General features: G+C 47.8%; 3 protein-coding genes and 2 pseudogenes across 6 annotated transcripts; 2 read left to right on the plus strand and 3 right to left on the minus strand.

Annotated features, from left to right (window-relative positions):
• The first annotated feature begins 10,561 nt into the window (after positions 1-10,561).
• On the plus strand, positions 10,562-35,840 carry CD5 (CD5 molecule). Its single transcript, XM_073346902.1, has 11 exons — positions 10,562-10,685; positions 23,308-23,346; positions 26,013-26,297; positions 26,699-26,749; positions 28,449-28,763; positions 30,168-30,446; positions 31,042-31,173; positions 32,358-32,411; positions 33,626-33,748; positions 34,192-34,291; positions 34,476-35,840. Exons 1-10 carry the CDS (start codon positions 10,634-10,636, stop codon positions 34,275-34,277), a joined length of 1,416 nt encoding a protein of 471 aa, XP_073203003.1. The 5' UTR covers positions 10,562-10,633; the 3' UTR covers positions 34,278-34,291; positions 34,476-35,840.
• Positions 19,600-44,942, minus strand: VPS37C (VPS37C subunit of ESCRT-I). Of its 4 annotated transcripts, XM_073346905.1 has the most exons (6): positions 43,136-44,768; positions 41,213-41,327; positions 40,944-41,115; positions 40,375-40,457; positions 39,978-40,094; positions 19,600-19,937 (listed from the first exon to the last, which is right to left on the minus strand). In XM_073346905.1, exons 1-6 carry the CDS (start codon positions 43,345-43,347, stop codon positions 19,923-19,925), a joined length of 714 nt encoding a protein of 237 aa, XP_073203006.1. In that variant the 5' UTR covers positions 43,348-44,768; the 3' UTR covers positions 19,600-19,922. The 4 variants fall into 4 exon arrangements, with proteins under 4 accessions (XP_073203006.1, XP_073203005.1, XP_073203004.1 ...); XM_073346904.1 differs by lacking the exons at positions 19,600-19,937; positions 43,136-44,768 and adding an exon at positions 44,777-44,942 and having other exon boundaries at positions 37,292-40,094; XM_073346903.1 differs by lacking the exon at positions 19,600-19,937 and having other exon boundaries at positions 37,292-40,094.
• LOC140913272 (pepsin A-like) lies at positions 44,144-113,403 on the plus strand (annotated as a pseudogene).
• LOC140913806 (pepsin A-2/A-3-like) lies at positions 53,720-72,430 on the minus strand. The gene is made up of 9 exons (XM_073350603.1): positions 72,375-72,430; positions 68,806-68,962; positions 67,359-67,476; positions 65,056-65,174; positions 64,106-64,305; positions 55,717-55,833; positions 55,068-55,209; positions 54,846-54,938; positions 53,720-53,869 (listed from the first exon to the last, which is right to left on the minus strand). The coding sequence occupies exons 1-9, from the start codon at positions 72,428-72,430 to the stop codon at positions 53,720-53,722; spliced, it is 1,152 nt and encodes a 383-aa protein (XP_073206704.1).
• A 9,986-nt stretch (positions 113,404-123,389) lies between the features above and the next one.
• LOC140913807 (pepsin A-like) lies at positions 123,390-131,658 on the minus strand (annotated as a pseudogene).
• Between the last annotated feature and the right edge of the window lie 11,460 nt (positions 131,659-143,118).

Genomic DNA, 143,118 nt, shown 5'->3' on the forward strand with positions numbered 1-143,118 from the left:
TAGAGGGACAAATAGGGGAATAACCCTGAAAACCCCCAAATTGAGAATAATCCTCCCCCAAAATTTTCTGTTTCCAAAAACTGAAGCAAAACTACATATTAAGTTGAAGCTAAATTTGAGTCAAATCAGCCTTTCAAAATGAATTTTTTTCAGTTTGAATCAACATATCAAAATGAAAAATTCATTTAATCTTGAAATGGTGATTCAAAATGAATTCTTTCGTTTTGATTTTCCCTATCAGAAAATAAAAAAATCACATCTGAACTGACATCTTCCCATGGAAGACGTTAATTTCAACATAACCATATTTTCTGATGGGGGGAGAAGGAGAAATTCAGCTGAAAATTTTTGATCAGGTGTTTATGTAAGCATCTAATGTGTAAAAAGAAAAGGAGTACTTGTGGCACCTTAGCGACTAACCAATTTATTTGAGCATAAGCTTTCGTGAGCTACAGCTCACTTCATCGGAGTGAGCTCACGAAAGCTTATGCTCAAATAAATTAGTTAGTCTCTAAGGTGCCACAAGTACTCCTTTTCTTTTTGCGAATACAGACTAACATGGCTGTTACTCTGAAACCCATCTAATGTGTGAAATTCACCTTTTTGCAGGGCTGAAGAGGGACATCGATGTATAAGCCTTGTGCTAAAGGGTTCATTTTCCCTCACATAGGTGATGCCTACACTTGGGGGGGGAGGTAAATTGTACTCCTTTTGAATCTTTGCAATGCACATTTCATCTGCAATCTGCAGGCTGAGACTTGTTTGCTGAAGACACTTGTGAATGAGATTCCAGCCAACAAGCACAGCTGAGAATTTCACCATTTATCTGCAGAAAAATTATGAACAGGAAAATAGGCAAAAGTCACTGAAGAATTTGTTACAAGTTATTTATCCAATTCTGGACCAATAGCCTTAATGCATAACTAAGCAAAGGAATTTTAAACAAGACATAGTTGTGTAGTCCTTACTCAGGCAAAACTCCCACTGGCTTTGATGGGCTGCAAATCAGTACAAAATTCTGAGGGTAACAGCTCTATCAGAATAAAATGATCAAATGATCTAAACATAGTACAGAGACAAGGAGAGTGAGCTCATATCTTTTACTGGTGAAAAAGACACGCTTTTGAGCTTATGCTGAGCTCTTCTTCAGGGCTGGGAAAGGTACTCAGAGTGTCACAGCTAAATACCAGGTGGGACAGATTGTTTAGCACAAGTAGTTAACACCTTGTAAGAGACCGTTCAAGGTGAAGTGGGCAGTTAACACCTCTGCAGTTTTAGGACAAAGCAGGGCTAGCGGGTTACAGATTGTTATACTGAGCCATAAATCCAGTGTCTTGATTGTGTCTGTGATTTTTAGTGTCCAGCAAAATTATGAATTTAAGCTTCCAAGCTTGAGATTGGGCTTTTACTAAACCTAGTAAAAATTCAGAGAACAGCATTTGTGAATCAACCACCCATGCAGCCTGTTAGCAGCTCAGACCAGCACACCTGAAAATCATATGGGGTGGGGAGGAATAATGCTATCAAAATAAGAATAAGGACCCTTATTCTTGACTCAGTCCAATTGAAGTCAATGGGTCCAATGTATGAGCTCAGTTACACTGGTATAAATCTAGAGTAAGGCTGTTGGCATCAGTGGGACAGATCCCCAGCTGGTGTATGTCATTGTCGCATGTCACTCTGTTAACTTAAATGGGGCTCTGCCTTTTTGCACCAGCTGGGGAGTTGACCCAGTCACGCCAATCTGGCTTTACACCAACTAAGCTCAGAATCAGGCCCTCCTGACCTGCACTGGTATAAGTGAGAGCAGAATCCAACTTATTGAGCCTGCTTGCATGAGTAAGGACTGTCAGCTGAGCCTCTCAGAGAGCAGCTAGATACATTGTGAGTCTGGCTCACTATGGTATGACTCCAGTTTTACACTGGATCCCATGGTGTTACCCCAGTGTAAAAGTGGTGGAACACAGGGCAAAATCAGGTCCTCGACGTTCACTCACTTGCACCAGCGTCTCATTGGTGCAAATTACTCTGGATTTACACCAGTTACTCCCATTTTACACCAAAATAGGCAAGAGGAGAATTAGGGCCATTGTGATTAGGTGCCTGTCCGTTTTGTTATTGGATCAGGCTCTGAGAAGCATTTGGATACATCAGCATTTTTGGAACTAAACTGCCTTCTTACAAAAGCCCTGATAGATTTAGGGCCAGATCCTCGGCTGGTGCAAATTGTCCTAAGTCCATTGGAGTCAGTGGGCCAGATCCCTGGCTGGCATAAATGGGTGCAGCTCTACTGATTTTGGTGGCGTTACCAGGTGTACAACTGAAGTATCAAACCAGCCTGGCCGTATATACATCTACCCCGTAACACCTATGGATTTCCACAGAGATGTGTCAGTTTACACCTCCTGAGGATCTAATTTTTTTTTCTTTCTCCAGCAAATACTTTCCCCTTCAGAGCAATTTAACTCTAGAACCACCAAAGCACTGGACAAGTGCGGCAACAAACCCGTTGACTCTGGTGGGTAGACAAATCACCCCAGAGGATCTATTCTCTGTCTCTCTAAGTTCCGTGACTCTGCCGTGCTTGAAGAAAGAGCTGAGGGGAAAGGGGAGCAAGCGTGGGTGGGGGGAAATCTGTCCCCAATTCTGCAGGCTTTGCATCGTTAAAAACCTCTTGCAGCTTGGGTTTGTCATGAGCCACTTCCTGCGGCAGAGCAGTTGTTGCTGCAAAGAATCAATACCCGCACGCCCACCCCCCAGGCGTGCAAAAACAGCAGCATCCCTGATGCACACGGCTGCTGCAAAATCCTTTGGGGTCAGTGGCGTTACTAACACCCATCAGTCATTAGGTGAATAGCTTAGGCATGACTGTGCAACCAGATCTGTGCAAGAACAACCCCTCTCTGTTTAATGCTCTAAGAGCCTGATCCCGACATGTGTCAATCGCCGGCACCTGCCTTTAAAGTCAAGGAAGCCTGACTCTCTCAGGATCGGGCCCTAACTTCAGCGCAGTGTTCTATATGATCCTGCTACGAAGGTGGGAGTTTTTCTCTCATTTCACTTTTAATGGGTCGGGCTGGCGTACAAACCCTTGACTTCAATGTTGATTTACACCAGTTGGGGATCTGCCCCATGAATCCGTCTCTACTGATCACATGAAAAACAAATCAGGATGGAGCTCAGCTGTTCTCAGTGGTGGCAGATGACAGACCAAGAAGCAATGGTCTCAAGTTGCAGTGGGGGAGGTCTAGGTTGGATATTAGGAAAACCTATTTCACTAGGAGGGTGGTGGAGCACTGGAATGCGTTGCCTAGGGAGGTGGTGGAATCTCCTTCCTTAGAGGTTTTTAAGGCCCAGCTTGACAAAGCCTTGGCTGTAATGATTTAGTTGGGGTTGGTCCTGCTTTGAGCAGGGGGTTGGACTAGATGACCTCCTGAGGTCCCTTCCAACCCTAATCTTCCATGATTCCATGACCCAAATAAAAAAGCATCTCCTCTATGTCTTCTGGGGATCAGTTTTTAGCATCAGCTCTTTGAGTTTCCTTCAGCCCTGATTTTCAGGGACTAATGTCCCATGGAATTATCCCCATGGAATAATTAACCCGTTCATATTCCTCAGAGCTAGAACTTTCACCTCCACCCCATTTACTGAGGCGAAAGCCCAGCCTTAGAAGGTCATTTCCACTGTGTGACAGGATCTGGCAACAATTAACAACGTGATGTGCATCCAATGGGACCAGCCCATGTTTTAACTGCACTCCCCAGTCTCCTTGCAGCCAGGCAGAGGTCTAAGGGCCAAATTTCGAGCTGTGGTTGTGTAGAAACTGCCAGATCCCAACTTCAAAAGAGCTGAGTAAAAGTCCCAATCCTGCAGCCTTTCCCACTGAAGTCAGTGGGCTTCAGGCTGTGACACCGAGCCCTGTGTTTTGCTGTCTTGGATTTTTGCTGATTTGATTTGCTGGTAGGATGATTTATGAGCAGCCGTCACCCCAGCAACCCCACTGTATTTCATGAGAGCTGCTGAAGCTGCTGCTAAATTTAAACCCAGCCAAGGAAGTGGGAGTGAAAGATTTGTTTGGAGATTTCAGTGGCTGTCATTAACTATTTCATTTATTAGGAAAAGGGGTGTGTGAGAAGGATGAGAATGACACAGCAGGCAGGCTAAGGTGCTTCATGCAGTGCAGAGATCAAAGGGTTTGAGCCCAATTGTGACAGTTTTCTATTTCTTCATAAAAGGCAATTCAGCAACAGATCAGATAGAGATAGGAGCAATGCAGTGAGAACATTAAGGCAGAAAACAGCCTCTGCCTTCCCTCTAAGGATCTAATGCTGCATCTCATTGGAACGTGGCACTAACTGTACATGGATGGATCCCCAAGTGGTTTAAATTGGCCGCAGTTCCACTGGGGTCAGTGGGCCAGATCCCCAGTTGATCCAAATTGTCTGACGTCAGTAGAGTGACACTGATTTACACTAGCTCAGTATCTGTCTCACAGAGGCAAATTCTGCTGTCCTTTACATGCAAACCCCACCGAAGCTGCTTCCACCCGATCTGAGTTTGGCCCGTGGGTGCTGTGTCATTGTTTTACCATTCTTCCACTCTGGTGTGTGTTGTCCCTTAGGGGGGAAGAAAGAAAGATGGATTATAACATCTGCCAGACAGCTATGATGGTGGTGGATGGGCATACGTACAAACACAGACAGCTCGATTTCACAAGACCATGAACACTTTGCTTGTACGTTACATCCCCTTCCTCTCACCCCTCATCTGTTGCTGGCTATTTAGCATGTACACTCTTAGGGGCAGGGCCTGTGTCTTCATATACGATGATGGGAAACAGACAGGCAGGGAAGTGAAATGATTGTCCAAGGCCACCCGGGGAGTAAGGCGCAGGTCTCAGCCCTATTCTGGAAGGCCAGAGATAAGGAGCCAGAGGGGAGTTGGGTCTCCACGGCCCCATTACAATGGCTTCATGGAGCTTCACCCATTCACCCCAAGGATCTGGCACAGTGTGGGAGACAAGCCTGCACCAGACCCCAAGGGATTGAATGGCAGAGAAGCTAACAGATCGTTCCCATCTCTAGGGCCTGGACTACACCTAAAACTTAAGGCGACCTAGCTACATTGCTCAGGGATTTGAAAAAGTCACACTTTGAGCTCCTTGGTGCTGAAGGGCTGGGAGAGAGTGCCCCAGGGAAAGCCTCTCCCATGTGGGGGCAAGGCCGAGCAGCCCCCTCCCTGCTTTCAGTTGCACTTTTGTCTGTTTCCTTGGCGCGGAAGCTCTGCGCCCTCACACACAATCTCAACTGGGTCTGAGGGGAGACCACGAAGTGCTGGGGGTCTGCCTCACCCCATCTCACATGCGCGTGGCCCCTGGGCTTTTATTCTGGCAGGGATGAACTGGAACAAACGCAATCAGTTACAGAAGCCAGTGGGGGCGGTTGGGGCTGCAGCATCTCTGACCACGTGGCCACTTATTTAGATCCTTAAATACAGGGGTGACGGGGAACACCTCCTCCTTGGGCTGGCGGGGCAGAAGCTCTCCCTCCTGCTCCAGTCCGCTTTAACCTCTGCCTGGACAGGGGGTTAGCTGCTAACCGCCAGCCCTAACTGACTGGTCCGAGGGCAGCAGGGGTAGATCTATCTTGTCCTGTCATTCGCACTGCAAGGAGCCCCTGGCTGCCAGCCTGGGATCAGACCTCCCGACTGCTCCCCTCTCTCTCCATGCTGCTCGTACCCAGTGCGTTTTCACTCAGCGTAGGTAGCGCCAGAGGCCCAGGTCGCACACGCCCGTGCAGTGCGAGCCGTGCGCAGACGAGACGGGCGGGCTGACGGGGGGTCGGAAAGGGATGGGGATTGATCCCAATATACCCAGGAGGTTGCGAGGGAGGGAGGAAGCTCTGCAGCTCCTAAGGCTCAGAGGAGGGAGGGGTCCTGCTAAGGTGGATGGGCACAGGTCGTCATATCTAGGCTGTAGAATTGCCCCGTGCGATGGCCCGGTCTGCAGAGGCCTAGGGAAGGAAGCTCCTGCTTTTTCTCTCATTTCTTTTTTAAAGGCCGTCCCATGCAGCAATAACAACTGCAGTCAGAGCACGGTCAGGCTGCACCGTTAACCTTCGCCCTTCTGCCTCGTGCTTCTGTAGCACGGCAATAAGGCCCAGACTCTCTGCTCCGGCCCAGCTGCCCTCGGCCCAGGCCCAGGCTGGGGGCCAAAGGTGGATTTAAAGTACACGACTGGTGAACCCCACAAAGGGTTTTACTGGGACTTAGGCGCCTACCCTGCTTTGGGGCTTTTGGCAATCCCGCTGGGCACTCAGCTGCATCTTTAGGGACCTAAATCACTTGGAAAAGCTGGCCCCCTGTCTGCTAGTTCCAGCAGCTGGCTGCTGGGCTGGCGGCTGGTGCTTTCAAACTTGATCTCCTACCAGTGAGCACTCGAGAACCCTGCCCCTGTCTGTAACCGTCCGAGCTGCTCTCTGCGGGTTGCTCATTGAAACTGGAGGCTGAAGGTCCGTGACCAAAGAAAATCACTTCCCATCCACATAGCGGTGACACTTTTTAGCTCCCCAGACTAAACTCGGAGCATCCATGTCAACCTGAGCACAGTTACTTTCTGTGTAGAGCTAGACACAAAGGCAACAGGCCTTTCTCTGTGATCTTCCACCATGTGTGAAATTACCCCTCGGATTTTATATTTCAGCCTTTTGTAGACCCTGTGGCTGGCCAGACACCTCAGTGTGGCTGCTCTAATGTATGCCCAGCTGCCCATAGCTCCCAGAGCCATTGCTAAAGCTGGGAATAGCCCAAGCACAGCTGCAGCTCAGCCACACCTCCCATGCTCGAGTGGAGCAACCCAGCCGCAGGACGTGTGGAGTGGAGAGACCGGAATTGACCCGCAGTCATGAAGCAGCAGATGTAGTCAGCAACATCCGGCTTAGGTGCTCCGCAGCCATTCTACCTGGGACTATGGTAGGGGGAGTGCTAGACAGGGGCAGCCCCTCAGTGCCGGTATCCCTGCCCTCTATGCAGATGGCCCAAGAATCGAGCCAGGAGGGATTTCCCCCATGGCGCTTCTGACACCTGTGGGGCTGGAGAGCCTGGGTCAGCACTCCCTACCATTCCTGGGAACATGATGTTTCTGGGCCTACACAGCTGCCAGGCTGGGCGGACAATCTCCTCCTCATCCCCACCCCTGCAAGTTTTGCCCAGGCCGTGGGGTGGCAGGGACTGGCTCTTGTTTGCTGACGAGCTCTGGGTGGGGGAGAGAAGCGAAAGGAGCACAGCGGCATAAGCTCAAAATGTTATTTACCTCGTTGGAACCTCTCCAAGATGCCACTTCCCATCCGCTCTGGCCCCAGGAGCCGGAGGCACTGAGCAGGGCTGTGTAGCCTGCAGCTCCATACCAAGCTCTCTCTGTCCCCCTCCTCCAAACCCCAGCTCATGACCTTGCCGGCTGACAGGCAAGTACCACACACCCGGCCCGTGCAAGCAAACTTCCTCTTGTGTCATGGAAAATCTTTAGCCTGTCAATAGTTGTGAGTGCAGGAAATGCCCGAAAGGGATGGAGCATGTGGTGAGAGCAGGGCACCCGGGACATGTATTGCTGCACTGCCACCAGGATGTCACGGGGGTGGGGGGATGTGGGTACACCCCTGTGTCCCTCAACAGGCCAGATCTGCAGCTGGTGTAAATCAGTGTTGCTCCATTGAAGCTTGGGGCGGGAGGGGAGGGGGGGGTTATGCCCATTTATACCAGATGAGGATCAGGTCCCATATGCTTGATTCTTAATCCCATGTTTACCAGTGAAAATCCAGCCCCCTGCACATGAGAAAAGCTGCGATGCGAGCAGAATCAGGCCCCATCTGTGCACAGGAGATCAGAATCGGGCCTATCGGGCCCTCTCCTTCCCTGGGGTAATGGCATTGACTTCAGCCCTGCTCAGCATGTCTAGATCCCTGTATCATGGGGGAGAAGGAATTGGAGCCAGTGGCCAAGCTCCTGCTGACTCCACTGGAAGCAGGATCAGGGCGGAGAAAAGCGGACGAGGTGTGACGGCAAAGGGAGCTAGAAGAGGAGACAATTAAAACAGACAATGCTGGGGTCAAATCCTGCTCTCTCCAGACAGCGCGCAATGCCCATGCCAGTCAATGAGGGATGCCGTCTGAGAGTCTGGAACACACCCCAGGGGCCTTAGCACCCAGGAATAGATGGGCAATTCTCCCCGCAGTGGAAGTGCTGGCCGGTCGATGGGAAATGACCTCCTTTATTAACATACTTGAACTGAATTCCAGAAAATTAATTAGGGGATGATTGATCACCCTTCCCCACCCCTCCACCACTCCCTTACAGGCAATAGCAGGCTATGCCCTTCTGGGAGTGCAGGGGGGTGTCTCTGGGGTGAGCTGTGCCATGGGGAGTCTGGGGGAGAATGGATCGGTCCAGTTGCCCCGTCACACCTCGGGTCAGAACAGTTGCCCCCGGGATCACAGTGTGAATGGGAGACCGAGGTTTGTACCTGCAGGGTGCATTCCCCAAATGACCCCATGCGAAATTAATCAGGAGACTCAGGACAGGTCCATGGCGGGCCGGACGGGCCAGAGACAATGGACAGAATCCCACTGGCCCCAATGAGTTTTGATCAAGCTCAAAGCCAGTTGTTGGCAACCTCCTCAGAGAAGCCGAGGGCTGAACAGGCCGTGGAGACTAAGCTCCCATCTCAGTCCTGGGCTCTGCAGAGCAGGTGCCAGCTGGTGTAAATCAGCCATAACCCCATTGGAGTCAATGGGCCAGATCCCCAGCTGGGGTAAATCAGCCACAGCTCCATTGGAGTCAGTGGCCCAGCTCCCCGCAATGGGGTAAATCAGCCACAGCTCCATTGGAGTCAGTGGCCCAGCTCCCCGCAATGGGGTAAATCAACCACAGCTCCATTGGAGTACACGGCCAGAGCCTCAGCTCGTGTAAATCAACATTGCTCAATTTGTGCCAATACTGATTTACACCAGCGAGGACCTGGCCCCTGTGTTTAGCCCCAGGCTATAGAAATCATGGGCACATGAACCGGATTCTGTGTGAGTCTCAAGCGTCTCCAGGAACTGCCCGACTTGCCCGGCTGGGGTTCACCTTCTCGTTTAACTCAGAGCAGGAATTCTGGCGCGCCCGTTTCTCAGTAACTGCCATTTGAAAGCCAGTTCCTGGTGCCAGTCGAGGAAGCGCAGGTGAGCAATGCCTCAGTGACCTTTGGAGGTGCACAGGGGAGGGGACTGGTGCGCAATCATCAAGATGAAGCTAAACTGCCACCGTATGTCGGTTGCTGCAGTGGCCCTGTGCAGATAACGGTGCTGGTTTTCATGCGTGTGCCTGCAGGGTCCTGTCCCCACCGAGTGTCTCCGCTGTGCAGATAACAGCAAGCCGGCGCTGAGCAGTGGGGGTGCCGTTCACTCCCTGCTCTGGGGCTTTTGCTGCACTGCGCGTTTGGCTGCAAATTTCCTGCCACTGAGCAGAAAACTTTCTCACCTCAAACGGCGACCGCAGGCGGCGATAAGAGAATAAATATAGCAGGGAGAAAAAAACACACTGCCTCAGGGACAAGGGGAGGTTATGATTGAAATGGATCAGGTTATTTCTGTCGGGGCTGGGCCTTACGTAACAACCACATCAGTATCTCCTCAGCAATGGCTCTGCCACTGACAATAAGGGCCAGATCCTTAGCAGAGGTGATGCCAATTTACACCTTGCAAGATGTGGAGCATAGACTCCAATAGGGCGACACTGATTTACACCAGCTGGCCCCTTTGACTCTGATAGTGCAATGCTGATTTACACCAGCTGAGGAGCTGGCTTACTGACTCCGCTAGAGAGACACTGATTTACACCCAATGGGGATCTGGCCCTTTGACTCCAATGGAGCTATAGCTGATTTACACCAGCTGGGGATCTGGCACTTCTAAATCTTTAGTCTCCCCTGGTACCCACAGCCCCTTCCTCACCCCCATATCAGGGTCACCCCCTGAATTCCCTGCTCAGTGGGATCTCACCACTACCCCTCAGTTCTGAGAGGAATTCAATCTCCATAGTGATTCAGTCTTGGGGGCTCGGGGCTCCTACACTGATCACCCCAGTGGGACTCCAGTCCCTGACCTGGGAGGGAGTCCCCATCTCCTAGAGTAGGAGGGGGATTCTGCCCCTAGGTTTATTCAGCCCTGGGCTGTGTTCTGCCCTGCTCCCCTCCAATGGGAGCCCAGCCCCTTATTGTGGGACCTTTCCCTGGTGCTCCATAGACACTCAGTCTACACTCGTGACACACACAGTGCTCCCCCTCTCTCCTGGCCCTGGGAATTCATGTGCTCGGGTCTTGGGGATACTGGCTGTGAGGAAGCATGAGCATGAACCTCATTGCGAGACGTCTGCGCCTCTCTTGTGCTCGACAGGCTCTGTCAAGGAAGCTGGCAGGCTGGGCTTCAACTCAGCGAGCCGTGACGCAGAGAACCACAGAGGGAGGAAAAGCAGCCTCTTCCTCCCGGCCCCCTCCCTTTCCCCGTGCCAGGTAGCAGAGCCAGCTGGGGTGCAAACGCCCGGTCGCTCAGCCCCGAGCTCACAGATTCAGACGGGGTGGAGGAGGGAGAGACCCAGCCCGATGGGAGTCCAGCAGCCGGCATTCATCTCGTTGGTCTTGGTGGGGATGTGGGGTGAGTACTCAAACTGGCCTCTGCCATTCAGGGACTCAGCGCGGCTGCCCTGATCTACAGAGGAGTCCCAGTGTGTGCGAGCGCCCTTCCCTCTGCAGTCGGGGCATGCAGTAATCACACATCTTCTTGCCACTTGCAGGCGTCCAGCCAGGGGAACCAGGGCAGGATAGATGAGGTCCTACTGAACTGGTGCAGAGATGCAGAGATCCCCTAGGTGGAGTGGTAGATTTCACCCTGTCCTAGCTTTGGTTTTCAGGAACTTAAAAAAATAAGCTAGAGCCCCAAATGTGGTAAATTGGTATCACTCCATTGGTGTCAATGGACCAGATCCCTAATCAGTGTAAATTGGTTTTGCTCCATTGGCATCGATGGGCCAGATCCCCAAATGGGATCTATCTATCTCGCTCCACTGGGGCTGATTTACACCAGATGAGGAGTTTCCAAAGAATATCTGCTGTGTCTTTGTATTTGCGGCCTTGGTCGGGCATTGTGCTTAGCAGTTTAACATAATAACGATACGTCGTATTTACGTGGCGCCAAAGTGTGTTTGGTGATTTACTCTTCAACATAGGCTGATTAAAGGACTAAAAACCAAACATAGATGGTCAAACCATCAGCCAATAAAATGAGCAGAGCCCCATAAATGAAACCAGCCTGCTATTTAGCACTGCACCTTTTGAAATAAAGCAGGGCTCTAAACCATGAAGAAATATGAGGCTGAGCCTCAGCAGGTGTAAAAGGGCATTGGCGTCAATGGAGTTACAGTCAATCTGGGGATCTGACCCATTGACTGCAATGGAGCTATGCAAATTTACACCGCCTGAGGATCAGGTGCAAAAAGCAGTTATGCCATGACTCCGTCTTGTGTAACTACCAGGTCCTCCATCCCTCCCTTTTGTCTATTTATCCACAAATTGCATCTTGTTGTAATCCTAGATCAGGAGCTCTCTGGGGCAGGAACTAGTCTCTCTCTCTCTGTTTGTTCAGCACTGAATACAGCAGGCCTTGATCACTGACTGGGCCCTGTAGCCACTTCTGCAATACAAATAAGAAGCATAACAACATGCAAAGTGGTAATTCTGTGAGTCCTGTAAAGCGTGTGAGCGAGAACTCGAAATAAGGGAAAGCAGCATCAGTTTTTCTTGAGTCATTTCAATCTGGATGTGCTGAGCTTCAGTTGGTCAGGAGATTTTCAGTGAAATGGTTTTTCACCGGAGAATGCTGATTTGTCAAAACCAAATATTTATGCAGGAAAGGAAACATTCTTTGGGATGGTTGCTCAGGTCCAGGATGGAATTTCTGGTCAAAGCGAGAGACAGAGCCCAGCCAGGGCCTGGCCAATAGCCTTCCGGTTTGGGCACTGCCCTGCAAGATGGCTGGTTTCAACTCGTTTATCCGAGTCAGGCAGAGCAGGGATTTAAACCAGCGCCTCTCATACAATGAGTGAATACCCTAACCACTGGCTTATTCTGGGGCCTCTCTCCCACTCTGTTTTTTCTGAAAAAAATTTGAAAAGGCCTCTCCTTTGTCCCAGTGCATCACAGGAACTTTTTTTGAAATCTCAGACACTGTTGCAGGACAGGAAAACCATTTCCCGCCGAGCTCTGTTGAGAATGTACTGATGCACGTGTCCCAAACACAGGGCGGGCGGGCTGGTAGCCCCTCTGTCTCCTTGTCTGGTCTCTCTGAGCGCACCTACAGCAGGTTTTGGGCCTCTTGTCCCCGTCTCAGGGTGGGATCTCACAATTCTTCCACTCTTAGACCAGGAGCTAGGAACACAGTCCCGCTTACACAAACTGGCTACCATCCTGCAGGCCCTACTGGGCTTGGGGAACCTATGACCAGGTATAGCAGCCAACAGCCGCCTTAAACACAGGATTTTTTATTTAGCAGCTGGAACAAAGCATGAGAGAAAAAGGGATTTGAAATCAACAGCCAGCCTTCGTGAGTGTCTAATTTAGGGTTTAAAAGGAGTTATTCAGAAATGCCACCTCAAATTCACACTCTACCTTATTAATCCAGAATAACTCTCACATGTGGACAAGCCCTTACCTAAGTTCTGCCATCCCACCATGGTGACTGAAGCAGGTCACATTTCCTCAAACACCCCGCAGACTCCCATGTCTCAATCTGGTTCCTTCTGGCATCCCTTTTTAAAATCTTGCCAAGATTTTTTGCTCCTGAGGAGGTTTATTCCAGGGTTGGTAGGTTTTGGCCCCTCTTGGCAAAACCAGTCCTGAAGGCTCAAAGGGGATCAAGCGAGAGCCACTGGAGCTAATTGCTCAGCATTGTCCCATAATGACTCTTAAGCGGCGAGTGATAGTGACCATCACAAACCACCTCCTCTTTCCTGCCTGACCCTGTGAGAAACAGACCAAAATGTCCATGCAGAAAACACCATCCTAATAACCAGGCCAATATACAATCGCTACAGGGTGCATCATATTCACCACAGTGCCACTGGGAAACCAGCCCTCCTGTTCCCCAGACAGCCCACGGATTGTGTCCAGATTGCACGGTCCGTCTAACTGAGGTCGTAAGCACCTTAGGGCGAGGGGCGCATATTCTGGAGGCATTGCGCAGGGCCCGCTGTGCTGTCGGTGCTTAACAAATGCATAACAAACCTCCTCCTTGATAACAACAGCCCGGGGACTAATCCTACCCTAGCCCAGGCTGGGGGACCCAGAGGTGACTCAAGAAGAAGTAAATGTCTAGATCTTTTCCATCTCTTCTCTCTCTGGGACAACCTGGCTCTAGGGCTTTATTCAGTCCCTGTTTGGGCAAAATTTCTGCTGGGCTAGCACAGCACCAGTCAGGATGTAGCCCATTGACTTCAATGGGCGTTTGCCCTGAATAGTTATTTCAGGTCTGTAATAAGCCCCCCTCCCCACCCGCCAACACCAGCCAAAGAAGAAGCAGAGGAGGGACTCTGGAAGAGGAAGGGAAGAGGGGAGACACAAGACTTGACAAATTAGACTGCTGTACTGAACCAGCCTCTCGGCCCAGCCAGTCTGCACCTGAGACCCAATGGCTGGGAGGAAGGCAAGCTGCCAATCATCTGTCTGCCTCACCATAGCATCTAGGCACCAAATACAAGATCTAAAGGCCTCAATATGGGGGTCAAACCCACCCAGACAAGGGCATGCAGAAGTAGGAGCATTGGCAGCAGATCGAGGGAAGTGATTATTCCCCTCTATTTGGCACTGGTGAGGCCACATCTGGAGTATTGTGTCCAGCGTTGGGTCCCCCACTGCAGAAAGGATGTGGACAAATTGGAGAGAGTCCAGCGGAGGGCAACAAAAATGATTAGGGGGCTGGGGCACATGACTTACGAGGAGAGGCTGAGGGAACTGGGTTTATTTAGTCTGCAGAAGAGAAAAGTGAGGGGGGATTTGATATCAGCCTTCATTACCTGAAGGGGGGTTCCAAACAGGATGGAGCTAGGCTGTTCTCAGTGGCGGCAGATGACAAAACAAGAAGCAATGGTCTCAAGTTGCAGTGGGGGAGGTCTAGGTTGGATATTAGGAAAAACGATGTCACTAGGAGGGTGGTGAAGCATTGGAATGGGTTACCTAGGGAGGTGGTGGAATCTCCATCCTTAGCGGTTTTTAAGGCCCGGCTTGACAAAGTCCAGGCTGCGATGATTTAGTTGGGGTTGGTCCTGCTTCGAGCAGAGGGTTGGACTAGATGACCTCCTGAGGCCTCTTCCAACCCTAATCTTCTATGATTCTATGATCAAGGAGGGATCATAGAATCATAGAACTATAGGGCTGGAAGGGACATTGAGACATCATCAACTCCAGGCTCCTGCACTGTAGCAGGACCAAGTAAGCCTACGGCTCAGTCCATTTTCCCTTTTGCCCCCATTTATCTGATACACCTTAGGCCCCTCCCCCTCTAATTTTTCTTCCACTGGTGCTCAACTACCTTGGAGGCGGCAATCTCTTTGCATGGGGCCATATGTTGCCCGCTTTATTCACCCTAGAGGTGCCCAAAGGGGTCAGTGGGGCTCTGCGTGTGCCAGTGATGCAAGCCAATTTGGGTTCCAAACCTCGTCATGTAGCTAAGCCAGCCTTGCAAAAAACCATCAGGCACATTTGCCAACCCATGCACAAAATCTGCTAGCAGCCCTGAGTAATGAGAAAGAGAAATCTAACTCTATCAGACTCACCCCTCAGAAAAATAAAATAAAAACCACAATCACTGGCACCAGGAGAGTTGAAATCTGCAAGGCTGCATTAATAAAACACAGTCCTGGCCATTGGAAGCCACTTTGTCTTCCCCACCACTTGTCTGTTCACGCTCCTGCTGTGTGGCATGGATCAGGGCCCCACTTGTGCTAGGCATTGTACAGACATGCATAACAAACAAATGGTCCCTGCCTAAAGGCCTGGTCTACAGGCAGCTTCTGTACTGGTCTATCTATTTTGTTTAGAGGTTTGATTTTTACCAGCACAACCTCCAGTGTGGACACAGCTATACCAGTATCAAGTTACCTTATACCATTTTGTACTTCATTCCACTTCTCATAAGGAAATAAGCTATGCCGGTATAAGCACAGTTATGCCAATATAACGATGTCCACACTCAAGGAATTGTGCCCCTTTTAACTACACTGGGATTGTTAAAGCGGTACAACTTTCTAGTGTAGACAAGGTTAAGTATTGTCTAAATCTTAGACTGTGAGTATTCTGGGGCAACGGCTGCTTTTGTATTGTTTATACTGAGCCTAGTACAAAGGGGTCTTGATCCCTGACTGGGATCTGGAAGTGCAATAGCAGCCATACACAATAATAAATCAAGATTGAATGCCTTTCTTAAAACTACACTCTAGCTCAACCACAAGACATGTGCTTGATTCAGGAATCACTGGGTGAATTCCATGGCCTCTGTTATATTGGATGATTATAATGGCCCCCTTCTGACCCTAAAATGCTGATTTTCAGCAGGTCTTGTAATACAGCGAAAGTTCCAGAAGACTGGAAGAAAGCTAATGTTGTGTCAATATTTTAAAAGGATAAACGGGATGAATCAGATAATTATAGGCCTGTCAACATGACATCGATCCCAAGCAAGATAATGGAGGGGCTGATACAGGACTCAGTTAATAAAGAATTAAAGGGAGGTAATACAATTAATACCAATCAACATGGGTTTATGGAAAGCAGATCTTGTCAAACTTACTTGATATCTTTTTTTTTTCTTTTTATGAGATTACATGTTTGGTTGATAAAGGTAATAGAGTTGATGTAATATACTTAGACTTCTGTAAGGCATTTGACTTGGTATCGCATGACATTTGGATGAAAAATCTAGAAAGATATCAAATTAACATGGCATGCATTAAATGGATTAAAAGCTGGCAAACGATAGGTCTCAAAATGTAACCGCAAACAGGGAATCGTCATCAAATGGATGTGTTTCTAGTGGGGTCCCACAGGATCAGTTCTTGGCCCTATGCTACTAACATTTTTATTAATGACCTGGAAGAAAATGTAAAATCATCACTGATAACATTTGCAGATGACATAATAATCCAGGAGTGGTAAATAATGATACAGAGCAATCTGAATCACTTGGTAAACTGGGGGCAAGCAGACAATATGTGTTTTAATATGTATGCACCCGGGAACAAAGGATGTAGGCCATCCTTACAGAATGGAGGACTCTATCCTGGGAAGCAGTGACTCTGAAACAGATTTGGGGGTTATGGTGGATAATCAGCTTAACAGGCGCTCCCATGCGATGCTGTGGCCAGAAGGGTAATGCTATCCTGGGATGCTTCTATGGTAATCTCAAATAGGAACAGAGAGGTTTTTTTTAACCTCTGTATTTGGCACTGGCATGATTGCTGCTGGAATCCTGCGTCCAGTTCTGGTGTCCATAATTCAAGAAAGATGCTGATAAATTGGAGAGGGTTTGGAGAGAAGCCTCAAGAATGATTAAAGAATTAGAACCCATGCCATATAGTGAAAGACTCAGAGAGCTCAATCTATTTCACTTAACAACAGAAGGTTATGGGTGAGTTGATTACACTCTATAAGTACCTACATGAGTGACAAATATTTAATAATAGGTGTTATGTTGTCTGGAGTCGCTCGTGATTAAGAGTGCCTAGTTCAGGGCAGACTGTCAAAAACACCCCAAACAGGCGGTACATTCTATAATTAGATTTCACCAACCCAGTACCAGAGTACTACAATAGTCTTATAATGGAGTTCACAGACAGTCCCCTTAGACTTTCCAGTCCATCTTGCTACCAAGGCAAGCTGGACTATGTGACAAATGGTCCCTTAAACCTAAATAAATCACAAAATATTCAGGTTACCTCCAGTCCCAAGAGACCAATCACTCACCCAGATCAATTTGTGTCTTAGATCTCACATCAAAGATAGTGCTGGTAGCCAATTCTAAAGTAAACTAACTAAAGGTTTATTAGCTAAGAAAAAGGAATGAGAGTTACTGAGAGGTTAAAGCAGGTGAAAATATCTGGACAGTCTATAATTCCAAATGGTAGCAGAGATGTAATAATCTGTCAGTTTCCCAAATAAAAACAAACAAAAAAAGTCTCTCAGGGCTACCCAGAATAACTCTGGAGATCTCCGTCTTCTTGTTCTGTTATTCTACCCTGTTAGAATCTAAACAGTCCAGAGATGAAGAATTTTTCCCTGTGTCCGTACTTATAGCTTCTCACAGAAACCAAGCTGACACATGGGCTCTTTCTCTGATGCCAGAGAATGAGGAGTGCACTTAGAGTCTTTGATCTCCGATCATCACACACAGTGACCACTTGCTTTGAAATTAGCACTCTCCTGTTAAAGTTCTTCAGTTGCATTCCACAAAGCTTCTTTCTCATTTGAAGGGTTATTTATAGGGCTGTCAATTAATCACAGTTAACTCAAAAAATTAATCACGATTTTAAAAATAAATGTGATTAATCACATTTTAATTGCACTGTTAAACAATAGAATACCAATTTAAATGTATTAAATATTTTGGATGTTTTTCTACATTTTCATATATATTGTATTCTGTGTTGTAACTGAAATAAAAAAGTGTACAAAACCAAAACAATGTAAAACTTCTGCGCCTACAAGTCCACTCAGTCCTTTTTGTTCAGCCAATCACTAAGACAAAAAAGTTTGTTTACAGGAGATAATGCTGCCTTCTTCTTAGTATCATAGAAGATTAGGGTTGGAAGAGACCTCAGGAGGTCATCTGGTCCAACCCCCTGCTCAAAGCAGGACCAACCTTAACTAAATCATCTCAGCCAGGGCTTTGTCAAGCTGGGCCTTAAAAACCGCTAAGGATGGAGATTCCACCACCTCCCTAGGTAACCCATTCCAGTACTTCACCACCCTCCTAGTGAAATAGGTTTTCCTAATATCCAACCTCGATGTCCCCCACTGCAACTTGAGACCATTGCTTCTTGTTCTGTCATCTGCCACCACTGAGAACAGCCTAGCTCCATCTTGTTTGGAACCCGCTTTCAGGTAGTTGAAAGCAGCTATCAAATCCCCCCTCACTCTTCTCTTCTGCAGACTAAATAAGCCCAGTTTTCTCAGCCTCTCATCATAAGATATATGTCCCAGCCCCCTAATCATTTTCATTGCCCTCTGCTGGACTCTCTCCAATTTATCCACATCCTTTCTGTAGTGGAGGGCCCAAAACTGGATGCAATACTCCAGATGTGGCCTCACCAGTGCCAAATAGAGGGGAATAATCACTTCCCTCGATCTGCTGGCAATGCTTCTACTTTTGTAGATGGCATTGCAAAGTATTTACATGCCAGATATGCTAAACATTCGTTTGCCCCTTTGTACTTCAGCCATTGTTCCAGAGGACATGTTTCCATGCTGATGATGCTCGTTAAAAAAATAATGTGTTAATTAAATTTGTGACTGAACTCCTTGGGGGAGAATTGTATGTCCCCTGCTCTGTTCTACCCCTATCCTGCCATATATTTCATGTTATAGCAGTCTCAGATGATGACCAGCATATGTGGTTCATTTTAAGAACACTTTCACTGCAGATTTGACAAAACCCAAAGAAGGTACCAATGTGAGATTTCTAAAGATAGCTAAAACACTCGACCCAAGATTTAAGAATCTCAAGTGCCTTCCAAAATCTGATCAGGACGGGGTGTGGAACATGCTTTTAGATATCTTAAAAGAGCAGCACTCTGATGCGGAAACTACAGAACCCGAACCACCAAAAAAGAAAATCAACCTTCTGCTGGCGGCATCTGACTCAGATAATGAAAATGAACACGCATCGGCCCATCCTGCTTTGGATTGTTATTGAGTAGAACCCATCATCAGCATGGACGCATGTGCCCTAGAATGGTGGTTGAAGCATGAAGGAACACATGAATCTTTACCATATCTGGCATTGACGCTGGCTACAACAGTGCCATGAGAATGCCTGTTCTCACTTTCAAGTGACATTGTAAACAAGAAGCAGGCAGCATTATCTCCTACACATGTAAACAAACTTGTTTGTCTGAGCGATTGGCTGAACAAGAAGTAGGACTAAGTGATTTTGCAGGCTTTAAAATTTTACATTTTTTTATTTTTGAATGCAGTTTATTTTGTACATAATTCTATATTTGTAAGTTCAACTTTCATAATAAAGAGATTGTACTACAGTACTTGTATTAAGTGAATTGCAAAATACTATTCCTTTTGGTTTTTTACAGTGCAAATACTCGTAATCAAAAATAAACATAAAGTGAGTACTGTACACTTTGTATTCTGTGCTGTAATTGAAATGAATATATTTGAAAATGTAGAAACCATCCAAAATATTTAAATAAATGGTATTCTATTATTGTTTAATAGTGCGATTAATCGTGAATAATTTTTTTAATCGCACGATTAATCATGATTAATTTTTTTAATCGCTTGACAGCCTTAGTTATTTAGTTACAGGGGTGCACACAATATAAATGTTTGCCATTACATTATAACAGGATACAAATAAGTGATAACAATGCATGCAGCATCCCTTTTGTTTTCATGAAGTTCAAACACCAAAGACATTCTTATACATTTATCAATCACTTTGATCTATACTAATACACAAGTGGGTCGGCCTGGCTTCCAGCTCTGCATTTGTAAGTGTTCAGTGAAGCCTGGGGCGTTGGCATGTCCTGGCACCTGGCCTGCCGGCGTCACAATGGGCTCTTCAGTCTAGCAGAGAAAGGTAGAACACTGACCCAATGGCTGGAAGTTGAAGCTAGAAAAATTCAGACTGGAAAAAAGGTGTCAATTTTTAATGGTGAGGGCAGTTAGCTAGTGGAACAATTTACCAAGGGTTGTGGTGGATTTCTTGATCACTGACAGTTTTTAAATCAAGATACAATGTTTTTCTAACAGATCTGTTCTAGGGATTATTTTCTAAGGCCTATGTTGTACTGGAGGTCAGACTAGCTGATCACCAGTGAATCTATAAAGTCACGTTAGTGCGGAGGGCCTGCCCAAGATCCCATGCCCTATTTATATTCTGTGTTAAGGATACTATAGGCCAGATCTTCAGCTGAGGTAAACTGATGTAGCCCCATTGACTCTAATGGAGCTAGGGCCTATTTATACCAGCTGGGCCACTGATTCATTGGAGTAACGCTGATTTCTACCAGCTGGGGATCTGGCCCATTGATTCCAATGGAGCTATGCTGATTTGCACCAGCTGGAGATCTGGATCCAAGTATTTAAAAATAACCAAAAATTCAATATTCAGGTGCGACATGAGCGGGAAAGTGCATGGAAACATGGCCCGTTCCTCACGGTGTCCTTGAATCACCTTAGATTGTCTCTGCGCCAGTCCTGTGAGCATTGCACAGCTGTGGGAGAGTGGGGGGGGGATGGTCTATTCTGCTTCTGGCAACATCAGCAGGCTTGCCCGCTCTGGCAATGACAATGGTGCAGGAGGCAGGAATGGCTAAGCTGGATTTCCAGATCCCGCAGGGAGCTTGTTGCGCTTATGGCGGTTAGAAAAATCCACCGTGGATTTGCGAATTGAGCACGTGGTATCTAGACTTGCGGGTGGGAATCAGTGTGGAGCCCGTGATCTCCTTGGAACAGACTGACTAGAACCACAGTTTAAATAAGAAAAGGAGGACTTGTGGCACCTTAGAGACTAACCAATTTATTTGAGCATAAGCTTTCGTGAGCTACAGCTCACTTCATCGGATGCATACCGTGGAAACTGCAGAAGACATTATATGCACAGAGACCATGAAACAATACCTCCTCCCACCCCACTCTCCTGCTGGTAATAGCTTATCTAAAGTGATCATCAAGTTGGGCCATTTTCAGCACAAACCCAGTGAAGACTGTGTGCTCTGAAGATGTCCTTACTTTGCTGCCCACTCCTTCCTCAAGATCACGGCTGGTAAGGGTTTCCTGGTGATTTTCCAGGCAGAGCCCTTGGGGTAGGAATCCGCCTGCACTGCACAACTTCCCATCAGCTTCAGTGGCACACAGCGAATCAGAGAATGCATTTAGTTTTGCTGGAGCTTTGCAATCCTTCTTTCAGCTGCCCCCACACCCTCTGCAGCCTTTGGTGATCACTGAAGGTGTTGGAGCTGCTACCATCTCACTCCAAATACTTTCAAGCAAGCTGGGCCAAATTTCCTTTAAAATGGGGTTTTCAGACGTGAACATGATCCCACTGGGGTGCTGGCAGGGCTTGCACCCAGGGTCTTCTGCACTAAGGACACGAGCTGCAGGAGTGAATCCTCCCCCTAGAAGCAGGGCCAGACTCATAAAGGTCTGTAGGCCAGCCATTGGCAGGGCATGTGTCACAGACACTGAGAGGCAGGTTGGGCTAATGGATAGGGCCACAGATGGGAACTCAGGAGACGTCATGTGACACTTCCCAGGAGTTTCCAGGATTGTGAGGCACCTCTCCCACCGCCTGCCCTTAGCTTGAGGGAGCCTTGTCTGTGCCTGCCGGGGGTCAGGCCCCTGCCTCCTCCGCCCACACAAGCACTGCCTTCTCAGTCTACACAGCCCCACTGTCCCTCTGCAGGTTAGCAATTGGCACAATCCACCCCCAAGTCCCTGTGAGCATCTCCCTGTAGTGCCCAGCCCTCAGTCCACTGGACACTCACAGACGTCACACAGCTGCTGTTCCCAAAGGAACAGTATCCGGTAGCTTCCCAGTTACACCTCAGATCACCGCTCGGCTCAACTCACAGTACGTCGATACGTTTATAGGGAAATCAAGGAGAAGTGTATTTAACAAGGAACAGCGGTTCAAGTCATAGCAAGTAAATAGAAATATTGGAAATGATTGGTTACATGTCAAATAAAACCACCTCCTGCTGTCCAGGCCTAGACTTAACAAACAAGACACTTTTCTGGCTCATGAAGTTTAGCTCACCCAAAGTCTTTCTCCCAGCACCTAACAACCAGGCCAGCTAAACAAGCATGCTGGTGGCTTTTCCCGTAGGTGATGGTTAATGGGGTACCTCTGTACCCCCAGATAGAGTTCCAACCACCCAGTGTCTTCACTTGTAAATGGGGTACCCCCCTGCTGCTTGTTATTGCCTGTCTAGAATCAACCCTGGAGACTTTGTTATTTCTTGATTAGCATTTGGCTCAGACTGTAAACAGTTGTTCATTGTGAAGCAAACAATACCCAATTTGCATATAGCCAGACAGATAGATAAGTGTCTCCTGCTGGAACGAAGGTTGTCTGTCACCTTTTGGTGACCGGCCCTAAGTAACAAACCCGAAGAGCCTAATTTTCAGAATATATAAACAGCACCTTACATATTATCCATACCTACATTTCACAGTGGTGATGCTGATCAGCGTGACACAAGCTTTCAGCAGAGCCCTTACATGATGCCCTCTGATGAACTATTATGTAGAGACCAGACCCACGGGATTCCTGGAACCCTTAGGCACCCCTGTATCCTCTGCCAGTAGGCATCAAGAGGTTGCTGCCCCACACCTAGCTTCTATCCCCAGCTCTCACCTGCTGCGTGACCTTGGGCAAGTCCTTCCCCCTCTTGTGCCTCAGTTTCCCCTCCCACCCTTTCCCTGTCTTGTCTCTCTAGACTGTAAGCTCTTTGGGAGCAGAGACTGTCTCTCACTATTTGTTTGTACCATGCACCACAGGGCCCCAGTCTCCACTGGGGCTTGAGGTGCTTTTGTAATATAAATAATAATAATTGAACTGTGGATCAGAAAAGGCCCCAGACATGGAAGTAGCAGCAGCTCTATCACTTAGGACATTTAAAACAGGCTTGATATAGGGAACGATTCTGTACTGGTCTCATTGGGCCCCAAGAAATCCTTTGCATTGCTTAGGCCTGATAGTCTGTGCTTAGCTCCTTTCGGAGAGGGTATAGTTTGTGGTGTGATGGTTTTATTGAAGGATAGCGAAAGCGCTTCCAAAAATGTTGCAGGGATGGACAGAAGATGTAGAGGAGACTGTTCTAGCAGGAAATGTCCCTCAGCGGGAGCATACTTTAGAACCAGGTGCCAAGGTTCACTGGCCAAGGGGAATGGCGCAGCATTAGCTGCCTGTTTCCTAATGAGAAGTAGGTTTGAACTGTAGTCATGGCTGCCCTGCCCACTTCACTTCTTCTGACAGTCTCTTCTCTTTGCAGTGACCTCCTACCACAATGGAGAAGGCCAGAAACCTGCAGGTCAGTGCATCTGTTGAAGCCTCTTTCAAGCCATGTTGATCTTGGATATAAAATAAAATCCAATCAGGCAGCCATCAGTTACTTAGCTTATCAGCAACCGGCTTAGTGTTCTGTGGCATCATGAGATAGACTTATGCTGGGTTCCTGGCCCTGGTGTGGATATGGCTCCAGGATGTCATTGCAGCAAGGGTTAGGCAACCAGGCATAGCGCCCCCTCGTAGCCCTGGGATGCCTTGGACCCTGAGAAATCTTTGCGGGAGGATTGAATCAAGCAACCCGGGCTCCGATGACTATATTTACCCCTCAACACTTCTGGGGCACACAAGCCTCAGCTACAGAAGGGGGAGGGATAGCTCAGTGGTTTAAGCATTGGCCTGCTAAACCCAGGGTTGTGAGTTCAATCCTTGAGGGGGCCATTTAGGGATCTGGGGCAAAAATTGGGGATTGGTCCTGCTTTGAGTAGGGGGTTGGACTAGATGACCTTGGGTCCCTGACATTTTAAATTTTCCAAAAATGTCTCACCATTGCAAACAGCTCCACTGAGGTTAGCAATGTTGGGAGCCCTAATGCAGACATACGGCTATCTGCCGCAGGGCTTTTAGCATCATGTCTTCTATCGCTGATCAGCCCAAGGCTAATCCACCTGGCAGCCCATCTATCCCAAGGCTGCCAGTGTTTTAACATCATGGAGCTGCAACAGCGTCGGCAACATTTCTCTAGTATAGACCAGCTAGACAGGCAGGCCTTCTCCCCATGCACACTAGTGTGTCTACACGCTCAGAGAGAGAGACACACACACACTACTACACATCTGAGAGTCACACAAACAAACGAGCACCATTTCCTTCCTGCTCTGCTTCACAAAACACCTGCTGACATTTCAGACAGCACTGGAGCAAAGGGAACTAACAGGAGACGAGTGAGTTGAAGGCTAACTTCACTGCAGAAAAGGTGGGGTTTACATGGGGATAATTAACGTGCATTCACTAGCCTACTGTAAAATCCTAGTGGAGACAAGGCACCTGTAGCTTTTACAAGGGTAGGGTCAGCACTAGAGCTCAGTGAATTTTTTTTTCCTTTGGTGAATAGTAAATTTGCAGAAAAGTGCATTTTTCAGGGCACCAAAACCATTCACAAAAATTGTGTCAAATTTGGTAAATAGCGTTGGCTGAAAAAAATGAATTTTTTTTTTGGAAAAAGTCAAAACAGTCCATTTTAGCCATTTCAAAATGATGTTTCCTTTCAAATTGTTTGCGGCATTGTTGTAGCCGTGTTGGTCCCAGGATATTAGAGAGACAAGGTGGGGAAAGGTTTCAGAGTAACAGCCGTGTTAGTCTGTATTCGCAAAAAGAAAAGGAGTACTTGTGGCACCTTAGAGACTAACCAATTTATTTGAGCATGAGCTTTCGTGAGCTACAGCTCACTTCATCGGATGCATACCGTGGAAACTGCAGCAGACTTTATATACACACAGAGAATATGAAACAATACCTCCTCCCACCCCACTGTCCTGCTGGTAATAGCTTATCTAAAGTGATCATCAGGTTGGGCCATTTCCAGCACAAATCCAGGTTTTCTCACCCTCCACCCCCCCCACAGAAATTCACTCTCCTGCTGGTGATAGCCCATCCAAAGTGACAACTCTTTACACAATGTGCATGATAATCAAGTTGGGCCATTTCCTGCACAAATCCAGGTTCTCTCACCCCCTCACCCCCCTCCCAAAAACCACACACACAAACTCACTATCCTGCTGGTAATAGCTTATCCAAAGTGACCACTCTCCCTACAATGTGCATGATAATCAAGGTGGGGAAAGTAATCACTTTTATTGGATTGACTTGTGTTGGTGAAAGAGACAAGCGTCTGAGCTCACACAGAGCTCTTCTTCAAGTCTGAAGCTCTGTGTAAGCTGGAAAGCTTGTCTCTCTCTCACCAACAAAAGATGGTCTAATAAAAGATATTACCTCCCCCACCTTGTTGCATTTCAAAGTTTAGCTACATTTAAAAACATAGGGTGAAAAACACCCAAAAAGGAAAATTAAAAAAAAAATTCATTTGAGATTGAATGAAACATTTAGTTTAACCTGAAATGAAACAAAAACTAAAACAAATGTCATTTGGGGTCAAAAACAATGTTTCGATTGACTTGAAAAGATTTGTTGTTGTTTAATTTCAGCAAGAAAAAACAGCAAAATTTGGTTTCAGTTCAAACCAAACTGATTTTTTTCCTGAGTCTTTCAGGTCAGCCCACAAACTGCAAAATCGATTATTTGCTTAGCTTTGGTCAGCACTATCTCCCCCGCTGCCCGTAGTCAATCTTACCTATTTAACAACTACAGTGCCCTGTCTCCACTGGAACTGGACAGCAGGGGAGCTAACATGTACTGGTTATCCTGCCATAAAACATACACTTTTTTGTTTCAGAGTAGCAGCCGTGTTAGTCTGTATTCGCAAAAAGAAAAGGAGCACTAGTGGCACCTTAGAGACTAACCAATTTATCTGAGCATAAGCTTTCATGAGCTACAGCTCACTTCATCGGATTTTTACACTTTTTTGTGGCAAAGAAGACAAAGCTATAGGGAGGGAGACAGACACAAGGGGAGAGAGAGGAGAGATTTCCTAAACACTGCTCTTCTCTCTAACATGCTGTTTTACTTTCTCAGCAGAGTGGACCATGAGACTCACAGGCTTTCACTGCAGATGTTCTGGCCTGCTGGAGGTTAACCCTAGGGGCCACTGGGAGAGAGTCTGTAGAAGTGGTTGGAACCAGACGGTCACAAAAATGGTCTGTGAATGGCTGGGCTGTGGCTCCCCCTCCAGTGAAATAGTCTCAGAGCAGAAACCCATTGAAGGGATAAAGCTGAGCTGCCAGGGGAATGAGGCTGCCCTCAGGAACTGCCACTGGGAGAAATCCAACTGCACGCAGGTTCTGACCGTGGTCTGCAAAGGTAGGTCTGGTCTTCCCCTCTGGGTTGTATTGAGGACTGTATTGGAATTACAAGCTACCACTAAGAGCAGGGGAACAGGTGTTCTTGGTCCTGCTTGCAATCGGAGTCAGGCAGGAAAGAGCCAGCTTAAAGCAAGGTGGGTGAGTTGTGTCTCGCTTCCATAGGGAGCAGCCTGTGTTCTCTCTGTGTTTTTGAGTTTTCATGTGCTACTGTTCTGAATTCTAAGAAATAAAGTAGAATTACACTGAAACCTTCCAGCAAGGGAATTTATCTTTTTTATTTAATTTCTCGCTGTGTCTATTCAGTGAACATAACATTCTTCCTGACTGCCTCCCTTAGAACTTTGCCTGGGGCTGGGTCTGCACCCTACTAAAACATTTTGGACATCCTTATCATTTCAGATCCGGAAAAAACCACCACTGCACCACCAACAACTACACCAGAACCCACCGGTAAGGAAACTCCACACATCCAGGATCACCAAATCCTTTCAGATCCACATTCACTCTTCTGATAGAAATGGTTGCAAGTTACCACAGTTAAAGGTGATCATTAGGAGAGAAGATGCAAGAAATCAAAGGAGTCCCTTGGTGAAATTAGCATCTAGCAAATCAAAGCAAATGCTTCTTCGCACAGTGAGACATCTATCCATGGAACTCACTGCTGCAGGAGGCCATCTGTGTATGGGTTTTTAAGAGAGACAGATGATCTTATGATGGATAATAACATTTGTAGGGAGGCCAGCTAAAATGTGGTAATTGTATCTCATGCTTCAGGGGCATAAACAGATCTCTTCTGCGGCTGGAATGTAATTCCCCTTTCCCACCCCAATGAACAGCACTGCACATTGGGCAAGCTGGATTACGGGGGTTTCACCTGGCCCTGAAGCATCACATAGAGGCTGGTAGTGGAAACACAGTACTGGACCAGGTGGACAGCTGTCTGAACTGGTGCAGCAGGAGGCAGGATATTGAACTCTGTGGATCAATGGTCTAATCTAGTATGGCATTGGCAGGGGGTGAGATATTAGATAAAATAGGCCAATGGTCTCTTATGGTAAAGCAGGGGAGGGAGCAGTAATTAGATCTAGTATGGCAAATCCTATGTTACTCTGATTATTAGCAAAAAGAAAAGGAGTGCTTGTGGCACCTTAGAGACTAACCAATTTATTTGAGCATAAGCTTTCGTGAGCTACAGCTCACTTCATCGGATGCATACTGTGGAAAATACAGAAGATGTTTTTATACACACAAACCATGAAAAAATTGGTTGTTTATCACTACAAAAGGTTTCCACCTGGGGGTGGGGAGAAAACCTGGATTTTTGCTGGAAATGGCCCACCTTGATTATCATACACATTGTAAGGAGAGTGATCACTTTAGATAAGCTATTACCAGCAGGAGAGTGGGGTGGGGGGAGAGAAAACCTTTTGTAGTGATAAACAACCAATTTTTTCATGGTTTGTGTGTATAAAAACATCTTCTGTATTTTCCACAGTATGCATCCGATGAAGTGAGCTGTAGCTCACGAAAGCTTATGCTCAAATAAATTGGTTAGTCTCTAAGGTGCCACAAGTACTCCTTTTCTTTTTGCAAATACAGCCTAACACGGCTGCTACTCTGAAATCTGATTATTAGATAGATCTGTATCGTGATTGATAGATAGATCGATTATATTTTCAATTTAATGGGCATTTGGGTGATTTAATTTAAATTATTGATGAAAACTCTGCTCAGGAACTGAACTACCCCACAGGGTCACAGCAGCCCTCTATGGCTGAGCAGATGTGGGCTGGAAAACACCCCCAGAGCTGTTCCCATTGTGTCAGGTGTAGATGAAAAGCTGGAATAAGGAAAGTGGTGGGAAGGGATATGCTGTCAATGCAGGTACATGCCCCCAGTGGGATTTCACTTACCCACTGGGCCCAAGCTGTCTCCTAACAATCACCCACAGCTTACCACAGCTGGAGTCTACCAGGGTATGCCTATCAGATGACTAGGGAGAGAAAACACCAAAATACTCCCCTGGTTAATGTGACCAAAAAAAGCAGCAGAAAGGCATCCCAGGACCTTTATCACAGGCAATGTCGGTAAATTATGTGAGATGATGTCACTGTCTGTAACAATCCCCTTCTCTTTGTCCTTCTCCCAGGCCCCCCCAGGATGCGGCTGGTCGATGGCAAGTTCTACTGCTCAGGGATTGTGGAGCTCTACATGGGAGGCCACTGGGGAACGGTCCAGTCAAATCCAGAAAATGAGACAGAGCTGGCCCGCTGGGTTTGCCGGAAGATGGGCTGCGGTGATGCCTTAGAGCAGAAAGATCGGTCTTTCTTGGTGCAAAATGAAAGGCAGCATCTACCTGTCCACTGGGAGATGGTGGCTTCATGTGGAAGTGACTCTATCCCAGACTGTTTCAACAGAACCAGGAACTCTCAGGACAAAACTCCAGCCTCTGTCATCTGCTCCAGTGAGTGAGTCCATCTTAGGACAGCCAAGTCAAGTTCCTTTTTGCTTTCCTCTCCTGCCACGTTTCACCTTTACTCCTGTGCATTCTAAAGAGGCCAATCCATCCCCGCAGCCCATTTATTGCACAAGGTGGGCAGAGGGTACTTACCCCACTGGCAGCCTGCATGGCCATGAACCTAGTGTCAGATTGTGGTACATTTCCCGAATAGCAACGAAACTCCTCAAAAATATCCCACTCTCTTCTATCTCCACGCCTGCTGCTGGCCTCTGCTGCCTGTAACTGCCAGCAGTTTTGACCCTCACCTCCTCTTTTCCTCCCTCATCCCTTAGTATGCAAATCTAAAAGTGTCAAGATTGGCATCACTTTTCCACACAACGGCATCCTCTGCATTAGCCTCAGAAATGCCGACTGTCAGTCAAAATTATTACCAAGTTTATTTCTAGTAACAACTACTTCTGACCCTGAGAATTTTCAGACTCTTGGGTTGAGAACAGTGGAAGCCAATGCAATGCTATAGGTTAAAATGCAATACAAGGCAAATATAATATAAATACGCTGCAGCACAATACATGGCAATGCAATGCCATATGATGCAATCCTGTTGAAATACAGTACCATAGATAGCATCCATTGCAATGCAAGCCTATATGATACAATACAGTGCAATTAATATTCCATATGATGCAGTACAATATTACTTTACTAATACTCTGAACTTCTCTAGCCACTTGTAGATGAGGATTTCCAAGCACTGTTCACACATTAATCATTAACCCTTATAATTTCCCTATGAGGCGTGATTATTGTCCCCATTTTACAGGAGGCAAAACCATAGACTTGCCCCGGATCACACAATGAGTCAGGATTGGAACTCAGAGCACCTGCCACCCCAGCCTGGGGTCTAACCAACAAACCATGAGATCACTAGAATGGATAGGAATTTAGTGCAATATCACCAGCTGTGAAATGCAGCAGTGAATGGGGTGGTTTTCATGGCCACGTATACCACACAAACGACTATTAACTAGCAGCATTAGGTATGAAATGCACTGGAACTCCATCAGTCTGCCCATTGTTGATAATTATTTGCAGCACCTGAAGGCCTCATATGAGATCAGGATCCCACTGTGCTAGGCGCTGTATAGACACATCATGAGAGACAGCTTCCACCCCCAAGAGCTTCCATTCTTACTGCACAGGACAAAGGATGGGAGGGGACACAGAAGTAAAGTACCTTGTCCATGATCACCCAGCAGATTAGCGGCAGGGATGGGAACAGAATCCAGGTCTCCCCATTGGCAGGCTAGTGTTCTACCCACTAGGCCACATTGCCTGTAGTCAGCTGGGTCATTCAGATATCCACTCGCCTGGGGTCTCACCAATCCCTGCTTGTCTCCTCCCCAGGTTCCCAGCCAAGGGTGATGCGAAGGCTTGGGGACAGCCAGAGCCCCTGTGAAGGGGTCATGGAGGTGTTCCATGAGGGGAAATGGGAAGTCTTGTGCGATTCCAATTCATGGAAGAAATCTAGGGGGCAGCAGGTGTGCCAAGAGTTGCAGTGCGGGAAGCTCTCCTTGAGCGTCCAAGTCCCAGGTGCCAAGACACAGGGAGTGTCCTGCAGCCAACAGCACCTCCAGGAGTGTTCCACTTTCAAAAGAGAAAGCTGCTCCAAAACGAGAGTCACGTGTAAGCCAACAGGTTCTCTTGTGTTTTAGACCAGTGCTTATCCCTCATGGGATAGGACCACTTTACATCAGGAAACAGGTCGGTGATGACCCTTTGGCTAGGTCATCTATGGGGATGGAACAAAGGATCTCTGGATCTCACATGAGCTGCTACTCGTAGGCTAAAGAACTAATGCCATTAGCCTGGCGGCAGAAGCAGACTCATAAATCTTTTACGTGGACCAGCCACTCAAAAGGGACAAAGACCCACATGTGGCTGATGTACTAAGGAAATGGGGAGGAAGAGAAATTTGCCTGATCTACAGTCAACCTTTGCAAATTGCTGGGGTTGGAAATTGGGTAGAAGGTGGTGTTTAGGGGCAGAAGATGTGAGTTGAGTGAGATTTGTGATATAGATTGGGAGCTTGGGAAGGGCTTGGCATGGGGATTTTGGGTTGTAATTGAGTCTTTGGGGCGGAGTGGAGGGATTGGGGTTTAAGGTGGGACTGTTCTCCTAGGGATCACCAGAGGCTGGCTAAGCTGTCAAACCTGTCCGAAGCACTGGCATGTCTCTGGAGAGATGGGAATTAATCAGTAACTGCAACTCCTTTTCCCAGGCCAGAATTTCAAGCCACGCTCAGCTGGGGTGGGAGCAGGAACCATTGTGAGCATCCTCCTGGCTCTGATCCTCCTTGGAGTTCTCATCATTATCTGTGGACCTCCCGCCTACAAGAAGCTACAGAAGAAATGTATGTGACAAACTCTTGCTGTAGCTGTGAGACCACTGATCCTGTTGTCCTTATACCATAGCATGTCTGACTCCCTCAGCTTCACTCCTCCAAGGAGTCTAGGGCAAGTTCTCATCTCACTCACACAGCTGGGAGTCACTGTCCCTCTAGCTCTTATGTCTATTTCCCGTCTTCTTCTCTCTCTCTTTTTCTCCCAGTCTCTTGCTCTCTTCCTCCTGCTCTGTTGCTGTCTGTCTTCCCATGCCCTCCCCTTCTTTTGGCCTCTTTCCCACTCCATTACCTCTGGAGCGGTGGCATCACAGAGCTATATTGGCTGATGTATTGCTCTTAAACAAAAGGAGTTTTATATATCGTCCCTTTGAGGATTCAGGAGACACACACGCATTTCTCCTGTTGATCTTGTACATCAGTTTTTGGAATGTGAGTTCCTGAGTCAGAGGGGTTTCCCAGTCTTTGAAACACACCACAAATGCCTCTCCTCGAGATCCGCAATTGTCTAGCCCACACAATGCAGGCAAAATAAAAAAGGAGTTCAGAATGGAAAAGCCTCTTGAATCACCCAGTGTTGTGTATTTCACAGGCTCTTGAGAGGCTTAGACATGGAAATGACACAAAGGATCAGCCAGGCCCTGTCTTATCCAAATGATTTCTAGCATCTCAAGTGTCTAGCCAGGAAGCAGAGGGATTATTTGATGTGGCTTATGGGGCTAGGAGGAGACAAAAGGGAAATTAAGGCAGAACATCCAGAAAAAAACTGCTCCTGACAGCGAGATCAATCAAGATGGGGAATAGTCTCCAAGGGAATCCCCATTGCTGGAGCTGTGTGAAATCCAAATGGACAAAGCACTAGAAAGTGCACTTCTAGGACAAGCTGATCTAATGGGGCTCTCCAGCCCCTAGTGCCTGTGATTCTGTGATGTGTATAAAGTGACAGACTGGTCTGTACCCATCTAACTTCACCCTTCCCTCCTCCACCGCACTTATCATAGAATATCAGGGTGGGAAGGGACCTCAGGAGGTCATCTAGTCCAACCCCCTGCTCAAAGCAGGACCAATCCCCAGTTTTTGCCCCAGATCCCTAAATGGCCCCCTCAAGGATTGAACTCACAACCCTGGGTTTAGCAGGCCAATGCTCAAACCACTGAGCTATCCCTCCCCCCCATTGCCTCTCCCTCTCTTTGCAGACTCCAAGAAGCAGCAGCGCCAGTGGATAGGCCCAACTGGATTACAGCAAACTGGTAAGGAGCAAGCACAAGACAGAGGCAGGTCTCTGCAGGTCACCCCTAATACTCTCATCTCTTCAGCTTCCTCTGAAGCATCTGATGCACTGCTGCGGTCAGTTTGATCTCAGGCACACAGGCCCCCTGGGCTCCACAACTCAGCAACAGGATGGCTATTGTTCAGCCTGAGGGTTAAGTGGTTTACAGCCAACAGCCACCACAGGTGCTGAGGTTTCCCTCTGATCCCACCATTTCACCACCTTCATTCAGGCTGTCTGAATGATCACAGGGCCAGAAAACAGCCCAGGTACAAGACGTGTCTGAAGCAGAAAATAAGGCCGAGGCCTCAGGAACTTCATATGTGACAGGGCTCTGGGATGAAAGATCCTATCCAAGCCCTTGAAATGTTACTAAGTATCCCAGAACACTGCATAGAAAAGGTTGTACACCCACCCCTGAAATGCAGCCATCTCTGGGGTGGAACACAGCAGCATTGTACTGCTTTAAGGAGGCACAGTGAAGGATAATCTCTCCCATTGAAACTGCTGGGAGTTTTAGGCAGGGAGAACGTCATTACCCAGCTTAAATGACATTGGGATTTTAATGACCACAAGTGGTCAGGACTGGGGCTTTATACCTCAACCAAAAGGCAGCACCTCCAGCAACACAACACTCCCTCCTCACCAGACTAGTGGCTGGTTTCATACTTGCTCAGAAGGAAGAACGCCCCCTATTGATCACTTGTTGCAGGACTGTAATTCTTAGTACCATGCATGACTCACCACTATCACGTAGTGGGATGCGTAGTGCAGCATCCCACCTTGGGCCCATGCTGACTCAATGGTTCTTTAGTGACTCAGATGGGAAAGTTGAGTCACACACCGATTCCAGTGGCACAGTACACTTCCACTGTGTTCCCGCACTGGTTCAGTTCTTACTCAGCCCCGCTGACTGACAAACATTGGCCTGTTTGGGTTTGGGAGGTGCTACTGGCGGTTGGCGAATGAGGGTGAGGAGTTTCAACCACGGCTTTGGGGGAAAATGTTGAAAAAAGACTCGATATTTTGGTTAAACAATAAGACAGTTCTGCAGCTCAAAAGGAGAGGGAGTAGGGATGGTCTAGGTATACTTAATCCTGCCTCTGCATGGGGGACTGGAGTGGATTCTTACATTGCTATGATTCTACCTTAAAGATGCAGTGACTAACAATTCCCCATTGTGCTGCCATCTAGTTTCATTCCATCGCAACAGCACTGTCACTCTCAGGCCCCGTCAGGAAGGTCAAGGCGCACAGGGAGAAGACAATGACTATTCTCAGACCCCTAAGAAGAACTCCTACCTTTCGGCTTATCCAGGTAAGAGACAGCACAGTGTATAGTGACCAGGTATGACACAAAAAAAGAAGTGGACAGGTAGGAACAAGAGAGCAGGGAAGGGAGACAGTCAGGCCTGCTTTGCAGAGATGGACTACAGTGTTTCCCTAGAATAGAGTGGGAATCATTCTAGAGGGGTTCTTCTTCCACTCTGTAGCTTCAGGCAGATCAGTTAAACTCTCTGTGCCTCAGTTCCCCATCTGTAAATGAGGGGTAGTAACCACTTTTGTGATAGCTGGCTGAAAGGCACTTATGTGAATGCATGAAGTAGTTGTTACCTCTTATGATTTTTCCATGACTTAAGAGGTACTGGGGATGGAGGACCTGATATTCATTCCTACACCCCTGGTACTCCTCACAGAGGTCATTAGCACCTTGATCTCTGGCTGTGTAGTGAAGAGAGTGATGGTTTCTTCCTTTTACAGCTCTGGAAGGGGCGATCAGGTCTTCCAACCCTCCAGACAACTCCTCCGACAGTGACTATGACTTGCATTCTGCTCGGCGACTTTAGCCTCTTTCCCCCAGGTAAGCCATTCCCTAACCTTGGCACTATATCACCAGGCTGAGCCATTCCCAAATCATGTCATCACCAAACCCAAGCAGGGGAGGGGAGGCACATGAGAGCTGAATCAATAGCTGTGTTTGTGCTTCTTAAAATTCTGGCAGCTGTTAAGTGATTTTCTACATGGTTCGTTTTCTTGCCCTGCAGACAAGACAACTTGAAAAACTGACAGAAGAGAAGAAAAAAAATATCTGAGACGATCCTGCACTGGAATCATTTCCGTGTTACTACATGCAGCTGTAAAGGCTTTTCCCACACTGCCAGAGACATGAGATGGGGGAATCTGTACAGCCCCAAATTACACATCCCTTTCCATGCATAGGGGCAAAGAGAATCAGGATGTCTGCCTTCTTTTCCCCCTAGTGACCTTTGGCAAGTCACTTAGGCCCAAAATTTCAAAAGCACCCCTAATTGTGCGTGTCTCTATTTTTTGGTGTACAGCTTCAGACCCACCGGACCTAATTTTCAGCGGTATTGAGCTGAACTCAAGGGGCCTGTGTGTTTCATGCTAGGCATCTAAAATTTGGGGCACCCATGATCAGTGGATTTGATTTTTCTATGTTGGTCATTAACCTCTGTATTCTATTCTATTCAGGTTCTTGTACTATGCCCATCGCTATGGTATGTGAGCACCTTCCTATGACAAATTCATCTAGCATTCATTGCTTGTGGTTTCTTCTCCATTCCTCTCACTGGGAGGAAATGTGTGTGTGTGTGCTGAAGTTGATTTGTTGTTGTTTGTTAAGGGCAGGCAAGTGTAAGAATTGTGCTTTACATTTGGGCTGTGAAGTGGTGGTGTTTGTTTACTTAAGATATGTCTACATAACAAACTGTAGTATAGATGCTTCCAACATTAATGGAAGAGTTTTTTCCCATTGCTGCAGTTAATCCACCTCTCCGAGAGGCAGTAGCTAGGTCGACAGAAGAATTCTTTCATCGACCTAGCTGCTTCTACAATGGGGGTTAGGTCAACCTAACTATGGTGTTTGGGGTGCGAAATTTTTCACAGCCCTGAGCAATGTAGCTAGGTTGATCTAATTTTTAAGTGTATACCAGGCCTTAGTCCCTGGAGGAGTGGATTGCAAGTCTCCATGCCTGCTCTTGCACTCTAAATCAGTCGAATACTTCACTATCTTCCAAGGATATAGTGAAGCTAACTTCATTATTGTCTGCAAGGTGCTCAGATACCAGAGTAATAAGCACCATGGAAAAGATTAGGAATAAACTGTCTTCTTACGTCACTTAGGAAGCTGTGATGATGCATGTTTGGCTCAGCAAATGGCTGGATGGTTGAAGTACCCGAGGAGTACAATATCCTGTGGTAATGTGTATGTGAGTGGGGCTGGTGTGTATGTGTGGGGGTGTGCATGGCTAGGTTTATGAAGAGAAGGCATATGTAAGATTGAGGCAAGCTGGATGTGTGATGAGAGTGGGAGGAGATAATGCTGAACACAAACATGACTGAGATATTTAATAAGCAATAACAGTTGTAATAAAACTTTTTTTCTAGTAGTTATGCTTCTTTTTTCAATACAACAGAACGAGCTACACACTCTGGGGTGGGGGTGGGGGATTAAGGCACTCGTCGTGGTTCTGCCACAAACTCTCTGGGTGACTGTGGGAAAGCCACTTATTCTCTCTGGACCTCAGTTTCCCCATCTGTAAAATGGGGATAATAATACTTCTCTTGTCTATTTATAGTGTAAACCCTCCAGAGCCGGGGCTGTCTCTTACTTGGTGCATCTCCAGTGCCTAGCACAATTCAGGCACTATTGTAAAACAAATTAAGAAGATTTTCCTAAAACCTGGTTCTGAAGTGACATGGCAAAAATGGCATTGTCAAGCTCCATGCTTATTTCTCATGGTGAATTTCATATCAGTTCTCTCAGATGACATGAGAAAAGATGTTTCTACTAAGTGCCACAAGCTCAGCCTGTTATCTGACAGTTAAGCTGGGATCTTACTGGCTTGCATAACGCTGACAATAAAGATTCAGCACCTGGAATTTAGCTGATATATGCTGATGATGCCAGACCCAGAACAGAATTCAAGTAAGTCTTCCAAAGCTGAATAGGGACTAAGAAGTCAAAAACACAAAAGCCTCAATTGTCACTGAAGTCAACAGAGCCAACTCTGACTACACCCAGGGAGCAGGCCTTTGGAGTAAGGCAGTAACATTTTTATGTAATCACTTTTCACAGCAAAATTATGCTTTAATCTATTTAATCTAAAAGGAGACTCAGTCTCATCCAAAGACCACTATAATTAATGAAGTATAAGTTCCTAGAAAAATAAGATAGATATTTGGAGATTTTTAAGCGCCTTCTTAGACTCCTCCTGAAATACACTTCACAGCCTACCCCACACTGTGGTGCTATTCAACAATTGATGACACCATGCAGAAAGTGTACCAAACCAATTCTTTTTAGAGCGGTTTCTGCTTCTGTCTTTCCCCTTCCCTATGACTAAAGAACATGTGTGTGAAAACAGATTATCACAACTGATTCTGAGTTAATCCAACCATTCTTTGTTTTAACTCACTGTCCTATATCACTAACTCCACAGCAGCCAGCTGTTATGTCACAGACAGGCATATGATATCACTTGTGAAATAAACAACAAAACCCAGCAACACTCTTCTCACCCAGACAAAATGAAGAAGAAACTCACTCCTTACATCTGCAGAGAGACTGTTTGAAACATATGAGTTTGTGCTATTGTTGCTGTTTCCAGTAGATAAAGAAACAGTGAGCCGGGGGGGGACACACAGAGAACTCATATTTCCATGAATTTAGAGAACTAGATGTAGAAGTTCACAAAACCAATATTAGAAGAATTCTCTTTCACAGAAAGCTCTTCACAGTGAAGGTCACACCGTGCATCCTGGGCGCTAAAGAACTGCTCAGCTGGTGCTACAGATGGAACAGACCAAACAATACTGATATGAAAAGACTCGCCCATTAAAAAAAAAAAAATTAAAAACTTCGGCAATAGTCTTTGCTGGGTTGTAATTGTGACTGGGTGTGTGTAACCATGGAGAGTGAACTACCCTCTCATTCAAGCTGAGACAATCTGATCCGGTCAGCTTCAAGACACCAAAAGCTGCAGAAATGGGGGCTGAGGAGGTCAATATTAAACCAAGACAGAAAGGAAATGAGACAAAGGAATGAGGCGTGGGAAGGGAAAATGGAGGATAGAAACTACAGTGCAGAGAAGAGGAAGGTAAAGGAGAAATGATGCTGAAGCATGAGATCAATTAGCCCCTGGAGAAGAGGATTGCACAAATGTGCGCCTAGGGTATGTTGCAGACTGAAAGGCAGGAAGGATGATGCATAGAGAATTTGGCAGCGAGAGATAGAAGAGGAAAGACTATATGGACATCAAAGGGAAATCAATGCAAGGATGCTGAGTTGGCAAAAAACCAAAATCAATAAAAAATTTCAACCAGGCACCACTTCATATCCCAAAACAATCACAGCTGCAACCCTGTGTGCAATTAATCAAGTTTTATTACTCTAATTAATCACAGATAGAGAACTGTTTCCATCAAATTCCAAAAGCTTTCAACTTGGTCTAGTCCATTAGTCATCTATCTTTATAAATAACTTACAGGTAAGCAACAGAATTTGGTAGGTAAGTGCAGACCAAAGCAAAATACCATTTTTGTTAAGAATCCTTCATTCTCTCTGTTGGGTCCATTGTTTCCTCAGGTCAACAAAGGAGGAAGGGGGGCGGGGAATATGCAAGGGATACTGGATGCTTCTTGATCCAGTGTACCTTCACCCCTACCGCAGGTCACTAGAGAGGAGGAAGAGACATTGCAGGAGACCTTACATACCTCAGTGTTTCACTGAACCATTACCAAAGTTTGGATAGTAGTGTTGTTTTCCACCATCAACCAGCAAATAAGGCTTAGTCACCCAGATTTCTACAGGTCAAGGCACATGCTGCCTTGCCTCCAAATTATTAGCAGCTCCAGAAGCATCACGCCAACTCATTTTATCTCCATGGCAGAACAGATATTCCACATATCAAATCCCAGGCATATTTCATGACCCTGATGCCTTCTCTGTGATAATCCACATCCTGCAAAGGAGGGCTCTGCCTGCCTCGTAGCTAAAAGGGGCCAGTGCTAAAGGGGCCTTTTCCCACGAGTAGGCTGGAAACAGCTGAAATGGATAGACAGTGGCAGCACTGGACAGACCTTTGCTTTGCAGTAAAATCATAACATCAGTATGGTTAGACGGACAGAGGCAGTGGTAAGGAAATGTTGGTCCTGCAGTATCCTGGGAATGGCAGGACTGGAGCCGGTTTTGAATTACGCTACAGTGACATGGGGCATATCAAGGGGTGACCTATCCCAACATGCTAGCTAGTCGCTTCTCATTGACAAGATAAATTATGCATTGATTCTGAATCTGGCTGACTCTGCTAGTCTAGTTTCCAGACTTGAGTTCCCTAGGAAGCAATATGAGCATTTCCGGTCAAATACTGTCAGAGATTCTCACTCCATCTCTCTCACACCTGTGTCTTTAGAATTCTTTTGGTATATATCTATATGTGTAGAAAACTATACACACAGGCATCTCACACACAGGTCCTCAGTTGGTGTAAATCAATGCATGTTTTGCCCATTTATAGTAGTAGAGAATCTGGCTTACTATTTATATTTTCCAACATGGCTTCGAAAGACCAAGCAGTACAAGTGGCCACTGAAGAATGCCAGCAGCCATCACACGGTATTATTCATTAACCAAAACCTAAAATAGTGCAATCCTCGGATGTGCTGTTACGGTGTCACTTTGTCTTACATCTCATGCTGTTAGCATGTATAGGACGCCAGAACCACACCTCTCACCTTACATAATGCTTATACATGTATGGGTCTGAGGACAACACTCCCAGCTCTTTCTTCTTTTGCTTATTTCTCAGCAAGGATCGATATCTCAGACCATGACACAGGAGAGGATGATGAAGCAAGCTCTCCAGAAGTACTAACTAGTATCCAGGCCAAGCAGGGCCTCGAGGTGGTGGAGGTGGTGGGTATCCAAAGGGAGAATGTGAAGCTGGAGGATACGGAGGCTGGGATGGAATTGGAAAACTAGGTAGCGGTGGCTGGGTTGGGTATGGACACTGTGGTCTTCCACCTCCTGGTGGAAAATATGGAGACTGTGGAGGCTGGGGGTACCCTAGTCCAGATGGAGCTCTGGGCTGGGGTTGAGAGTAACCTGAGGCAGATGGTGGCCCTCTGCATGGAGCCCAAGGGTACCCTGGGGCTGAAGATGAGCCTCTTGTCTGAGGCTGGGAGTATCCTGGTGCCGAGCCTCCAGGTGGGGCCTGTGGGTATCCGGGAGCTGGAGGTGGTTTATAGGGAAATGTGGGTTGGGTGCTTGGCTGAGAGGAGGTGAGGGGTCCCATTATAACTGGTGCTCCAGAGAAAGGAGCAGGTTGGAGAGTTCCATGGGCTGTGGGGCCTACAGGCATGCGTGGGGCTGGACTATAGGGCAAAGGGAAGGATGGTGTTCCTGATAGGAAGGGCTGTGGCTGCTGCTCATCAGCAGGCCCAGGAGTTACGTGAGGAGCAGGATGCTGGTGGTTAAAATGAGAGTCACTGGCTGGTTCCTGTGAAGCTTCGGACTTCCTCAGTACCTCTTGGAGCTTTTCCACTCTGACCCGTCGCAGGTGGGACAACTTCCTCATGGAGGAAAACTGCTCAAGAAATATCTCCAGTGGCACTTCGCCCTCCAGGAACTTCTCGGCCATAGTCTGAAACACAAGACACCACTGATACCAACGCTGCCCCCTCCAATGTTCTCTCCCAGCTCCAGCTCAGACCCCATGTTCTCAGACATGGCCTAGATCACATGGAAACAATTAAACCACTCAACTATAAAGGAGTGATAATCCCAATCTTTAGGACAATGGCTTCAATCTATGGGAGATAATCTCCAATTTAGGGTGCTGGTTGGGGAGGGCAATTTCAAGTTTTCAGGGAGATTTCCATTAGTCAATTTTATTTTCATTTGAACTTAAATTTTAGTATCACCTCAGATTCCTCTTCAATCCTTTGGCCCTCCACCTGCAGAAGATTTAACAAGGTCCCAGGCTGCATCGCCACAGAAAATTTCTCTGGGGAGGAAAAATGTGATGACCAAAACGTGACATACAAAAACTAGGCAAAATTACCATGTCTCCAGCTCTCTCAGAGACAATACTAGGCACCTATCCCAAGGCTCTATGTTTTAACTCATGATCCCAGCAAAGCGTAAAGTAGAAACTATGTCACCTTCCTGCCCCATGCCACCAAGACTTTGTTAAACCCCTCACATTCACAATGGGAACCTTCGCTGCCTTGGGGAGTTTTAATATAGGGAGAAAACCCAAGGAGAAACCAACATTGTGCAGTCTCTTGGCTAGGGAATCACCTCTACTCTGTCCATGTCAGTCTGAACAAAAACCAGAAGACAGATTCAGAATACAGACCTCCTGTACAGAAAGGGAGCTCCTCAGTCCACTGGGCAGGAATGCGGGGGGTGGGGAAAGAGATGGGAAAAAGTCCTGGTTACAGATGACCTGACTACACTGGGGAGGGTGGGTGGTTTGGGAGACACGTACCCAATTTTGCCTTCTGCTCCTGGCACTGTTCAGCCAGCTTCTGCAGCTTCTGGTATCTGTCGGAAAGGTTTGTGCGGCCAGTTTCCAGCGGCGTCTGGAATTCCAGGTTCTGTTCTGCCAGGCTCCGGTTTGTGGCCAAGGCCATCTCCCTTTCCAGCTGTAGTTCCTGGACCTGAGAGGGGAGATCAAAAGCCACAGCCAATGAGGAGCAGCACCTCCTGTCTGCATCCACACTTTCCTTACCCTGCAGCATGCATGTTAATGTTTACCTCTGTTGATTCCAGTGCCAGACGCTCTATCTCCTCAGAATTCTCCTGCAGCTCCTGGAGCTCCTTCACAGATAGGTCCCTTAAGGTCTCCATTTTCACTGGGGAATGTGAATTCCTAAGAGATGAGGAGTGTAAATGGACAATTACTAGGTTTCACAAAGCCAGCTGCACACTGACAATATATAGATATTAATCCCATGACAGACTTAACAAGACGCTTTGATAAATTATGTCAATCAACAGTGGTAGGGGGGATTCTGTCACAACAGAGAGTCTGAGGACAGAGAGAAAAAGAAAACAGCAAATCTAGCCATTTTGATTTTGGCAACGGTCTTTCCATTTCAGGGAGACAAGGTGAATGAGCTAATATCTTTTTTTGGACCAACTTTTGCTGGCGAGAGAGGTATGCTCGAAGGCTTGTCACTCTCACCAACAGAAGTTGGTCCAGTAAAAGATATTATCCATCTACCTTGTCTCTCTAGTATCCTGGGACAAACACAGCTACAACAACAGTGTATTTCCATTTCAGGGACAATAGAGGGAGATGATTCCTCCTCTGTGCCAGGACAAAGGCATTTAAAAGTGGAGAAAAACACCTTCTCAGTCATACCAAAGTGTGTGGCTATATCAATCCAATTCTTAAACAACTTCACTAGCTGGCCATTTATTTCAAGATTCTGCTCAGCATGATCCCCCTGTGTTTTTAAAACCAATCGTCTATCTCTAGACACACTTCCCTGCTCATTTTCCTGCTAGTCTTCTACACATCACCCGATGTAAATGCCTTCCACTCTGGCACTCCTGCCACCTGGAACAGCCTTCCTGTATCTCCCTACCTTTTCAAATCATGTCTGACAATATGTTTTTATCTTCTTGCCCATGTCACACCTGAATTTCCCTTTCCTTTCTTTTCCCTTTATGAATAAATACTTTCATATTTTCCATGCAATGGGCTCTCACACCTTTGTAAATCAGGATTAACTCCACTGAGGTCAGTGGAATAAACCCTTTGCAGCACTCTTTTCCATCATTTATATATGCTCTGGCTGTCTTGTACCATTTAGCTTTGTTACGCATTAAGGTCACACTCTGTCAGAAAAGTGCTATATACAGTAACTGGGAACAGAATAAAAACTAAACAGGAAAAAAAAAAAACAGAGGTACATTCCTGCAGAGGTGCGAAAAGGGACCAATGAGACAACTAGTGCAGATTTTAACCTAGTACTAGCTACGGGTGTCTCTTCTACCTCTGATTCAAGTGAAATATCTCACAGATTCTGACTCTGGAGATGTTGCATTAGTCTCTGCAAATAACATATTATGTCAAATGAACATTCAGGTCTCCAAATCCCCTCCAGCCAGGACACAACCAAACCCATCTAATAATCACGTTGTGAAACCAGAAGGCATATGTGCATCAGCAAATTTTGCCATCACGCTGCAGACTCTTAAACAAACTCAGGGCTCTTAGCTGTCTCACAAGCCACACTCACAAGATGAATGATACAGGGCAGTGAGAACTGGGGCAGCTGGAAACCCTACCCCCTGCTTCAGTGTATCTATAATCTCCTAGAGAACAAAAACAATTCTAATGGCATGGCCATACCTATACCAGAAGAATTTCAGTAGAGGATGTTCACTAGTAGAACTGACTTCTGCTGAAGAGGCCCAGAATCAGAAGCCTGGAAAGCAGTGGGATCGGGCTATCTATTTAGTAAGCCCTTTGATGAGTAGCAATGCTATTTCTCAGCTGATGAGGCCCATACATTAGTAACAGTGAAAGCAAGCCGTTTATGGGGCGGCCCATGGGGTCACAATCACAGAGCTTGTTGGCATGAGTCACCCACACAGGCCAGGTCTGGGAGGGTTGGTGTAAGTCACATGCATGGGGCAGCCCTGGGTGCAATAGCACAAGTCACTCACCTGGCAGCAGCATTAGGAGTGTTGGCATGAGTCATCCACTTAAGGCTGGTGTTAGGCACATTGGGTACAGGCCACTCCCACGTCGGCAAAGCATAGTGTGAGTCATGAACACAGGGTGCGTGCAGCTGGGTGTGTTGGCATAATTCACCCACACAGGGACTGCACTGGACACTGATGCAAGTCACCTGCACGAGGGCCAGTGCTGGCAGCATCAACCTGAGCTGCCCGCACGAGGAAGGGCCAGCGCTGGGCACTTGGGCTGAGCAGCCCACATAAGGGCCAGCACTGGCCGCATCGGCGCAAGTCACCCGCTCCAGCTATACCGGGGGCGAGTTACCCACCTTGATGGCTGCACCGAGCAGTGCCAGGTTTATAATGGTGCCAGTGGCTCCATAGAGCTCAGAAGCGGCCCTGGCCTACTCCACTTGCACTGTACCCCGAGACCACACTCCTCCCGCCACCCACCACTTGCTTCTGGCTCCTCTCTGCCCCCTGGCTGGACCCCAGTGCACTGCTGGCTCCAGGCCTGTGGGGCTCCACCTGTCTCCTTGGAGCTGAGCCGCCTGGGACTGGCGCAGAAGCCTGGCCAGTCTCAGTCTGGGCGGGGGGACAGTGTGGGGGGCTTAGCTGGGCCCCTCCAGGCAAGAGCCTCTTGAGGGAGCCTGGCGGAGCAGGCCTTGGCCTGGCTGATTGCAGCACTCATGAAGGGACAGAGCAATTGTTGGCCCTGGGACCAGCCCTAACTGCACTGCCAGCTCAGCCCAGCAGACACAGTCGCCTCCCAGCAGGACCAGTGAGTGCAGCCGGGAGGCAGGGCTTGGGGGAGTGGGTCTCTGGGGAATCTGGGGGGGAGAGGGTGCTGGGTTGTGAGGGGGCAGGGAAGATGTGTGTGTTGGGGCAATAGGGAGTGGGGGTTCTGTGGGGGGTGCTGGGCAGTTGTGATGGGGCTGTGGGCAGGGGAGTGCTGGGCAGGGTGCTGTGCATTTCCAGGGGAGGTCTGGGGGGGCTATGGTCATAGGAAGTCAGTGGGGTGTTGGGCGGGGGGGCTCTTTGGCGTGGGATGGGACATGCTGGCATCACATGGCCACTGTGCATCTGGCAACTGCCAGTTTGTAAATAGTGGCCTTGCACTGGACTGGGCGGAGCGGGGCCGCCCCTGCCATGCCATGCGCCTGGCGGGCCCCTCGCCCTGGGGACTGGCCTCGCCGCGCCATGCTCCATTGCCCCTGTGGGGGCGCACAAATATGTTTGGCACTGGGCCCACAAAAGGTTAATCTGGCCCTGGCACCGGGTGTGTTGGTGCGAGGACAGGGCGGGGTACGGGCAGAGATAGTGACGGGGGCTCCCAGCGTAACAGCCTCTCCCCTCCCCCCACCGCCGGCGAAGGGCGGGAAGGGCACGCGCTGGGCTGGACAGCTGGCGCTGATGCACGTGCCACGCCACCTGGGGAGGAGGAGAAAGAGATCGGCGCGCGACAGGGGAGGGCGGGGAGCATAGAATGTCGGTGCATCGTCGCACGCACAGTCCCGCCCCTGTCGCCAGCTGAGGGGAGGAAGAGAGCCAATCCCCACTGTTCTCGCGAGACCTGGCCGGGAAGGGGTTAAGCGATAAGGAGCCGATAATCGGTAAGAGAATACTCACCTGTGAGCAGCCGGGGAGCCCCCAGGGCCACACACTTCCGGGTTCCGGTCCTCGACCGGAAGTGAGCCTCACCATTGCTGTGGAGGTAGGGGGGTGGGGAAGACGGTGGCAATGTGAGGAGGATGGTACGCTCCGGCAGCTGGTCCGGTCTAGAGCGCTTTCAGCCGCGCGCCATCTTTGTTCCGCTGCGGAGGGGGCGGGGTTGGGGCGGGGTTGGGCCGGGCCTCAAGCGGCTGACTCTGAGCGCCCGTCCCCCGACAGCCCGTGCCCTGTATGGGATGCGGGCCACCTCCAGCATGGGGGGAGGGGTAAATCCTACACCTGGCCCAGCTCTGACCTGGGCTAATACCCCCATGGACACAACAGGCCGAACCCCTCCAGGGCTCGGCTGCCACCATCAGCCGTCTGGGGGCAGGGCACCGGAGTGCTGGAGCTGAGGAGTCCGGCATATTTGGGAGGGAGACGCCTCCGTCTTCCCTCCCCCGCCAAGCACTAAGCCGGCGCCATGGTTCCTGCATATGTCACAACCCTCCCGGGCCCTGGCTGACTCCCTGCTTCGTTAACTCACGGGCACGACGTAGCCTTGGCACAGGAAGAGTTAATTCATTTCCAGACAGTCCCTGCCTGGTGCGGGCAGGTGTGAACCTGGGGACAACCGCGGCACCTACAGCAAGCACTGTCATGCTGAGATCACCGTGGCACACGCAACACCAAGCTGCCGCCAGGACCCCCGCTCGATGCTAACGCTGCCGAGGCATTTTCAGCCCATGGATTAGCCCGGCGGGAGCAATTTGGGAAACGCTTGGTACCAGCTGTGATCACGCAGCAGGAGTGCCAACAGGCTTCTGCCCCCTGGGCACAGACCTTTCCTGTTCACTCAGCAGAAACAAAGGTAGCTGGGAACACTACTTCTACCTCCATCCCCACCTCCTCATCTAGATTTTGGGGGATGTGATTAGAAACTATCAAAGAAAACAGGGACTCTGGGATTCAGATCTCATTTAATGTTCATCTAGGATTTTTTGTTTGTTTTTTGAGGGTAAGGGGGGAGTTGGTAGATTTAACCTTTGTGGGATCCAGATCCTTCCCAACCTTCCCCTTTGCTCCCAGTTGTGGAGGTGTTGCTGTTGAGACACCTGTAGGCCCTCGCTACCACTTCTTCCAGGCATCACCATGCCAGTGCTATCTTCTCCCTGCCTCCCGCTGGGCTGGAGGAACCAGGCACCCAACCAGCACCAGAATCGTAGTTATGTCGTTACAACTTTACTTAACTGTTAACATCACTCAATCCCTGATCGTCTAGACCTGGTAGTATTAGTTCCCAACTGGCTGGCTGTTGTCCCCATTCCCTTCTATAATTGATTTGGTGTACAGCTGAATCTTTCATTAATGGATTCCTGTAATAATTGTTTCATTATTGATTTCTTGTGTTATTGGTGCAGATCATAATTGCTTCCCCAGTTAACTGACTCACTGCATAATTGAACAATAGCAGTTCCAGTCAGTGCTTTCCTGTCACTCTCTTCACTTCCCTCCTTTACATCAGTATCTATGTGGGGATTTGCTCTGAGTACAGCTATCAGGCCCAGCCACTCCTGTAGCTGCTCAAAACCAGGGTCTGCTCCATCAGTACAAATAGCAGTTTTGCTTGCCTACACTGGAGTTTTACACTGGTGGCTGAAATTGAGGCAAAACCCCCGTGTATGCAAGACTTTTGTCTTTGGTGTCTCTTCAGAGCTGGATGACTTCCCGCAATGCTGGGACTTCCCTGGAGCCAGCGTTCTCTTCTAGTGCTGGGCAAGGAAGCTCCCTGTGAGGCTAGATTACCCAATACACAGCTCATCTTGCACTGACTAACACATTTTTGTTCCATGCCTCTGTGTTCAGTAAATATAATTCTTATCAGACACATTCCTGGCAAGTCCAGCCAGGGGTGGCTCTGCCAATTTTGCCACCCCAAGCAGTCGCCGCCGAATTGCCACCGCCACAGCAATGGAGCTACTGCCGACTTGCTGCCGCCTCCGGAACAGCACGGGAGCTGCTGCCGAATTGCTGCTGTGGGACACAGACTGCTGCCTCATTCTCAGTGCCACCCCAAGCACCTGCTTGGAAAGCTGGTGCCTGGATCCGGCCTTGAGTCAGTAACGAAGAACAGCAAAGGAGACTGATCCGGGGCAAAATAAGCACAATGAGCATGGAGATGCAGACAGAGAGTAAAGATGTAGAAGGCATAGAACAGGGGTGTCAAACATGCGGCCAATGGGAGCTTCAGGGGAGGTACCTGGAGGCGTGGCCAGGGCAACACACAGACCCCTGTGCCCCCCCCCCCCCCCAGATCCCGGCCACTTTCCAGAGCGGCGTGGGGACAGGGCAGGCAGGCAGGGAGGGAGCCTGCCCTGCCCCCAGTGTGCGCCCTGCCGGAGCTGCCCTCCAAACCCCTCCTGCAGCCGAACTCCCTGCCCTAAGCCCCCTGCTGCACCCTGACCCCCTGCCCTACCCTGTACCCTGACCCCCTGCCCTGAGTCCCTGATGCATCCTGCACCCCTCCTGCTCCCCCTGGGGGCAGGGAGGGGGCGGAGTTGGGGTGGGGATTTCAGGGAAGGGGTTGGAATGGGGGCAGGGAAGGGGTGGGAAGAGGCGGGGCAGGGGCGGAGCTTCACAGAAGGGGTGGAGTGGGGGCGGGGCCGGGGCAGCAGTTGGGGGTTAGTGGTGTGGCCCTCGGGCCAATGTGCTAGTCTTCATGTGGCCCTCGTCGTCGTTTGAGACCCCTGGCCTAGAAGATTGGCATCCTAATAGGTGACTGGTGCATCTAGATGCTATTGCAATATAAATAAATTATAACACTAGCCACTGTAGGCATTGAATATTAACCTCCACCATGTGACAACGGTATTTATAACCTTGGTTAACCCAGATCATATGATGAGCCAGGAAATAAAGATCAGTCTTTTCCGACAATTGCTGTGTTACTCCTTGGCAAAAACGGAATGAATGAAGCCCCTTGACTCTGTTGTCTTCAAGAGAAAATGGGCAGTGGTGACAAAAGTGCTCCCAAATTCTCATGAGAGCAAGGGGTGTTGACAAGAAAGGGTAAAATCCTCTACTTGGCAGGCCCAGTGGCATTGAAAATCTCCAAAATGAAAACACCAAGGACGCTGTAAACTGTTGACAAAGTTATTCAGGTGTGATGTACCCAGGAATACTGTGATTCATACAAATACGTCAACTGGGAAAGGTGCATTTTCTCTGCAAAGAACAAGCCGCCATCTGAGACCACTGACTATTATATAACACAAGGTCATGTGAATTTGGACAAGTACCAGATTAACTAATCAGAGACAGATTTATTTTTGGCATGGCCAATAACCAGGTCAAATAAATGCTGTTGAAAGAAATGGACTTGACTTTGCAAAGAACAGCCTGATCCAAAGCCCACTGGAGTCAATGGGAGTCTTTACTAGATGCTGACTCAGACCTTAATTGGTCTGTCAGTCAGAGACCATGAATCAGAGCAGGTGATACCAGAGAAATTCCCCAGACTACATTTTGTATTCCTGATCTCCATTTTTGAATAAGCAAAAGTCATTCCACCATCGGAAACTGTAGACCACGTACGATTGGAAGCTTAGGTCACATGATATGTCTCAGCAACCAGTAACTCTGAAGTAAACGGTGTCAGTGAGCATGAATGAATGTGTAGTAAAAAAAAAAAAATGAATGAAGTTGTAAAGTTAAAAAAAAAAAGCATATAAAGTTCTGACAGGACAATATAAAATGGTGACACAATTGAGACAGATAGAACAGAGAAGATCAGTTGGAAGAACCAGCTGTAAGAGAGAAAAGTTGGGAGAAGAGTGGAGAAAAGCAACCAGGCAAAAAAGTTGAAGCAGCAGCAGTGTCAGAGACTACACAGTGAAATCACCGTAAGCCTGTTAGATTTAATTATTGTATAGCATTGTATGAGCTAGTATAGTGATAGTATAGCAGTATTAGTATGTGGATGTATAAGTGTGTTAATTTGTGGTTTACATATGTAAAATTTTAAAGTACATTTGAAGAACTGCTGTCAGTGATCTATTGCAGACTAGCCATCTGCAATAGAGCGCATCACTTTCATTTAAACTGTTTGCTCTTTTGGTTTAAATGCTCTTTAACTTGCAATAGGGGATTCATGCCTGATTTTTAATTTGAGATCATATTGTAGTATATGATTACTAGTTACATTTAATAAAAAGATACTCGATTATGGGGAAAGAATACTGCCTGTGTCACTCATTTTACTGAAAGGTTGTATCCTTGTCCTTTAAGTGTTACCTTAACTATCCTGGAAACCTTTACCTTGGGAAGAACAGATTAAGAGGGTGATTCTAGGAGTGCCCCAAAATTGAATTTTCAGGGTAACACTAGGACTGCACAGCACCAACCGCTGGGCAACAGGGCAGCTCCCAGCCAGCTCCAAGGTGCTAGATGGCAGGATAGGCACATACAATGAGAGGTGTGAATCATTGCAGCCAAAGAGCATCCTCTGTGCCCCTCAGATGGAGCACTACAGTGCAGATAAGTCAGTAGGAAACTGAAGGGGAGGACAGAGCTCAGGTCATTAGGCTACAGACCTCACCGCCCTCCAGGCCCAGCTGGGGATAGATGGGGACTGCTGTGATAACCAATTAACAGTCCTGCCCCCCTTAAGGCATCAGGATTTGATTGCATGGCTCACACCCAGAAAGCCATTTCACAAGTTACTGTTGGAAGTAAAAAGAACAGGAGTACTTGTGGCACCTTAGAGACTAACAAATTTATTTGAGCATAAGCTTTCGTGGGCTACATCCCACTTCATCGGATGCATAGAATGGAACATATAGTAAGAAGATATATATATGCATACAGAGAAGGTGGAAGTTGCCATACAAACTGTAAGAGGCTAATTAATTAAGATGAGCTATTATCAGCAGGAGAAAAAAACTTTTGTAGTGCTAATCAAGATGGCCCATTTAGACAGTTGACAAGAAGGTGTGAGGATACTTAACATGGGGAAATAGATTCAATATGTGTAATGACCCAGCCACTCCCAATCTCTATTCAAACCGAAGTTAATGGTATCTATTAATTCAAGCTCAGCAGTTTCTCGTTGGCGTCTGTTTTTGAAGCTTTTCTATTGCAAAATTGCCACCTTTAAGTCTGTTACTGAGTGGCCAGAGAGGTTGAAGTGTTCTCCTATCGGTTTTTGAATGTTGTTATTCCTGATGTCAGATTTGTGTCCATTTAAGAGAACACTTCCACCCCTCTGGCCTCTCAGTAACAGATTTAAAGGTGGCAATTTTGCAACAGAAAAGCTTCAAAAACAGACTCCAATGAGAAACTGCTGAGCTTGAATTAATATGCAAACTAGATACCATTAACTTGGGTTTGAATAGAGACTGGGAGTGGTTGGGTCATTACACATATTGAATCTATTTCCCCATGTTAAGTAGCCTCACACCTTCTTGTCAACTGTCTAAATGGGCCATCTTGATTAGCACTACAAAAGTTATTTTCTCCTGCTGATAATAGCTCATTTTAATTAATTAGCCTCTTCACCTTTTCATGTTCTCTATATGTGTGTGTGTGTGTGTATATATATATATACAATCTTCTTACTATATGTTCCATTCTGTGCATCCGACGAAGTGGGATGTAGCCCACGAAAGCTTATGCTCAAATAAATTGGTTAGTCTTTAAGGTGCCACAAATACTTCTAAAAAGAAAAGGAGTATTTGTGGCACCTTAGAGACTAACCAATTTATTTGAGCATGAGCTTTCGTGAGCTACAGCTCACTTCATCAGATGCATACCGTGGAAACTGCAGCAGACTTTATATACACACAGAGAATATGAAACAATACCTCCTCCCACCCCACTGTCCTGCTAGTAATAGCTTATCTAAAGTGATCATCAAGTTGGGCCATCATTTCCAGCACAAATACAGGTTTTCTCACCCTCCACCCCCCACACACAAATTCACTCTCCTGCTGGTAATAGCCCATCCAAAGTGACAACACTCTACACAATGTGCATGATAATCAAGTTGGGCCATTTCCTGCACAAATCCAGGTTCTCTCACCCCCTCACCCCCCTCCAAAAAACACACACACAAACTCACTATCCTGCTGGTAATAGCTCATCCAAAGTGACCACTCTCCCTACAATGTGCATGATAATCAAGGTGGGCCATTTCCAGCACAATTTCAGGTTTTCTCACCCCCCCCACCCCCATACACACACAAACTTACTCTCCTGGTGGTAATAGCTCATCCAAAGTGACCACTCTCCCTACAATGTGCATGGTAATCAAGGTGGGCCATGTCCAGCACAAATCCAGGCTTTCTCACCCCCCCCCTTTTTTTTTTTTCCCAGGGACACACACACACACTCACAAACTCACTCTCCTGCTGGCAATAGCTCATCCAAACTGACCACTCTCCAAGTTTAAATCCAAGTTAAACCAGAACGTCTGGGGGGGGGGGTAGGAAAAAACAAGGGGAAATAGGCTACCTTGCATAATGACTTAGCCACTCCCAGTCTCTATTTAAGCCTAAATTAATAGTATCCAATTTGCAAATGAATTCCAATTCAGCAGTTTCTCGCTGGAGTCTGGATTTGAAGTTTTTTTGTTTTAAGATAGCGACCTTCATGTCTGTGATTGCGTGACCAGAGAGATTGAAGTGTTCTCCGACTGGTTTATGAATGTTATAATTCTTGACATCTGATTTGTGTCCATTTATTCTTTTACGTAGAGACTGTCCAGTTTGACCAATGTAGATGGCAGAGGGGCATTGCTGGCACATGATGGCATATATCACATTGGTGGATGTGCAGGTGAACGAGCCTCTGATAGCGTGGCTGATGTTATTAGGCCCTGTGATGGTGTCCCCTGAATAGATATGTGGGCACAGTTGGCAACGGGCTTTGTTGCAAGGATAAGTTCCTGGGTTAGTGGTTCTGTTGTGTGGTATGTGGTTGTTGGTGAGTATTTGCTTCAGGTTGGGGGGCTGTCTGTAGGCAAGGACTGGCCTGTCTCCCAAGATTTGTGAGAGTGTTGGGTCATCCTTTAGGATAGGTTGTAGATCCTTAATAATGCGTTGGAGGGGTTTTAGTTGGGGGCTGAAGGTGACGGCTAGTGGCGTTCTGTTATTTTCTTTGTTGGGCCTGTCCTGTAGTAGGTAACTTCTGGGAACTCTTCTGGCTCTATCAATCTGTTTCTTTACTTCCGCAGGTGGGTATTGTAGTTGTAAGAAAGCTTGACAGAGATCTTGTAGGTGTTTGTCTCTGTCTGAGGTGTTGGAGCAAATGTGGTTGTATCGCAGAGCTTGGCTGTAGACGATGGATCGTGTGGTGTGGTCAGGGTGAAAGCTGGAGGCATGTAGGTAGGAATAGCGGTCAGTAGGTTTCCGGTATAGGGTGGTGTTTATGTGACCATTGTTTATTAGCACTGGCCTAATAACATCAGCCACACTATCAGAGGCTCGTTCACCTGCACATCCACCAATGTGATATATGCCATCATGTGCCAGCAATGCCCCTCTGCCATTTACATTGGTCAAACTGGACAGTCTCTACGTAAAAGAATAAATGGACACAAATCAGATGTCAAGAATTATAACATTTATAAACCAGTCGGAGAACACTTCAATCTCTCTGGTCACGCAATCACAGACATGAAGGTCGCTATCTTAAAACAAAAAAACTTCAAATCCAGACTCCAGCGAGAAACTGCTGAATTGGAATTCATTTGCAAATTGGATACTATTAATTTAGGCTTAAATAGAGACTGGGAGTGGCTAAGTCATTATGCAAGGTAGCCTATTTCCCCTTGTTTTATCCTACCTCCCCCCCCCCCGACGTTCTGGTTTAACTTGGATTTAAACTTGGAGAGTGGTCAGTTTGGATGAGCTATTGCCAGCAGTAGAGTGAGTTTGTGTGTGTGTGTGTGTCCCTGGGAAAAAAAAAAGGGGGGGGGTGAGAAAGCCTGGATTTGTGCTGGAAATGGCCCACCTTGATTATCATGTACATTGTAGGGAGAGTGGTCACTTTGGATGAGCTATTACCAGCAGGATAGTGAGTTTGTGTGTGTGTTTTTTGGAGGGGGGTGAGAGAACCTGGATTTGTGCAGGAAATGGCCCAACTTGATTATCATGCACATTGTGTAGAGAGTTGTCACTTTGGATGGGCTATTACCAGCAGGAGAGTGAATTTGTGTGTGGGGGGGTGGAGGGTGAGAAAACCTGGATTTGTGCTGGAAATGGCCCAACTTGATGATCACTTTAGATAAGCTATTACCAGCAGGGCAGTGGGGTGGGAGGAGGTATTGTTTCATATTCTCTGTGTGTATATAAAGTCTGCTGCAGTTTCCACGGTATGCATCCGATGAAGTGAGCTGTAGCTCACGAAAGCTCATGCTCAAATAAATTGGTTAGTCTCTAAGGTGCCACAAGTACTCCTTTTCTTTTTGCGAATACAGACTAACACAGCTGTTACTCTGAAACAAATACTCCTGTTCCTTTTATGGATACAGACTAACACAGCTGCTACTCTGAAACCTGTCATTATGTTGGAAGTAAACAAATCAAACAGGTCAGGAGTGAGAAGTGTTGGCACAGAGGGAGATGGGGAGGGGCAAGGCTAGAATAGCAGTAGGGGCTCCCGGTCAGGAATGAGCAGTGCTGGCAGAAGGTACATCTCCCTTTTCACAGTGGTGGATTCCAATCTGAGTCATTCACCCCATCAAAGAGAAACTATTCACTCGAATGCTCTTATATTACTTCATTCTACTGGGGGTAAGATTACAGGACAGAGGGTGAGTGTGGGGTGGGGTCACTAGATCAATATGCGGTGTTGGGGATCTAGAGAAATGGAGACTCTCTGGGGTCAGGGTTCCATGGCAGTGTCCCGGGAATGGTGCTGTGTTCATGCCACAGAGGCCAGGGCCACCTGGTTGTTGGCCCTGTCGAAGACAACGTAGTACTGGCTGATGAAGACATCTCCAAGGATCCAGAGCTCTCCAGAGGGGGTAGGGAGGTCGATGCTTTCAAAGCCAGAGCTACAAGAACCAGAGTCCTGCACCAGGAAAAATAGGACATAATTACTGGGCAGGAACTTCAATGATCTCTTGAGTTATCATCCTGTAGAGCCTGCACATGCCTGTGCTTGTACCATCTTCGGCTGGACTCTCAGAGCTCCCAAGCTAAGGAGCATTAGGCTGGGTCAGGGCTTTGATGAGAGATCTCTATGGGCCCTAGGGAGTGGCACTGGTGAGTTGGTCCCCAATGTTTGGAGCTATTTAGATATCTAACCCCCACTCACCTACCTTTGTGGATTTGGGCCTAGGAACAGCTTCAGGCTAAGGGGTGCAAACTTTCAAATGGGAAGAAAAGCAAGGTCCTGACCACTTCTGTTCATGACACATCCCTTGGGGAGGCTAAGCGCGCTCTCTCCAGACTCCTGGCCAGATTCCAAAGGAAGCAATTACATTCTGCCACCAGAAATCCTGCTGTGATTATAAGTGGATTTGGGCTTCCCCACTGCCTGCTACCAGCTGGTGTTGCTGTGTGCTGTTAAAGCAGCTTGCCTGTTCCTCCCCAGAGGGAAGCAAACCTTTATCATGGGGAAGGAAACTCCTTCCTGATGCTCAGATGCCCATGCCCTGGAGCGCGAGGCAGTGATCTCTCTTGATCTAGCCTCCCAGCTTGGGTAGCTGCTCATTTAATTCTCTCCTAGCCCCGTAAGGCCCCTGCCCTGGTGATCTCCTATGGTGGCCAGCTTTACAGGCTGCCTCGCTGCTCTTGCGGTATGTCACTTTCACTGTGGGCCTGCCTTGATCTTGACCGTCCCTCCCACTGGAACTGTTTGTGAGAAGAGCTCTCTGCTGCCCCACTCTCATACTGGGGACAGAGTCTGAGCTGCATCTCAGTGATGCTCCTGCAGGCTCATGCCGGCTGTGCAGGGGGCAATTGCCAGCATGCTCAGTGCAATGGCCTCAGGCACAAGCCCTGGCTAAGAGGCCCCGAGGCAGCTTTCTCAGCAGAACACTCACATCAAGAATGTAGGCACTGGGGGGCACAGGGAACTCGATGCCATTGATGGTGAAGACGATGTTGGGCAGGCTGCTCATGGCACTGCAGCTGATCTGCAGGGAGGGAGGCAACACACGGAGGAAAGGTTAGACACGTCTCGGACACTAGGTTCTCCAATGAGAGATGGAGCATCACATCCGTGTGTAGCAGACACCTCTAGAAGCATCTCTCCCTCTCCCTGCCCTTACCGTGCCATCGCTGGTGCCGATGTAGGAGTTGATGTTGGAGATGCCAGAAGGGGGCCCAGCCAGCAGAGAAGTGCCAGTGTCAATGATAGCCCGGCAGCCACCAGAGCAAGCGATGGTCTCTCCGTTCATGGTGACGCTGCAAGAGAGAGAGTCGGGGGGAACGTTCCCAGTCACACTCCCGATTTCATTCCCACTCAGCCCACGAGCCAGCAGTGAGAGGCCTGTGGAGCTGCCTCACCATTCCCTTGCTACAACTGCCAAGAACTTTCCCCTAATGTTTTAGCTTCAACCTTCCTTGGCTATTGCCCATCACTCATCATCCTACATCCTTCTGGGACTGTGACCGATCTACCCTGGGTGTCACAAAGAGATGTCAAGGGGTTGTGACCATCCTGCCCTTTCCTTTATTGCTAAGCAGAGCTGGCCAGATGAAGGTTCCCGATGTGGATGAGGTGGAGAAACACTGATCTAACCTCCTCACTGGTGAGCCCCTTTCCTATAGCTCCAAGGAAGGTGTGATTCCTACTCCTTTGTCTCTCATCTTGTCTAGACTCTGCAAGTTGAGCTCCCACACACACACCTCCTATTGCCTGTCTCCTCAAGGTGGCACGATTGAGGGGAAGGGCCAAGGGGTGGGAGATACCTGTCCATGGTGATTTCCCAGTAAGTCTCAGCAGAGAGAGGGATCCAGTTCAGGCTCCCAGAGTAGTAAGATGAGTCAATGCCACCAAACATCACAAAGCTGCCGCTCTGCTCATCACTGGAGAAGGAAGAGAGGAGAGTCAAGGAAGATCCATGAATGGTCGGCTAACAAGACAATAGCAAATGCCCCATCTGTTAGAAAAGGACCACAGCTGGGCAGTGCTGGGGTAGAGTCATAGCTGGGCACATCAGCATCTAGTACAGAGAAAGGAAAGGATGGTTGGATGAGAGTGGCACCTCACCCCCTACTTTAATCTTACTTTGCCCTGTCTCTTGCTAGATTTCAAAAGCTAAGCATGATTGGACCTGCCCTAAAACTGGATGGGAGACCTTCAAGGAAAGGCCCAGGTGTTTGAGGCAGTGGTGTCAGTCACTCAGTAAAAAGAAAAGGAGTACTTGTGGCACCTTAGAGACTAACCAATTTATTTGAGCATAAGCTTTCGTGAGCTACAGCTCACTTCATCGGATGCATCGGAGCTGTAGCTCACGAAAGCTTATGCTCAAATAAATTGGTTAGTCTCTAAGGTGCCACAAGTACTCCTTTTCTTTTTGCGAATACAGACTAACACGGCTGTTACTCTGAAACCAGTCACTCAGTAGGTGCTGCTCTTCCCTCTGAGTCAGTACCAAGCAAATGGTTCTGTATGGTGCTAGAAGATGCTAAGTGAGGGAACCACGTTTGGGGGAATGTTTCCCCCAGGAGTCAGTGTAATACTGATGACCTACCTTGGCACTGGGCAGTGCTTGATATGGTCCTGATGCTTTAATGTAATCATTAGAGATAGTAGCGTTAATTTCTGCTCCCGAAAACTTGGGCCCAAATTGTGAAAGAAGCTTATTGGAACATCTCTGAGGGTGAGATTTTACCTGTAATCAGTTTCTTAATGTATTAGGCTTAGACTTGCGTGTTTTTGCTTTATTTTGCTTGATGACTGTCAAGGTTCCTTCCCCACTCTGAACTCTAGGGTACAGATGTGGGGACCTGCATGAAAACCTCCTAAGCTTATTTTTACCAGCTTAGGTTAAAACTTCCCCAAGATACAAACTATTTTACCTGTTGCCCTTGGACTTTCGCTGCCACCACCAAACGTTTAACCGGGTTTATTATTGGGAAAGAGCCATTTGGAAACGTCTTTCCCCCCAAAATCCTCACCAAAACGTTGCACCCCCCTTCCTGGGGAAGGTTTGATAAAAATCCTCACCAATTTGTATAGGTGACCACAGACCCAAACCCTTCGATCTTTAGAACAATGAAAAGAAGCATTCAGTTTCTTACAAGAAGAATGTTAATAGAAGAAAAAGTAAAAAGAATCACCTCTGTAAAATCAGGATGGTAAATACCTTACAGGGTAATTAGATTCAAAACATAGAGAATCCCTCTAGGCAAAACCTTAAGTTACAAAAAGACACAAAGACAGGAATATCCATTCCTGTCAGCACAGCTTATTTCCTCAGCCATTTAAAGAAATCAGAATCTAACGCATATGTAGCTAGATTACTTACTAAATTCTAAGACTCCATTCCTGTTCTGTCCCTGGCAAAAGCATCACACAGACAGACCCTTTGTTTCTCCCCCCTCCAGCTTTGAAAGTATCTTGTCTCCTCGTTGGTCATTTTGGTCAGGTGCCAGTGAGGTTATCCTAGCTTCTCAACCCTTTACAGGTGAAAGGGTTTTTCCTCTGGCCGGGAGGGATTTTAAAGGTGGTTACCCTTCCCTTTATATTTATGACACGCCCCCCCCAAATCACGGACAGGGTGAAACACTGCCTGGGATTTCTTCCTGGAGTTCTAGGAAAAAACAGAGTTAATAAGACACAGGCACCTCTAAATATACTACCAAGTATATAAAGACTAAGAATATTTTCCACATCTCAAGGATGATTTTAACCTGTTGATTCTGGGAAACTTTCACGGGAGAGTGCATCAGCCACTTTGTTAGAAGCTCCTAGATGTGTTGGATGTCGAAATCAAAATCTTGGAGAGCTAAACTCCACCGAATAAGTTTTTTGTTATTTCCCGTGGCGGTATGAAGCCACTGTAGCGCAGCATGGTCGGTTTGCAGGTGGAAACGCCGTCCCCAAATATATGGGCGTAGCTTTTCCAGAGCGTAGACAATAGCGTAACATTCTTTTTCAGTGACTGACCAGTTGCTTTCCCTCTCAGACAGCTTCTTGCTGAGAAACACTACAGGGTGGAATTCTTGATCAGGTCCGTTCTGCATTAAAACTGCTCCAACACCACACTCAGATGCATCTGTGATTACTAGGAACGATTTGTCAAAGTCTGGGACCCTGAGTACAGGGTCATACATGAGTGTCGCTTTAAGCTGGTTAAAGGCCTTCTGATACTCTTCGGTCCACTGCACGGAATTTGGCTGTTTCTTTTTGGTTAGGTCTATCAGGGGGGTGGTGATTTGGCTGTATTGCGGTACAAATAGTCTGTAATAACCGGCCAAGCCTAAGAAGGATTGAACCTGTTTCTTTGACTTTGGGACAGGCCACTTTTGGATAGCATCCACTTTGGCCTGTAGGGGGTTGATAGTTCCTTGACCCACCTGGTGTCCAAGGTAAATCACTCTGTCTAGGCCTGTTTCAGAGTAACAGCCGTGTTAGTCTGTATTCGCAAAAAGAAAAGGGGTACTTGTGGCACCTTAGAGACTAACCAATTTATTTGAGCATGAGCTTTCGTGAGCTACAGCTCACTTCATCGGATGCATACCGTGGAAACTGCAGAAGACATTATATACATACAGAGACCATGAAACAATACCTCCTCCCACCCCACTGTCCTGCTGGTAATAGCTTATCTAAAGTGATCATCAAGTTGGGCCATTTCCAGCACAAATCCAGGTTTTCTCACCCTCCGCCCCCCCACACACAAACTCACTCTCCTGCTGGTAATAGCCCATCCAAAGTGACCACTCTCTTCACAATGTCTAGGCCTATTTGACACTTCTTAGCCTTAACAGTTAGTCCTGCCTCCCTTATGCGCTCAAAGACTTTTTGTAGATGTTCCAGGTGTTCTGCCCAGGAATCCGAAAATATGGCCACATCGTCAAGGTAGGCGACTGCATATTCTCCTAATCCCGCTAGGAGACCATCTACAAGTCTTTGGAAGGTGGCGGGTGCATTCCGCAGCCCGAAAGGGAGTACATTAAATTCATGCAGCCCGACATGGGTGGTGAAGGCTGACCTTTCCTTGGTGGATTCATCTAGCGGTACCTGCCAGTACCCCTTGGCCTATCCCAGTTTCTCTAATAGTTCATCTGTGCGTGGCATTGGATAGTTGTCTGGGTGAGTTACAGCATTTAGCTTATGGTAGTCCACACAAAAACGTATCTCCCCATCTGGTTTGGGAACTAGAACCACTGGAGATGCCCATGCACTGCCAGAGGGGCGGATTACACCCATCTGTAACTTATCCTGGATCTCCCGTTCTATAGCAGTTTTAGCTTGAGGAGACACCCGGTAAGGTTGGACTTTAATTGGGTGAGCATTACCTGTGTCAATGGAGTGGTATGCCCGTTCAGTCAGTCCTGGGATGGCTGAGAACGTCAGCGCGTAGCTAGCGCACAGCTCCTGGATCTGCTGTTGCTGCATACGCCAAAGGGTCATGGAGAGGTTCACCTCGTCCACGCCACCAGCACTTTTCCCTTCGTAGTAGACACCTTCAGGCCACTCAGCGTCATCTCCTCCCTGGGCTGTAAACTGACAAATCTTTAATTCTCGGGAATAAAAGGGCTTAGAGAATTAATATGGTATACCTTAGGCTTTCGGTTGGAGGAGGGGAATGCTATGAGATAATTAAGAGTTCCCAGGTGCTCCTGGACCGTGAATGGCTCTTCCCACGACGCTTCCATTTTATGGGCCTGAAGCACCTTTAAAACCATGACCTGGTCTCCTACTTTGAAGGAATGCTCTCTGGCATGTTTATCATACCAGGCTTTTTGCTCTTTTTGAGCATCCTGTAGGTTTTCTTTAGCAAGGGCTAAAGAGGTTCAGAGGGTGTTTTGTAGGTTGGTTGCAAAGTCCAGAATGTTAGTTCCTGGAGAAGGTGTAAATCCCTCCCATTGCTGCTTCACCAACTGTAATGGCCCCTTAACCTCGCGGCCATATACAAGTTCAAATGGTGAAAACCCTAAACTGGGATGTGGTGCAGCTTTGTAGGCAAAGAGCAACTGCTGCAACACTAGGTCCCAATCATTGGAGTGTTCATTTACGAATTTATGTATCATGGCCCGCAAAGTTCCATTAAACTTCTCCACCATGTCATTTGTTTGATGGTGGTAAGGAGTGGCAACCAAGTGGTTTACCCCATGAGCTTCCCAAAGGCTTTCCATAGTTCCTGCCAGGAAATTAGTTCCTGCATCTGTGAGGATGTCAGAGGGCCAACCTACCCTGGCAACAATGTCTGTTAATGCCTGGCACACACTTTTAGCCCTGGTGTTGCTCAGAGCTACTGCTTCTGGCCATCGGGTGGCAAAATCCATGAAAGTCAGTATGTACTGCTTTCCTCTGGGTGTCTTTTTCGGAAAAGGACCCAGAATATCCACAGCTACTCGCTGAAATGGAACTTCAATGATGAGGAGCGGCTGGAGAGGGGCTTTGCCCTGGTCTTGGGGTTTTCCCACTTTTTGGCATACCTCACAAGACCGGACATAGGTAGAAACATCCTTGCCCATTCCCTCCCAGTGGAATGACCTCCCCAACCGGTCTTTGGTCCTGTTCACCCCAGCCTGGCCACTAGGATGATCATGGGCTAAGCTCAAGAGCTTGACCCGGTACTTAGTTGGAACTACCAACTGTCTTTGAGGATGCCAGTCTTCCTGGTGTCCACCAGAAAGAGTTTCCTTGTATAAAAGTCCTCTTTCTACAACAAACCGGGATCGATTAGAAGAGCTGAGAGGCAGGGGGTTGCTCCGTGCCACCATCCAAGCTCTCTGGAGGCTTTCATCTGCTTCCTGCTCGGTCTGGAACTGTTCCCTTGATGCTGGAGACATCAGTTCCTCATTGGATTGTGGACTTAGGCTTGGTCCCTCTGGAAGCGATGTAGGGGATGGGGCTGTTTCCGTTGACTGTGAACCGCTCTCCGCTAGTGCACTATGTTGGGGTTCAGGCTCCGGCTGAGCCTCTTGTGTAGGGTTATCGGCTGCTGCCGGTTCAGGTTCAGTGGGGCCCTCTGGTGTTGGGATTGCAAGTACTGGGTTCAGTGCTGGCATGGGTCTGGTGTTGGTTGTTCCGCCGGTTCCGGTTCTGGGACTGGCTCTGTCTGGGTCTCTGGGACTGGATCCACTACTGCTGTTGCAGACATTGGCCTGGGGTCTGGGTCCATCACCTCTGACCGGGTCCTGGTAGAAGTTTCCAGAACAGAGCTAGGTGTGACAGCTTGTTTAGTCTGGCTGTGGGTGACCATTCCCACCCTCTTGGCTGACTTCACATGATTGGCCAAGTCTTCTGCCAACAGCATGGGGATGGGATAATCATCATAGACTGCAAAAGTCCACGTTCCTGACCAGCCCTTGTGCTGGACAGGCAACTTGGCTGTAGGCAAATTGAAAGAGTTGGTCTTGAAGGGTTGAATCGTCACTTGGATCTCTGGATTGATTAAATTGGGGTCCACTAAGGAAGCATGGATAGCTGACACTTGTGCTCCGGTGTCCCTCCACGTGGAGGGACCTTCTTCCCGCCCACACTCACAGTTTCCCTCCGCTCCACGGGTATCTGGGAGGTATCTGGGCCTGAGGACCTCTGGTGTGATTCCGATGCAATGAATCATAGAATCATAGAATATCAGGGTTGGAAGGGACCTCAGGAGGTCATCTAGTCCAACCCCCTGCTCAAAAGCAGGACCCATCCCCAATTAAATCAATGAACTGTAATCTGTTGGAGTTCTTGGGGCAGTTGGCCTTTACATGCCCCGGCTCATTGCATTTAAAACGTCATCCAGCTGACGGGTCATTGGGGCGAGGTGGGTTTCTGGAGAATGGTGTGGCAGGACGATAAGGTGTCTGGAGGGTTCCTTGTGGGGTAGGTGGAGCGTTGGGCTGCCTCCGGTAGTAGGGTGTGGTCTGAGGTTGTCCCTTCTGGTATCTGCTCCAACTGCGACCAGTTTTTTTCTTCTCTGCCACCTCCACCCATTTGGCTCCAATCTCCCCCGCCTCGATTACAGTTTTGGGCTTCCCATCTAGGATGTATCTTTCTATTTCCTCAGGAACACCCCCTAAGAACTGTTCCATTTGCATTAGGAAGGGCAAATCTGCTGGAGATTTAACAGCATCCCAATGTTTCACAATGTGGTAGGCATGTTGGGTAAATGACATGTCCGGGTTTCCACCTTAGGGCTCTGAACCGCCGATGGGAATGCTCGGGGGTTAGCCCCATTCTGACTCTCACCTTGGTTTTAAACAGTTCATACTGGTTCATTTGTTCCTTAGGCATTTCAGCCGCCACCTCAGCTAAGGGTCCACTGAGCTGCGGCCTCAGCTCTACCATGTATTGGTCTGTAGAGATGTTGTACCCAAGGCAGGCCCTTTCGAAGTGTTCTAAGAAGGCCTCGGTATCATCGCCTGCCTTGTAGGTGGGGAACTTTCTGGGATGGGCAGTGGTACCTGGACAAGAATTGCTAGGGTTTGTTGATATATTCTGCTGAGCCTTTGCATTCTCCATCTCCAGTGCATGCTTGCTCTCTTTTTCCTTTGCCTCCAGTTCTTTGTCCTTCGCCTCCATTTCCCTCCTGTGGGCAGCCTCCATTTCTTTTTCCCTGGCTGCATGTGCATCCATCTCCATTCGCATGAGTTCTATCCATCTTTCATATTCCTATTGTTTTTCCTCAGCCTCCAATCTGGCTAATTCCAGGTTTTGTTGAACCGTGGAGTCTGTAATCCTAACCTCTCTGTTTTTAACTAACTTTACACCCAAGAGTTAGAAAGAAAGAAAAAACTTGGCTTGTAAAATTTTGCTGTGCTGTAATATGATACCTATATTCTCTGATAGTGATTGTCAGCCTACAGAGGAATCCTAAAAAAAAAAACCCTCACACCTTTGTCTCCAGGCAAATAGGCAGAAAACCCCTCTAGTTGCTCTTAGGTAAAAAAACAACTTCAGGTCTGTGAAGACTTGTGAATTTCCCTGCAGAAGGTTAACTACCCTGTCTTTAGGTAAAGAAAACTCCAGCTCACAAAAGACAATTCCCTTTTGTCTCTGCTTTGGCCCCAAAGCAGAGAAAAAGAACTCCAACTACTTCCAGTTGGAAACCTGCTTTCCAGCAGCCCAAAGGAAAAAAAAATCCCTTTTAAAATCTGTGTTTCTGGTTCAAAAAATCTCAAATTGATCTCAAAATGATTTCAAGTTGATCCCACTGCTCTGCTACCATGTCAAGATTCCTTCCCCACTCTGAACTCTTGGGTACAGATGTGGGGACCTGCATGAAACCTCCAAAGCTTACTTATAACAGCTTAGGTTAAAACTTCCCCAAGGTAACTATTTTACTATTTTACCTTTTGCCTATTTTACTATTTAAAACTATTTTACCTTTTGCCCTTGGACTTTCGCTGCCACCACCAAATGTCTAACCGGGTTTACTATTGGGAAAGAGCCATTTGGAAACGTCTTTCCCCCAAAATCCTCACCAAAGCCTTGCACCCCCCTTCCTGGGGAAGATTTGATAAAAGTCCTCACCAATTTGCATAGGTGACCACAGACCCAAACCCTTGGATCTTAAGAACAATGAAAAGAAGCATTCAGTTTCTTACAAGAAGAATTTTAATAGAAGAAAAAGTAAAAAAGAATCACCTCTGTAAAATCAGGATGGTAAATACCTTACAGGGTAATTAGATTCAAAACATAGAGAATCCCTCTTGGCAAAACCTTAAGTTACAAAAAAGACACACAGACAGAAATAGTCATTCTATTCAGCACAATTCTTTTCTCAGCCATTTAAAGAAATCATAATCTAACACATACCTAGCTAGATTACTTACTAAAGTTCTAAGACTCCATTCCTGGTCTATCCCCGGCAAAAGCAGCATATAGACAGAAACAGACCCTTTGTTTCTCTCCCTCCTCCCAGCTTTTGAAAGTATCTTGTCTCCTCATTGGTCATTTTGGTCAGGTGCCAGCGAGGTTACCTTTAGCTTCTTAACCCTTTACAGGTGAGAGGATTTTTCCTCTGGCCAGGAGGGATTTTAAAGGGGTTTACCCTTCCCTTTATATTTATGACAGCTGCTTTTGGGCAATTCTAATGCAAACATTGCAGGGGTCACTCAGTGTGAGAGGCACTATACGAACGTGAGTCTCACTGCAGTAGATGGGCTGTTTCCAGCCTTGACTTACGAGCTCAGGTAAACAGAGAAGAGGTCCTGGGACACCAAACCCTCATTCATCATGTTGTCGAAGACGGGCGTAGCTCCAGAAGAGGCGATGCTTGGGAAGGCCAGACCCAGGATCCCATCAAATTCGGAGTACTCAAAGGCTGTGCCGGGCTCAGTTTCACTCAGGCCAAAGATCTGTTTGGTGTCCACAATGCCTCCAATCTTGGGGGAGGGATGGAGACAATCAGACACATGCTATACCCGAGGAGAAGCTGCTAAGTCCTACCAGAGGGAACTTCATGGGTGGGAAGTTTTCAGAAGCTGAACTCTGCTCTCCCCCACATATGGGAACAGCCTAAGAATGACTGGGTTACGTGCGTAGGCGCTAATGGGTCTGACTTTGATTTCATTCTTTGTGGAGTCGTTCAGCTGAAGTGGGCAGTTATCAGCATGAGATCAGAATGAGGCCCCAGCATTAAGAATAGTGTCAATGGGTATTATATGTATGAACAATCCTATAAAGCCCCTTTGATCACCTAGGATTTCGCAGTTGTTCCTATTCTGGATGCCACACTCACTCCACACTTCAAGCCAACAGCAGAGAGAAAACTGAGATCCTCCTGCTCTAAAAGCCTCCCTGCCATACAAAGGCACTAACTGTATACAGCAGAGCAGCTCTGTTCCATACAGTAGGGAGCAGTGATGCTGTATACCCTACCCTCTTCAATAGGAGTCAACATATGAGCTGCACTCTGCTTGTAAGTGGGTAAAATAGAGCGAGCATGATACAAAAATGCAGATGATCTCTGGCTTGCTCTTGTGTCTTCCACCTCTTTCTCTGGCTTTATCTCCTCTCTTCTCTACTCTTCTCTATCCCCCTCTCCCGGTTCACTCCATGTGGAATTCCTCTTTAGATTCCCAGATGCGTCCTGTCCTTATAACTCCCTATCTTGATCCTTTCTTGTGATTTACCTGGACGGTGTCATACGCCAGGAATCCGGTCATGCTGCCACTGCCATACTGGATGGAGAGACTCTCATTAGTGGCCTCATAGGTGGAGGAGTCTGATGGGTTGAATTGGTTGTGGTTTGCTGCAAGTACAGAAAAGTCAGATGGTCACAGACGGACACTTGTAACTCTCCCCATGTGTTGTATAGAGAGCCTGGATGCCTAAACAGGCTATGAATTCCTTAGTGGGGACAGGATGCTGAAGAGTCAAGCATTGCAGCGCTCAGCATTACCACACCTAAGTGCCTTTGTGGATCTAGCTTCGGGTCTGACTAGGGCCTGTTTTCCCTCTGACACCATGCAACACGTGGAGGGATAATGGAGGGAGACCTACTGCTCTCTGGCTTCTGAGGTGGATAAAAATAGATGATTTTAAAAATCCTATTTAAAATTAACCTTGACATTAGGACAACATATGTTAAGGTCTAAACTTACTAAAATCCACTAAAATCATCTAAATTACATACAAATGTTACTATTAAGCAGTGCATGTTCTCTGCCTTTAAAGAAAGTCAGTGGAACTGGAGGAATTTCAGTGCTCTCATAATCTGGAAACACAATTTCTTCAAGTGCTAAACAAGCTTTTGACAGCAGTAGGCTCTTCTGCAAGTGCAAAGAGAATACTTTCTTTATATCCGTTTATTAACTAGTTCAGTTCATGGACTAGTTCATTCCAATTTAAGAAACTAATTGGAAATTGAAAAGTGGGAATGCTTGTTTTCCTCTTCCAATCTCTGAGTAAAAACTAGGTGCGAGAGGATGAGCTCTGCAAGTTCTAAAATCAGAAAACGCTGATCAGAAACAATCAGTTCAATTCATTAACTACAGATAACACTTCCTTTGTTTCATAAATCTGTTATTTTTAAATGCAAAACATGTTTTGATAAATTTTTCTTTCTTATGTATCCAGCCCATTCAAAGGAGTTTTAACTAATTTTTTTTAAAAGCTGGATTTTGCATTTTAAAGTGAATTCCAATTTCCATGCAAATTGAGTTTGACACAAATCAAAAAGTAATTACATAGTGAATAAGAAATGCATCCCTCACCATTCTCTAAAATAATTGAAAAAAGTACAAATTATTTATCTGAATAATTGTATATTAAGCTATATAATTGCGTAAATAAATGTGCATTGCCAACCTTCCTGGTTTCGCCAGGAGTCTCGCAGAATCAGGCCCTATCTCCTGGAGGCTACTGAAGCCGATCCGGGAGATTTTAGGCCGCTAAAAGTCCGGCGGCACAGCAGGGCTAAGACAGCCTCCCTGCCTGTCCTGGCCCTGTGCTGCTTCCAGAAGCAGCCAGCATGTTCCTGAGGCCCCTGACAGAGAGGTGGGGGGTTTCTATGCGCTCCCCACACCTCCAGCACTAACTCTGCAGCTCCCATTGGCCAGGAACTGCAGCCGATGGGAGCTGCGGCTTTGGTGCCTGCAGGCAAGGGCAGCGGGCAGAGCCCCTCTCCCCCTCCCCCTCCCCAGGGCCATGCTGGCTTCTTCCAGGAGCAGCGTGGGACCAGGGCAGGCAGAGAGCCTGCCTTAGCCCTGCTGCACCACCGTGCGGGAGCCAGCTGAGGTAAGCGCCTCCTGTCCGGATCCTGCACCCTACACCCCAAACCCCTGCCCCAGCCCTGAGCCCCCTCCCGCACCCAAACACCCTCCCAGAGCCTGCACCCCATATCCCCTCCTCCACCCCGACCCCCAGCCCTGAGCCCCCTCCCGCACCCAAACACCCTGCCAGAGCCTGCACCCCATATCCCCTCCTCCACCCCGACCCCCAGCCCTGAGCCCCCTCCCTCACCGAAACTCCCTCCCAAAGCCTGCATCCTGCACCCCTACCCCAGCCCAGAGCCCCCTCCTGCACCCAAACTCCTTCCCAGAGCCCACGCCCCTCACCCCCTACTGCACCCCAATCGCCTGCCCTAGGCTTAGCCCAGAGCCCCCTCCCACACTCCCAAACCCTCGGCCCCAACCCAGAGCCTGCACCCCAATCCCCCTGCCCCAGCCTGGTGAAAGTGAGAGAGGGTTGGGGAGAGTGAACGACAGAGGGAGGAGGGATGGTGTGAGTAGGATGGGGCCTCAACATGTTTATAGTGGTAACAAACCAGTGAGAATCAACTTCCTTTAGAAAAATAACTAAAAAGTACAAATGCAAAGCAAGATTAAAATCAATTATTTCAATTAAGGTTCTTCCTCACTAATGTAAATCTCTATGATTTCAATCAACCTGCCCAGCTGGAATGTCAAGGCAAGAGGCATTACAGGTGACTTACTGCAGGCTGTGCTGGAGCAGTACACGGAGGGCACCCACAGGTTGGAAGAGCCGGTGTCGAAGAGGACAGAGAACTCCTGGGCTGGGGTACCAATGGAGATGGTTCCATAATACTCGATCTGCCAAAGCAGGACAAAGAACGATGTAAAGAGAGGGAACCATTGCCATCCAAGGGCTAGATCCTCAGCTGGTGTAAACCCTTATAGCTACCCAAGCTGATTTACACCAGCTGAGGGTCTGGGCTATGGTGCCCTCGCTACAGGCTCAGCCTGACCTGGTATTCCTCTGCCATCACTTTGCCAAGCATGGCTCCTAGCACCTACTGGCATCTGAGGCACAGAGTCATTTAGCCCTAGTCCCCATAAATAACAGTGTGTGAGAGGGGGCGTTGAGTAGGGGGGAGCCAGCAGACCCTGGGAGTGCTGTTCCCAGTGCTCTTCTTAATCCCATCTGTCATAAAAATAAAAGGAAAGGTAACCACCTTTCCGTATACAGTGCTATAAAATCCCTCCTGGCCAGAGGCAAAACCCTTTCACCTCTAAAGGGTTAAGAAGCTAAGATAACCTTGCTGGCACCTGACCAAAATGACCAATGAGGAAACAAGATACTTTCAAATCGGGATGGGGGGAAACAAAGGGTTCATCTGTCTGGGTGATTCTGTTGCGGGGAACAGATCAGGAATGCAGTCTCAGAGCTTCTGTTAGTTAGTAAGTAATCTAGCTAGAAATGCGTTAGATTTCCTTTTGTTAAATGGCTGGTAAAATAAGCTGTGCGGGATGGAAGGTATATTCCTGTTTTTTTGTCTTTTCGTAACTTAAAGTTTTGCCTAGAGGAATTCTCTATGTTTTGAATCTGATTACCCTGTAAGGTATTTACCATCCTGATTTTACAGAGGTGATTCTTTTACATTTTCTTTAATTAAAATTCTTCTTTTAAGAACCTGATTGATTTTTCATTGTTTTTAAGATCCAAGGGTTTTGGGTCTGTGTTCACCTGTACAAATTGGTGAGGATTTTTAACAAGCCTCCCCCAGGAAAGGGGGTGTAGGGCTTGGGGGGATATTTTGGGGGAAGATGTCTCCAAGTGGGCTCTCTCCCTGTTCTTTGTTTAACACGCTTGGTGGTGGCAGCATACGGTTCAAGGACAAGGCCTTGAGGAAGTTTTAACTTAAGCTGGTAAAAATAAGCTTCGGGGGTCTTTCATGCAGATCCCCACATCTGTACCCTAGAGTTCAGAGTGGCAAAGGAATCTTGACACCATCCAATCAGGGCTGGGTGGCCCAGCACAGGTTCTTGGCAGCAGCAAGATGAGAGCTTGGTTGGAAGCACATGGGTAAGGGAGTGTGTTGGGGCACTTTTGGGAGGAGGAGAGATCAGCTCTTGGCAGAGGAGTGGGAAGCTTTGATGAGGAGAGGGAGGCTACAAGACCTGCTCTCCTGCCATACTCACATCCATGTAGTTTGTTAGGGGCTCACTGGCATCCTCGTTGGCCAGGCTGGGGAAATACTTGGAGGCTGGGTTGTAAGGGTGTTTCTTCAGGAAATCCTCCAGCAAGCCATGTTCCTTAAGGTTCTGCCTCAGGGATTTCATCTTCTTCAGGGAGACCCTAATCAACAGGGGTGGGGAGAGAGACTGATCAGTAACAAATAAGCAGTAGTCAGGGAATACTGTGCAATCCAGCTTTTACATTGCACTGAGACCCCTTAGTAAACCTAGGATTATCAAAGGAGTGTAAAGGAGTTGGGGTCCCAGTGCACTGAAAGTCAATGGGAGTTGGGCACATAATTCCCATAGGACCCTTGGAAAATTCCAGCACATGTGTACTAGAGATGACAGAGAGATGACCCAGCGGAAATAGACAAGATGGACAAGGGAAGTATTATCAGCCGCCTTGACTCCGTTGACCACACTGTTCTGCTTGAAATCACGTTCTCCCTTGGCTTCCATGTCTCTCTACTCTCATGGTTCTCCCTCCTATATCTGTAATCACTCTTTGATGTCTTTTAGTGGATCCACCCTTCAACTTTCTGGAAGGATTCTCTGTCCCTGTCTGTTATCCTTCTATCCCTTATCTCTGTGCAATCTTATCCACAAACATAAATTCCACTACTATATCTATACCGATAACTCACAAATCTACCGCCCTCGGCTAGACCTGTCTCCTCATGTCCAAACTGAAATCTTGGCCTTGTACGCCAGGCTTGATGGGAGTAATTGAACATGGGGGAAGCCTCATTTTTTGGGAGACAGGATTAGAGAGGTTAATAGATCAGTCGACTGAACACAGAATGTCTGTGCTAACCAGGACAGGTAAGTGGGTGGTAAGCCAAGAGAGAATGGCTGAACTAGCCAATATAAGGCAGGGAACATCAAGGGAATCATTTACAAAGTACAAGGTAACAATGGACAAGATAAGATGGGAACATAAAGATGCGTAAGTCGCACATGGCCTGGATAGAGCATGCTGTACAGGGATTGGTTCCTACAAAGTAACCAAGCCAATCCCCAAATGTGTGATACACAGTAAATGCAATGAATGTGATGTGTAAATGTATGTAAAGGAAGCAGGGTTATTTGTGTAACTCTGGATCCTTGATGCACCCTGCATCCACCCCCTGCAGATGAGTCAGATCAGCCCAGCATAGCTTTACAGTATGCCAACTGAAGACACCTGAGTGAGGAAATACGGAGTCAAACGGAATGCTTGAGGAGCATGACTAAAACAGAGCTCCTAATCTTCCTCCTCCCATCAAGCCCTCCCCCACTATCTCTTTCCTTGATCACTGTCGGCAACCACCCCATCCTGCCTCTCACGCAGGCCATAACCTGAGGTCATCTTCAACATGGACTTTTCTCTAGCTCCTCACATCTGGGTTATGTTTAAATCTTGCCAAATCTTCTTGCATAAGCTCTCTGAGATGCAGCCTTTCCTTCAGACAACTATAGCTCTCGTCCCAGCTCTCCTCATTTCATGCCTCAGTTGCTGCAACATTCTTTTCCCTGGCTTTGACAAATGTCGTCTTGCCCTACTCATGCACGTTCAGAATGCTGCTGCAAAGATAATTTTCCTAGTGTGTCACTTTGACCACGTGCGATGGCGTGTCCTCCCAACACTCCCCTTGAAGGGGTTAAGGTAGGCCAGAGGGGCCAATTAACCTATTAGGCGGCAAGCTGGGGGAAATTAAAGCTGAGCGAAAAGCCCTAATTAGAAGAAGCCCACCTGTGCAGGAACAGGCAGGGCTTCCATAAAGCTGGGGAGCAGACAGCAGAAGGGGGCTGCAGGGAAATAGGCTGCAGTCTCTCCCTGGGAGAAGGGCGGCATGTTTTGAAACTACAGAGGCAGGTAGCCTCCCTGGGAAGAGGAAGTTGGGAGGCTGGCCAACCCAGAGAGGGGTGGAAGCCAGATAGGTAGGAAAGGCTTAGGGAAAGTGGCAGCAAAGATCTTGGCTGCTGATTAGAGGGTCCCTGAGCTGGAACCCAGAGTAGAGAATGGGTCCAGGTTCCCCTAAGAGCCACTGGGGAAGTGGCACCAGCTGTGCAGAGAATGGAAAGACTGCCTGAGCCTAAGAAGGGATATAAGAAGGGACTGGGATACCCCAGAAGGGGAAGCCACATCGTGACCTGGACAGATGGCCAAGTCACAAGGAGGCAGCAGCCGTAGTTCCTGGAGTGACAGAGGGTCTGCAGACCAAGAGGAAGCAACAAAGAGATGGAGTGCAAGGGGTGTAGGCCTCACAGATCTAATCCCCAGAGAGGCCAGGAAGAGTTACTATCCAGCAGTCAGTAGAGCATCCTCTGACACCATGAAAGTCCTCTCTTTGCATCCCTCCATCTCATCAGGCATAAGCTGCTTGTCTTTACTTTCAAGGCCCTTCACACTCAAACAATCCCACCCTACCTCTCATCCCTCATTTGCTATCAAGCTATCGATACTCGCCTCCCATTGGCCCATGATGCCAGCCTCCACTGCCCACTTGGAAAATTTCCAATCAAGCATCTTCATGCTTCCCCCGACCTGCCCCCTACGGTTGGGAGGTCCTCCCAGAGCCGTCCTTACCCATATGCAAAGTACGCAGCTGCGTAGGGCACCAGGAAATTTGGGGCACCAAATTTCCTGGTGCCCTACACAGCTGTGTGCTGCTCCAGCCCCTGCTCTGCCTCTTCCACATGGCCCCTGCCCCTACTCTGCCCCAGCCCCGCCCCCACTCCAGCCAGCCCTTCCCCTGAGGACTGTAGGATGGGTCGGGCTCCCTGCACTCACTGGCAGCAGTAAGTAGAGTGACCCAGCCCCAGCCTGCAGAGCAGGCTGGGGCCGGGTCATTCCACTTCCCGCAGGATGCGGGGGGGGGGCGGCTGCATAGGGCACCAAAATGGCTAGGGATGGCCCTGGGTCCTCCCCATAAACATCTGCAAAGCTACCTCACTGTCCTCCTTCAAATCCCTCCTTAAAACCTCTCTTCTGTCAAGATGCCTATGAAAAACCCAACATGAATAAAAGTTTGGCTGCTGGTATGCAGAGACCACTGTCCCTCATGTACTTGTACTCCCCTATCGGCCTGTCTGTATCCATCTGTCATCTCTTCTCTAATTCTAAGGTTGTTATCTACTTAGCGAAGGGACAGTCTTCCAGTGCCTAGCACAATGGAGTTCTGATCCATGACTTGTGGGTCCTACATGCTGTGATAATACAAATAATAAACACTAATATTATCACAGAGAACTGATCCCCAGAGAGAGACTCTGTCACTTGCCCATGGTCACAGAGGGGGTCTGTATTAGAGACAGAAATTAATCCAGATCTCTCAAGTGCCACTCCAGTGCCTTCACCACAAGACCTGCCTTCCTCATTCCTCCGCTAGAACACAAAGCTAAGGGGTAGTTCCCAACTGCTTCCTATACATGAATGGAGAGTACAGAAGAGAATGAGAGAAGTGCAGACACTCCACTTGATAATCACACATTGCTATGTAGAAAGCCGAGTTCAGCAGCCCAAAGTGGTGTGTTCCCACAATACTCACTTTGTCACCTGGCACTGAGAGAGCGCCACCAAACTCAGGAGCAGAAGCCACTTCATGATGTTTTCTGAAACGCAAGCTAGTGGTGATGATAGGAGAATGTAGAGAAATGCCTGGGTGCTGCTTCTTATAAACACACAGCTCAGAGCTTTTCTTATCGAATTAATAACCCTGATAAGAAATGTAAACCTTCCTGATAAGATCTTCCAGAATGTCCTTTAACAAAATTTTGGAGAACACTAAAAGTCCATAGATTTCCACCTTCACTTGTCTGTGACCCGAAAATGGGGCATCATCTAAAGGGAAGGTGTGAGAGTTCAGGGATGTCTAAGCTTTGAAAAGCAATGCCTATGGGTTGTTTTAAAGAATGGGACAGAAGGCACAGAAGGATTGAATGGGATACGAATACATTCACTGCTTGGTTCTTCATTTCAGTCTGGCCAAATGTTGTGAGAGTGGGTACCTCGATGGGATTGGAGCCTTCCACACTTTGGGCACCAGTTACAATACAGCCATGTAGTGAATAACTGGTTTCTTGATGAGAACTGGGATATGGAGCTTTACGCCTCTAGGTAGTTTGGTCTGAATCTGAGCCCAGGTCAGCACAGAGAGCTAAAGTCAGTGGACTGGGAAATAGGATGTAGGGCATGCCACAGTCTGAGTGACTGTCTGACTCAGGAATTCGATATGGAGCCTTTCACCTCTAGGTTCTCGCTCACCCAGTTCAATAGCAAAAGTGTTTGTTGCCTGACAGTGCTTGGGTGAAATATGTTGGTGATCTCCATCCATCTTCTAGAGGGACAGTTGAGGGTAGGGAAGGATGGGGTGTGATTACATGTTTGGGAGTGAGTGGATAGAGGGATGGTGGGTGAGTGTGACATGACTACCTTCAATGTGTCTGAGGGCAAATTGTAAGTTGTGCTTTGGAATGACAGGGCTAAGGTAGTGGTGGGCTATGGAGGCCACTTTTGAAGGGCAAGAAGGAAGCAGATGTCACGGAGGGTAAGGTCACCATGACGTAGACCTGAGGGGGAGAGAAAAGGAGGAGATCCTGGATGGCCCCAAACCTGGAGACTGATTCCCTGGCCCAGGAGCAAATTATGGGTTCAAGTTCCAATGGCTTGGATGTGGGGGAGGTCTCACTTCTTAGCCCTGGTACTTCAGCCATCCTGTTCCTCTCAGAAGACTATCCACTGAACTTGGGTACCAGGCCATGCACCAGGAGCATCTGTTCTGCCTGAAAAAGAATGAGAATCCCAACAGATTTCACAACTTTTACTTTCCATTTAGCACTACCAGATTCCTGACAAGCAAACACCCCATGAGCCACATTCCCCCACCCACTAACTAGGGCTTAATAATCATAAACATGTATGGTGGAGTTCCTGGCTTGAAATAAAGACCCTTTTAAGAAGCATCACAACCAAGGGGACTGACCATCTGACAAGTTCAAGAATGGAAGATGGAGCTATTTGCTTCTCATTGTGCCTCAGTCCAATCTGGCCACAAACTGGGGAACAACTGGCTCAGGAGCATTGGGATTAGCATACAGAGCCTTCCACTTCTAGGCCCTTAGGTACATTCTGAGCCCAAATCAAGGGATGGATGTTTGGTGGCCCCTATGTCAGATGAGTGGGGAGGGGATGGGTCTCAGTCCCAGACCCTGGTGGGACAGGTGCCCACATTGCCAGATAAATTAATCATCAGGGGCACCAATTGGGCCCCTTTATCTCAGTAAAAAAGCCAGAGATCAAATGGGTCATAGAAACCAGTCCTCTCTTTTCTCCCATCTTTTGAGGTCAGGGCTTGTTAGCCGACAGCCAAGGATGTTTGGTGAGGTGCCAGCTATGGCTGTTTATACCATCCGTGACTTTAACCGCTAGGACGCACTGTCCCTTCGCGGCGGGCAGCCCGGGCTAGGCTGACGGATGCCCCAAGGTCCTAACCACCCGTGACTTTAACTGCTAGAGCTCAGAGCTCCTTCGCAGCGGGCAGTCAATACTGACTGATAGGTGCCCCAATGGCAGCACTAAGAGCCTCTCCACACCCGTGACTTTAACTGCTAGAGCTCAGAGCTCCTTCGCAGCGGGCAGCCAGGATTGACTGACAGGTGCCCCAAGAGTTTGCCCCGTGGAGGCGGCACAACTCAACGCTAGGCTCTTAGTACTCTCACCTAATGGCCAGGCTTTAGAGCCAAAACGGCTGAGGTTCTTTAATTGTGTTGGCTGCTTTACAGTAAACCAGAGAAAACAAGTCAGGCTTATGCACAAATGATTACCAAAATTTATTAAGCTAGATTCTAATCATGTGGTTACAAAATTGCTAGTGCCTACTTATTTAAATGTAGAGATGTTACACACACAAACAAGTTACAAAACTGAAGCCACAATCCCAAAGAAAGAAAACAAAGTATAGAGCTCTATTTCAAAATATGTGTACACTAAAGATAGGAGATCAGGTGTGGGTGCTTCTTACCCTCCTTGCATCTCTCGATTCCAGCGGTGCCAAGCCAGGATCGGTCACTCAATTCCGCGGAAAGACGAATAAGGGACAAGGCGTAGGGACCCTCTTAGCTGCAGAAGCCTTGGGAGGCTGTCACTTATCTGACCAGCAGATAGATAGTGAAAAGCACTCAAAAATCATGGTGCTGTAGGTCCCCTACTTATACCTCTGTACTCCTTTATTCCCTTTCTCCTTTCTTATGCCAAATTGAGGCTGGTCTGTCGGGGTGACGCCAGCTTTCGCAAGAGTAGTTTACACTTGCAAGGGAGAGAAACAATAAGTTTCGACTACTGGACATTTCTTTTATCAGGGTAAATATTTTCCCACCTAGGATGTTGGTGTGTGTGCATCACGCTATTTAGTAGGGGCTAAGAGTCATGTCTGTCACAGGGCCTCTGCCTGCTGTGAGCTTAATCGTCGTATCTGTTCCCAGAGGCACATTGTAGCAGCACACCTGTGCTTTCACAGCTTCAAAGGCTGTGCTGGAATATATGTTAAGTGCCCTGTTCCGGTTTCCTCCTGTGTTTCCAGCAATGCTGGTCTGAGGGGGGGGGGCTGGCTGTCTGGCTACAGGGCTGGAACAATTATTGGACTTGGGGATAGAGGTCTTCTCTGTCATAGGACCTTCAATTCACAATAAGAGATCTATACCTGATCCCCCTTCCCTTCAGCTTCCAGTGGGGGTGAAGCTGTGTGTACCATATCACCTCCCGCTGGTGGCCCTGTTAAGGCTGAAGGTCTAGAAATCATGGAGATTCTATTCCAGTGATTCAATGCCCTGATCTAAATATTTGATGAATATGCATGAGTTCACCTACAGAAATAGCAGAAAATGTCTCCATTACAAGAATTTAAACCTGAAAAAGCTCCAGAGTGGAACAAGTTTGAGGAACAGAAGAATTGCCATGCTACCTGGTTTGGTGCCCAGGTAGCTCTGAGAGCTTCTAGAGCCTCTGCCTCTGTTTGTTCTTTCTCCTGGTCTGGGTGGAGGGCTGTGTGGTCTTCAGGAAACACTCTGGCCCAAGGGGCTTGAAAGAGCCCCTCTTCACTCAGTCACTGAGTTCCACCTGTCTCTGCTTCTGCAGCGCTCTTCCCCCAGACTTCCTGTGCCTGGGAAGCTGAATGATCTGAAAGGTCAATTCCCAATATCCAGCCACAACATAATAACAACAACACTTCACAAACAACATTTATATAACTCGCTCCTCCAAACACTTATAACCGTCCTACTGATAAACCTTGCTATCTCAGGAAAGTGAGAATAGTCTAGAATGAAGACAGAGATTTTTCCAGCCAATATAACAAATCTCTGCCTACTTTGCTCCAGGGGGCCAATTATTCCTGAGCCACCAACACTGGCCCTTTTCCTAGACTTGGCCTGAACTTTTGGCACATACGACAAGCCTTGATGGCTTCCTCAATGTTGCTGTTCATTTGAGGCCAGTGTAAAACTTTTCCAGCGCTTCTCTTAGATTTCTCAGTTCCTAAATCACCTTCATTTCTCCTTCATAACACATTTTACTGTACCATCTTATGAAGCACCATCCTGATTCCTTTAAACATAGTCCCATCTGGTACTGACAGCTCCCTCTGAACTCAAAAATAGGGACTGGGAATATGATCTCCATACCACTCTGCATAACTTGCTACAGGGTCTCACCCTGAGGAGTAGCTCCGGCAATCACAGTCAACATTTTGACTGGAAAGCTGTTGGGGTTTTTTTTAATGGTCCTTGCAAACTCTTGCAACATGATGGAATCCATTGCATTTCTTGCATCTTTTTCCCACCTGCCGGGCATTATCTTGGAGCTGTACACACTGTGGCAACCAGCACAAGCCATGTGCTCTTTTTTCAGAACTCTGACTTGGAAGTCTCCATCCCTTTCTGCCTCAGGTCTCTTTTCTTGCAGTATTTTGGATTCTCTACCATGTCCACAGTATCAGAGGCTGCCCACCCTCCAAAATCTTCCTTCTGGACTGGGTGACTTAAATTGCTTGACAAATTCTGACATATTTGTCATGGGTTAATTATGGCTCTTCCAGTAGTCTCTGAGATATATGTTCCCGATCCCAGTCCCAATCTGGTCTCTTATCAGAGACTCAGTTTTAGCCTCCCCAAACTTACAAGTTCAGCTCTTCATCCTCAAATCAGTCACAAATTCTTGCAGGCTGCAAGGAATTCTGCAAAGGGAATTGCACAATTGGTTGTGATCAGCCAACTTTCTATAGAAGAGACTATATTATAAACTCACACAGGGAGCTGCAGGTCAGGACTGAGGGGCATCAGAAGAGCTATGGATGTGTCAGACTAAGGGCTGGAATAGCAGGGTAGCCTGTCTCTCAGGAGGCGCTTTAGCAGTGCTGTGTGTGTGTTTCATCCCCAGGCCTATTATAACCAGGTCTAATTTGAGAGGCATTCGCAGAGCTGTGTGGAGACCCAAGACTGGAAAAGAAGGGCATGCTATAGGACAGGATTAATCCATACTGTTTCAGCGTGCAACGAGGTGCCTGTATTGTCTCTCTGGTGTCAGACGTCTCAAAGAAAACCTCTCTTCTCTAAATCTGAGATCTATTTCACCTCTTTGTTGAAAAATCTGGAGCAGGGAATGGAAAATATCTGCCCATTTGCAAGACTAACACCAGAGGCTAGGACCTCACTGTGGGGCAACAGGGGACATCGGATAAGCTGATTTTCAGGACCAGTTCTGCTCAGATAAACTTGTTTGAACTGATAAGTTTTTATACACAGAGTAGCAAGGTCAGACCTGCCCAGTTCTAGGCCCCTTTGTTAGGGCTGTCACTGGCCTAAGGTGACTTTACTCCTAGTCACATGAAAACCTCATCCCTCCCCTGGTGTTTGCTTTTCCCACAGGGTTAGGAGTAGATAGTGGTAAATGGAAAGTTAAATGCTGTTGTCTAATCTCATGGGATTCTCATTGTGATTTCAGGCAGAGCAGCTGCTCCTAGCATGTGGGCACATGGCCTGGTGCCCAAGTCCGTGGATGGCCTCCTGCCAGGAATAGGATGGCTGCAGTGTCAGGGCTAAGCAGCGAGGTCCCTCCACACATCCCAGCCATGGGGACTTGAACCCATGATCTGCTCCTGGTGCAGGTAATCACGCTCCAGTTTGGGGGCCAACCAGGATCTCCTTTTCTCTCCCACTAAACCCTATGTCATGGTGAACTTACCCTCTACCCAACTAGGGCTGGACATCTCTTCCCTCTTCTCCTCCGCTGGTGGACTCCATAGCCCCCCAATGCCTTAGTTCTGTCATTCCCAACCACAACTTACCATTTGCCCTCAGACTTGTTGAGGGCAGTCACATCACATTCATAAAATCATCGAAGATTAGGGTTGGAAGAGACTGCAGGAGGCCATCTAGTCCAACCCACTACTCAAAGCAGGACCAACCCCAACTAAATCATGCCAGCCAGGGTTTTGTCAAGCCGGACCTTAAAATCTCTATGGATGGAGATTCCACCACCTCCCTAACGCAATACTCCAGATGTGGTCTCACCCGTACCGAATAGAGGGGAATAGCTCTTCCCTCAATATACTGGCAATGCTCCTACTAATGCAGCCCAATATGCCATTAGCTTTCTTGGCAACAAGGGCACACTGTTGATTTATATCCAGCTTCTAATCCACTGTAATCCCCAGGTCCTTTTCTGCAGAACTGCCGGTTAGCCAGTCAGTCCCCAGCCTATAGCAGTACATGGGATTCTTCCGTCCTAAGTGCAGGACTCTGCACTTGTCCTTGTTGAACCTCATCAGATTTCTTTTGGCCCAATCCTCCAATTTGTCTAGGTCACTCTGGACCCTATTCCTACGCTCCAGCATATCTACCTCTCCCCACAGTTTCTTGTAATCTTCAAACTTGCTGAGGGTGCAATCCATCCCATCATCCAAATAATTAATGAAGATGTTGAACAAAACTGACCCCAGGGGCACTCCACTTGATACCAGCTGCCAACTAGATTCAGCCATTCATCTACCCACACCCAAACCGAGTCCTCACACCTGATCCTTTCCTTCCCTGACATGTGTCGCTAGGAAATTCACAAAGACCATCAGCATATTTCATCCACAGGGTTGACAAAGATTTTTTCTACTGAACTGAGTGAGCTGGACCAGTGCCATAGAGGTGAACGGCTCCATATCCTCTGAGTCAACCAGTTACTCAGACCGTAGCATGCCATGCATCCTATTTCCCTGTCCACTAACTTCAGCTCCTTGCGCTGACCCGGGCTCAGATTCATACCAATGAGCTAGAGGTGTAAAGCTTCATATCTCAGTTCCCATAGAGACACCAGTTCCCACTACATGGCAGTTTTATAACTGGGGGCCAAACTGGAACCAGTGACCTAGAGGTGAATACCTCTATATCCCGTTCAAATTCCTCTGTGCCTCCTGTTTGCTCTTTAAAACAACCCAGCATCATTTCTTTTCAAAGCTTAGCCGGGAAACCTCCCCTAACTCTCACCCCTTCCCTCTAGAAGATGCCCCCATTTTCAGGTCACTGCCAAGTGAAGGTGGAGATCTGTGAACTTAGAATGTTCTCCAGACCTTTCTTTCAAGGACATCTTGGACAATCTTACCAGGAAGGTTTGCATTTCTTATCAGGGTTACTAATGGGATAGGAAAGGCTCTGCACTATGTGCATATAAGGAGCAGCATCCCGGCGTTGCGCTGCATTTAGCACTCGCACTTTCCTTTCCCCCACCAGTTTGGGTGTACAGCGACATCATGAAGTGGCTTCTGCTCCTCAGTCTGGTGGTGCTTTCTCAGTGCCGGGTGACAATGTGAGTGCAGGGGGGAACAAGAAACATTGGGATTCTGAGCTCAGCTTTCTACAGAGCAATGTTCCCTTAGCAGCAGAGGCAGCTCCTACATCTCTCTCTTCAGTACTTCATTCTTTAATAGGCAGCAGGTGGGAACTACCCCTTGGCTGTATGGCATAGCAGAGGTATGAGGAAGGATGGGCTTATGGTTACAATACTGGAACAGGATTTGGAAAATCTATGTTCATTTCCAGCTCTACCACAGGCTCCCTGTGTGACCTAGTGACTGAGTCTCTCTGGGCCTCAGTTCTCTGGATAAAAATGAACATATGTCCTTTGTCCACCTTGTCTATTTCATCAGTAAGATCTATAGGACAGGGGGACTGTCTTATACAATGTATTAGTAAAGCTCCCAGCATACTAGGCCCTCTCAGTGCTAGTTACACATGGGCCAGGAGTTTCCAAGCATCCTACGGGAATTATATGCCCAACTCACACTGACTTTTAGTGCACTGGTCACCCAGCTCACCTAAACCCTGTGCTAATCCCAGCTATAAAAAGGGGTCTCCGTGCAGTGTAAGAGTCGGACTGCACGGTATTCCCTGAACACAAGGCTTGTCTTTTGTTTATTTGTTATTGATCAGTCTCTCTCCCCACCCTTGTTGATTAGGGTCTCCCTGAAGAAGGGGAAATCCCTAAGGCAGAACCTTAAGGAACATGGCTTGCTGGAGAATTTGCCTGGTGCCCTGAACTCAAGGCTTCCAATCAAGCACATACCTTGCTGCTGCCAAGAACCTTCCCCAGCCCCCATGCTGGGGCATCCAGCCCCCAGCTGCGATTGGATGGGATTAAGAAGAGCACTGGGAATAGAACTCCCAGGTCTGCTGGCTCCCCACTTCCAATACACTGAGATTGATGGAAACTGGGGATAAACAACTCGGTGCATCAGATGCCAGCAGGTCCTAGGAGCCATGCTGGGCAAAGTGATGGCTGAGAAACAGCAGCTCAGGCTGAGCCTTTAGCAAGGTCACCGTAGCCCAGATCCTCAACTGCTGTAAATCAGCTGGTGGAACTATGCCGGTTTACACCAGCTGAGGATCTAGCCCTTGGATGGCAATGGTTCCCTCTCTTTAGAATCATAGAATATCAAGGTTGGAAGGGACCTCAGGAGGTCATCTAGTGCAACCCCCTGCTCAAAGCAGGACCAATCCCCAATTTTTGCCCCAGATCCCTAAATGGCCCTCTCAAGGATTGAACTCACAACCCTGGGTTTAGCACGCCAATGCTCAAACCACTGAGCTATCCCTCCGCAAAACAGGCTGTTTGTTACCATGTCAGCTGATTGATGAGCTGCCAGCCGCAACCCAAGCACTAGCCTTTAACCTATCAGTCACCCATCCAGCTACAGACCAAGCCTTGCATTGCTTAGCTGCATGAAATCAGAGGCAATCACCTCCTTGCCTTGACACGCCATCTGGGTGGTTTGATTGAAATCAGAGAGATTTAAATCAGCAATGAGGAAACCTTGATTGAAATCACTGATTTTAATCTTGCTTTGCATTTGTACTTTTTAATTATTTTCCTGCAGGAAGTTGTTTTTTGTTGGTAACCATTAAAACACCTTGATTTGCAACTAATTATAGCTTTTACCCTAAAATTGATACTTCCTCCTTCTAATCAGGAAGAGAATAAATCTGTATATAATGAGTGTAACCACTTATAGACCTTAACATACATTTATTTGTACATTTTTTAATTATGAGAAAATGGTGAAGGATGCATTTTTCATTTTGCTAGCTGACTAATCTTGTTACTTGAAGTATGTGTTCACCTTTACATGGTAATTGGAATTCGATTAAAAATGAAAAAATAAAAGCTTTTAAAAATTATTAGTAAAGTAAAACGACCTTAAATGTGCTGGATAGCTAAGAAAAAAAGTTTATTAAAACAATTTGCATTTAAAACTAACAATGTATTAAACAAAGGAAGTGTTATCAATAAGGCCATTGTGGAGAAACTAAATGAATTCTTTGCATCAGTCTTCACAGCTGAGGATGTGAGGGTGATTCCCAGACCCGAGCCATTCTTTTTAGGTGACAGATCTGAGGAACTGTCCCAGATTGAGGTATCATTAGAGGAGATCTTGGAACAAATTGATAAATTAAACAGCAATAAGTCACCAGGACCAGATGGTATTCACCCAAGAGTTCTGAAGGAGCTCAAATGTGAAATTGCAGAACTACTAACTGTAGTCTGTAACCTATCAGTTAAATCAGCTTCTGTACCAGATCACTGGAGGATAGCTAATGTGACACCAATTTTTAAAAAGAGTTCCAGAGGTGATCCCAGCAATTACAGGCCTATAAGCCTGACTTCAGTACTGGGCAAACTGGTTGAAACGATAATAAAGAACAATATTGTCAGACATAGATGTACATAATTTATTGAGGAACAGTCAACATGGTATTAGGAAAGGGAAACCATGCCACACCAATCTACTAGAATTCTTTGAGGGGATCAACAAGCATGTGGACCAAGGGGATCCAGTGGATATAATGTACCTAGATTTTCAGAAAGCCTTTCTTTCTGAAGGTTCCTCAGCACAGGCTCTTTCGCAAAGGAAGCTGCCACGGGATAAAAGGGAAGGTACTCTCATGGATTGGTAACTGGTTAAAAGATAGGAAACAAAGGGTAGGTATAAATGGTCAGTTTTCAGAATGGAGAGAGGTAAAAAGTGGTGTCCCCAAGGGGTCTGTTCTGGGACCAGTCCTATTCAACATATTCAAAAATGATCTGGAAAAAGGGGTAAACAGTGAGGTGGCAAAATTTGCAGATGATACAAAACTATTAAAGATAGTTAAGACGCAGACAGACTGCGAAGAGCTACAAAAGGATCTCTTAAAACTGGTTGACTGGGCAGCAAAATGGCAGATGAAATTTAATGTTGATAAATGCAAAGTAATGGCACATTGGAAAGCATGATGCCAACTATACATATAAAATGATGGGGTCTAAATTAGCTGTTACCACTCAAGAAAGAGATCTTGGAGTCATTGTGGATAGTTCTCTGAAAACATCCACTCAATGTGCAGTGGCAGTCAAAAAAGTAACCAGAATGCTGGGAATAATTAAGAAAGGGATAGATAATAGGACAGAAAATATCACGTTGCCGCTATATAAATCCATGGTACGCCCACATCTTGAATACTGTGTGCAGATGTGGTTGCCCCATCTCAAAAAAGATATATTGGAATTGCAAAAGGTTCAGAAAAGGGCAACAAAAATGATCAGGGGTATGGAACAGCTTCCGTATGAGGAGAGATTAATAAGACTGGGACTTTTCAGCTTGGAAAAGAGACAGCTACGGGGAGATATGATTGAGATCTATAAAATCATGACTGGTGTAGAGAAAGGAGATAAGGAAGTGTTGTTTACTACTCATAACACAAGAACTAGGGGTCACCAAATGGAATTAATAGGCAGCAGGTTTAAAACAAATAAAAGGAAGTATTTCTTCACACAATGTACAGTGAACCTGTGGAACTTCTTGACAGAGGATGTTCTGAAGGCCAAGACCATAACAGGGTTCAAAAAAGAACTAGATAAATTCATGGAGGATAGGTCCATCATTAGCTATAAGCCAGGATGGGCAGAAATGGTGTCCCTAGCCTCTGTTGGCCAGAAGCTGGGAATGAGCGACAGGGAATGGATCACTTGATGATTACCTGTTCTGTTCATTCCCTCTGGGGCACCTAGCACTGGCCACTATCGGAATACAGGATACTGGGCTAGATGGACCCTTGGTCTGACCCAGTAGGGCCATTCTTATATTCTTATGTGTAGTCAGTGAATTGAACTGATTGTTTCTGGTCACCATGTTGTTCCAAGATTTTAGATTTCATCCTCTCATACTTACTTTTTATTCAGAGATTGGGAAAGGAATACAAGCTGTCTTGCTTTTATAACTCCCAGTCAATTTCTTAAGTTAGAATGAACTAGTCAGTGAACTGAACTAGCTGTATGAACTGACATGAAGAAAATATTCTCTCTGCACCTGCAGAAGAGGCTACTGCTGTGAAAAGCTGGTTTAGCACTTCAACCAAGTCCAGTTCCAGCTGCTGAGCCGGTGAAATCCACCAGTTCAGTGGTCTATCTTTAAAACTTCGGCAACAAATATGCACTAATTAATAGTAATTTTTTATTTAATTTAACTGATTTTAATAGATTTTAGTAAGTTTAGACTTGCACATATGTTGTCATAATTTAAACTTTAATTTTAAATTATTATTTTTAAAATAAAAATGTATTTACATTGTTTAAAATCAGATTTTTTAAATTAAAAAAATCATCAGTTTCCAGCTACCGTGGAAACCAGATATGAATAGGTTTCCTTCCATTGTCTGTGGATTGTCCAGTTGTACAGTGTCAGAGGAGGGGGATGGTTTCCAGGAAGCCCAGGAGCTAGATTTACAACGGGACCTAGGCGTTGCAATGCTGGGCACTGCAGTGCATAAGCACCCTCCCCCCACCAAAGAATTCACAGCCTCACTAGTCTCCCATACAACACATGGGAAAAGTTACAAGTGTCGGTCTGTGACCATTTGACTCTTCTGTACTTGCAGAAGACCACAATGGCTTCAATCCATCAGACTCCTCCACCTACGAGGCCACCAGTGAGGACGTCTCCATCCAGTATGGCACCGGCAGCATGACTGGAATCCTGGGCTACGACACCGTCCAGGTAAATCACAAGAAAGGATCAAAGCCCCTGGAGCAGAGAAGGGAAATGATGAGGAATTCGAAGGACAGGTTGCATCTGCAAAGCTAAAGCAGGAACTCCACTGGCTGTGAACTGGGAGACAGGAATAGAGAAAGGGAAGAGAAGAGACAATGAAGCCAATCATGGGGGAGACAGCACAGTTCAGGGCATGGTAGCCTCTGAGAACTTGCACACTGTAAAGACCCTCTGGTAGACTTGGCAGCTTCTCCCAGGGTGTACGGTGTGTCTGATTGTCCCCATCCCTCCTCTAAGGTTGGAGGCATTGTGGACACCAATCAAATCTTTGCCCTGAGGGAGACCAAGCTCGGCTCCTTCCTCTACTACTCCCCCTTTGATGGGATCCTGGGTCTGGCCTTCCCCGGCAGCTCCTCCTCTGGAGCCACCCCCGTCTTTGACAACATGATGAACGAGGGTTTGGTGTCCCAATACCTCTTCTCCATCTACCTGAGCTCGTGAATCAGGGCTGGAAACAGCCCATCTGCTGCAGTGAGATTCAGCACCTCTCACATTCAGTGAGCCCTGCAATGTTTGCATCAGAATTCCCAAAACACAGCGATCTCGGATGGAACAAGGCAGCCGTTCCATGCTGGTGATGCACATTTTGGGAGCAGAAGTGAACACTAGTGCCTCTAACGATTACATTAAAGCACCAGGGCCCTCTCTACACCCACTGCAGGTCATCAGGATTAGACTGACTCCTGAGGGGGAAGTGCCTCACATCACCCACATGACTCCCTGGCTCATCACCTTCTAACATCAGACTGCTCAGTACTGACTCAGAGGGAACTGCAGCACCTGCCACCACTGCCTCAAACACCTGGGCCTTTCCTTGGAGGTCTCTCATCCAATTTTAGGGCAGGCCCAGCCCTGCTTAGCTTTTGAGACCTGGCAAGAGACAGTTATCAAAGTGGGGGTAGAGGTGCCCCGCCCAGACAACCGTCAGGTCCTTTCACCGCTACTAGACACTGACATATTCCAGCACTGCTCAGCTGTGGCTTTCTCTAATAGGGAAGGGTTCAAAAAGGAACTCGATAAGTTCATGGAGGATAGGTCCATCAATGGCTATTAGCCAGGATGGGCAGGGATGGTGTTCCTAGCCTCTGTTTGCCAGAAGCTGGGAATGGCAACAGAGGATGGATGACTTGTTGATTCAGTTCTGTTCATTCCCTCTGGGGCACCTGGCATTGGTCACTGTCGAAAGACAGGATACTGGGCTAGATGGACCTTTGGTCTGACCCAGTATGGCCATTATTATGTTCAGACAGAGCGTTTGCTATTGACTTGCCAGCCAGCCATTCATACATCTGCTTCGACTCTCCCCTCTCCCTTCTCTAGGGACGACCAGAGCGGGAGCTTTGTGATGTTCGGCGGCATCGACTCATCTTACTACTCTGGGAACCTTAACTAGATCCCTCTCTCTGCTGAGACTTACTGGCAAATCACCATGGACAGGTATCTCCTACCCCTTGGTCCTTCCCCTTCATCGGCCACCTTGAGGAGACAGGCAAAAGGAGATGCATGCGGGAGCCTGGGGAAGCTCAAATTACAGAGTCTAGACAAGGCAAGAGACAAGGGAGTCAGAATCACACCTTCCTTGGAGCTATAGGAAAGGGGCTCACCAGTGAGAAGGTTAGATCAGTGGTTCTCCACCTCGTCCACACCAGGAACCCTCATCTGACCCACTCTGCTTAGCAATAAAGTACAGGGCAGGGTGGGCACAACCCCTTGACCTCTGTTTGTGACCCCCAGGCTAGATCGGTCACAGTCCCAGAAGGTTGTAGGACGATGAGCGATGGGCAATAGCCAAGGAAAGTTGAGGCTGAAACATCAGGGGAAAGTTCTTGGCAGTTGGAGCAAGGGAGGTGGGTGGGCGGGGTGAGAGGCAGCTCCACCCTGCAGGCCGCTCGCTGCTGGCTCATGGGCTGAGTGGGAATGAAATCGGGAGCGTTACTGGGAACGTTCCCCCCGACTCTCTCTCTTGCAGCGTCACCATGAACGGAGAGACCATCGCTTGCTCTGGTGGCTGCCAGGCTGTCATTGACACTGGTACTTCTCTGCTGGCTGGGCCCCCTTCTGGCATCTCCAACATCAACTCCTACATCGGCGCCAGTGATGGCACGGTAAGGGCAGGGAGAGGGAGAGATGCTTCTAGAGGTGTCTGCTACACACGGATGTGATGCTCCATCTCTCTCATTGGAGAACCTAGTGCCCGAGACGTGTCTAACCTTTCCTCCGTGTGTTGCCTCCCTCCCTGCAGATCAGCTGCAATGCCATGAGCAGCCTGCCCAACATCGTCTTCACCATCAACGGCATCGAGTTCCCTCTGCCCGCCAGTGCCTACATCACTGATGTGAGTGTCCTGCTGAGAAAGCCGCCTCGGGGCCTCTTAGCCAGGGCTTGTGCCTGAGACCATTGCACTGAGCATGCTGGCAATTGCCCCCTACACAGCCGGCATGGGCCTGCAGGAGCATCACTGAGATGCAGCTCAGAGTCTGTCCCCAGTATGAGAGTGGGGTGGCAGAGAGCTCTTCCCACAAATGGATCCAGAAGGAGGGACGTCAAGATCAAGGCAGGCCCACAGTGAAAGTGACATACCGTAAGAGCAGCGAGGCGGCCTGTAGAGCTGGCCACCGTAGGAGATCACCAGGGCAGGGGCCTTACGGGGCTAGGAGAGAATTAAATGAGCAGCTACCCAAGCTGGGAGGCTAGATCAAGAGAGATCGCTGCCTCGTGCTCCAGGGCACGGGCATCTGGGCATCAGGAAGGATGTTCCTTCCCCATGATAAAGGTTTGCTTCCCTCTGGGGAGGAACAGCTAAACTGCTTTAACAGCACACAGCAACACCGGCTGGTAGGTGGGACAGGCAGTGGGGAAGCCCAAATCCACTTATAATCACAGCAGGATTTCTGGTGGCAGAATGTAATCGCTCCCTTTGGAATCTGGCCAGGAGTCTGGAGAGAGCGCGCTTTGCCTCCTCAAGGGATGAAAAGAAGTGATCAGGGCCTTGCTTTTCTTCCCACTTCACAGGCTGCACCCCTTAGCCTCAGGCTGAAGCACTGGGATTGTACTGAGGCCCAGATCCACAAAGGTACCTCAATGGGAGTTATGCCCCTAAATACATGTCAAGGGGTCATTGAAGTTCCAGCCCAATAACCCATGTCCCATTTTACCCTGGTGCAGAACTCAGGCTCTTGATCTTTGAAGGCATCGACCTCCCCACCACCTCTGGAGACCTCTGGATCCTCCGAGATGTCTTCATCCACCAGTACTACGTTGTCTTCAACAGGGCCAACAACTAGGTGGGCCTGGCCCCCGTGGCATAAACACAGCACCATCCCCGGGACACTGCCATGGAACCCTGACCCCGGAGAGTATTTGTTTCTCCAGAGCCCCAACAATGCGAGTCAGTCTAGTGACCCTTATTACTGCTGGGACCTTAATGGACACACACTTTTCCCCACCCAAACTCACCCTCTCGTCTCTAATCTTACCAACAGTAGAATAAAGGACTATAAGGGCATTGTAGTGAATTGTTTCTCTCTGGTGGGCGGGGTGACCCACATTCCACCAATGAGGCAGGAAGGGAACATTCTCATATCTTCTGCTGTGGCCCCCAATCTCAATCTGCAGCCTCCTGCTATGCCAGCCCTGAGCTCCCTCCACATGCAGCTCTCCCAATGTCCCTTCAACCTGACCCCAGCCTCTTGCTTTTCCAGCCCTGGCTCCCCACACACAGCTCTGCTGATGCCCCCTTACACTGACCTGTAGCTCCCACACTGCAATTCCATTCTTGTCCCACCCCATCCCCCACTATGCTAATGCCCCTCACTCCTGACCTGTTTGTTTTGTTACTTTCAACAGTATCTCATGAGATGGGCTTGGGGGCTGTCCATAAATTACATAACACAGCCATTTGGGGGTAAGGGCTGTGACAGGTACCACTGGAACTGGGGACCACTGCATCCTTTGACTCACCAGCCTGGGTTCCCTCTCACACTGTGCTGTGACAAGCTGCAGACCTGCTCCCAGTCCTACACTTCCACCAGCATTCACACAGGCGGGGACACACCCAGCTGCAGTTACATGCGGGCTCTCTGACCCGCCACTACATGAACCAACAGCTAGGATTTGCTGTGGGGCCAGGAGATGACCCAGTCCTTAGGCCAGCACAGAGGAAAGCCAGGGCTAGCATGAGGGCTGGGTCTATGAGGGGGCGGGGTCACATTCCGAGGTGTTGTTAGAGATGGGGCCAAAGCTAGGAGAGAGCAAGGACAGATTTCACTTCACTGGAGAAACTCAGGAATAGCCAGACTGGGTCAGAGGTGAGGTCCATTTGCCCAGTGTCCTGTCTTCTGGCACCAGCTGCTTGGAAGGAAACCCCAGAATGAAGAATTAGGAAATAACTACCCATGGCCTAAAGCAGGGGCAGTCAGAGTCCCATTTCCCAGCCACCAAGCAAGGGGCAAGGAGCGGCTCAAGCAAGGCACCCAAGGAAGGGCCGCAGCCCAGGGATCTCACAAACCACAACGATCAATGTAACTCGCCTGGTCCAAGGACCTTCACCCAGCTCTGCACAGAGGAGTTTTCTAAGCACATGGCTTGGCAGAGAAGCCAGTTTGGGAAGGTGCAACATGGTTTAGACCAGAACTGGTTCCACTCACTAACAGGAAGAGACCTTGGGAAAAGACCATTGTGCATCTTTCCGGGCAAGTCTGTTTAGCCCCTTTGGAAAGAGTCATAGTTTCTGTGTTGTCCCCAGACATGTAAACTCAAGGAAATTGGCCAGTACTCAGATACAACAAACAAGGCTGGAGGGAGAGAGCGGGGGTTAAGGCTGAGTCCTTATGACAGTGACACAGAGGAAAGGGAAGGGTCTGGTTCCCAGCTGTTCTAACAGGGCAGGGCTCACAGGGAATAGTAACATTAGGTTCAAACGCTGACGGCCTGTTTTGGTTTATGAGGCCTTCTATGCTTAGAGGAGTGAACACAGACTGCAGCGTAAGAAAGACAATCCTCTGGCTTCTCCGACTCTGGCCTATGGCGAAGGCATTGGATTGAGACCTAGGTTCAATCCCAGTCTGTGCTACAGACCTTGGGCAAGTCACTTTCCCTCTTTGTGCCTCAGTTCCCCACCTGTACAATGGGGATAATGATCCTCTCTTTGTCTGTTCAGCTTGGAAGCTCTCCAGTGCAGGGGCTGTCTAGCACCTAGCAAAAAGGGATCTTGACTATGGCCTCTGGCACTACTCCCATCCATGCAGAGCATTCCCCACTAGATGGCAGGAAGCAGCCAAATCTCCCTCCCAGACCGGGGAAGCCAGCATACCAGCCACAGCCCGCCACCCACACCAAGAGAAGGGGTAAATCAGGAAGCTGCCAGAGCTACCAGGACACCTAACAAGAGCCAGCCAGGAGCATGGCACTTCCTAACGTTTGTTCCATGCTGTAGCCGTGTCAGGTTGCAGGCCTGATAATCATAATATTTGCTGCTGTTTCTGTAGATGAGCCCCTGCATATTCATCAGATATTTAGATCAGGGCACTGAGTCACTGGAATAGAAGCTCCATGATTTCTAGACCTTCAGCCTGAAGAGGGCCACCTGTGGGAGGCGATATGGTACACACAGCATCACCCAGACAGGGAGCTGAAGGGAAGAGGCATCAGGGATAGATTCCTTATTCTGAATTGAAGGTCCCAGGACAGAGAAGACCTCTATCCCCAGGTCCAATAATCTGTTCCAGCCCTGACCTGGAAGGGTTACCTCAAAAGCTGGGAGAAAAGAGAGGATTGGATCTCAGGTTTGTCTAATGAGATAAAGGGGCACAATTAGTGCCCCTTATGATTAATTTGTCTGACAATGTGGGCCCCTGTCCCACCAGGGTCTGGGCGTGAGACCTCTCCCCTCCCCACTCATCTGACATGGGGTCACCAAAACATCCATCCCTTCACTTGGTCCCAGACTGTACCCAGGAGACTAGAGCTGGAAGCCTATGCTAATCCCAATAAAAAGCCCTGGTTGGTGGGCCAAGGAACGTGGCGTACAAGGCCATGGCAGCAAAAGCAGGAGGTTATCATGTCACTCTCTCACTGCTGGGGCCCTGCATTCAAATCCCATGCTATGCCACAAACCACACTGAGTTGGGGTTGGGTCATCACAGAGCTGCCATCCTCCACTTATACCACTAGTAGAATTCATTGTAGAGTGCAATACTATTGGTTATGATCAGCCACCTTTGGTCAGAAGAGGTTACGGTATGGAAGTGGAAGGGGAGCTGCAGGTCAGGAATGAGGAGCAAATGTGTGTGTGTCAGGCCCGAGGGCTGGAATAGCAGGGGGGCCTGTGAGTCAAGCTGAAGGGGCATCAGCAGAGCTGCTTGGAGACCCAGGACAGGAATAGCAGGGGGTTCTGTGGGGCAGGAGTCCCCGTGTATCCTGTGTGCTTGCATTGCCTTCTGGGTGGGACTCTTCATGCCAGCAGACTTGCTGGAGGCAGGCAGAGTGACTACGCTGGATAGGCCGGAATCACCCTGAAATTGGGCGTGGTGGCCACTAGGCGTGTGCATTAGCTGTTTGAAGGTACTTGGGAGATTTCCATTGTGGGCATGCAGCCTGGCCACCCAGAATCCCTCTCTGAGAGTGGAACCAATGGAAACGCAAGGGGAGGAGTTCAGCCACAGGAAGAATGGGAGCCAGACTGGAGGACTCAGTGGTGGAGCGGCACAAGCACTAGAAGGGTACACTGTCAGGATGGCGTTGCAGGAATTAAACCCATCCCACTCCCCCAAGCGGAGAAGAGGCAGAGGAGAAGGGCTGCAGGCTGTGCACATGGCAGAGGCTCACAGGGAGCTTGAAGAGACTGTGGGACACTAGCGCTTGTTTCCCAGGCTCTAAGGAGACAGCCAGTGGTGTAGTGGAGCTGGAATGTGCTGGAACACCATTTCCGTACTATCCACCCTCCACAGCACACCCCTTTGACCCTCCTCACCCCTCAGCCCCTAGGTTAGGGCTGCATTCAGCCCCCTGCATGTGAGGGCAGGAGCAGAGAGCAGCATGGGGGCAGGGGTAGAGAGCCAGGCCAGTGGGGATCTCTGGCATTCCAGTACCTTCCAGCTCCAGGACTACACTGCTGTCCATGGCCCGCCCTACAAAGGGTCCGGACACCATTCCACAGAGACTGAGCAGGGTAAACCCTCCCCCACAAGAGCCATTCGGGAGCCTACATATGTGTGTGCCCATAATTATATTGCAGTAGCGTGCTGTGGTAGTAACAAAGAGTAAAACTTGGGGGGAATCCCCTGAAAGGGTTGGCTTTAACAGTTGCTCTTGACAATAGTCACGGTTGTTCAAGACTTAAGTAAACATATGCATTCACAGAGAAAGAGAGAGAGATTTAGGCCACGTCTACACTTAAAACAGTACAGTGGCACAGCTACAGTGCTGCAGCTACATCACCTGTAGCGCTTTGGGGGAGACACTACCTACGGCCGACGGGAGGGGTTCTCCTGTCACTGTCATAAATCCACCTCCCCGACAGGCAGTAGCTAGGTCGACAGGAGAACTCTTCTGCCCACCTAGCACTGTCTAAATAGAACTTAGGTCAGCTTAACTACATTGCTCAGGGGTGTGGATTTAGCTGGGTCGATCTAATTTTCTAGCGTAGATCAGTGCTTAGTAAGCATTTGCTTTTAGAGACTGTCCCACTGTCCCAGCAGAGACTTAATTCTATGTAAAATAAAGCTCAATCAAAGTGTTGCCGGCACCCAGTGCCGAGAGGCTGAACAACAGCTTGAGTTGGTTCGTTACCCGGTGTGCTACACCCAATAATCACAACGGGGTGGAGAAGCAGAAAAGTTTATTTGAAGCTTCAAAAAGGTACAGGGAGAATACAATCTCAAATCCTGCACAACAGAGCAGGAAGTTACACAGGCTTTTATACATCCTTTTTCCCAGCATACTTATCCAATAGCAAGCTGCTCCAAGTATCCATATAGCCAGCCAATCCAGTTCCCAGCTAGTTCCCTGATTCTCTGTATCATTTGTTAAACTATACATAAAGCTGCTTTATTCAGCATTGTTCTTCCATATCTCCCCTGTTTGGCCTTGCTTAGTTTCAGGCAGTCTGACTCTGCAACATACTGTTGCAGATTCTCAGCATAACTGCTGTGTGTGCCTCCAGGCGGGGGGGCCAAGGACACTTGGGCCTAGCACACAGAGCTGCTGCGAGTGCCTCCAGGCAGGAGGGGGTGGGGCAAGGACACAGGGGCCTAGTGCGAGGGGGCTTCATCGACACTTGTGGTCTTCCATCCCCTCGAGTTACCTAGTGGCCATGCCCCAGTGTTCCCAACAAAAGTCTTGAGAAGACTAAACTCTGAACATTAAGCAGGGGAGGAAGAGGGGAGCTAATGTCAGGATGTTCCCCTCCCCCCTGCTCCTGCACCCCACTTACCCCATCTTCCATAGAGTAGGGGAACACATGACAGGGCTCAGGAGGGAGGGAGCTTGCTGGCAGCAGCTGCAGTCTCAGCAAGCTGATCTAATTAACAAGGCAGTGTAATTAAGAGTAGGGTCAGATACTTAAAGGGGCAATGCACATATCTCTCACACACACAGGGTGTGTGTCTCTGTCTCTGTCTGCGAGATTGTCTTCCCTCCCTCCATTCCTGATGCCTTGTAGAGTGTGAGAGTTAACCCTTGAGGGCTCAGCCAATTGCTAGTTCATCATTTAGCAGTAAGGCATTCCCTGGGAAATATCCCACCCTCTGACTCCTCCACCTCAACCTCAACCAAGCTTCACAATCATCATTGCTGTGTACCAGTATTAAATTGTTTGTTTAAAACTTATACTGTGTGTGTATATACATAGATAATATAGTCTTTTGTCTGGTGAAAAAAATTTCCCTGGAACCTAACCCCCCCATTTACATTAATTCGCTTAACATTGTTTCTCTTAAAGTCGCATTTTTCAGGAACATAACTGCAGCGTTAAGGGAGGAGCTACTGTACTGACTAAATTTGAGGAACACTGCATGCCAAAAAGGAATGAGACCTTTGAGAGACACAATTTTTTTACATGCCTGCAAAAAATCGATTATATCATAGAGCAATATGTCACATAATTAAGGAAACTCAGTAAAATCTGCAACTTTGGTGAGTTGACTGGTCAGAGATAGAATCATTTGTGGCATTAAAGACAAAGTGTTAAGAGAAAGACTGCTCTGTGAAGGAGACTTGTCACTTTGGATGGGCTATTACCAGCAGGAGAGTGAGTTTGTGTGGGGGGGGGGGGGGGGGCGGAGGGTGAGAAAACCTGGATTTGTGCTGGAAATGGCCCAACTTGATGATCACTTTAGATAAGCTATTACCAGCAGGAGAGTGGGGTGGGAGGAGGTATTGTTTCATGGTCTCTGTGTATATAATGTCTTCTGCAGTTTCCACAGTATGCATCCGATGAAGTGAGCTGTAGCTCACAAAAGCTCATGCTCAAATAAATTGGTTAGTCTCTAAGGTGCCACAAGTACTCCTTTTCTTTTTGTGAATACAGACTAACACGGCTGTTACTCTGAAACTTTAGAACAAGCTCTCCAGATATGCAGGGCAGCAGAAACTGTGAAAACACAAGCCAGAGAGCTGAATCCACCAGAGGGAGCTATCTGTGTACTAAGTACAAAAGCATATAGCCAGAATAAGTCAAATCAAAGAGTGGAACTACTCACGATGAAAACCAGTGCAAGGGGGAAGGCTGAGTACAGACGGTCATGGGGAAGGTGTGGATCACAGCATGGCCCCAAACACTGTGTTGTCTTTGGGAAACTGTCATAAATGTGGGGGAAATAATGATTTTGCAAAATGCAGCAGATCTCAAATGCAGAAAAGTCAAGAACAATGAGGAGTACAGTGGCACCTTTAAGACTAACAGATTTATTTGGGCATAAGCTTTCGTGGGTAAAAAACCACTTCTTCAGATGCAAGACTAACACAGTTAGTGCACACAGACTAACACAGCTACCCCTCTGATACTAGAAAAGTCAAGCACATTCAGTTGAAAACGACCTGGTTGGGGAGTTTTTCATAGATGTACTGGAATCTAGAAAGCCTGATGAGAGGGACTGGATACTACTTGTGACAGTGAATGGAACAATTATTCCACTGAAGCTGGACACAGGAGCTCAGGTTAATATTCTGTCAGAACAAGATTATGAGAGACTGAAAATAAGACCAACCTGGGACCAACAAAAATAAAAGTAACTGGTTATTCTGGAACAAATATACCAGTGAAGGGGAGGTGCGTTGCTAGCATCAACCATAAAAACACTGTGTGCAGGCTCCTGTTCACTGAAGTGCCAAAGAAGGTGACACCAATTTTAGGCCTGGCTGCGAGCGAAAAACTCAATCTGGTAAACCAGGTGTTCTCACTAAATGATCATACTGAACCTGGTTATGAGGCACTGTTTTGGGAATATCATGATTGGTTTCAAAGGTTGAGTTGCTTGCAGGGTGAACATATAATCCAGATAAACAAGCAGGTCCCTCCAGTTATCCATCCATTTCATAAACAAACTAGAGAAATACAACCTAGATGGAGCTACTATAAAGTGGGTCAAAACTGGTTGGAAAACCATTCCCAGAGAGTAGTTATCCATGGTTCACAGTCATGCTGGAAGGGCATAACAAGTGGGGACCCGCAGGGATCAGTTCTGGGTCCGGTTCTGTTCAATATCTTCATTGATGATTTAGATAATGGCATCATAGAGAGTACACTTATAAAGTTTGCAGATGATACCAAGCTGGGAGGGGTTGCAAGTGCTTTGGAGGATAGGATTAAAATTCAAAATGATCTGGACAAACTGGAGAAATGGTCTGAAGGAAATAGGGTGAAATTCAATAAGGACAAATGCAAAGTACTCCATTTAGGAAGGAAGAATCAGTTGCACACATACAAAATGGGAAATGACTGCCCAGGAAGGAGTACTGCGGAAAGGGATCTGGGGGTCATCGTGGACCACAAGCTAAATATGAGTCAACAGTGTAACACCGTTGCAAAAAAAGTGAACACCATTCTAGGATGTTTAAGTATGAGAAGTAATTCTTCTGCTCTACTCCGTGCTGATTTGGCCTCAACTGGAGTATTGTGTCCAGTTCTGGGCACCACATTTCAGGAAAGATGTGGACAAATTGGAGAAAGTTCAGAGAAGAGCAACAGAAATGATTAAAGGTCTAGAAAACATGACCTATGAGGGAAGATTGAAAAAATTGGGTTTGTTTAGTCTGGAAAAGAGAAAACCAAGAGGGGACATGATAACAGTTTTCAACTACAGAAAAGGTTCTTAGAAGGAGGAGGGAGAAGAATTGTTTTTCTTATCCTCTGAGGATAGGACAAGAAGCAATGTGTTTAAATTGCAGCAAGGGAGGTTTAGGTTGGACATGAGGAAAAACTTCCTAACTGTCAGGGTGGTTAAGCACTGGAATAAATTGCTGAGGGAGGTTGTGGAATCTCCATCATTGGAGATTTTTAAGAGCAGGTTAGACAAATATCAATTTTATAAATTCACTACATATATAGGATGAAAGATAGGATATGTTACCTTGACCTTCATTTCCATAACGTACAATGTGATTTGCTAGAAATGGATCGAATTCTGCGACAACCTCAAGGGCTATAATGTAATTGCCGTGGTGATCCAAATTTTTCCACCTTATGTCTAAATGCAAGTCCTCTGCTTGAAAGTTTCTTTACCACTACTACAATCCTCTTCAACACATTTCTCCAATAAATAATGTCTTCTTCCATTTGAAATTTTAAATTCGTATCAATTCTTCCGGATATCTCGCCTCTCTTCACCACTGTCAGTGCACACGTTTTATGTTCAGTCGAATTTTCATGTTCACATAGTCGAGCTGATATGTTTTTCCAGCCATGGAATCCACTCGTCGCCAGACTAGAGATCCCTCTGAATAATCGACATGGGGCCCAAAACACGGCTCCTTTGCTCTCCAAATATACAAGATATTGCTGTGGCTTTACTTCACCGTTTAAAAGATGTCATTCAAACACATTTTTTGTTAGAACATGCATTTTATCAGTATATTCTTTTTGAGTTAGTAAAATCACTATCAATATTCGCAAAAAGAAAAGGAGTACTTGTGGCACCTTAGAGACTAACCAATTTATTTGAGCATAAGCTTTCGTGAGCTACAGCTCACTTCATCGGATGGTGTTTAATACCATGGGTTGATAAATACTCAATTGTAGCATCATTCAATATCCATTCGGCCGGGTCGTCACTTATGGTAGATATTTCAATGTCACATTGAATTTCTGATTGACATGATTCACAAATCTCTGCAGTATTGTCAAAGATATCCAGATCAACATGATAAGCGGTAGTCTCTGATATGCTCGTATTTGGAGCATTTTCTTCAACACTAACCGCAACCGGAATTTCTTCCTTAGATTCAATATGTACTTTAATCACATCAATATTTTCAATATCAACACCAATATTTCCACTTTTTACTTCACTGCTACTTTCAAGTATTTTTTCTGTCTCTCTGTTGGCACTAACTGATACAACAAAGGAATCCATTTTGCGCATTTTTGCTGTCATTTCATTTTCCCTTTCTTTCTTTTGTATAGAATTTTTTTTGAACTGAGAACTACTTAATTTCTTCCTTCCGGTCATATTGTTAATGCTTAGGATTGTCGTGAGCATGTTCTTTACTAAAGGGCGTCGCGCCGTCGTGGGTGGTTTCAATGCGCGCTGTGGTTGGTAGAATCGCGGCGCATGGCACTGATGCCACGATTACAAAAATGCAGCTATTAAAAATTTGCCGCCCCTGCAAATTTGCCACCCGAGGCCTAGGCCTTGTCGGCCTAGGTGATACTATGCCGCTGACAGGGAGGAATGTGTTTTAAGGGTTACAGAACTGACTTTTGTTGGGGACATTATTTCCAACAAAGGTGTACAACCTGATTAGATGAAGATTTCAGCCACTGAAATGATGCCATGTCTGCAGTCAAAGAAAGATGTCCAACAGTTCCTGGGAATGGTTAATTATTTTGGAAAATTCATCCGTAATCTATCTACCAAAGCAGCGGCTTAGAGAACACTCCTAGAGAACAAAATTGAATGGTGTTGGGGTGCAGAACAGGAGGCATCGTGGGAAGGTTTAAAACAACAACTGATAAAAGAGACAGTGTTGACGTTCTATGCACCAGGAAGGCCTATTTAAATCTCAGCAGAAGCTTCACAGTCTGGCATAGGTGCAGTGATTTTACGGAAGCATAAGGATTGTTGGCAACCAGTGGCATATGCATCCAAATCACTGTCTGAGGCAGAAACCAGATATGCACAGATTGAGGAGGAGCTTTTAGGAATATTGTTGGCCTGTGACAGGTTCAATCAGTATATTTGTGCCCAGACAGTGGAAGTTGAAATGGACCACAAGCCCCTGATAGCGTTATTTAACAAACCGCTAAATGACTGTACCTTAAGGATTTAAAGAATGATGATAAAGCTGTAAAAGCATGATGTGGTTGTGACCTACACACCCGGTAAATTCATGTTCACTGCAGATGCACTTTCCAGGATGGTGACTCCCACTACGAAACCAGAGCATAGGCGCCGACTTCCCCTCTTTCCCATGGGTGCTTGGCCCCCCGTCTACTCCCTGAAAGACCTGAGACTTGCTAACCTGCCTGGAGAAAGGCTATTGAGGAAAGTGAATGGTAAAGATTCACTCCAGAGTGATGTGCTGGTAACCTCTCCTCTCTAGATTGTTGACACACTGGGTTTATGGTAACACACTAGATGGGTTGAGAATATAATGTGTGTGTTATTAGATAGCTGTTAGCTGTTTTATATTCGTATATAAGAACTACTGAGTTTTTGTTGTTGTTTTTTAAGGGGGAAGATGTAGAGATATGTTTGTGGAAGATTGTCATTTAGAGAGGCTCCCCCATAAGGGACAGTATTATGAACACAGGTATTTAGAGATGTGCCCTGGAAACTGGGGTGGAGAACACTGTGTCGCTTTGTACAGCAGTTCACCACAGAAGCTCCCTAGTTTGTTTTATCAAAGGTTTTATCCTTTCTCATTCACTGGTTTGTTGTTTAATGAACCCCAATATCATTACATAGGATGCATCTGATTCTCCCCATCACTCCCCCTAGGTCAGAGGCATTGTGGACACCAGCCAGATCTTTGGTCTGAGCAAGACCGAACCCAGCTACTTAAGCTCCTTTGCCCCCTACGATGGGATTTTGGGTCTGGCCTTCTCCAACGTCTCGTCCTCTGGAGCCACACCAGTCTTTGAGAACATGATGACCGGGGGTTTGGTGTCCCAGGACCTCTTCTCTCTCTACCTGAGCTCATAAGTCAGGGCTGGAAACAGCCCATCTGTCTACAGCAAGATTCACATTCCTATACCGCCTCTCACAGAGCGATCCCTGCGATGTTTGCATCAGAATTCCCAAACACAGCCACCTCTGGGGTGGAACGTGGCAGCCATTCTGTGCTTGTGCCATATGTTTTGGGGAGCAGAAGTGAATGACGATATCTCTAATAACAACTGCAGGGGAAATTAACATTAGGAAGAATCTAGTTACTAGCTATGACTGGAAAATGGGTCCCCCCCGCCCAAGAAAATTTCTATTTTCCAGCAAAAAATCAAAAACTGAAATAATTCAGTTTGGAAATATTGCCCTGGTGCTTGGTGGGAGTTTGAATGGGGGTGTCTCCTGCTCCCAGTCTCCTGTATAGGCTGGAGTCCCTGGTCAGACTACACTGCTCATGGTGCCCCACTGTCCGACCTCATGGTGGAGGAAGGGTGTTGCGTGATGTGAAATGCACCAGTCTGACTCTCTCCTCCATTGAAGTGTTTGTCATTCTCTCTTTAGCCAATAATTCATGCATCTTCCCTGACTCTCCTCTCTCCCTTCTCGTGATGTTCAGTGGCATCGACTCATCTTACTACTCTGGGAGCCTGAACTGGATCCCTCTCTCCTACTGGGAAATCACCATGGACAGGTATCGCCCACCCCTTGGCCATTCCACCTGCGGGCTATTGGAAGACAGGTCAAATGTTAATGAATTGTACATCGGAGCCAGGGGAAGCTCAGCTTTCAGAGTCTAGACAAAATGAGAGACAATGGAGCCACAAAAACACCTTCCATGGAGCCATAGGAATGGGACTCCCCTGCTAGGTTAGGTCAGGTCAGTGATTCTCAACTTTGTTCATACCAGCACCCCCTCCCATCTGTCCAGCTCTGCTTCGCAGTATGGGAAGGGCAGGGTAGCTGGGACCGTCAGTCCCAGAAGGCTGTAGCATAAGGAGCGACGGGCAGTAGCCACGGAAGAAAACGTCTAGGATGAGACATCAGAGCAAAGTTCTTGGTAGTCATAGCAAAGGGGCAGTGGGGCAGCTCCACCCTGCAGGTTTGTCCCTGGCTGCTTGTGGGCCGAGTGGGGATGAGATCAGGAGTGTTCCTGAGGACATTCCCCTGACTCTCTCTCTCTTCCAGCATCACCATGAATGGCCACCTGATCTCTTGTGCTAATGGCTGGCAGGCTATTGTCGACATCGGCACCTCTGTGCTGGCGGGGGCCCTCACGGCCATCTCCAAAATCCTGCACTGCGTTGGTGCCCGCGGGGACTCCAGCAACCTGGTCAGGTCAGGGAGGAGGGATGGGTGTTTCTAGGGGCATCTGCTACACACGCGTGTGGCCGAACCCCTGATTCCACTGCCACTGCCCACAGGCTGCACCCAGCCAGCATAGGGATCAGCTGGGTCACTCTGCAGATTCCCTGGTGCTTCCACCCACTGGTAACCCACAGGAACACAGGGGAGGTCACCGTCCCCAGCATGTGGCCAGGCCAAATATAGAATCCGGGACCGTCTGAGCTGACAACATTGGTCCTTTGGTTCAATCTGCAGAGCCTCAGGCTTTCAGAGCCAGAGGTTCAATCCCTGGAGAGGATCCAGTCAGGCAGTGACCCAGCTCATTTAGATCCCACTGCTAATCACATGCAGCTTTCCCTTGTTGGAGAGTTGAGTGCTGAAGCCGTGGCTAACCTGGCTCCTGGATGTTGCTTTTCTCCCTACAGATCAGCTGCAGCGCCAAGCACACCCTGCCCGACATCATCTTCACTATCAATGGCATTAGGTTCCCTCTGCCCGCCACCGCCTACATCCGCCAGGTAAGTATCTACGTCGGGGCCTCTCAGTAAGGGCTTGTGCCTGAGGCTGCAGGACCGTCACTGAAATGCAGCACAGAGTCTGGCCTTAGCATGGAGGGAGGGGCAAGGAGCTCTCCCCCAAAGAGACTGCACAGGCGGCCTGTAGAGCTGGCTGCCCCAGGAAATCACCATGCCAGGGGGCTTACTGGGATAGGAGAGGGGTTAAATGAGCAGCTACCCCAGCTAGGAGGCTAGCTCAAGAGAGTTCACTGCCTCGTGCTCCAGGGCTTGGGCAAGTGGGTTTCAAGAATGAGTCGTCTTCCCCCCGGACAGAACTTTTCCCCTCTCTGGTGTGGAACTGGTGAGCTGTTTCAAAAGGCATGGAAAAGCAGAGAAGAAGCCCCAGTCCAATCATAATCACAGGGGGGTTAGGGGAGCAGAATATAATTGCTCCCGTTAGAATTTGCCTAGGCCAGTGGGGAGAGCACCTTCTGTCTTACCAAGGGATTTTGAAGGAGGAGAAGTGGTTGGTGTGGAGCTGGGAACTATATCTCCAAGTGGTTTAGTTTCCTAGACAGAACAGCTGACGGAGGAGCACTGCTGATTCCCCCATGCTCTGTTAGGCAGAGACAGTTGGAATGGGGTCACTCAACAAAGAGGATCTCCCTTAAGCACCTGGAGCCCAGAGTGATTCCTGAACTCCCAATGGTACCAGGATTAAATAGCAATTCAAGAAAATACCTTGAGTGGAGAAATGGAGCAGCTCAAAATTCCACCAGAGCTGAAGCTGGCTGGAAATGCGGAAGGCAAGTGGAAGAGATTTAAACAGGGCCTTCCATTGTATCTGCAAGCAATGGGTGCCAGTGAAAAGGGAGGCAATCAGATGTAGCCTTATTTCTGACCAGAGCAGGTTCTGGTGCACATGTCTTTAAAATTTCAGTTAAGTCAGACTAACTATGAAACTGTTTTACAAAGATGTAAGGAGTACTGCACTCTGCATAAAACTGAAACTTATGAGACTTTAACCTGAGGTTCCAAAAGGAAAGTGAAACTAGAGTAGAATTTGTTCCTGATCCAGGGCTGGTGAACCAATTTTGCAGGTTTTTATAGGGGGCAGAGCGGGGACTAACCAAGTCCCTGAGAAGAGACCACACTGTGACTGGAATGCAGAACAAAGCAAGGAGACCCAGAATCAACCCTTCACAAAGCGCTCCAAGTCCAAGCACTCATGGAGAATGGACAGCTCTGACGCTGCAGGCATGATTGAGAATCCAAAATGTTGTAGGAAACCCGAAGAAGAGCTCTGTGTAGCTCGAAAGTGTCTCTCTTTCCCCAGCAGAAGCTGGTCCAATAAAAGATATTACCTCCCCCACCCTGTCTCTCTAATAGGAAACCTAAGGCAGAAACAACAAGGAGTCCGGTGGCACCTTAAAGACTAACAGATTTATTTGGGCATAAGCTTTCATGGGTAAAAAACCACTTCTTCAATTTTTGTGGATGCAGACTAACATGGCTACTCCCAGATACTAAAGCAGAAAGGCACACGAGCTCAGGCAGAATTAGGGAAGAACAGCACCAGCAGAAGTTCAGGCAATGCCTGGCATATCAGAAGAGACACAAGAACCGCCATTGATTCCATTGCTTTGCAAGAGTTTTCCAGCACCGGCAGAGTGCGCGCAGCCTGGACAAAGAGGACGACGACAGTACCACGAGCTCAGCTGTATGTTTCATAGGAGCAATGGCTACCAGTGCAGCAAAAGATGACCTGGCTGTCACAGATGGAAAGCAAATGGGAGGTTTATTAATGTTACGTTGGACACTGGTGCACAAGCCGATGAGTTGCCACAAATAGTGTTATCGACACTAAAAGAAAAGCCACAGGTAAACTCAGGGCTTATAGCCGTGAGCTTATCCCCAACAAGGAGTATGTGAACGAGACATATGGGTAAACTGGGAAAGCTACAATGTGGAATCGTACCAGGGAAAAGCACACCCATTACTGGGTTAAGTGTGTCAAGCCCCTGGTCTCATCAAGAGGGTGCAAAGGGTTTGAGGACATCTTCCAGGGGATGGAGAAGCTTTCAGCAGAGTACAGAATAGAGCTGAAAGAGCCCAACCACCCCACAATTCACACCCCGAGGAAAGCTCCCCTCACACTAAGGCAGAGGCTGAGAGAGGAGCTGGACAGACTCATTGATCTGGGAATCACAGAGCAGGGAGAGGAACTAACAGAGTGGGTATAATCATTGGTCGTTGTAGAAAACACAGACAGAACCCTTCGCTTATGCATAACCTCAAAAGAATTAAATCTATTTAAAAAGTGGACGTTTTTCACTACTACAGGGAAAGATATTTTGGGGGAGATGGCGGGTGCCAAGTGTTTCTCTACACGGGGTGCGTCACAGCAGGATTCTGGCTGGTGCCCTGAGAAGGACAGAGTACATGTTTGTTCTCCTTCAGCATCCCCTATGGGAGACACCATTTCCACAGAGGGACACCTGGCTACCAGTGGTAGCAGATGACTGAACAAGGAGCAATGGTCTCAAGTTGCAGTGTGGGAGATTTAGGTTGGATATTAGGAAAAAACTTTTTCACTAGGAGGGTGGTGAAACACTGGAATGCATTACCTAGGGAGGTGGTAGAATCTCCTTCCTTAGAGGTTTTTAAGGCCAGGCTTGACAAAGCCCTGGCTGGGATGATTTAATTGGGGATCGGTCCTGCTTTGAGCAGGGGGTTGGACTAGATGACCTCCAGAGGTCCCTTCCAACCCTGATATTCTATGATTCTATGATTCAGCACCCGCCGTGCTTCACTGGAAAATACAGCACGCTGTTGATGGTACAGAGGGTGCCATGGTTTACGCAGGCGATGTTCTGATCTGGAGAAAACCAGCAGAACATCATGACCAGAGGCTCCAAGCAGCTGGGAAAGAGCCAGAGCTGCTGAGCTAAAGCTAAAATAAACAAGCATCTAAATTCTGTGTAATGGAAACAATGTCACTGGGCGAGAAGTTAGTCTAGCAAGGGACACAGGTGGATCACGGTGAGGGTGAGATCATCACCAACATGCCTGCCCCAACATACAAGGAAGGGTACAATGATTCCTTGGAACAGTGAACTGTCTACGGAAATTTGTGCCCAAGCTAACAGCTCAAACAAGCCAGCTGAGAGCATTACTGTGCAAAGACATGCAATGCACCTGGGGTGCAAATCTTCATAGAGAGTTTGAGACAATGAAGGGGTTAAAAAGGCCCCCGTCCTGTGAAACTCTGACAGTAAGCTCAAAACTCAGTTGTCCATGGACATCTCTGAAAAAGATATTGGCACAGTCCTCCTACAGCAGGATGGTCAGAACGGGAGATCAGTGGCTTACACATCACGGGCACAAACAAAACCGGAGTGTCCATACTCTCAAAGAGAGGAGGAGACTTTGGATTTTTGTCCACTGGTGTAAAGAGTTTCATGTCTTTGTTTATGGAGGCCAGTGTTCGCTGAAACTGACCAGAAACCACTTATTGCCATTGCCAAAAGGGGCCTGGGAACCATCCCACCACCCCCAGGAATACAAAGATTACTTTTTCAGCTGCAAAGACAGGATTTGCAAATCGAATATGAACCTGGGGGAGATTTGGCGGTCTCAAACATGCTCCCTAGAGCATTTGACAAGACAGCCGTGGAGCAAAGTCCAGAGCTGTTCTACATGTCAGTTTGAGCATAGCACAGGAGAAAGCAGGAAGAAGATGCTTGTTTGAAATTTTAATATATGGATAATGAAAGCTGACATCATGGGCCAACTGGGCCAGAAGGCAACGTGTTCATACTGAATGAGAGATAATAAGTAGGGGATAAGCTGTGAAGGGGCTTGAAAGTGAAGACAAGTAGTTTGCTGTGATAGAAAAGGGGGAGCTAGCGGTGGGATTCGAAAAGAGGGGTTACATGGTCAAATCAACGGGCTAGGAAGTGATCTATGCAGCAGCATTCTGAATGGAGATGTGCAGGGCAAGACTGCGTTTGTCAAGGCTACAGAGAGGGATATTGTAGTAATCAAGATGTGACATCCATCCAAAGAGGATGGATCTAGACTGTTCTCAGTGGTAGCGGATGACAGAACAAGGAGTAATGGTCTCAAGTTGCAGTGGGGGAGGTTTAGGTTGGATATTAGGAAAAACTTTTTTCTCTAGGAGGGTGGTGAAACACTGGAATGCGTTACCTAGGGAGGTGGTGGAATTGCCTTCCTTAGAAGTTTTTAAGGTCAGGCTTGACAAAGCCCTGGCTGGGATGATTTAATTGGGGATTGGTCCTGCTTTGAGCAGGGGGTTGGACTAGATGACCTCCTGAGGTCCCTTCCAACGCTGATATTCTATGATTCTATGGTTAAAAAGCCAGTCCAGCCTCAGACAAAAGGTGCATTGCGATTGCCAGAGTTACTGCTTAGGACGAGATGCTGCAGAAAGTGGTTAAGGCTATTAGCACCAAGTGACCGTGACCATGCGTTCCCAGCCCCTCTCACCAGTTCAGGGGGAAGCTCTCAGTCCTAGATGGGATTTTGTTTAAAGGCACCAGGACGGTGATCTCTGAGCTACTGCAGAAACACATGTAAAAAAGGAGACATGAAGGTCATTTCATGATTGAAAAATCTAAGCGAAGGGTCAGAGACATTTTACACTGGCCTCAAACGAACAGCAACATTGAGGAACTGTCAAGGCTTGTCGTACATGCCAAAAATACAGGCGTAGTCAAGCAAAATCCTGTGTTAGTGGCAGAGGAAAAATTTTCCCCCTGGAGTAGAAATTTGTCCACATTGGCTGGAAAAAAAAGACTATGTATTTGTCCTAAACTACTAGTCTCACTTCCCTCAGGCAGCCACATTAAAAGGTACTACAGCTAAACAGTTGATTGCGCATCTCTATTTTCACGAGTCATAACTCTGAGCCACACCTGCCATTGTGATGTCTGACAACGGGCTTCAGTTGAGCAGGCATGAGTTTCAGCAGTTTGCGGTGAAGCTTGGGTTTAGACGTGTGGAGAATATGGAAATGTCTGTAATATTTATAGGAAAAATATGCATGACTCAGTTTCCCCTACTTACTTTGTATTGCTAGGCACTGGGCCTGGAGGAGTTAATTTCTTCTTGGAAACAGGGGGAATAAGAGATGGCTGCTGGTCACAGAAGCCTGCCCAGGTTGGCATGAATGAACTCTCAGGAACTGACCGCATAGCAATGGAGTGCCCTGCGGAGATCACGGAAGACCAACAACTGGGCACTGACTGGCAGCCAAGAGAAGCGGACCACAGTGGAACTGCAACTGGAGGCGGGGGCAGACTGCTAAGCAGGCTGCTCCGAGTTCGCAGAGATTACATCCACGAGGCTATGGAATAGGGGGCAGGTGATTCCACCAACACAGATTTAGAGTTAAATTGTGCTGTCCTAGGCTAATCTACGGCCTCCTCAGCCCTGGATTCCAGGTGACTAATGAATGCTGGATTGTTTTGAAAAGGCAGCACAGCAAATCTCTAATGGTCACATTGCTCCCAAAGGGGTAAAATCTCACTCATTTGGACTCACCGGAGAACCCTGCTGAGAATCACAGGGTCTGAATCCAGAGGGCCTGGTCTTGGAGTATTGGAACCATGGGGGTTGCCCTTGAAAAATTGGGGACCTAGGGCCTAGTACTTTAAGGGGCACTCCCAGAGAGTCAGTATAAGGTTTGGAGGCATGGCACACCCTTTGAAAACCACACTAGTCCCCATTATCCCACATCCAATAGGATGGTGAGGTGAAAAATAGTGTTAAAATAACAAAGGGCTGAGAAGTCAGACTTTGAGCCATGCTTAGCACAGTTCAGTTACAGGAAGGTACCAATGAACATGGGTTGCTACCTGCAGACATGTGGTTTAACAGAATGCTGACAAGTAGAACGCCTGCAACGACAGAATCTGCTGTCCCAGGAACTGGGGATCTGCAGAAGAATAAAGAGAGACAGAGACAACTAAAAAGAAGCCAGATGATTTGGGATCCCAGGAGCTTCCACCAAATCGTGGACATGATGCAGCACGCATCTGTAATAGAAATCAATGGCCACCAACGGCGGTGAGGTCACGTGGGGCTGCCCTGAGGTTGTATGAGGCGGTCACCCAAGACGGACACATACTGAGGAGGAAGAACAGAGGAGGAACATCCAGAAGGGAGGGAGGAGGGGCGCTGGGTTGGCCGCTTGGCCTGAGACAGTCTCAGTTAGGCAACAAATACAGCAAGTGGAGACAAGCGAGCCCCAGGACGTACCACCATGGAGGAAAATGGACTGACTGCCTCCTGACAGCAGTAGCACTGATGCATCCAGGGAGATCGGGAGGTCCTAGCTAGAAAGAAGGGCACCTCGGAAATCAGTGGAGCGTTACTAGTGGTTGGTTATAAGTATATGGAATGGAGAATCCCGTGGGTGCTGTTTAAGTGGTGTTGTGATTGAGTACTGGCTGGGAAAGGAGGAGGTTAGCATCCCGGACAGGAAGTCTAGGGGAGGGGCTGCAGAGGTCCATGTGCTGTTCTGCAGAAGCAGTTAGAACTGAGCACCGGGCAATTCCTTCAAGCACCTCGGGCCCAGAGTGATCACTGTATATCCCATCTGAAGGGCAGCTACCCCTAGCAGCTGGCTGAGGCATTGGGTCGGTACTGACACCTTAACTCGACTCACTGCCTGTCTCCGATCCATGCCTGCCCCAGCCTCATGCAGCTTAGTTTGGGAGCTCCGAGATTCCAGCCCAACATACAGGGAGTCAGTGGAGTTCCAGCCCAACAACCCCTGTCCCATTTTTCCTGGTGCAGAACTCAGGCTCTTGCTCTCCCGGCTTTGAAGGCATTGACGTCCCCACCTCCTCCGGAGAGCTCTGGATCCTCGGAGACGTCTTCATCCACCAGTACTACGTTGTCTTTGACAGGGCCTATAAATCATTGTTGCAAGCAGGGTCCTATGGTTGCACCACGTCTTGTACAGAAGAGGTCAAGTGGGGTATCTATGGAAAGGTTGTAGTTTGCTGCTCATGATTATGCTGTCTGTATGTGTGGATCATTTGAAGTTATGAATATTGGCTATGTACCTGTATCTCAATGACAGGTTTCAGAGTAGCAGCCATGTTAGTCTGTATCCGCAAAAAGAAAAGGACGACTTGTGGCACCTTAGAGACTAACAAATTTATTTGAGCATGAGCATCCAATGAAGTGAGCTGTAGCTCACAAAAGCTTATGCTCAAAATAAATTTGTTAGTCTCTAAGGTGCCACAAGTCCTCCTTTTCTTTTTGTATCTCCATGTGTTTGATTCTAAGTAGCCTCAGTGAAGCATTTTGTCAGCTTCTTGAGAAAGGACTATTCTCAGTAAGTGCCCAATGAAGAAACACTTAACTGACAATGGACTTTAGGAGATGCCAATCCACATCTGAGCTTTCCTGGGAATGTTCAAACTAACAGTAAACAATGGCGTCGGCCTGCAAAAAGCTGAATCATTCATAGACATGGGACTTGCCCAGGTGGCTACAAACTCCATTTTGTTGCTGTGACTTTGCACAGAAGGACAAAGGGGTTTCCACTCACAAGAGAGAGAGAATATAAAAGGCCCTGGAAGCCTCTCCATTTTCTCTTCAACTGGCTTAAGAGATGGTCTCTCCACCCCCAAGAGATGCCTGAAAGAAATTGGAAAAAAGGACAGTAACTCCAGGGGTGGGAGTGATTCCTAGACCCAGACTAGGAAGGAGTCCAGTCTGTGAAAGAAGCATATTGCATCTCTGAGAGTGAGATTTTATCTGTAATCAGGGGATGAAAGAACAAGATAAAGGAGGAGAAGGACAATTTAAGAAAACAAGCACTGGTCGAACAATAATTGAATACAGCATGATGGTGCAAACCTCATTGGTCCCAATGAAGAAAAATCGCTATATGAACAAGGTGCCTTCCCATGAAACATTGGGTTCGTCCTGCCAAGATTTCCCCAGATGCTTCCGCAGAGCATCGTGTCGTGACCGACAGAACCCGGCTCCTCCCTACCTGTGATCAACCTAGCTGGCCTCTAGATTGATCTGGACTCTGGACTGGTAACTATAACATCGATTGGCAGGACAGTGTGTGTGTGGTGTGATTGAATGCATATGCTAATTATTGTATTTCCAATAAATGCAGCATATTGCCTTTTCCACTGAAAAAGGTCCCGTGTGCTTCTTATAAGCAGAACACTTGGGACACAATGTGACCCTCGTAATTCACTGGTGTTCTGCAGAACTGGCACTTATCAATGGAAAGCTTCAGTCCATAGGCCTCCAACCTGTGAATTACTTTAAGAAGTCTTTCTTCGTGCTCCTCTAAGGTTCTTCCAGATACAATCAGATCATCCAAATAAAGCAAGACTTGCAGTAAGTTCATGTCTCCCACAGTTTTCTCCGTAAGATGTTGAAATGTGGCAGGTGCCCCAGAAATCCCTTGAGGCATGCGTTCAAACTGATAAAACCCTAAAGGCTGTCTTCTCCTTATCTTTTGCTCCCAGAGGAATCTGCTAGTGTTCACTTCGAAGATCCAGTACTGAGAACCACTGACTTCCCAGCAAACAGTCTAAGGCATCTTGTACTCGAGACATGGTGTACTGGTCAACCACAGTACGGCTGTTTAGGGTGCAGTAGTCGATACACATCCAGCTTTTCCCATTCTTTTTATGAACCATCACAATGGGTGAGGCGGTATGGGCCGTGGGACTCTGTAATGACGCCATTTGCAATCAACTCCTGATGCAACCTCCACGCACGTCTTCCTTCTCGGAAAGAGCAACCTCCTAGAGCTCTCCCTGAAGGGTCAGGAGTCATGTGGTCTGATGTTGTGCTCTACTCCTTTTGCACATCCCACGTCCCACTCATGCAGTGAGAACACCTTGGATCTTTCACAAAGCTTCTTCCTCAGGCGATCCTTCCACTCCTCAGACCGTGGGGAATCTCCAGAGTCAAACTTTGCAGGATCTGTCACTGAAACTTCAGTTTCACACTGGGGTCTTACAATGGATTCAGGGTCAAAGAGATCTGCTATTTTCTGCCCTTGTGTCACAACAACATCATGACTTGTTTCATTAGCAATCAGCATAATCCCCTTTTCCTGGGCTCTGGCAGGTAGGGTTATGACTCCACTGGGGACAAGCACTCCTTCCGGGAGCCCTCCCTCAGCCAGCTGCCCTACCATTGCCAATGTCCCTCTACTGCCTTTCAGCCCGGTTCTCATGACAAGCACTTCTCGCTCCTTGCAGGCACTACTAAGGGGGTCGTGCCCACGTACCTCAGTGCCCCCATTGGTAACTCAGACGTCTCCTTTTTAGTGCCCTAAATTTTTCTATAGGCTTCAGCACAAAGCGTCTGGATCATCAGAGTGTTTAGATATTGGTCCCTAGCCCATTGTCTGCAGTAATCCACAAGTACCTTGAAGAGACTGGAGTTGGTCCCTGCCAGCACAGACACATCAGAGATTCCCTTAGGGTCAGGGAGTGGAGTGGAGTCTATCTCTTGTCTTACCCCAGCAACCTCCTCTGGGAATTCCAGGTGCACGATCATGTACCCTGGGCAGGGGTATTCATCCATGCTGAGGCCACACAGACAAAGTCCTGTCAGTGGCTGTATAGGCAGGTGCCTAAGCATCTGTTGGTAGAATGAGTGAAATATAATCGTCACTTGAGATCCAATGTGGAGCACTGCTTTATACTCCAACCCTTCAGTCCTCACCATGAGCTCTGCTCGAGGCCCTATCAGTCCTGCAGGGATCCCAGCTGGACAGTCTCTTCTAGGGGAGCCTTCAAGTCCTTTGGATCTGAGCGGCCCCCTTCCCCAGACTGTTCGGCAGTTCCTTGACCCCTCCCCACTGATCCTCAGCTTTCCATACACTAAGGAGGGATTTAATTCATTACAGCACTTGGCAGCACTGTGCCCATCCTGACCACATCGGTAGCAGAAGAATTGTCCTTTCTCCCTTTGCCCAGGGGGGATGGTGGCTCTAAATGCTGACTTCTCCATCTGGCTGGCGGCTCCTTATGCCTGGAAGTCTTAATTCGCTCAGTGGTGCTTTGCAGCTCAGCTCTCTGTTCTGTCAGGACCTGCATTTGTTGGGCAAGTTCCTCTCTGGTGCTCGCCATCAGTAGAGTGGCTGTTCATAGGGGTGCTGTGCTGGCTGCCTCAGACAGTTGGGCTTCCCAAAACGCACTGGCAGCCTGCCTTTCTTCCTCCTCTCTGACCTCTTTTATCAGCTGGGAGTAACTTGGGGGAGGTTCCTGCCCTTCTATTAGCCAGAGATGAAGTAGAATCGGGTGCTGACATTGAGATCCTCTTACAGTTTGAGCCAGTCTGGTCTGATCCATCTGCTCAGCAGTTACTGCTCCCCTCTGGACAGCTCTCGGAAGCCGTCTCTCCAGCCTCTGTATACAGGCTGAAACCTTCTCACCCCTTTGCTGTTGGGAATTAAGGAACTTCCAGTAACTGTCCTCAGAGCCCTCTATGCTCCCAAAGGTGTGAGCGAGGGCCTCTAGGCAGTCCCTCACACCAACCCCAGGGTCAATGAGCTTCAGGGTGCAAATCACGTCTAATGCTGGGCCCCTGAGGCTCTCTACTGGACCTCTTCGCTTTTCTGCGTCTGGTACAGCCCACTCCTGCAGCATTTCGGTGGCAGGTTCCAACCAGGGTTCAAACGCCTCTTCCCCAGGTATTGGGACGGGACCCCCAGCAAAAAACCTTAACTTACAATAGGAGCTTGGTGTAGCATGGGACAGCACACCCTTTTCCAGTGCTTTTGCCCCGTCATCCACAGAGGCTGCAGCCTGGCCACGCAGGGTAAAGCACAAAGCATTTCCCTGATGGAGCAACAGTGAGACTGGGTGGCCAGTCGGGGGAATGCACCAGTCATTTCCCCCACAGTGCAGCAGTGACACCCCGTGGACTAACCTATCTGTTAGTCTTGAAGGTGCCACCGGACTCCTTGTTGTTCCAGTGGAACGTCAGGGGAAAGCAAAAAGCATTTCTCTCATGGAGCAATACTGACACCGTGTGGCCAGTCAGGGTAATGCACAGAGCACTTCTCCTATGGAGCAACAGTGACACCAGTTGGCCACTTGGGGTAATGCACAAAGCATTACTCTCAAAGTGCAACAGTGACACCAGGAGGCCAGTTGGGGGATTGCACAGAGCTGTTCCCCCATGGAGCAGCAGTGACACCCGGTGGCCACTTGGGGTAATGCACAAAGCATTTCCCTCATGAAGCAACAGTGACACCAGGTGGCTAGTCGGGCTAATGCACAAAACATTTCTCTGATGGAGCAACAGTGACACCAGGTGGCCAGTCGGTGTAATGCACAGAGCATTTCCCTCATGGAATAACAGTGAAACTGGGTGGACACCTGGGGGAATGCACCCCTTTTTCCTCTATCTTCCCTTGCTCCCCCCGGCTCAGCCCATCTGCCCTGTGTGCCCATGCCCACTTCCTTGGTGCTTTTGCCCCTGCCCCCTTTTCTGTTGCCCCTGTTCACTACACCCCTTCACGATACCATAGTCCTCCGCTTCCTAGTGCAGCCGGAGGAGCAGGTACCCCTGCCCTGCATCAGTACTTGCGCACCCTCTTCCTTTCCTTGATCAGCTCCCCTGTGCTCCCATCCCATTGGCACCCTCCTCCCCTGCCTGCAGCCTAGTGGGGAGGAGTGATAGGCTTTTATCTTCTGTTTCCCTTCTTCTCCTTCCACCAGTGAAGCCCCCTGCCCCTTGCTAACATGGGGGAAAACTGTGTGTGAAGCCCCTCTCATTGACTCTGTGGTCCCCCTGCCACCTCCCCCATGTCTCCCAGTGGCTAATCTCTCAACCACCAGTCCAGGATCTGCCACTGGATGGCAACTCCCCCCACCATTTGAGGGGAGCCCCCTCGGCTGGTAAGAAGGGCCAGAGGAATAAAAAGGCACAGCCCCCTATGGTTGGGGATGTCCTCCCCAGATCCAACCGACGCCGATGCTTGCAGAGTGTCCTGGAATGGACTCCTGATGGTCAGCATGGGTGACCGGGACTGGCTAGAGCTGCCTTTCACTCTGGCAGAGTTCTCGGAAGCCCATCAATGGAGTTCTACCACTCCAATCACAGTGGAGTTCTACCATGTGTTCTGGCACGTCCTTGGCTCAGACCTTGTCACCCTCTGGGCTGAGTCCTTGGAGAGCAGAGTCCTCGCTCTGTTGTGCAGGTGAACCATGGTCGCCTTGCTACCCAAGAAGGGGGACCTCCGTGACCTTTGGAACCTTGCTCCTCAGCACAGACTACAAAGTCACAGTGAAGACCATCTCGCTCCAGCTGGGGTCTGTGCTGGCAGACATGGTCCATCCCAACCAGACCATACCCTTTTTGATAATCTGTACTTGGTCTGGGACCTCTTGGAGCTGGGATGTAGGGATGTCATTCACCCTCCTGTCCCTGGACCAGGAGAAGGCGTTTGACAGAATGGACCAGGGGTATCTGCTGGGCACTGTGTGGGCATTTGGCTTCAGGCCCCAGTTTGAGGGGTTTCTCCCAGTGCTGTACGCTGACATGGAGTGTCTGATCAGGCTCAACTAGACCCTGACCAAGGTGGTCAGCTTTGGGTGGGGGGTGCATCAGAGATGCTCAAAGTCAGGCCAGCTGTACACTCTGGAGATCGAGCCCTTCCTCTGACTCCTCCACCAGAGGTTGACGGGGTTGGTGCTTCAGAAGACGGAGTTGCAGCTGGCCCTGTTGGCATATGCCGACGATGTGCTCCTCGTGGTCCAGATGTGACACTCTGTACCTCAAGGGGACACCCTACACCCCATGTCCATCTTTATAAAATGTTTGTGTGGTATCCAATGCAAAGTTTGTCATGTTGGGTGTCTTCAGAAGACTCATGATGCACTGAGCATGTTTGTTTGTTTATTCTACCTGAAGCAGTGTGTTTGGTTTGCAGTGTGTCAAAGGCTCCCCTTGGGATAACAAGCCTGACACATATCAATTTGTTTGTTAAATTGACAAACTTATATGAGCTTGCAGTGTCGAGCAGCTATAACTGGACACTGCGAGACAGAGGTTCCAAGGGTTGTGTCTGGGACTGGAGATATTGGCTAGTGTCATTCACTTGCAAGTAGCTGGGAGCAGCTGACATGCCAGAGGCTGTGCGTGAACAGCCCAGGAGTGGGGGTTCTCACAGCAGAGCTGGGTAAGGCTGGCTCCCAGAGTCAAGGATTGGAGTGGCCTAGAAGATCACTGGTCTGTTTAACATCAGAGGGGAACATCACAGTGGTGCAGCAAGCAAGGGCGTGTGTATGGCTTGTTACTCCAAGTGAAGTTCACACTTTAAGCACTGATATTTGTGATTCTAGGTGAGTCTTAAGTGCAGTGGCGAAGAACAGCCAGGAGGAGATCACAGTTTTGTCATTTTCTGTTTGCTTATTTCAGGAAAGGGAAGTAGGAACAGAAAAGCAGGAAAATGAGTGAAAGTAGTGAAGCCATTGCAAAGCTGTAGCTTTTCAGGCTTCAGTCTGCAGAAAAGGAGAGAGAGCACCAGAGATGACTGCCACTGAAAGACCTGGAGATAAAAGAAAAAGAAAAAGAGGCAGCCAGAGAAGAGGCTGCGCACACAAGGGCCACGGAGGCAGAGGCAGCCAGGGAGGAGGCTGCGCACAGAAGGGCCGTGGAGGTAGAGGCTGCCAGGGAGGAGGCTGCGCACAGAAGGGCCACGGAGGCAGAGGCAGCCAAGGAGGAGGCTGCGCACAGAAGGGCCACGGAGGCAGAGGCAGCCAGGAAGGAGGCTGCGCACAGAAGGGCCACGGAGGCAGAGGCAGCCATACGAACTATGGAAGTTGTATGGGACAAAACAACTTAAAACTGCCTCATATCACCCACAGGCCAATGGTTCAGTGGAAAGTTTCAATGGGACTCTAAAATCCATGCTAGGGATGTACACTAAGAAGAGGGCCCAAAATTGGGATGAGTTATTACCATTTCTATTGTATGCATACAAGGAGGTAACCCAGGAATCCACAGGTTTCCCCCCATTTTATCTTCTGTATGGAAGAAAAATGAGGGGGCCCCTCGATCTCCTTAAAGATTCCTGGGAGGGAAACACTGAGGTAAAAGAAGAACCAGTAACTGAATATGTTCAGAGGTTTAGAAAAGAATTAAAAGACGTGATGGAAATAGTTCAAACCAATCTACAAGAGAGTCAATCCAGCCAAAGGGCGTGGTATGATAAAAAAGATTTGTAAGTGTACTTTTGAAATAGGGGATTTGGTAATGGTATTAAGCCCTGTGAAAAAGTATAAAGTGCAAAACTCTTAGGAGGGAGCCTTCGAGGTAATAGAAGTAGCAAATGAGGACACGTATCAAGTTAAAAAGCCCCTTGATGATGCTGTCCCACAACTTGTGCATGTGAACAGGCTGAAAGTCTATCATGACAGAGAGACCATAGTAAACATGATCTGTTGTATGGAAGGGGAAACTGAGGCACATCCATTCATTGATTTTGATGGCTGAATGCCAAGAGGGTTCAACTATGGGAAGTGTTGAGATCTGCAACGACTTGACACCAGCTGAAAGGGGGGAGGTGTTGTCAGTGCTGCAAGGATACAGTGAGGTGTTTTCCAACAAGCCAGGAAAAACACACATGCTAACCCACAAAATCCTTACAGTAGGGTCACAACCACCCCCTTCCAGGCCTTAGAGGGCCACTGGCAAGGTAAAAGAACAAATTCATACAGAGATACACAATATGTTGGACCTGGGAGTGATTAAAGAGTCTGACAGCTCTTGGCATCCCCTGTAGTCTTGGTCCCGAAAAAGGACAACTCTGTAAGATTTTGTGCTGACTATAGAAAGCTTAATGCTGTTACAGTACCAGATGCATACCTTTGCCTAGGATCGATGACATGCTGGATATACTGAGCAAAGCCAAATAGCTCAGCACCTTTGATCTAATATGGGGTTACTGGCAAATCCCTCTGGATGAGGTTGCCCAGAAAAAATCTGCTTTTATCGCTGACATCGGCGTCTATGAATTCACAGTGTTACCTTTTGGTTTGGTCAATGCTGGTGCGACCTTCTAGAGGCTGGTCAACAAAGTGTTAAATGGTTTACAGAATTTTGCAAGGGCATACATAGATGACATAGCGGTGTTCAGTGACTCATGGGACAATCATAAACAACACCTGGGAATTGTGCTGTCCAAACTTCAGGAGGCTGGTCTAACCGTAAAGCCCTCTAAGCGCAAAAGAGGAGCAGCCAGAGTCCCTTATTTGGGACATTGGGTTAAGGAGTAGGACAGATAACCCCTCATCCCCTTAAAGTGGAAGCCACTGTAAATTGGCCTGTGCCCCAAACTAAAAGACAGGTCCAATCATTCATCGGTCTGGCAAACTACTACACTTCTGTAGTACACTTTTGCGTGTGAGTTCAGCGAAATTGTATCCCCAATTACAAACTTGTGTAAAAAGCACCAACCCAATAAGGTGGTTTGGTCAGAGGCATGCCAGAAGGGTTTTGATAACATAAAGACAATCTTCTCTGGAAAACCTGTACTACCCAGTCCTGACTTCGAAAAAACTTTGAGCTGTGTACAGATGCCTCTGACATTGGTGTGGGTGCTGTACTGATGCAGACAGAGGAAGGTAACAAAAACCACTCAAGTGCCTTCTTGAGTAAAAAGCTGTCACCAACGGAAAAAAATTTCTCTGTCATTGAAAGGGAATGTTATCCTATGGTGTGGGCAGTTAAACAGTTGAGGCCCTATCTCTTTAATAGAAACTTAGGATACTGACAGACCAGTCACCCTTGGTATGGCTAAACAGAACCAAAGTTCACAAACTCCAAACTTCTGTGCTGGAGCCTGAGCCTGCAGGAGTCGGACATGGAAATTATACACGTAAAGGGAAGGGAAAACCTGGTAGCAGACGCCCTGTCCAGGAAAGATGACCCCGGGTGCACTGCCTTTGAGATAGTCAGTGACTAACCCTCTTGCAGTAAACTAGGAGGAGAGGTGTGGCACTCTGTACCTCGGGGAACACCCTACACCCCATGTTCATCTTTATAAAATGATTGTGTGGTATCCAATGCAAAGTTTGTCATGTCATGTCGGGTGTCTTCGGAAGGCTCATGATGCACTGAGCATGGTTGTTATAGTGATGTTATGGTAATTGTTACAGTAACGTTATAGTAATGTCATAGGTTATAATTTCATGTATATAGTTATGAGGCTGAAAATGTATCCTCATGGCTTAAAGCAAGCCCATGCAAAAACTCTCCAGGAGCAGAGAGGCAGTTCACACCTCATCAGGGCATGGATGGGACAAACCCAGCCCAACCTCACAGGAACAATGGACACTGGCTTAGGCAGCAACAAAAGAATCTGTTAGACCCTCCAGGGAGTCACCCCCCTTCCTTTGGGCAGTTTGAGACTGCAATGAGGTAATGCTCACCTGACTCTGAAGGGGTGGGGGCAAAGACAAGAGGGAAGAAAGGACAGGATAAAAGCAGGGGACATGCTTTGAGCAGGGGGTTGGACTAGATGACCTCCTGAGGTCTCTTCCAACCTTAATATTCTATGATTCTATAAAAGGGAGAGACATTTTGCCATGATCCCTCTTCTTCCACCTACACCTTCAGACACCACCACCACCAAGCGACTGAAACACTGATCAAAGGAGAGAGCCTGACTGAAAAGTAACCAGACCACTTAACATGGATCTTTATAGTTAATAAATCTGTTCGTTTATTCTACCTGAAGCAGTGTGTTTGGTTTGCAGTGTGTCAGAGGCTCCCCTTGGGATACCAAGCCTGATACATATCAATTTCTTTGTTAAATTGATATTTGAGCCCGTGGCTTAACAAGGTTCTTTCAGTTGAGGGTGGCCCCTCATTTGGGACAGGTTAAACACAGTCCTGATTTCCTGTATTTCTACAATAATTACAACATTGGCAACCATATTTCACTACCCCTGCATTCAGTACTAAGGTGATTTGTACCCAACACCAACCAAAGTTGATCACCTTGACACCGCTGTGTCTGTTAAATATTTAAGCAGATCAGGAGCAAACTGTATTTACATAAACACACCCAAAGTCTCTCCTCCTCCCAGCTAGCTGTCAGGGAAGCATTCATTCAGACCCTGCTTACATAGGCGTCAGACATCTCTACCCAGCCTTCCTTTTTGAAACCTGTGATCCATTTTGCTTCTTTGTTGATAGCTTTCGAGGGGGGCATGGAAAATAAATTCTGCCCATTAACGAGACTAGCACCAAATTCCTGGTGCCAGTGACGTGTGGCACCAAGAGAGACCTGAATAGGGTGGTTTCCAGGGGCACTCTTTCATTCCAGACCAGCTCTGCTCAACCAAACTCTAAGGAAAAGAGACTTTTCCATATCCAATGTAGCACGGTCAGATCTGGCCAGTACCAAGGCCTTTTGTTGGGGCTGTTGCTCAGCGTAGACAGCTTCATTCCCAGCCACGTCAAAAAACTTATCCTTCCCCTGGTGTTAATTGCTTATCCCAGCAGGCCCCGTCTATAGCACACTGAGCCGGGAGTGCAGCCAGGTCTGGCCCAGTAGCCTAATGACTTTAGCTCTGTGCTCCCCTGCTATTTCCTAATGAGCTTCCTGTGCTGTAGCTCCCCAGCCTGAAGATGCTCATGGGCTTTAATGATTCACACTCCCTACCCTACCTGGAGTGGAAGGGATAGGATACAGAGGGACCTAGACAAATTAGAGGATTGGGCCAAAAGAAATCTGATGAGGTTCAACAAGGACAAGTGCAGAGTCCTGCACTTAGGATGGAAGAATCCCATGCACCGCTACAAACTAGGGACCAAGTGGCTCGGCAGCAGTTCTGCAGAAATGGACCTAGGGGTTACAGTGGCTGAGAAGCTGGATCTGAGTCAACAGTGTGTCCTTGTTACCAAGAAGGCTAATGGCATTTTGGGCTGTATAAATAGGATCATTGCCCGTAGATCGAAGAACATGATCATTCCCCTCTATTCGGCATTGGTGAGGCCTCATCTGGAGTACTGTGTCCAGTTTTGGGCCCCACACTACAAGAAGGATGTGGAAAAATTGGAAAGAGTCCAGCGGAGGGCAACAAAAATGATTAGGGGGCTGGAGCACATGACTTATGAGGAGAGGCTGAGGGAATTGGGATTATTTAGTCTTCAGAAGAGAAGAATGAGGAGGGATTTGATAGCTGCTTTCAACTACCTGAAAGGGGGTTCCAAAGAGGATGAATCTAGACTGTTCTCAGTGATGGCAGATGACAGAATAAGGAGCAATGGTCTCAATTTCCAGTGGGGGAGGTCTAGCTTGGATATTAGGAAACACTATTTCATTAGCAGGGTGGTGAAGCATTGGAATGGGTTACCTAGGGAGGTGGTGGAATCTCCTTCCTTAGAGGTTTTTAAGGTCAGGCTTGACAAAGCCCTGGCTGGGATGATTTAGTTGGGGTTGGTCCTGCTTTGAGCAGGGGGTTGGACGAGATGACTTCTTGAGGTCCCTTCCATCCCTGATATTCTATGATCCTATGACACATGCCTGTCCTGCTGTCTAGCACCCTGGAGCTGAATGGGAGCTGCCTGGTTGCCCAGCAGTCAGGGGTGGTTTTAACCACCACCCTTCATTTAAGATAATAGAAACCGTTACGCTCCTTTATAAAAATAACAGTGATCTCCAGCCAAAACAAAGGCACAGGAGAGTCTGCACGTGGGCAGAGGAGTTTTGCTGGGTATTGCTTGGTGGAGGACGCTGTGTGAGAGAGAAGCGACAAACACACCAGAGAAGCAAGAAGAAGGCAGCAAGAAAGCTTCAGACACAGGCTGAAGAAGCACTGAGCATGACCCTTTGCAAAGCCTAGAGAGAGAGGTATTGGGAAGAGTGCTGGCTGAAAGGGCCTCGGAGCTGGGAGTACAGAAATTGTCTCCTGTTGTTTGATTTCTCCTGTACATTCTGGGTAAATAGGCAGGCTTGCATCAAAGATATCTGACTCCATCACCAATGGCTCCTCCTAATGGAAACAACCTAGACGTTGACTTGCCACTCAGGTCAAAAGAGGTGGTCTTGGGAACTGTATTCAGTTGTCCTCCGACCCAAGAAGTTTCAGAGAGGGGCACTGCTGAAGCCCATGTTCTGTTCACCAGAGGCAATTGGAAGTGGGTCACTGAAGAATTTGGATCTCTTTCAGAGATCAGTGTACAGCCCATTGTCCATCTTGCCCATTGTCTTTCCCCCCAGCTGGTGTGAACATTTGCTTTGGTTCAGAAATAAGACTCTCAGAGAACAAAATTGGGCACATTTTCACTTTTTTTTTTACAAAATATTTCTGAAGCAAAAATGCAATGTTTTGAAAATGAAAACCATTTAAGGTCAGTAATTCAGTGATCTCTGGGTTGATTAAATTGGGGTCCACTAAGGAAGCATGGATAGCTGACACTTGTCATCCGGTGTCCCTCCACGCAGTGACCTTCTTCCCGCCCACACTCACAGTTTCCCTCTGCTCCAAGGGTATCTGGGAGCTTTCTGGGCCTGAGGACCTCTGGTGTGATTCTTGTGCAATGAACTGTAATCTCTTGGGGTTCTTGGGGCAGCTGGCCTTTACATGCCCCGTCTCGTTGCATTTAAAACATCGTCCAGCTGACGGGTCATTGGGGCGAGGTGGGTTTCTGGAGAATGGTGTGGTGGGACGATAAGGTGTCTGGAGGGTTCCTTGGGGGGTAGGTGGGGCCTTGGGCTGCCCCCGGTAGTAGGGTGTGGTCTGAGGTTGTCCCTTCTGGTATCCGTTCCAACTGCGACCAGTTTTTTTCTTCTCTGCCACCTCCACCCATTTGGCTCCAATCTCCCCCGCCTCGATTACAGTTTTGGGCTTCCCATCTAGGATGTATCTTTCTATTTCCTCAGGAACACCCCCTAAGAACTGTTCCATTTGCATTAGGAAGGGCAAATCTGCTGGAGATTTAACACTTTCTCCTGATATCAAGACATCCCAATGTTTCACAAGGTGGTAGGCATGTTAGGTAAATAACACGTCCGGTTTCCACCTTAGGGCTCTGAACCGCCGATGACAATGCTCGGGGGTTAGCCCCATTCTGACTCTCACCTTGGTTTTAAACAGTTCGTACTGGTTCATTTGTTCCTTAGGCATTTCAGCCACCACCTCAGCTAAGGGTCCACTGAGCTGCAGCCTCAGCTCTACCATGTATTGGTCTGTAGAGATGTTGTACCCAAGGCAGGCCCTTTTGAAATTTTCTAAGAAGGCCTCAGTATCATCGTCTGCCTTGTAGGTGGGGAACTTTCTGGGATGGGCAGTGGTACCTGGACAAGGATTGCTAGGGTTTGTTGGTATATTCTGCTGAGCCTTTGCCTTCTCCATCTCCAGTGCATGCTTGCTCTTTTGCCTTCGCCTCCAGTTCTTTGTCCTTTGCCTCCATTTCCCTCCTGTGGGCAGCCGCCATTTCTTTTTCCTTGGCTGCATTTGCATCCATCTCCATTGCATGAGTTCTATCCATCTTTCATATTCCTTTTGTTTTTCCTCAGCCTCCAATCTGGCTAATTCCAGCTTTTGTTGAACCATGGAGTCTGTCATCCTAACCTCTCTGTTTTTAACTAACTTTACACCCGAGAGTTAGAAAGAAAGAAAACACTTGGCTTGTAAAATTTGGCTGTGCTGTAATATGATACCTATATTCTCTGATAGTGATTGTCAGCCAACAGAGGAATCCTAAAAAAAACCAAAAAACCTAACACCTTTGTCTCCAGGCAAATAGGTAGAAAACCCCTCTAGTTGCTCTTAGGGAAAAAAAAAATCTTCTGGTCTGTGAAGACTGGTGAATTTCCCTGCAGGAGGTTAACTATCCTGCCTTTAGGCAGAGGAAACTCCAGCTCACCAAAGACAATTCGCTTTTGTCTCCGCTCTGGCCCCAAAGCAGAAAAAAACTAGCTGCTTTCAGCCAAAACCCTGCTTTTCAGCAGCCCAAAGGAAAAGAAATTTTCCTTTTCAAATCTGTGCTCCTTCTTCAAAAAAATCAAAATCCTAAAAAACCCAAAAACTAACTCCTTTGTCTCCAGGCAAATAGGCAGAAAACCCCTCTAGTTGCTCTTAGGTAAAAAAACAACTTCAGGTCTGTGAAGTCTTGTGAATTTCTCTGCACGAGGTTAACTACCCTGCCTTTAGGTAGAGAAAACTCCAGCTCACAAAAGACAATTCCCTTTTGTCTCTGCTCTGGCCCCAAAGCAGAGAAAAAAACCTCCAAGTACTTCCAGTTGGAAACCTGCTTTCCAGCAGCCCAAAGGAAAAAAAATTCCCTTTTAAAATCTGTGTTTCTGGTTCAGAAAATCTCAAATTGATCTCAAAATGATTTCAAGTTGATCCCACCGCTCTGCCACCATGTCAAGGTTCCTTCCCCACTCTGAACTCTAGGGAACAGATGTGGGGACCTGCATGAAAACCTCCTAAGCTTACTTTTTCCAGCTTAGGTTAAAACTTCCCCAAGGTACAAACTATTTTACCTGTTGCCCTCGGACTTTCGCTGCCACCACCAAACGTCTAACTGGGTTTACTATTGGGAAAGAGCCATTTGGAAACGTCTTTCCCCCCAAATCCTCACCAAAGCCTTGCACCCCCCTTCCTGGGGAAGGTTTGATAAAAATCCTCACCAATTTGCATAGGTGACCACAGACCCAAACCCTTGGATCTTAAGAATAATGAAAAGAAGCATTCAGTTTCTTACAAGAAGAATTTTAATAGAAAAAAGTAAAAAGAATCACCTCTGTAAAATCAGGATGGCAAATACCTTACAGGGTAATTAGATTCAAAACATAAAGAATCCCTCTAGGCACAACTTTAAGTTACAAAAAGACACAAAGACAGGAATATCCATTCCTTTCAGCACAGCTTATGTCCTCAGCCATTTAAAGAAATCAGAAACTAACGCATATCTAGCTAGATTACTTACTAAATTCTAAGACTCCATTCCTGTTCTGTCCCCGGCAAAAGCATCACACAGACAGACCCTTTGTTTCTCCCCTGCTCCAGCTTTGAAAGTATCTTGTCTCCTCATTGGTCATTTTGGTCAGGTGCCAGCGAGGTTATCCTAGCTTCTTAACCCTTTACAGGTGAAAGGGTTTTTCCTCTGGCCAAGAAGAATTTTAAAGGTGGTAACCCTTCCCTTTATAGTTATGACAGTGACTTACTTTGTTCTGTTTGTTATTGCTTGGAACCACTTAAATCCTACTTTTTATACTTAATAAAATCATTTTTGTTTATTAATGAACCCAGAGTAAGTGATTAATACCTGGGGGAGCAAACAGCTGTGCATATCTCTCTATCAGTGTTATAGAGGGCAGACAATTTATGAGTTTACCCTGTATAAGCTTTAAACAGAGTAAAACGGATTTATTTTGGGTTTGGGTCCCATTGGGAACTGGGTGTCTGGATGCTGGAGATAGGTGATCTGCTGAGCAGTTTTTGGTTAAAACTGCAGCTCTGGGGGCGTGGACCGGACCTGGGTCCATATTGCAACAGGCTAGAGTGTCTGGCTCAACAAGGCAGGGTTCTGGAGTCCCAAGCTTGTAGGGAAAACGGGCTCAGAGGTAACTTCAGCATGTCAGATGACACTCCCAAGGGAACTCTGTGACCGAACCCGTCACAGCTGCTTTTGGGGAATTCTAATGCAAACGTTGCAGGGGTCATTCAGTGTGAGAGGCACTATAGGAACGTGAATCTCACTGCAGTAGATGGGCTGTTTCCAGCCCTGACTTACGAGCTTAGGTAGACAGAGAAGAGGTCCTGGTTCACCAAACCCTCATTCATCATGTTGTCGAAGACGGGGGTAGCTCTAGAAAGGCGATGCTTGGGAAGGCCAGACCCAGGATCCCATCAAATTTGGAGTACTCAAAGGCTGTGCCGGGCTGAGTTTCACTCAGGCCAAAGATCTGTTTGGTGTCCACAATGCCTCCAATCTTGGGGGAGGGATGGGGACAATCAGAGACATGCTATACCTGAGGAGAAGCTGCTAAGTCCTACCAGAGGGAACTTCATGAGTGGGAAGTTTTCAGAAGCTGAACTCTGCTCTCCCCCACATATGGGAACAGCCTATGAATGACTGGGTTACGTGCGTAGGCGCTAATGGGTCTGACTTTGATTTCATTCTTTGTGGAGTCGTTCAGCTGAAGTGGGCAGTTACCAGCATGAGATCAGAATGAGGCCCCAGCATTAAGAATAGTGTCAATGGGTATTATATGTATGAACAATCCTATAAATCCCCTTTGATCACCTAGGATTTCGCAGTTGTTCCTATTCTGGATGCCACACTCACTCCACACTTCATGCCAACAGCAGAGAGAAAACTGAGATCCTCCTGCTCTAAAAGCCTCCCTGCCATACAAAGACACTAACTGTATACAGCAGAGCAGCTCTGTTCCATACAGTAGGGAGCAGTGGTGCTGTACACCCTACCCTCTTCAATAGGAGTCAACATATGAGCTGCACTCTGCTTGCAAGTGGGGAAAATAGAGTGAGCATGATACAAAAATGCAGATGATCTCTGGCTTGCTCTTGTGTCTCCCACCTCTTTCTCTGGCTTTATCTCCTCTCTTCTCTACTCTTCTCTATCCCCCTCTCCCGGTTCACTCCATGTGGAATTCCTCTTTAGATTCCCAGATGCGTCCTGTCCTTATAACTTCCTATCTTGATCCTTTCTTGTGATTTACCTGGACGATGTCATACGCCAGGAATCCGGTCATGCTGCCACTGCCATACTGGATGGAGAGACTCTCATTAGTGGCCTCATAGGTGGAGGAGTCTGATGGGTTGAATTGGTTGTGGTTTGCTGCAAGTACAGAAGAGTCAGATGGTCACAGACGGACACTTGTAACTCTCCCCATGTGTTGTATAGAGAGCCTGGATGCCTAAACAGGTTATGAATTTCTTAGTGGGGACAGGGTGCCGAAGAGTCAAGCATTGCAGCGCTCAGCATTGCCACACCTAAGTGCCTTTGTGGATCTAGCTTCGGGTCTGACTAGGGCCTGTTTTCCCTCTGACACCATGCAACACGTGGAGGGATAATGGAGGGAGACCTACTGCTCTCTGGCTTCTGAGGTGGATAAAAATAGATGATTTTAAAAATCCTATTTAAAATTAACCTTGACATTAGGACAACATATGTTAAGGTCTAAACTTACTAAAATCCACTAAAATCATCTAAATTACATACAAATGTTACTATTAAGCAGTGCATGTTTTCTGCCTTTAAAGAAAGTCAATGGAATTGGTGGAATTTCAGTGCTCTCATAATCTGGAAACACAGTTTCTTCAAGTGCTAAACAAGCTTTTGACAGCAGTAGGCTCTTCTGCAAGTGCAAAGAGAATACTTTCTTTATATCCGTTTATTAACTAGTTCAGTTCATGGACTAGTTCATTCCAATTTAAGAAACTAATTGGAAATTGAAAAGTGGGAATGCTTGTTTTCCTCTTCCAATCTCTGAGTAAAAACTAGGTGCGAGAGGATGAGCTCTGCAAGTTCTAAAATCAGAAAATGCTGATCAGAAAAAATCAGTTCAATTCACTCACTACAGATAACACTTCCTTTGTTTCATAAATCTGTTATTTTTAAATGCAAAACATGTTTTGATAAATTTTTCTTTCTTATGTATCCAGCCCATTCAAAGGAGTTTTAACTAATTTTTTTTAAAAGCTGGATTTTGCATTTTAAAGTGAATTCCAATTTCCATGCAAATTGAGTTTGACACAAATCAAAAAGTAATTACATAGTGAATAAGAAATGCATCCCTCACCATTCTCTAAAATAATTGAAAAATGTACAAATTATTTATCTGAATAATTGTATATTAAGCTATATAATTGCATAAATAAATGTGTATTGCCAACCTTCCTGGTTTCGCCGGGAGTCTCCCAGAATCAGGCCCTATCTCCTGGAGGCTACTGAAGCCGATCCGGGAGATTTTAGGCAGCTAAAAGTCCGGCAGCACAGCAGGGCTAAGACAGCCTCCCTGCCTGTCCTGGCCCTGTGCTGCTTTCAGAAGCAACCAGCATGTTCCTGAGGCCCCAGGTGGAGAGGTGGGGGGTTTCTGTGCGCTCCCCCCACTCCAGCACTAACTCCGCAGCTCCCATTGGCCAGGAACTGCAGTCAATGGGAGCTGCGGGGTTGGTGCCTGCAGGCAAGGGCAGTGGGCAGAGCCCCCTCTCCCCCTCCCCCTCCCCAGGGCCATGCTGGCTTCTTCCAGGAGCAGCGTGGGACCAGGACAGGCAGAGAGTCTGCCTTAGCCCTGCTGCGCCACCGACCGGGAGCCACCCGAAGTAAGCGCCTCCTTGTCAGAGCCTGCACCCTACACCCCAAACCCCTGCCCCAGCCCTGAGCCCCCTCCCGCACCCAAATACCCTCCCAGAGCCCGCACCCCATACCCCCTCCTCCACCCCGACCTCCAGCCCTGAGCCCCCTCCCTCACTGAAACTCCCTCCCAAAGCCTGAATCCTGCACCCCTACCCCAGCCCAGAGCCCCCTCCTGCACCCAAACTCCTTCCCAGAGCCCACACCCCACACCCCTCACCCCCTACTGCACCCCAATTGCCTGCCCTAGGCTTAGCCCAGAGCCCCCTCCCACACTCCCAAACCCTCAGCCCCAACCCAGAGCCTGCACCCCAATCCCCCTGCCCCAGCCTGGTGAAAATGAGAGAGGGTTGGGGAGAGTGAACGACAGAGGGCGGGGGATGGTGTGAGTAGGGTGGGGCCTCAAAATGTTTATAGTGGTAACAAACCAATGAGAATCAACTTCCTTTAGAAAAATAACTAAAAAGTACAAATGCAAAGCAAGATTAAAATCAATTATTTCAATTAAGGTTCCTCCTTGCTAATGTAAATCTCTATGATTTCAATCAACCTGCCCAGCTGGAATGTCAAGGCAAGAGGCATTACAGGTGACTTACTGCAGGCTGTCCTGGAGCAGTACAGAGCCGGTGTCGAAGAGGACAGAGAACTCCTGGGCTGGGGTGCCAATGGAGATGGTTCCATAATACTCAATCTGCCAAAGCAGGACAAAGAACGATGTAAAGAGAGGGAACCATTGCCATCCAAGGGCTAGATCCTCAGCTGGTATAAACCCTTATAGCTACCCAAGCTGATTTACACCAGCTGAGGGTCTGGGCTATGGTGCCCTCGCTACAGGCTCAGCCTGACCTGGTGTTCCTCTGCCATCACTTTGCCAAGCATGGCTCCTAGCACCTACTGGCATCTGAGGCACAGAGTCATTTAGCCCTAGGCCCCATAAATAACAGTGTGTGAGAGGGGGCGTTGAGTAGGGGGGAGCCAGCAGACCCTGGGAGTGCTGTTCCCAGTGCTCTTCTTAATCCCATCTGTCATAAAAATAAAAGGAAGGGTAACCACCTTTCCGTATACAGTGCTTTAAAATCCCTCCTGGCCAGAGGCAAAACCCTTTCACCCCTAAAGGGTTAAGAGGCTAAGATAACCTTGCTGGCACCTGACCAAAATGACCAATGAGGAAACAAGATACTTTCAAATCGGGATGGGGGGAAACAAAGGGTTCATCTGTCTGGGTGATTCTGTTGCGGGGAACAGATCAGGAATGCAGTCTCAGAGCTTCTGTTAGTTAGTAAGTAATCTAGCTAGAAATGCGTAAGATTTCCTTTTGTTAAATGGCTGGTAAAATAAGCTGTGCTGGATGGCAGGTATATTCCTGTTTTTGTGTCTTTTTGTAACTTAAAGTTGTGCCTAGAGGGATTCTTTATGTTTTGAATCTGATTACCCTGTAAGGTATTTACCATCCTAATTTTACAGAGGTGATTCTTTTACCTTTTCTTTAATTAAAATTCTTCTTTTAAGAACCTGATTGATTTTTCATTGTTCTTAAGATCCAAGGGTTTTGGGTCTGTGTTCACCTGTACAAATTGGTGAGGATTTTTAACAAGCCTTCCCCAGGAAAGGGGGTGTAGGGCTTGGGGGGATATTTTGGGGGAAGACATCTCCAAGTGGGCTCTCTCCCTGTTCTTTGTTTAACACGCTTGGTGGTGGCAGCATACAATTCAAGGACAAGGCAAAGTTTGTACCTTGAGGAAGTTTTTAACCTAAACTGGTAAAAGTAAGCTTAGGGGTCTTTCATGCAGGTCCCCACATCTGTACCCTAGAGTTCAGAGTGGCAAAGGAACCTTGACACCATCCAATCAGGGCTGGGTGGCCCAGCACAGGTTCTTGGCAGCAGCAAGATGAGAGCTTGTTTGGAAGCATATGGGTAAGGGAGTGGGTTGGGGCACTTTTGGGAGGAGGAGAGATCAGGTGTTGGCAGAGGAGTGGGAAGCTTTGATGAGGAGAGGGAGGCTACAAGACCTGCTCTCCTGCCATACTCACATCCATGTAGTTTGTTAGGGGCTCACTGGCATCCTCGTTGGCCAGGCTGGGGAACTACTTGGAGGTTAGGTTGTAAGGGTGTTTCTTCAGGAAATCCTCCAGCAAGCCATGTTTCTTAAGGTTCTGCCTCAGGGATTTCATCTTCTTCAGGGAGACCCTAATCAACAAGGGTGGGGAGAGAGACTGATCAGTAACAAATAGGCAAACCTTGTGGTCAGGGAATACTGTGCAATCCAGCTTTTACATTGCACTGAGACCCCTTAGTAAACCTAGGATTATCAAAGGAGTGTAAAGGAGTTGGGGTCCCAGTGCACTGAAAGTCAATGGGAGTTGGGCACATAATTCCCATAGGACCCTTGGAAAATTCCAGCACATGTGTACTAGAGATGACAGAGAGATGACCCGGCGGAAATAGACAAGATGGACAAGGGAAGTATTATCAGCTGCCTTGACTCCGTTGACCACACTGTTCTGCTTGAAATCACGTTCTCCCTTGGCTTCCATGTCTCTCTACTCTCATGGTTCTCCCTCCTATATCTGTAATCACTCTTTGATGTCTTCAGTGGATCCACCCTTCAACTTTCTGGAAGGATCCTTTGTCCCTCTCTGTTATCCTTCTATCCCTTATCTCTGTGCAATCTTATCCACAAACATAAATTCCACTACTATATCTATACCGATAACTCACAAATCTACCCCCCTCGGCTAGACCTGTCTCCTCATGTCCAAACTGAAATCTGGCCTTGTACGCCAGGCTTGATGGGAGTAATTGAACATGGGGGAAGCCTCATTTTTTGGGAGACAGGATTAGAGAGGTTAATAGATCAGTCGACTGAACACAGAATGTCTGTGCTAACCAGGACAGGTAAGTGGGTGGTAAGCCAAGAGAGAATGGCTGAACTAGCCAAGATAAGGCAGGGAACATCAAGGGAATCATTTACAAAGTACAGGGTAACAATGGACAAAATAAGATGGGAACATAAAGATGCGTAAGTCGCACATGGCCTGGATAGAGCATGCTGTACAGGGATTGGTTCCTACAAAGTAACCAAGCCAATCCCCAAATGTGTGATACAATACATAGTAAATGCAATGAATGTGATGTGTAAATGTATGTAAAGGAAGCAGGGTTATTTGTGTAACTCTGGATCCTTGATGCACCCTGCATCCACCCCCTGCAGATGAGTCAGATCAGCCCAGCATAGCTTTACACTTTGCCAACCGAAGACACCTGAGTGAGGAAATACACAGTCAAACAGAGTGCTTGGGGAGTCAAGTGGGAAGGGGTCTCGGAAGAAATTCCAGCAGGCCTGTCTCCCTGACATTTCCTCATGGATGTCTCACTGTCAGCTCTACCTCAGCATGACTAAAACAGAGTTCCTAATCTTCCTCCTCCCATCAAGCCCTCCCCCACTATCTCTTTCCTTGATCACTGTCGGCAACCACCCCATCCTGCCTCTCACGTCATCTTCAACATGGACTTTTCTCAAGCTTCTCACATCCGGGTTATGTTTAAATCTTGCCAAATCTTCTTGCATAAGCTCTCTGAGATGCAGCCTTTCCTTCAGACAACTATAGCTCTCGTCCCAGCTCTCCTCATTTCATGCCTCAGTTGCTGCAACATTCTTTTCCCTGGCTTTGACAAATGCCGTCTTGCCCTACTCATGCACGTTCAGAATGCTGCTGCAAAGATAATTTTCCTAGTGTGTCACTTTGACCACGTGTGATGGCGTGTCCTCCCAACACTCCCCTTGAAGGGGTTAAGGTAGGCCAGAGGGGCCAATTAACCTATTAGGCGGCAAGCTGGGGGAAATTAAAGCTGAGAGAAAAGTCCTAATTAGAAGAAGCCCACCTGTGCAGGAACAGGCAAGGCTTCCATAAAGCTGGGGAGCAGAGAGCAAAAGGGGGCTGCAGGGAAATAGGCTGCAGTCTCTCCCTGGGAGAAGGGCAGCATATTTTGAGACTACAGAGGCAGGTAGCCTCCCTGGGAAGAAGAAGTTGGGAGGCTGGCCAACCCAGAGAGGGGTGGAAGCCAGATAGGTAGGAAAGGCTTAGGGAAAGTGGCAGCAAAGATCTTGGCTGCTGATTAGAGGGTCCCTGAGCTGGAACCCAGAGTAGAGAATGGGTCCAGGTTCCCCTAAGAGCTACTGTGGAAGTGGCACCAGCTGTGCAGAGAATGGAAAGACTGCCTGAGCCTAAGAAGGGATATAAGAAGGGACTGTGATACTCCAGAAGGGGAAGCCACATGGTGACCCGGACAGACGGCCAAGTCACGAGGAGGTAGCAGCACTAGTTCCTGGAGTGACAGAGGGTCTGCAGACCAAGAGGAAGCAACAAAGAGATGGAGTGCAAGGGGTGTAGGCCCCACAGATCTAATCCCCAGAGAGGCCAGGAAGAGTTACTATCCAGCAGTGAGCAGAGCATCCTCTGACACCATGAAAGTCCTCTCTTTGCATCCCTCCATCTCATCAGGCATAAGCAGCTTGTCTTTACTTTCAAGGCCCTTCACACTCAAACAATCCCACCCTACCTCTCATCCCTCATTTGCTATCAAGCTATCGATACTCGCCTCCCATTGGCCCATGATGCCAGCCTCCACTGCCCACTTGGAAAATTTCCAATCAAGCACCTTCATGCTTCCCCCGACCTGCCCCCTACGGTTGGGAGGTCCTCCCAGGGCCGTCCTTACCCATATGCAAAGTACGCAGCTGTGTAGGGCACCTTCCTGGTGCCCTACACAGCTGTGTGCTGCTCCAGCCCCTGCCCTGCCTCTTCCACATGGCCCCTGCCCCTACTCTGCCCCAGTCCCACTCCAGCCAGCCCTTCCCCTGAGGACTGCAGGATGGGTCGGGCTCCCTGCACTCACTGGCAGCAGTAAGTAGAGTGCAGGCTGGGGCCGGGTTACTCCACTTCCCGCAGGACGCAGCGGGGGGGCTGCATAGGGCACCAAAATGGCTAGGGATGGCCCTGGGTCCTCCCCATAAGCATCTGCAAAGCTACCTCACTGTCCTCCTTCAAATCCCTCCTTAAAACCTCTCCTCTGTCAAGATGCCTATAAAGAAACCCAACATGAATAAAAGTTTGGCTGCTGGTATGCAGAGACCACTGTCCCTCATGTACTTGTACTTCCCCATCGGTCTGTCTGTATCCATCTGTCATCTCTTCTCTAATTCTAAGGTTGTTATCTACTTAGGGAAGTGACAGTCTTCCAGTGCCTAGCACAATGGAGTTCTGATCCATGACTTGTGGGTCCTATATGCTGTGATAATACAAATAATAAACACTAATATTATCACAGAGAACTGATCCCCAGAGAGAGACTCTGTCACTTGCCCATGGTCACAGAGGGGGTCTGTATTAGAGCCAGGAATTAACCCAGATCTCTCAAATGCCACTCTAGTGCCTTAACCACAAGACCTGCCTTCCTCATTCCTCCGCTACAACACAAAGCTAAGGGGTAGTTCCCAGCTGCTGCCTATACATGAATGGAGAGTACAGAAGAGAATGAGAGAAGTGCAGACATTCCACTTGATAATCACAAATTGCTATGTAGAAAGCCGAGTTCAGCAGCCCTAAGTGGTGTGTTCCCACAATACTCACCCGGCACTGAGAGAGCGCCACCAAACTCAGGAGCAGAAGCCACTTCATGATGTTTTCTGACACGCAAGCCAGTGGTGATGAGTGGTGAATGTAGAGAAACGCCTGGGTGCTGCTTCTTATAAACACACAGCCCAGACCTTTTCTTAGCGAATTAATAACCCTGATAAGAAATGTAAACCTTCCCGATAAGATCTTCCAAAATGTCCTTAAACGAAATTTTGGAGAACACTCAAAGTCCATAAATTTCCACCTTCACTTGGCTGTGACCCGAAAATGGGGCATCATCTAGAGGGAAGGTGTGAGAGTTCAGGAACATCTAAGCTTTGAAAAGCAATGCCTGTGGGTTGTTTTAAAGAATGGGACAGAAGGCACAGAAGAATTGAATAGGATACGGAGACATTCACTGCTTGGTTCTTCATTCCAGTCTGGCCCCATGTTGTGAGAGTGGGTACCTCAATGGGACTGGAGCCTTCCACACTTTGGGCACCAGCTACAGTACAACCATGTGATGAGTAACTGGTTTCTTGATGAGAACTGGGATATGGAGCTTTACGCCTCTAGGTAGTTTGGTCTGAATCTGAGCCCAGGTCAGCACAAAGAGCTAAAGTCAGTGGACTGGGAAATAGGATGTAGGGCATGCCACAGTCTGAGCGACTGTCTGACTCAGGAATTCGATATGGAGCCTTTCACCTCTAGGTTCTCGCTCACCCAGTTCAATAGCAAAAGTGTTTGTTGCCTGACAGTGCTTGGGTGAAATATGTTGGTGATCTCCATCCATCTCCTAGAGGGACAGTTGAGGGTAGGGAAGGATGGGGTGTGATTACTTGTTTGGGAGTGAGTGGGTAGAGGGATGGTGGGTGAGTGTGACATGACTACCTTCAATGTGTCTGAGGGCAAATTGTAAGTTGTGCTTTGGAATGACAGGTCTAAGGTATTGGTGGGCTATGGAGGCCACTGTTGAAGGGCAAGAAGGAAGCAGATGTCACGGAGGGTAAGGTCACCATGACTTAGACCTGAGGGGGAGAGAAAAAGAGGAGATCCTGGATGGCCCCCAACCTGGAGTCTGATTCCCTGGCCCTGGAACAGATGATAGGTTCAAGTCCAAACGGCCTGAATGGGTGGGGTGGCCTCACTTCTTAACCCTGAACTGCAGTCATCCTGTTCCTGGCAGGAGAATATCCACGGGAGTTGGATCTATGCCATACTCCAGGAGCAGCTGCTCTACCTGAAATAACCATAAGAATCCTATCAGAATTGACAACAATGTTTACTTGCCATTTAGCACTGCCAAGCTCCTGACAAGCAAACACATCATCAACCACGTTCCCCGACCCACTAATCAGGGCCTAATAATCATAAACCCTCCGCAAACCCGTGTGGTGGAATTTCTGGCTTGAAATAAAGATCCTTTTAAGAAGCATCACAACCAAGGTGACTGGCCATCTGACAAGTTCAGGAACAGAAGAGGGAGCTGTTTGCTTCTCATTGTGCCTCAGTCCAATCTGGCCACAAGCTGGGAAACCAGCCGGCTCAGGAGCATTAGGATTAGCATACAGAGCCTTCCACTTCTAGGCCTCTAGGTCTACTCTGAGCCCAAATCAAGGGGTGGATGTTTGGTGTCCCTATGTCTGATAAGTGGGGAGAGGGGGTGGGTCTCAGTCCCAGACCCTGGTGGGACAAGTGACCACATTTCCAGACAAATTAATCATAAGGGGCACTAATTGGGCCTCTTTATCTCAGTAGATAAGCCAGAGATCAAATGGGTCATAGAAACCAATCCCCCTTCACTTCCCCCACCTTTCGAGGTCATCCTTCCTGTAAGGGCTGAAGCGGATTGAGGGACCTGGCGGTACCAGAGTTTTCTGTCCGGGACCTTTCCCCAGTGCTGAATTCACTGTGAGAGTTCTATCCCTGATGCCCCTTCCCTTCATCTCCCTGTCTGGGTGAAGCTGTGTGTGCCATATCGCCTCCCGCTGGTGGCCCTGTTAAGGCTGAAGGTCTAGAAATCATGGAGATTCTATTCCAGTGATTCAATGCCCTGATCTAAATATTTGATGAATATGCATGAGCTCACCTACAGAAACAGCAGAAAATGTCTCCATTACAAGAATTTAAACCTGACAAAGCTCCAGTGTGGAACAAGTTTTAGGAATACAAGAATTGCCACGCTCCTGGCTGGCTCTGGTTTGGTGCCCTGGTAGCTCTGAGAGCTTCTAGAGCCTCTGCCTCTGTTTGTTCCTTCTCCTGGTCTGCATGGAGGGCTGTGTGGTCTTCAGGAAACACTCTGGCCCAAGGGGCTTGAAAGAGCCCCTCTTCACTCAGTCACTGAGTTCCACCTGTCTCTGCTTCACAGGGCGTGGGCTTCTGCAGCGCTCTTCTCCCGGACTTCCTGTGTCTGGGAAGCTGAATGCTCTGAAATGTACAATTCCCAATGTCCATCCACAACGTAATAACAACAACATTTAACAAAACAACATTTATATATCTCGGTCCTCCAAACACTAACAACTGAACTACTAATGAACCTTCCTAATAACGTTCAGTTAATCTCTCAGGTGACCTGTGCTGGTCTCCCTGCCAGACTGTTGTCAGAAGGCAGTGAGTCCACTTTGTTCCAGAGATGGCATGTTTTGGGGCTTTGTTGTCTTGACCTGTTACCTGACTGAGACCGTCTTGAGCCAAACATCTGATCCAGTGACCCTCCTCCCTCTATTCTGAAAGTTGGAGAGGTGTCACCTATCCCTCATCAGTATGAGTCCATCGGGGTGACAGCCTTCTAGAACTGCAGGGCAGTCTTAAGTTACATGACCAGATAATACTTAGTCCTGCCATGAGTGCAGGGGACTGGACTAGATGACCTCTCGAGGTCCCTTCCAGTCCTGTGATTGCCTGATTCTATGACACCACCACTGTTAGTAACCATTGATTTCCATCAGAGATGTGGGGTGCATTATGTTCTCCACAGAGTGGAAGCCCCCGGGATCCCAAATCATCTGACTTTTTCTATTTAGCTTTCTCTTTCTCTTTTTATTCTTCCGCAAATCCCCAGTTCCTGGGACAGCAGCATCTATCATCACAGGCATTCTAGGTCTCATTATTCTGTTAAACTACATGTCTGCAGGTGACACCACGTTTCATTGGTACCATCCCGTAGCTGAACTGTGCTAAGCATGGGACAGTGTGACTCCAAAGCCCTTTTCAGTAGCCGCTTTATTATTTTAACACCATTTTCCACCAACACAAGCCATCTGCTCTTTTTGCTGAAATCTGACTTTGAAGCCTTTCTGCATCAGGTCTCTTATTGAGGTGTTTTGGATTCTCTACCATGCCCACAGTGTCAGAATGTTACCCTTCTGCTAGTTGGAGTGGGCAGCAAGAAGGGCCGGATTCAATATCTAGAGGCTCCTTTTCAACAACAGAACACAGAACCAGCTCCAGCCCCCATGCAGTAACCTGGGAAAATAACACGCCACCCCCGGATGCCTCTAAGAGGCAATACTTCCCCTCCCGCAAGGACAGAGTCTGAGTGTAGAGAGATTTTTTAATAAAAGAAACATAGCTTTGATTTGGGAAAACAGCACAAGCAGGATTCATAAACATAAAAGCATGAACAGAACACTCACCCTGGAATACGCTGGGCAGTGTCTTTTGCTTCAGGTTCTTCAATCCAACACCAACATTCCTGTAATGAGCCCCCCTTCATACTCCACTCACAGTTGTTGTCCTTGGTCAGTGAAGACCCAGCATGCATAGGTGTGTTAGGGAAAAAGGGTTCCCCTCCCGTCTAGGGTTAGGAGGGTAGCCTTCCCTGGACTTCTGTATTAGCCAAACAAAACACAGAGTCTTGGCTCTTTGATAAAGTGAGGCACTTTATTGCTAGCAAATACGACAGCTGAAGGGCTCACCAATTCCTTTTCAGAGGAAAATGGTGAAGCCCCGAACAAAGAACAGGGATGAGCTTTTATAGCTTGGTTCAACATACATTGTGATATCTCTTCCAGTTCGAACCGGTTAACCCAGTCTGTTTGAAGTTCTGGGGTAGGTACGAGCATGGAGGCTTATCTGTATAAGGAATTCTCTCCCCAAAAGCAGGGAGTGCAGGTTACACACAGTTCACATTCTTTCTATCCATAAACAAAGTAGAAAGGACAGATAAGCATAGAAAAAAGACAGCAGCGTAGTTTTACATGATTATAGGGTCGTTTTCTGGGTTTTTTTCCCTATCAGTTCCCCCCTTTGAGCCTGAAGATAATTATCTTACATGTCTCATTATTCATTGTTTAACATGTTCATATGTTTCTCATCTTGGTTAACACCACCCTTCTTTACATATAGTATCTTTGCTGGGCTCATGGTTTTGGTACATACCCGGTGGAAGAGGGCACAACAACTGGACGCACAGCAGAACAGCAGACCCACAATCATAAGGAATCCCACTCCATACACAAACAAGGCTTTTAGCCATCCAAAGTTAGGCAATCAGCTGGTGAGCCAGCCCCACAAGTCAAAGCCCACACTGGGAGAAATAGAGGCCTGCTTATGAAAGAAGGCTGACACGTTTGCAATTATGTTAGTATCTGTGACTATGCGTCCGCTTTGATTTACATAAAGGCAGCATGTGGCATTGAGAAATGTGCACACCCCTCCCTGTGCACTTAAAAGCTGATCCAGGGCCAACCTGTTTTGCATACTGTAGCGAGCTAGTGAGCTTATTTCTTCTTGCAAAGCTTGGATTGCATCTCGAGTGGCGTTAGTAAATATTTCCATTTCGGCTGACATATTTTTTAGCGCGTATTCAAGTTGGCCCACCCCCACCCACGGAAAAAGAATACGGAAGGCGCGCATGCCTGTACTGCCTTCCTCGACAATAGGATTATAACTGGTATCTCGATGGGTTCGTCGGGTTGTGTCTCTGATTTCTATTAAGTCTCTACGATGCATCCCTCCTGGCCAGGCAAAGGCCACCGTGCATCTTCCCAACCACTTTGGGGGCAAGGTCTTTCCTGCCCAAGTGCCACATACCCACCATAAGTGATGATCTCCTAATACTATGCTATAGTTGCCTTTATTGCCCCCTGAGTTCTGAGATACTTCCTGCAATCGTCCCACCAGGGATGCAGCATCATCAGGATTGGGTCCTATTCCCCCCCATTTCCATAATGTAAGGCCGGCAAATTGAGTCGCATTTTCTCTGAGAATGTACCCCACATAGCCTCCAGCACGGGCATAGTTGGCTACCTCAGTACCATTGGGATACAGCAAAAGAGTAGTACTTGCATTGTTTCCCAAAATTAGAATTTTCTCACAGTGGGTTTTCGGGTATTTTCCCAGAGTAGTTTTGCCTCGGGTGCGTAGCGACCTTTTTTCTACGCACAAGGGGGCCTTAACGAGCAAGTCTGGGCGATGGTTCGGGATCCAGGTCCTAAAATCTATGGGTCCCCTTCCCCTTTTTCCCTTTTGGCCGTACCACGCCAAACCATTTTGCCAAGAATTGAGGAGCGCTGGAACCGGCAAAATGGGGAACCCTTGCAGTGAATGGGAAGAGAAGTGGGAACACACCCAACAGTCACTAACATTCCATGCGTTGGTTAAATTTTGGGCTAATTGTAGAAACGTATTTTTATCCCAACCCCCCAGGGCAGAGGTCCAGGTTAACGCCCATAGCCATACATACATTATAAACACTACCAGCTACTAACAACTCTAAAAAAAAATAAGATTAATACAATATTTGTAACAGTATACTAATACTCCAGAGTTCTGTAACTGCTTCTGATTCCGCTGATTGGCCGGTACCCAGTTCATGTAGAAGCGGCGGTCGTGATGGGAGTCGTTGGGGATGTTGGAGCAGGAACCTTTTTACAGTGGCTGCAGTGCACCCATCTATTGATGCCCTCGACCTTCACTGCAGTTGGAGTAGTCAGAAGGACTTGGGCCGGGGCCGACCACCTTGGTTCCAGGCAATGCTTCCTTCGATGGATTTTAACACAGACAAAGTCTCCTGGAAAAAGAGAGTGCGCACAAGTATCAAGCGGTAAAGGTTGGGCATCTTTTACTCTGGCCCATGCATCACTCAAGGCATCTTGCAACATGCAACAATAACCCGCCAACTTATCTTGCCCAGCCATTAATGAAGTTTTTGCTGGGGCAAACCCGTCTACACTGGTTAGAGGAATCGGCAAGGGTCGGCCAAATAGAATTTCGAACGGTGTCAACGAATGCTTCCTATGGGGTGTATTACGAAGATTGGTTAACACTATGGGTAACACTTCAGGCCACTTTAATCCAGTCTGCTCGCATAGCTTTGCCAATTGGGTTTTTATCAGCCCATTCACCCTTTCTACTTTTCCTGAACTTTGTGGATGATAGGGGGTATGCAAGGCTTGTTTTATGCCGAGGGCCTTTGCTAAGTGTTGAATAATTTGGGAAGTGAAATGGGGGCCTTGGTCACTTTCCAAACGAGTCATTATCCCAAAGCGGGGCACTATCTCCTTGAGGAGACACTTCGCTATGGATACTGCATCTGCCCTTCGAGTGGGGAAAGCCTCAACCCACCCTGAAAAAAGATCAACCAGGACAAGCAAGTGTTTTAGTCCTGTCACTGGTGGTAAGTCCATGAAGTCCATCTGGACCACAGCAAATGGGTACTCAGGCAGTTTGCAATGTCCCATAGCTTGTGGTTTGACTGCTCCTTGGTGATTGTACCGTTGACACAATTCACACTGTGCAGTGACGGTCTTCGCAGCTGCATGGACCCCCGGAGCAAAAAACAACTTCTCCATTTGAGCCACTAATCCCCCCTTTCCCAGGTGCGAGGCCAGGTGGAGTGCCTGGGAAACCTGAGGGAGGAGTTGTCTTGGGAGAACCGGACGACCGTCCGGGCTGACGTAGAGGTTGTCCTCATTTAGGTGGCATCCAATGGATTTCCAACGGCTAACTTCGGCCGGGGGCGTCGTCTGCTGGGCAGAGAGCAAAACGGCTGGCGTCACTGGTTGCAGTAGCAGGGGTGCCAAAAAAGGAAAAGGGGCTGGAGCCCCACAGAGGGCAGCATGACGGGCCGCCGAATCGGCTGCAGCATTTCCCTTGGAAACCTCGTCCGAGGCGCGGGAGTGGCCCTTACAGTGTGTAACCGAAACAGCTGCAGGAAGTTGAATAGCCTCTAACAAGGCAGAAATCAAGGCAACATGGGAGATCTGAGAGCCACTGGAGGTAAGGAACCCACGATGCTTCCAAAGTTGTCCAGTAGAGTGGCATACCGAAAACGCATATTTGGAGTCAGTATAGATGGCCACAGTTTTGTTTTCAGCTAATTGACAGGCCCTAACAAGCGCCACGAGTTCTGCTGCTTGCGCTGACTTTTGTGTAGGTAAGGCATGCGCTTCAAGCGTTGCCATCAGGGTAACAATTGCATAGCCAACTCGTAAGGCCCCAAACTCGTCCCGACAGGCGGAACCATCACAAAATAATTGGAGGTCAGGATTCTGCAATGGAATATCAGAGAGGTCAGGACGAGGCGTGGAGATCAAATCCACCACGTGGAGGCAATTATGAGGTTCCCCATCCTCAGGCAGAGGCAAAAGGGTTGCAGGATTCAGGACTTCGCAGCGGCGTAGGGTAACAGCCTGATTGGCGAGCAAGGCCAATTCGTACCTGGTCAGTCTGGCTGCTGTGAGGTGCTGCGTGGATCCACGATTAAGAAGTGCTGCAACAGCATGAGGCACTTGAACTAGAAGAGGGTGGCCCAAGGTAAGCCCCGAAGCTTTCTCGACCAACACAGCGGCAGCCGCAACAGCGCGGAGACAGGGCGGAAGACCCTGAGCCACTGGGTCAAGAAGGACCGAAAAATAAGCCACCGGTCGCTGGCCAGGCCCAAAGGGCTGAGTTAGCACACCAGACGCCGTGCCAGATTGTTCATGGCAAAATAAGGTGAAAGGCTTTGCGTAATCCGGTCTGCCCAGGGCTGGTGCAGAAGTTAATGCTTGTTTGAGGGCGGTAAGGGCGTTGTTGTGTAGAGTCGTCCATGGTAAGGGTTCGGGAATGGAATCCAGCAGCAAATCGGTGAGGGGGTGCACTAACTCCGCATAAGCCAGAATCCAGGCTCTACAATAGCCACTTGCTCCCAGTAACTGGCGGAGTTGCTTTTTAGTGGTAGGCCTTGGCATACTCAGAACGCTTTCAATCCTGTCCTGAGTAAGTGCAGTAGAAGCATATGAAATACGATGCCCCAAATATTCCACCTCGGGTTGGGCAAACTGTAGCTTGGAGAGTGCCACCTTGTGACCTTTTTCGGCCAATGCAAAAAGAAGGATTCGAGTGTCCTGTACACAGGCAGCCTTGGCTGTAGAGCACAATAACAGATCATCAACGTATTGAATCAAAGTAGAACCCATAGTCAACGAAATAGAGTCCAGATCTCGCTTTAAATACTGGCTGAAGATGGTAGGGCTCTCCCTGTAGCCCTGAGGGAGGCGGGTCCATACGTATTGACATCCGTCAAAGGTAAAGGCAAATAGGAACTGTGAGTCTGGGTGCACAGGAATGCTGAAAAATGCTGAAGACAGATCAATCACAGTAAAATAAGTAGCCCCTGGGGGAATAGCAGTTAAAATAGTTGCTGGATTGGGAACAACCGGAGCTCTCGGGATCACAATAGCATTAATCAGTCGGAGGTCATGCACGAAACGGTAAACCGGTTTGCCATCGGGTCCAGGCTTGGGTTTCTTAACAGGAAGAATAGGTGTATTGCAAGGGCTGGTAGCCTCCTTAATGATTCCTTGAGTTAAAAGCTGTTGTAGGACTGGCCGAATGCTCTCTATGGCCTCTTTAGGCAATGAATATTGCATTTTTCGGGGCAGAGGGATATCTGTACGGTAATTGATATACACCGGTTCTGCTGACTTTAAAAGTCCAGTTTCAGTGGACGCCGAGGCCCACAATGCTTCAGGAATATCAGATAACTCAGCAGGGACAAAGGGGGCGGTGGGTGTAGTGGCTAACAATGCCATTACCGTAGCTTCAGGGACCGAAGTAGGGACTGAGAGATATAGCCCCTCCGGGCTGCAAGTTATAGTTGCTCGTAGTTTACATAACAGATCTCTACCTAATAAATTTGCAGGACAGGAAGTTGCAATTAAAAAGCTATGATCCTCTGATAACGGGCCAAGCTGGACCGTTTGCTCCGCAGTTAGAGGAAGGGCGCACACGGTGCCACCAACGCCTATAGCTTTTACGGTTGCAGAAGTGGTAGGAAGGGTGGGGTCCTGTAGAGTACTTCTATCTGCCCTGGTGTCAATTAACATTGAATAAGTTTTTCCTCCCACCACAACTGGAAGCTCTGGGTGGTTTGCATCCAACTGCACTGTCCAAGAAGCGGAGGGGGTTCCTGGCGAGGGGGACGAAGCATTGTGGGCGGCTAGCTTTCAATCAGTACTTCCTTTTTCTCCCCCTCTTTCCTGTACCCTCTGGTAGGCTTGCATAAGAGGGTCAGCTGGCTGGAGGGGGTAATTTGGGCACTGGGCAGCCCAGTGTCCTTTTTGTCGGCACCGCCGGCACTCATCTGGCCCTGCCCTCCCGGGCCGTGGCTGGAAGTTCTGACCTTGTGGTCCCCATCCCTGGGTAGAGCTGCCTCCTCTTCCGCCTCGTCCCCGAAAGCCTCCCCTCCTGCGGCTTGCATCCCGTCCCCGAGAGCTGTCTTGGAAACCTTGCAACTGCAGATTAAGGAGCTTTTCGGACCTCCTAGTGTCTAATTCCTTCCTATTCCTCCAGGCATGGGCTGCTAACCCCACCACCTCCTCCAGCGTTTTGTTTTCATAAGCTGGTTGACTACACACATACTTCCGAGCGAATGGTAATAAATTTTTTACATACTGGCCGATCACTTGTGTTTTCGCTACAGGGGAGGTTGGATCTAAGCCGCCGTGGTTTTTCAAAACCTTACAAAGGCGGTGGAAGAATTCCCCTGGGTGCTCATCGTGCTTTTGAACACATGCATCTACCTTTCCCCAATCATACACAGGCTTAGACATATTCTCTAATGCTTCTAAGATTCGCTTTCTCATTTTATCCCACTCTTGAACGGTCTCTGGAACATCCCAATCCATTTCAGGTTTCTCTTGCGGATAAGCCGCCCTGCCTTGCACCGTCTCTCTAGCTTTCTTATACACCGTTTCCTTCTGACCCTCGCTTAGCACTTGATTTAAAATCATTTCCACATCGTCATAATTACAATTATACATTGTGAAAATACCCTTTAACTTTTTAATAAATTCTTCCGGACACTGTCGAAATGAGGGAAAAGTAGATGACCAATTCATTAGATCCGTGCTGGTAAAAGGGACATACACCATCTGTGTCCCCCCCCTACCGCTCGGCAGTTGTCGCATAGGCATTTGGACTGCACTAGCTATTGCAGCTCCAAGAACTTTTGCCTTAGGGGTGCCTAGAGAACCATGAGACCGGGTCTTTGCAGGGGTTGCATCACTGGGGTGTCGCGGATCAGGACGTGTCAACCCCCTGGTAGAGGTGCCAGCCTCCGGATCGCCCCCCCCCCGCTCTGCGTTAATTGTGGGGGTATCGGTAGCTAGTGGGAGAGTGGGACCGCTCCTTTCCCCGGTTGGGGGCGTGGGTGCATCAGGGTCAGGCTGCGGTACCCCACCCCATAGCCAGCTACATTCTTCCAATGGTATAGGATCCCCCGCTTCTTTCAATGGGAGTTGGGGATAAATAGACTTTGACGTTTTTAGCTTCTGGTCAGCATGACTAGATTCTGGATTGTATGGTGGCGGCCGCATGGCTTTAAGTTTTTCTACCTCAGCACGTAAACTAGTAGTTACACTGGCACTTTTGCGCCGTTCGGCCTCCCTTATCCATACATCAGAATACTTAAGTTGCCGCGGTTGTAAATCATACAATACTTTTCGTAATTGAACAATGTTATGTAACTCAAATGTTCCTTCCCCCGGCCAGCGATTTCCTGGTTCCGGGTCGTCTTGCGTCATTCCCACCCAGGGACCTTGACACAAAAATATAAACTTATACAAAGCTTTGTTGCCATCCGATTGTAAGGCCTTGATATCCCTATCATAATGTTTTAACATATAGCCCAGAGGCGTAGAAGGATCAACAGTTCTACTGGACCCCCCCCCATCTTTTCCCAAAGACGGGACCCCCGGCTGTTGTCTAGACAATCACAAAGGAAAAATTCAGAACTCACCAAGTTCCCACCGGCCGGTGTTCACCAATAGGTCCGGACCCTAGTGCCTTCGGGATGCCTTATTTCGCCGAAGCGGCGGGTGGAAGCGAGACGGGAAGCCTTCAGGGTTAAAGCAACCCGGGTGCCGGCAAGAAGGATTCAGAGTCCCGACCGTCCACCGGTCCGGAGAAGAGGCGATCCCGGACGAGCCCCCAAATTGTTAGGGAAAAAGGGTTCCCCTCCCATCTAGGGTTAGGAGGGTAGCCTTCCCTGGACTTCTGTATTAGCCAAACAAAACACAGAGTCTTGGCTCTTTG

The sequence above is a fragment of the Lepidochelys kempii genome, chromosome 6 (assembly GCF_965140265.1).
Source record: "Lepidochelys kempii isolate rLepKem1 chromosome 6, rLepKem1.hap2, whole genome shotgun sequence".
Lineage (NCBI taxonomy): Eukaryota > Metazoa > Chordata > Testudines > Cheloniidae > Lepidochelys > Lepidochelys kempii.

Excerpts from the sequence above, each read along its gene's own strand:
- CD5 (XM_073346902.1), top strand. The coding sequence starts at position 10,634 with ATGGGAGTCCAGCAGCCGGCATTCATCTCGTTGGTCTTGGTGGGGATG. Across the intron at positions 26,298-26,698 it reads TCTGACCGTGGTCTGCAAAG|ATCCGGAAAAAACCACCACT; the intron begins GTAGGTCTGGTC and ends TTATCATTTCAG. Across the intron at positions 28,764-30,167 it reads AGCCTCTGTCATCTGCTCCA|GTTCCCAGCCAAGGGTGATG; the intron begins GTGAGTGAGTCC and ends TCTCCTCCCCAG.
- LOC140913806 (XM_073350603.1), bottom strand. The coding sequence starts at position 72,430 with ATGAAGTGGCTTCTGCTCCTGAGTTTGGTGGCGCTCTCTCAGTGCCAG. Across the intron at positions 68,963-72,374 it reads TCTCAGTGCCAGGTGACAAA|GGTCTCCCTGAAGAAGATGA; the intron begins GTGAGTATTGTG and ends CCTGTTGATTAG. Across the intron at positions 67,477-68,805 it reads CCCTAACAAACTACATGGAT|ATCGAGTATTATGGAACCAT; the intron begins GTGAGTATGGCA and ends CTGCTTTGGCAG.
- VPS37C (XM_073346903.1), bottom strand. The coding sequence starts at position 43,347 with ATGCTGCCAGCACTGGCCCTCGTGCAGGTGACTTGCATCAGTGTCCAG. Across the intron at positions 41,116-41,212 it reads TGGCACTGGAATCAACAGAG|GTCCAGGAACTACAGCTGGA; the intron begins GTAAACATTAAC and ends CTCCCCTCTCAG. Across the intron at positions 40,095-40,374 it reads GGATTGAAGAGGAATCTGAG|ACTATGGCCGAGAAGTTCCT; the intron begins GTGATACTAAAA and ends CTTGTGTTTCAG.